The sequence below is a fragment of the Artemia franciscana genome, unplaced genomic scaffold (genome assembly GCF_032884065.1).
Source record: "Artemia franciscana unplaced genomic scaffold, ASM3288406v1 Scaffold_289, whole genome shotgun sequence".
In the NCBI taxonomy this organism is placed as follows: Eukaryota; Metazoa; Arthropoda; class Branchiopoda; order Anostraca; family Artemiidae; genus Artemia; species Artemia franciscana.
In genome coordinates this window covers 1,900,038-2,021,467 of record NW_027063627.1, presented here as the reverse complement: position 1 = coordinate 2,021,467, position 121,430 = coordinate 1,900,038, and the positions used below count along the sequence as shown (strand labels likewise).

Here is a 121,430-nt window from a genome sequence, read left to right as displayed (position 1 = left end):
GTCTCTATATGCCTGGGTGTATGAGCAGCTGTTTGCGTGTCTGTTTTTGTGTTTTGGTGTGTGTTTTTTGTCTCATATGCTAGCAATAAAACGTTCTCTGTTCCTTGCTAGTCTTCTTATAGTTAGAAATTTAAAGTTTATGACCCATCTTGAACATAATCCAGAAAACTCTCTTTATTCTTCCTTTCTTTGTTTCATTTGCTAGCAAGAAAACATACTTTGTTCCTGGTAACTGTCCATATAGTAAGAATTTTGAAATTTATGACCCATCTTGAACCGAATGCAAAAAATTGTCTTTTTTTCTTCATTTGTGTGTTTTATTCACTAGCAAGAAAACGAATTGGGAAGACAACATTTTTCTTATTATTACTATAGTAAGTAATGAGACTTTTCCTGAATAAAGTGTAAATCTTGACCCACATTCAAAATGCGATTTGCTAACACCAAGATTTACATTAATGCAATTTAGCTTGCAGGTGCCTTTAATGTGTCAAAAGTCAATTGTATTGGGGTGCTTTGAAACACATGAGCCATTGAATCGTTCTAAAAAGTGTGCTGGAAATTATTCATTTAGGGTAGAACTTATTTCTACCAGCTGTCTAGCTATCTAGCGCACAGCTCCATTGGGGGAAAATCTCTTTCAACTCCTAAATTGAACAAAAACGTTTGGATTATAAAGGTTCCCTGGGGAACAACTCTTGAAGATGATGTCTCGAAGGAAAAAAAGGAAGGAAGTACAACTCAACATCGAACTTGTGCATCATCATTACGAAACATCCCACGTGTGCATCGTGATTACGTAACAGCCCACGTTTGCACCGTGATTACATAATACCCATGTGCTCGCCGTACTCAATTAAAAGCGGGATTTCCCCACAGACTCCGAAGAAACAGTCACGCAAGAATGCGTCATCCTTAACACAAGTAAGCATTCTCCATTGCGTAAAAACAAAAGAACTCTTAAAGAAAAAGTCTTCAAGAAAAATTTCGTAAAAAAAGGCTTGAAATATCTTGAAACGTCTTGAAAAACGTCTTGCAGAAATTTTTTAAAAAATCCTTTTGAAGCAAAATGTCTTTAAAAATGTATTGAAATGTCTTAAAGCGGGTACAAGAAAAATGTCTTAAAAAATATCTTGAAATTGTCTTGAAACGTCATGAAGAAAAATGTCGTAAAAAAGGTCTTGAAGGAAAATTGTCTTAATTAATGTCTTGAAAAAAATGTCTTAAACACGTCTTGAAATGACTTGAAACAACTTGAAAATGTCTTGAAAGGTGCTTTGAAGAAAACACTCCCTATGATGTAACGTAAACGTTTGCAGCTTGATTTGGTGGAGCCTGAAGGTTTTTCTCCCAACACACCTAGATTTTTAAACAATCAAATAATACAATCTATGTTTGCATCTTGACTAGTGGCCCCTTTAGGTTTTTCCCTACACCCTTAGGTTTCTAAGCAAGCAAAGAAAAAGCACTCTACTATGTAACAAACAGAAAACATTTTAGAAAGCATTCCATATTACGTAACAGACACCTGCATCTTGAAGAAAATTATTAACACCAGCATCTTGAGGGAATCGCCGTTAAACTTCTTCGTAAACATAAACTATTAAGGAAGAAAAGAGGAGTGGCAATGGGTAATTTAAAGCACTGTTCCCCTCATTACTCATTTTTAGTCGTAAAATTTCTGCATTGGCTCAGCTTCCCCTTCAGTTTCTCATAAGCCTTGCTATTTTGTCTTTTGAAATAGCTATATGTCTGTTTTATGCTAAATTTTTATTTTCTGTTATCCAGGTTCGTTTACTTGAATATGTTTAGTTGACTTGTTAAGCGCTGATCTCTGTCAACTCATGTACGACGATTTTGCAGAACTCTATTTTTATTAACTCGTCTCCCTCATCCCACCAACTTGTATTTTTGTTAAATAAATTTGTATTTTTGTCACATAAATTCCTTAAGTTTGTGAGCCATTTTTTTACCACCTCCGAATGTTCAATTACTTCCAAGTTTTATTAGTATGGGCACTTTTGATGACAGTGCATTAATACAGTATCAGAATTTCCCCCTCTCGTTTACTTGCCCTTGTACAAATAAAAACATCGATTGGCGATTTGGCACGGCAAAAAAAGAATACAACAAACACTATTATACAAGACTAGATGGCGCTGCAGTAAGATACTTGCCTGTGACATCTTAGGCTCAAATCTTTAACACATATTTTTCTCATAGAGAAGACTTAAGATATTTTGGGATAGTTGGCTGTTAAACGACACACACCCAAAGAAGTGAAGTGAGGCTAATCCTAACGAAATGTACTAAAACATGGTGATAGTATAATACTATAATACAAAATTATTGAAACTACAACAAAGAATTATGGAAAGCAGACAAGTACCCTTTTGGCTTTAGAGAAGACTACAAATTCGAAAATAAGGGATACATATGTAAAGAGAATTTCGAATCAGAGAGACTTTGCTATCAGGAATCTATGAATATAATTGAAAAGAAGGGGGGCAACAGGGGTTTGGATTTAAGTAACCTGATCTTTTTAACTCATTTCCTCAACTCACTGACTTTTTTCAATGACGCATTTATAACTTAGATGAGTTTCATATTATGCTAAATAAAGCCCAATCCGTTTAGCTCACCGTTTATATTTTCAAGAAAAGTCATTTTGTACTGTGTTGTCCATTTTGAAAATGAGTTTAAAATTTGTATTATCATTTTAATAACAAATATCTATCTAAAGCACCCGAAGTGGCAGTCAATTATAGTATTCCTTATGCATATTATGCCATACTATTGGTAAAGAATACATCTGAAAGCATATTTCAATGTTCCCTCTTAATTTAAAGTAGGAATTGTATTAGGTCTCTCAATACAAGGTTTAACGCTTAACAGGAAAAAGCAGAAAATTAAACTAGTTTTGTCTTTGCTCGTTTCAGACAATAACCATAGTCAGAACTTATAAAAATTCCTAAGTCTTGCGGGCAATTTGTCAATGTGATATTTTATAAGGAAATCCTTTTTCTTTCTATCCGGAACGTGTTTCGAGGAAACAGTCTCATTGGAAATAGCTTTGACAAGGATATGATTACATTTTTTCATTTAACAAGGCTCTTTTACTTGACCTTTTCAGGCTTTCCTTTGTAATTCAAGAATATATTTCTCTCTTGTATCTTCTTTTGTGGGTATTGAGTGAAACGAGCTAGATCACGCGGGTTCGAGTCCCAGTGTACCCAATTCTTCAGTTTGGGACGGGGGTCAGTGGCGAGATTCTGTAAGCTTAGCCAGAGTCGACCCAGCTCTAAATGGGTACCCGGAGAAATCTGGGAAAAGTAAATAGAAAGGGTGTGCGAAAGCACAGGTTGGCTGGCCCCCAACCCCCCATTGCACTTCCTGGCTGAAGGCCCAAAAAACGGAGATCAGCACCGCCGGTACGGACTGTAAAGTCTAATGCCATATCCTTTACCTTATCCTTTACCTTTACCTTTTTACTGTGAATATATTTACCTTTGTAATCCAAGAATATATTTTTCTCTTGTATCTTCTTTTGTGGGTATTGAGTGAAACGAGTTAGATCTCCCATGAAATGGTTTGTCGCCTACGCTCCCAGTCTGATTTGATGGAAAGATATGCTGTCATTTTTTAGAAAGCTCGTGCACAGTTCTATTAAATTACTCTAAATTCTAAAATTTAGTGTCTATAGATTACGGACTCAGGAGCATCCATTTTATTTTGATGTTTATAAAAAAGATAAAGACTGCGGTAACAATCTAAAACTAACAATTGACTAATTATTATTTATCAATTATTATTATCACCGAGTCCGTTCGGTTTTTTGAATTGAAAATGGAATAGTTGTGGGAAAAGTCAAGTCATGGCCATTTATAGAAAAAGCCAAGACAGATTGTTCAATTAAGTGGGCATCAAGTCAAGGTTAATTTTACCCCTTAGCTCCTGACATGTATATTTGGAGCAGCCAACAACAGATAAACAAGATAATTATAAATTGTATTTTGTTTACCTAATCCATAGCAATGTTTCCAAAACTTAGAAAACGTAGTGCTTAAGTTGTTGCTACGTTTAAAACCATCACTGGAGAAACTATCCTTATTTGTGTTTATGCTGACATTGTGTTCAATTCCACCCAAAAGACGTTATTCACTTTTATTGCCACAAGTCCCTGCCTATTTATAGAAAATGTACGAAAAAGTGTATCTTATATTATTTTTTTTCTTCCATAAAACACACAGAAATAAGTTTCTTGAAACTTCCCAAAAAACAGACATCACTACAACGTGTAATAGATAGGAATATTACATAATGATTATAGATATAACTAACTAAACGTTCTTTTTATATCAAAAGAGGTACTAAACACATAAAGTAGGTCCATTTTTTTGTTTATTAACGTATTTTATTAGCATATCGACGTTTTTAACTTCCATGTTATTGTGAAATTTTGTGATGGTTTATAGATGTTTAAAGGGTAACCGGTGGTTTTTCCCCTAAGAATTCCCCGCGGAAAATTCTCCCTGGAAAATCTCCCTAGAAAATTCCTCTTGGAAAATTACCTCCCACGGAAAATCGCTCTGCGGAAATCCCTTCCAGAAATATTTACCCTCGGAATTTCCTCTAGCAGAAAATTTCCCCGGCGGAAAATCCCCCTAGAAAATTCCCCCACCCGCAAAATTGAGATAACAAAGAAAAAGTACAAAATAGGTACCTCTTAATGTTAATCAGATGTCCTAAGAGGTAACAACTGAACCAGATATTAATAACAGTTTTAAGACAGGGGCTGGATGGTCTTCAATCACTTTCGTCTTACAAAAAAGGGCTAAAACTCTCAATTTCTGATGGAATAAGCATCATTCGAAGTTTCTACGACCATGAGGCAGAGGTAAGGATGAGTAAGGGGTAGCCTCCTTCCTATATGGAATAAATTCTGCTCTTTACTTTCATAATGACAGCGTGGACCGAAAATATTCCCATAAATGAAGAGGAATTAAAATAACAATTTTGACCTCTCCCTCCCGCCCCTTTCTTAGAACTTATTTTGTATTTATCTGAAGGCTCAATGAGAGTTGGGATGTTTTAACATTATAATGCATCCTTTGAGGCATCAGCCCCCTCCCTAACAATAAAACAATCAGAGAACCCTACTATGGAGGTTTGGAGCCCTCATTTGCGTCTGTTTAGAATTGTGTAATTTTTGCCAAAGAATGATCATGGATTAAAACAAAAGGGAATTTACCCAAGGCAGTGAAATTTGTTCCCAAAATTATTTTTGACTCTATATCCAAGAGCTGTCCACTGCAAACTATATATACAAATAAAATTAAACTTTATTATGTATATTGTTAATAATATTTATATAATTTAATATAACAGAATATCTTCAAAACTTAAATTGAAAAATTAAAGTAGTCGCAGGGTTGTTGTTTTCATTATGGAAAGGGGGTGTGGTCTTCGTTGTTATCGAAGGGGTAACAATTATGGACGTGTTTTGTTTGTTTTTTTTTTTTCCAAGGATGATCATATAAAATGAAAGGACCTAAAAGATTGGGAGAAGGGTCATTCGAGAAAACATCAAACGTTTAAGTGACCAAACTGCATGAAGGGGAACTAGACCCTTCCCCTTTTTTCTCTCCAAAGATATTTGAATGAAATTCTGAGATAACCTTTTGTTCATCATAATTGAAACGTCGACTAAATGTGCCTCCTGGGATGACAAGGCTCCCCACACCCTTAGAAAAAGGGCAATAAGTCTTACAATTTGTCCTTTGTTTGCAAAAATTTATTTTTAATTGGGAAACATACGGATATTTTCACGGAGGAATTTTCTCCAAGGGGGGATTTCCTGTAGGAGAGTTTTCAGTGGGGAGAAATATTCTGGGAAGAAGTTCCCTGAATGCATCAACAGAATGTCTTTCTTCCTCTTTGGATGCCTGATTTTGAATATGAAGAAAACATTACGATGGAATTCTTCGGGAAAAATATTCAGCGAGGATCAAATTATCCGGCAAGATTTTTTCGTCAAAAAACGTGGGTAATGTTCGCAAGAGTTTTGCAAGGTGACATCTTCCCTTCTTATTCCACGAAAATGCTCAAAAGCACCCCCGTCTTTACTAATACTAAAATAGTACCTTGGTAAGTGAAGCTGTCCACTTGATCGATCTTCGTGTTACCCAACATCATCTCTTTACTTTCACTTGTTCCCGATCTTAGTGAATTTTTCTTCTTAACATTAATTTTCAAATGTATCCTTGACCCCTGAACTCTAAAAACCTTCAAAATCATTTATTTTGCTGATATTTTCATCTACGACGGTCAAATCACAAGTAGGGTTTAAGTCTAGGAGAATTTTACTTCCTCATTTGATTCCGTGCCCTCTAATCGCCGTTGCTGTGCTCCTTCGGAAAAGTTCCATCAGAATGACCAGTCCAATTGAGATTGAACGCAACTCTGCTTGGCTCCTGATTCAATACAAAACCAGCTACTAATCTCATTTCCCGTTTTAGTCGTAGCGTTGTTATTCTCGTACAGAGCGCAACAAAGAGAACTTGGTTGACGCACCCTCTTCCCTTCCACACTATTTTCTTGAAACTTTATCTTCGGTATCTCTAAGTCTAAAAAGGATTATCATCCTAAGTAACTTGGCTCCTAAAGAAACCAAGCTAGTGCCTACAATTATCACACTCATTTTTATCACCTTCTGTATAGAAACTTACTTGGTACTTCTCTTTTTTATCATATTCATCATCTTCGTTAATTTATCTCTATTTTCACAATTAACACATTTAAAAATCTCATATACCCCACTATCAGCACTTTGGGTCTTATTATTTTTTATTCGCTAATTGTGTCACTAATTCTTTCTCACGAAATTAATCTCCTTCACTTCCTAAGTGTTACAAACTTTTTCACTCTGTTCTTTATCTTTTCATGTAACTTTATCACGGTTTCAAAATGTTCTACCCATCTCTTTTTAACTCTTTCGTTATCGATAATTTTGTCCCGTTCTCACATTTAACTGGGATAAGCCCAGATTGACTGTTCCCTCGCAATTTTTGAACACGCCAGTACATTATTTTACTCTTATGCTTTATGGCTGCATCTTCAGGATTTTCAGCAATTTAATCCTTTGCCTCGTATTGATGCATGGTAGAAATTCAAGACAATATTTCTTAAGCAATTTAAGACCTATAGCTCAAAATTTCATGACCGCTTGATGTGGATTTTTAATGCTCTTTTCCGATACAAATCTACAAAAGCACGTGGGAACGACCAATAGCATTGATTTGAGCCTTTAAACATCTCTCTGCAATGTTGCCTCCGTGCTACTTCTATTGGTGGCAATTGAGTGAAGGGTGTCGGTTCCACTTAGTTTTCGCCCCGGCCTAGATTTTGGAATTTTTTTTTTCGTAGGAAAAGACCCTTTTTTAGTATTTTCTTGGAAAGATTTTTAATTTATTAAGTATCTTTAAAGTTGTTGCGTATTCTAAGTTTCAACTTTTCTCTTTACTTTGAGCACATAGATTTCTTTTTAATAATTCCAAGATCATTTTTAATATATAAAAAAAACGCGAAAAACAGTGGTCCATTGCACTTCTTAATATGTTTCACATTAATATTTATGCAAATATATCGCCTTTGAGCCTTATCATCAAGTAAATAGGTGAGCCTAGTTAATGGTAAATTACAAAAATGGACTATACTTCTTGTTTCGCCACTTTTGCTCAAATCAAATTTGTTGTCCTGATATCTAACGTTCTTTTACCTCTTAAAATTTATCAGTTCAAGATTAGATTTTCTTGTTTTAAAATTTTTAAAAGTGGATATGAATACACCCTCTACATCTAGAAAAAGGACAGAAATGGAATCATTGAAGAATAGGAAGGTAGATATAGAGTGAATGTAATTTCCTAAATGGAAAAGAAAATAGACTTAGTGTTTTTATAATATTATTCGTACTATAGCTATATAGACCAAATCGGTTGAAGTTCGGTCATGGAAGTTGGTAGGGGGAGGAGGAATCTGCTCCAGGAATCATTTAGTCCTTTTAATTTTTATTTCCAATATATAATTGAAACACCAATATAGTTCCAAATTCTCTTCTCTGTAAATTATCTCATTGAAAGATCTAAGATAATATTTATTCATCATGAAATACACATACAATAGTACATTTTACTAATCCCCCAAAGGCTCATTGGCCTTTAAAACGTCCTATAATTAGCGCTGATAATGTTCTATTCCTTACATTCTGGATTCACATGCTAACCCATAAATGAAGAACTGCCTCTATATATAATTAAATAAAAACAAACATTTTTTTTAAATGAAAGTAAGGAGCGACATTAAAACTTAAAACGAACAGAAATTACTCCGTATATGAAAGGGGCTTTTCCTCCTCAACGCCCCGCTCTTTACGCTAAAGTTTGACTCTTCCTCAACTCTTCTTTTTCAAACAATAAAAACTTTAACGTAAAGAGCGGGGCGTTGAGGAGGAAAAGCCCCTTTCATATACGGAGTAATTTCTGTTCGTTTTAAGTTTTAATGTTGCTCCTTACTTTCATTTAAAAAAACTTGTTTTTTTATTTAATTTCTGAACATTTTTTAATTAATGCATATTTTGATCTTGGCTCTCCGCACGTAAGTAATTAAAACGAAATTCGCATATTATTTTTTTTTTTTGGTCAATTTTTTTGCAAGTAATGTTACTGCTGCCGCGGTAAAACGAAATGAAATGCTCCGCCATCGCCATCTACATTAAGAACAAAATATAACTATTTATTCATATTTTTTTGTATTATTTTATGTTAAAATTCAATATCTTAACTGTTTTTCTTGTTTTTTTTTTTTTTTTTTTTTTTTTTTTTTTTTTTTTTTTTTTTACTACAATCAAAGAACGTGCTGGAACCGATGATCTTTCAATGCGATGTTGGGTGGTCTACCTTTAGCTATAAATTCTATCACCATTTCAATAACAAATAGTACGTGTAAACAATAGGGACAAGTTCCACAGCTTTATCCTTTTCTGGTATATGAAGGGTATTTCCCCCTCTCCTAAACATTTCACTCTTCCAAAACCTCTAAAACGCCAGTAAACACTTCTAAACACCTCCCTCTTCACGATGAATTGCTATTTACTAGTTATAAAGAACTTTTTAATGTTCTAACTAAGTGACCCCTGTCTTTTGGAAGTCGTTATTAATGAAACGGGATACAATTCAAACATTAGTGAAAAGATTGTGATGTTGATGAAGGTATAATTTCTGCATTTACGTAATGATTTATGTTTGTTTAAAATTTATATGACCCTTTTTGCTTTTAGCTTTACAAATGGGAAAAAAAAAATCATGTAATTTCTGATGTTTGTTTTTAATTCTGAAAAATCCGGCTCACAACACAACGGAAAAATTCTCCCTCCCACTGACCATTCTTTCCCTTGTGGACCCAGTATAGTTCATTTATAACCGAAACTGAAATTTCTCTCGGATTTTTCTTTTGGTTGTTATTACGTATATGAGTGGGTTGCTCCCTCCTCGGTACCTCGCAATTTACGCTAAAGTGTTGTGAATTTTTAAAAAGCTTATTATCCTAATTAAAAGTTCCTTGTGTGTCAAAAGTCATTCTTAAATAATTGGAACAAAAAGTCAAACATTAGCTTAAATAATGATATACTGAGAAGGGGGCAACCCCTCTTGTTCATTATTTCAAATTCATTATTTCTGATCATTATTCCGTATATGAAAGGGGCTGTCCCCCCTTCAGAGTCCCGCTCTTTAAGCTAAGGTTTGACTCTTTGTCAAAACCCTACTTCTTAAAACAATAAAAACTTCAGCGTAAAGAGCGAGGTGTTTACGAGTGGACAACCCCTTTCAGATACGGAATAATTTATGTTTGTTTTAAGTTTTAACGTCGCTCATTACTTGTAGCTAATTGTTTTTAATTGTTTTAAGAAGTAGGATTGTGGCAAAGAGTCAAGCTTTAGCGTAAAGAGCGAGGGATTGCGGAGAGAACAACCCATTTCATATACGGATTAATTTCTGTTCGTTTTAAGTTTTAATGTCGCTCCTTAATTTCAGTTAAAAAAAAAACTAGTTTTCTTATTTAATTTCTGAACGTTTTTGAATTAATGCATGTTTGATTTTGGCTCTCCGTACATAAATTATTAAAATGAAATTTGCATATTAATTCTTTTTTTGGCTAAATAGCTTTCTCTTAGTTTTGATCAGCCGATTTTGAGAAATAAGGGGTGGGGAAGGAGGCCTTGTTGCCCTTCATTTTTTCGGTTACTTAAAAAGACAACTAGAACTTTTAATTTTTAACGAACGTTTTTATTAGTAAAAAATATACATAACTTAAGAATTAAATTACGTAATAAACTTTTATATTCTTATATTTTTGATTATATATATATGAGGGGGTTTGTCCTCTCGTTAATACCTCGCTCTTCACACTAAATCTTAAGTTTTGTCCCAATTCTTTAAGAATGACCGCTGAATCAGAAAGGCCATAGAATAAATAGTTAAAATTACTAAAAATTTAAGTAATTAAAAAATTACTAAAACGCCCTTTTTATTGAATTTCTCTTCCCCCATAAAATATTCCTCCTAGGAAAGATCCTCCCACATAACCCCCTTCCCTCAACCCCACACCCAAACCAAAAAAATCCCCCTGAAAACGTCGGTACACTTCCCAATAACCATTACTGTATGTAAACATTGGTCAACGTTTGTAACTTGCAGCCCCTCCCCCAGGGACTCTGTGGGGGGGAGGGGGGTAAGTCATCCCCAAAGACAAAGTTATTATGGTTTTCGACTATGCGGAACAAAATGGCTATCTCAAAATTTTGATCCGTTGACTTTGAGGAAAAATGAGTGTGGGAGGGGGCCTAGGTGCGCTCCAATTTTTTTGGTCACTTAAAAGGGGAACTAGAACTTTTCATTTCCGTTAGAATGAGCCCTCTTGCAACACTCTAGGACCACTTGGTCGATACGATGACCCCTGGGGAAAAAAACACAAACGAACAAATAAACACGCACCCGTGATTTGTCTTCTGGCAAAAAATACGAAATCCCATATTTTTGTAGATTGGACCTTGAAATTTTTTCTGTAGGGTTCTCTGATACGCTGAATGCGATGGTGTGGTTTTCGTTAAGATCCCACGACTTTATGGGGTGTTACCCCCTGTTTTCCAAAATAAGGCAAATTTTCTCAGGCTAGTAACTTTTGATGACAAAGACTAAATTTGATGAAACTTATATATTTAAAATCAGCATAAAAATACAATTTGTTTGATATATCTTTTAGCATCGAAATTCTGGTTTTTAGAGTTTCGTTTACTATTGAGCCGGGTCGCTCCTTACTACAGTTCGTTACCACGAACTGTTTGATACCCTGACTTCTCGCTATTTTTGTTGTTATAAATACTTATTTTAACCAGCTCAAAAAAAAGAATTGACAAAAATATACTAAGGATTATTACTGACATCAGTCGTATTTCATGCAACACCAGTGATATTTGTGGTATATTCATCTCTGCATCAGCATGTTGTAAGAAATGTCTGCCCTAAGTAGGATAACGTGAATTCAATCAATATATGTTTTTTTTTCTCGCAATTTGACATTTTGTGTGCACGACAAAGCGGAACCAACCCACACTCTTTTTCTATTGTTATCAGTCTTAACATCGGAGCTTCGCTTTCTGAAAGGAATTTTTGACATAAAAATGATACTCAGTGTACCCCCCCCCCCCCTCCGGTAATGTATACCCCTCATACCCTGATTTACACAAGAAAAAAAATGCTGTGTAATTTTTCTAGATTTCGTTTTTTTTTTTTTTTAAACAAAGGGGAAGGTAAGTTTCAAATTCTATGTGTAATTTTTTCCCTTCCATTTGGCACCCCTGGCAAGTTTTAATTAATTTAAAGCTTCTGCGGCAATGCTGATAGAATTGTTCAGATTTTCGGGATTTTCTTCACCAAACAGTACCCAAAGGGGTAAGTTAATAATTCTAACTTTATTTTTCAAACACTTTCAAATTGAAAATACGTTCACTATTGGGGAAATCGCTCCGATTGGGGAGTGGTAAAGGAGAATTTCCACAGGAGCGGGGGAATTTTCCATGCAAAATTTACCCGTGGAGATTTTTCATTGGACAAGACCCTTACTTGTCATTTTCATTAAAAAAAAAAAACGCAAAAAGCACTTTTGGGTGTCATATTCTACTTTTAGATTGCCTTATAGGTACTGCAATATTAGTGGTGAATCTGGCTGAAAAAAGTCGAGTGCATACGACATTAACGTTCACCCACCCGAAAGCTTGTTTACACTATACTACTGTCATCTGCTGTAACTCATTGCTGGTAATTTTGTAAAACCCGAGCACCAGTATTTAATTTTATGTTTGTTTAATATGTGTTTTTATTTCTATTATGCAATGTTTGAATTTATTCAAGTAGCGTCTTTGCTAAATTCTAATTTTTCTTCACTACCGCTTGAAGAAAAATGTGATATTGAAGATTTAGGGCAGGCTCATGTCATCTTTACTTTTTTTTCAATGGGTTTTCAGTAAACATTATGAAATATATTTCTCAAGACAAGTTTTTAGACATCTTGAAAACACATTTAGGCTTGTGTTTTTGACAAATTTTCCAGCACCCCTTTTCCCTTAAGGATATCCCATGCCCCTTCATTCCCTGGATGTAGACCCCCTCTTGCCCCCCCCCATCACAATAAAAGTCCTGAAGCTACGCTCGTGGGTATTATAAACCTCAGATTGGATTCTAAACAATGGAGATTATTCATAGTTCCCCTTTTCATTCTTCCCATTCCGGAAATGGCACCCAAAGTGCAATTTTTGGGTGTCACATGCCACTTATTGATTAAGTGATCAAGTCTAATTTACAAAAAAATGATTGTATATGAGAATTAGCTTTATAATTAGCCGTTAAACAGCCCTCTATGATGTTCCAGTGCCCCGTCAGTGACGAGGAAAAAAAGTGGACGCATCGGTCCTAGTCACGCAAAAAAGGGATTTTCCTTGTTTTTCAAATGGGGGGGGGGCTCTAAGTTTCCCATTTATGGTTTTCGACAATGGTGAATCCTCTGACGCAATTTTCGAGGCGTTTCAGGTTCTTTTTAAAAAATTCCAGCAAATTTGCTTTAAAAAAAACATTTCCCATTTATGGTTTTCGACAACGGTGAATCCTCTGACGCAATTTTCGAGGCATTTCAGGTTCTTTTTTAAAATCCCAGCAAATTTGCTTAAAAAAAAAAACATTTCCCATTTATGGCTTCCCATTTATCGTTTTCGACAATGGTGAATCCTCTGACGCTATTTTCGAGGCGTTTCAAGTTTTTTTTTTAAAAATTCCCAGCAAATTTGCTTTCAAAATAACATTTTACCCTCATGATTTATCGAAATTATAGTTAAGACTCCTGAATTAGCTACAAACAATGATTTTTCTCGCTAGAAGTTTTTCAATGTATTTGTATATACTCTGGTTACTATGGGCCGTGGTTTGCTCTTTACTACGTTGCGGCAGTAGTTTGTAACCATGCTTGAAGTTTTCATTGAGTTTTTTGCGTGTAAAATCCCTAAGGTATTTACTATCTTTTCTGTTGATTCTGTCTTCATGCCTTTAGGGTAATTTCGGACTCTCTCTAAATTATTTTAAGTACACATCTTCTTGTACTTTTTTTTATTTTACTAACTTAGTGTTAAACCATATTTTTTAAGTCTTTAATCCTTGTTAAGCGCTGATTGAGTGAAAATAATACTCAGAGTTTTTTTTTTCTTTATTAAGGAAGTTGCAAGGATTTACTGCTACATCAGGTAATATCAATCACCTCAGAAGTAGCCAATCTGCACGTAAAAACTATAGAAGGACTTCTGGATAGGCTGCTATAGGAGGCTTGGGGAGACCCTCTCTCGCGTCTTAAATATTACCCACGTATTTATTTTTGGACTATTTGGAGAGGTTTTTGCTGCATTTTCGCCTTCGGTAGCAACTTATTGAAGAAAAATGGGGAAAAGCACGAGTGTCCCTCCCCCCACATTTTGAAATAAAAAAATTTCGTCCTCATTAAAAAATAAATAAAAAAAATCCTTGCCCTTTTACTACATATTTGATGTGCATGTCTAAGGTGATGAAGCTGAAAGTGGGATTTTCATTAAGGTGACTGTTTGGGATGCTTGAACGCTTGTTCGAAAATCAGGCATGTTTTCACAGGCTCGTAGCTTTTGATTCGTAACATTAAACTTGATGAAATTGATGTTTTTGGAATTAGCCTAAAAATTCAATTCTTATCATGCATAAATTGTTATCGGATTTTTTTTAGAGTTTCGGTTACTACTGGGCAGAGTTGCTTCCTACATAAAGTTCATTACCATGAAGTGTTTGAAAGATTTCCTATGCTTTGCTTACTCTATTGAAAGGGCTATTTAGTTTTCAAGGCGATCAATTTTCAAGGTTTTGTATTTGTGCATAAATTAATATTCAACAAAGAAAAATAAGAAAGAAAATTCTTTGAATCAGAAGCTAGGTTCGTATTCAGACAAACCAAAACACACCATTGGCATTCCAAATACTATTTTCGCTTTGTAATTCTAAATTTATTATTTCAGAGAAAAAGATATTATCCGATTCTTGGACAGAGTTACGACAAGTTTGGAATGACGATCAAATTGGTGGCCGCTTGTCAATTTTCGACGATATTTCAGAAATAGGAAGCCAATATGAAGGAGATGTAAGCTCTAGTAACTCCCCATGTCCAAAGTTAGTTTCAAGAGCAGTTCAAACGGATGATGTAAGTTCATACACCGAGAAAACAAAGCAAGAAGTCATGATTGAGATAATTCGAGCTTTGAGTGAAGAAAGGCAAATCGATGGGGAAGAGTTAGGAGCCATTCAATTTCCAAAAATTCAAAAATATCTGAGGTCAGATTCAAAAAGATCGAGCACTGAAAGAAGTGTCGAAGAATTTAGTTTTAACGACCATATACTATCTACATTAAGGACAGCCAGTCCAAAACAAATACCAAAAATAATTGAAGCCAATCCCAACGTTCAACAATATGCATCATCAATATTAAGTGATATTTTTGCATACACATTATCGTACAAAAATGAAGAGCTTACAAATAAGCAAATTAACGGCTCTGAAAAATCTCTAACGAGTGGCGTTCATTCGCAAAGTGAATTGTCAGATACTGATAGTGATTCATTTAGAACTGACGGTGACAAAAGAAGGAAGCCCAAGTGTAAAACAAAGGAAAAAACGGCTTATCAGAATGTAATAGAGATCAAAAGTAACGTACCAGGGTCATCAAATATTAACCTAATTGGTGATTTGGATGAGAAAAATTCTGATAGTGGTGTTACGATTAGGTGCAGCTCAGAGAAGTCAGGCAGTTCCGTTCCTTATACTTCAGAGATATCTGCTGTTACTTGCACTCCCCCGTCGTCTCCACTCCCTGATTATCCTACTCAAATGATAAATTCAAATTTTTCTAATGGTCATCCTCTAATAGAAATTCAGAGTACAGATAAATCTTTTCAATCTGACTTTGAATTAAATAATGCTCAAGGAACACTTGACAGCCATCTATTAAAATTTCAAAATAGGGAGCATGAAAGTAGTGCTGAAGTTCTTTTACAGGCAGTGCCTACGGGTGCGGGCGTCTCATCAGTGTCTAATTTACAAAGAACAGGTACTACTAGTCCAATTACAACAATACAGCCGGTTGGAAGTGATAATACAGATATACGTGAGGAGATAGTCTCTTTTACTAACATAAATAAAGATAATATATTGCCTAAGAAAAATCAAATGATAGAGGTGATTCACATCGGTGATAAGAAAAATGAAAAAAATTTAGCAGAAAGTGAAACGGCTACTAGAAAGCCATTAAAGTCGATATTGATAAATAGAAGTGCGTCATTTAACGAGCCTGTGAAAACCACGCAAAAGTTAAGACGATCAGCAAGCAATCCAAATAGTAAGCTAAGACAAGAAAAATGGGAGGTGTTACCTGTGCCTGTATTACGTGACTCGGATTCTAAAACATCACTTGACGTCTTATCTGACGTGGAAAATGACTTTTTGGATCGTGACTTAATGGCAGAAGAACGTAATTTTCACAAATCTAAAGAAATGAAGGTATTTCCTGAAGATAGAGACGAATTGCCAGTTTTATTATTGAATAGGACACAAGAACAGGAGAATATTGTAGAAAATTCTTCCGATAGTGACAGTGAATTTTCCTTCACGCTAGAAATTAGTTCTAATTGCGAGCAAGTGGTTAGCGCGCAAGAATCAGCTGTTGTTGAGTCAGTTCCAGGGAGAACTCAATCGATTGGAACTAGTGAATGGAATGAAACAGAATGTGTAACTTTGTTGTCTGCTAAACCTTTAGCTCAAGATAATTTTGACAATAATATTCTTGTCAGAGAAATGATATCAACCGGTTCGCATATGGAAAATGTGCATACTTCGTTTGTCCGTGAAGTCCTAAGTGAAAATGAATGTTTCCGAAATTTTACTCGTGTCGAATCGCTTAGTGTCATTGGAGATAATCAAAATGATAATCCTGGAGAAATGGATACAAGTTCAGGAATTGATTTTAATTCTACAGTTAATTATGAAAGTGAATCTATTAAATTAATCTCGTACAGTGACTTATCTGTTGAAACAAAAAACGATGACCCAAGTAGTAACGACCTTGAAGAATTGCCACCAGAAGATTCGGCGCTTACTAGGTATTTCAATGATCTAAACAACCATAGTCCTTTGACCAATCGAAAACAACCAATAACTCATATTCTAGAAAAATCAAAACTAGAAGATAGTTTGTCTAGTGATACCACCTTAATTGATGATCCAGACCAAACTTTAGGCGGTGAAAGTGACAGTAGTATATGCGAAGATATTCGAGATGTTTCTATGGACGAATCAAACTTCGACGTTGATAGCTACGGTGAGTCAGAGAGAATGGAAGACCAAGAGTCAAATTATAGTGAATCGCTAAGTTCAGGTGACGAAGTCTTTGCTGACCGCGAAGAGGAACTTCGAGGGTACAACAGGCCAATAGATTTTACACTTCATACTATTATGGAAGAAAGTTGCGAAGAGAGTGATTCTGAAAGGCTTAAGCGTGGAAAGGTAAGAGTTCAACCTGATCCTACTAGCCTTGAAAAATATTTTAAATTTGAGCTTTGTGGCAATAATCCAAATGATATTAAGTTTGCTAATGAAGAAAGTGAATTTAGTGATAGTATATCTGAAACTTCAAGCTCCATATACTCCGAAATGCTTGAAAATATTGAAGATGAAACCGATCCAGTTGAGCTTGCATCCTCAAGATTAGAAAAATATTTTTTAACTGGTTTCCTAGGCTTAGATCCCTATGGTGTACAAAAAAAGGCTCAAAAGTCGGAAGAATCGTCTGATGATAGTCAAAGTGTCGGTAGTGATAGTGAGGGTCATCCGAGCCCTGAGCAAAAGCGAAAAAAAGTGATTAAGTTACGAGGTTTTAGAAATCAACAGCGACAAGAAAGACCTGATAGCATATGTAGTGATATTTCTGTAACTCCGAATCAAGGCGATGAAAAAGAAATACGAGCTGAGACTCCGACCACATCGGAAGAAGAAACGGCATTTGAGAAAACAGATGGGCAGTTTGACACAATAAAACGACATAAAAAGCGCCGTTCTACCGGTGAAGAGATTGAAAATGCCAAAAAAGCCTTAAATTTTTCGTTTGAGTCTGAGACAGTTAGTGATGGTGAAATCCAGATACAAGAGGAAGAAATACCTGTGGTCCCAACGGAACCCGTTGCTCAGGAACCAGTGATTCAAGAAGAAATGAAGAAGGTGAAAAGTCGAGACAGTGGTTTCGTCGGAAGCTGTGATGATCTACTGAACGAAACTAAGTCTGTTGGAAAGAGCAAGGAAGAAATAAAGCCTGAACAGGACGTAAAACAGGTAGTGACCCCTTCCCAAGTGCCCCCAACGCCACCGTCATCATCCAAAAAACTATCACGCAAGGACAGTTTTAATAACTGGAGTTCAGATGAAGAAACAAACCTTATGATGAATAAGATGAGGGCATTTTTCCGAAATATGATAAGTAAGAGCAATGAAAATTCAGTTTCTACTCCAATCCCTACCAAATCTCCTCAAATGCTTGCCTTTGAAGCTGAATTAACCCGACTTATGAAAACAGTACCAGGTATAAATGATGAGCAAGTGAAAGAAATAGTTGAATACCTGAGTTCTGAAGACACATGGAGTGACTCCTATGACTCCTCGGACTATACAAGTAGTGACTTAGAAGGAGCCTATGCTGCTTTCGATCCTTCGGTTCTGAATTTTAATCCGAAATCTGAACTTCAAGAACAGATTTCTGCAAGTTGTCAAGAAATAATCGGGCAGTTTGAGAGACCAACGAAGCTGAGCCCGATTTTATCCAGTGATAATATCGTTCCACCTATACCAGCTGGTGAAGATTTAAGTAATTCATTGAACCGAGAAACCGCATTCGTCTATCAAAGACTAGTCACATCATTAATTAGATTGAATAAACAACCGGAAACCATATCAATCAAAGCCAATATGACACCATCTCAAACCACAAATACCTCTGGAAGTTCACCTCCAATCGTAGCAGCAGCCCTTCAACATATTGGAAACCGATTAGTTGCCCTTATGCATGAGGTTTCAGCAAATAATGATTCTAATCCCAATTTCGATTGCGTCGGGGATGAAAGCTTGTCTAAGAAGCAGCAAATACCCCGCCCCCAACCTGGCAAGTTCCCTGCTCCAACCCCTCCACTTTCGCATCCTTCAACCCCACTCTCAGACAGCCCAACTGATAACGAATTGTCTACCGAATCAGATGACAATCAAGGAATCCAAAATCCTAATTCCATTGAAAAAATTGCATCATTGTTACCTTTTATTTCCCCCCGTAAGATAAAAGAGGAAATCAAAGAGTTAACCTCTCTGGAATCCCCTGGTCGAGCCCCAGTTCCATTGCCACGGGCAAAACTCCAAGACCGACTTAGAAAAAGTGCCGAGCCATCTCCTACTGATTTTGATCGATGTCAATTAAGCTCGTCACAATCATCTCGGAGTGCATCACATGAAAACATTCTTGATAGTGAAGATAGCATACGATCTAAGCTTTCTGCCCGATTTTACAAATTAAATCGAGAAAGCAGAGAAGCACTGCAATCGTCTAGCAGTGGAGTGTCTGATATTGCTGAGCGAGACGATGATACCTATTGGCGAAGCAGTTTTGAATCTGCAATAGCAGCTGACTCTCGTACCAAGTTATCTATAGAAGCAAAACGAAGAAGTGCAGGTTCTGGATCATCAAATGAACATTTTGGAAGCAGTGAACTTCATCTAGAAAGAGAGGCTAGAAGGCTGAGGTCGTCTGCTAAGCCGTCCTCAAAATTTTCCCTTCCCAATCTTCTAGAGAGGGATTTGAACCAAGTTGGAAGAGGGAGGGAAGGAGAAAGGGAGAAATCTGCAAGCAGTGATGTCCTTTTGACCACTAGTCCACTAGGTGAGTGATGATTTTCTTTTTAAGTATCTCTTATTCTTGCTCAGTTCTGGCATTAATACATTTTAATCTTCATTCGTACAGCCTACTATCAGATTTCTTTACCCTCTCCAAAGAATATTTCAAATATGTTCATTTACCTAGTTGTATTTAGCTGCAAAACACTCTTCTCTTGTTATTTGAGTCATTTTTGGCCATGTTATGTATTGTCCTAAAAATAGGCAAATTGTATTGGTTTTAGTTCCTTCCCTCTCCACCTTGTATCAAAATTGCGTATTGCCCTGAGTGTAGACTAATTATATCAATCGTAGCCTCTCTCCACATTGTAAAAAAGCCGTGGGTACAGACCTGGTCCTGTGGTTGTTGGTTTCCAGGACAAATTGTTGTTTGGCACCCTTTGTCAGCAGATTCATGACAATTTTCAAGAGGAAAAAACAAAGATTTTCAGTTGTAAGTGTTTGACTTATTAGAATGTAATCAGCCGTACGTGAATGAAAGTCTGATATATTTTAATGTGTTCCTCTTTTCTTGAACGATTTAACTAAAAAGGATTAAGAGGGAATATAAACCGAGTTAATTATTTCCTCCTTCCCACAGCATTTACTTTTTGATGGGAAGATCAAGACCTTTTTATCTCACTCCTAAGTTTTTGCTGTAATTTTGCTCTAATCGGTTTCTCTTTTCAAGATACCTCGATATATAGGAAAATAAATTATCGCTTTATCGATCTGGCGGGAAACATGGAGGTCCAAATGGTGACTGAACTTGCTCCTGTAACATCTTTTAAATATCCAACTTAAGTGTGTGCCTATGAAAAGATAATGTAGGCTAATAATTATCTTTGGTGTCTGAAATTTAGTGAAATGCAATTTTTTAAACAAACAAAATGTATCTGACCCATTTTTAACGTTTCAGATATGAAACGTAGGATATTTTTCTTGCTGGTTTTCTTTTTAAAATTTGACCCAATCGAAATTCAATTAGAATCTAGACAGACGGTTTACCTCACTTTCAATATCATCATTTAATCTTACATTAGTAAAATCAGCATAAAGTTAGCATTCTTTTGAAAACTTCTATACTAATACCATCGTAGGTAAGATTTCCTTTGCCCATTGGTTCTCACCCACTTTTGCTGAACTGCCAGTGGGCTAAACAGTCCCTATCAAAGATATATCCGACGATTGAACAATTGAAGCACACGGCTAGAGAATCCTAATGTGTTACCTTCTTGTTACCCATGACAACACGAGCTGCCAGCACCTGAGCCGGCATTAAACCCCTGTCCGAATAAAAAAAATAAAAAAAAAATTAACTGGTTTTATGCATTTACGCAAGGGGTAGGGCCTTCACCCCTCCCCCTCGAAGTTTCATAATTTTAAGACTAAGATAAGATTTATTCATGGTGAAATACACATACAACAATACACCATATTAATCCCCCAAAGGCTTGCTGGCCCGTAAAGTAGGGGAAGACATACGGGTCGCGTATACTAATCAGAGAAAAGTCACATACAGAGAGAAAAAAATAAAGAAAAAAAATATAAAATACAAAAATTAAACAGATTAGATAAATTATAATTTTAGAGTTATAAAATTATAACTGGTTTATACCTGTCAATATTTGGAAAAAATTAGCTTAGGCTTATTTGAAATCTACGTTGTAGGTATATTTCTATTGAATATTTAATATATTTAGATGGTATTTTTGTTGGATTAGGTTAGGTATTTAATAAATGCGTTCTGTGCAACCCCCCTACCACGATTATTTGTTTTAGTTTTCATAATTTTGTTACTAAAGTATTTTATTTTCATCATATTTTATATTTCATTATGATTAACCTAAATTCACTTCTCGAGTGTGTACCAGGTAATACACAATTACCGATAAATTAAATAGACTTTAATAAATCTTGTGCGAAAAAGTGAGGGGAAAACATTGTAAGAATCCAAAACATTTTCAATTTTTTTACCAACCTAAAAGAGTAGCACCTTCGATGTGATTCAAGCTTCATGTTCCAAATAATAAAACTCGTCATTACACAATTGAAATCTGACCTTACAGAGGGAGTAAAAGGAATTTGAATATGAATTTTTGTGTTACGAAGATTATGATTGTTTTTATTTGAGATTAGAGACGGCATAAAACTCGTTTTCGGATACCTGAACTGATAATGTATTTTTTTACACTTCATATTCACAACTAGTCTAGATTGATCTCAGACGGTCATTCCATGATTCCCAGACCGCCTGAAGATCAATAAAGCTTTTAACGAAGCCAGGGCCGTATATAGTTTTTTTTGGGGGGTGGGGGCTACACAAAAAACTAAAAAATGCATAAAAATTTGTTTATATTCATTTTTGTAACGTTTTTACGAGTCGGGAAAACATTGGGGGGACCCACTACCCCCTCCCCTTGGATACGGTCCTGAATTAGGCAGTATTTTTTTTTTGCTTAAAAACTCAGTGTGATTATTTTTAGGAACTTTTTTTTTAAACTGAGTTTGCTCAGTTTACTCTTTGCCACAGTTCTACTTTTTGAAACAATTAAAAACTTCAGCGTAAAGAGCGAGGGATTGCGGAGGGGACACCCCATTTCGTATACGGAGTAATTTCTGTACGTTTTAAGTTTGAATGTTTCTCCTTACTTTCAGTTAAAAAAATTGGTTTTTTTATTTAATTTTCATGAAGAGCTAATCAAATCAGTTTTTCTGCTATGGCAATTTTTACTTCCTGTTTAATAGCAATGGCCTTTATAATTGGTTTTTCAAAGCAGGCGAAAGATTGTCGAGGGCCAAGTCTTATTTTATCTTCGGCAGGCTACCTGCAAACTTTCTTGCACCAATTCCTACTTGTTAGGTCGATTTTTTGTTTTCAATAAAATCGCTAGTTTTCGAAATTCTACAAATATAGGAATATATCACAAGCTACTTTATTTTGAACCAGTTTTACAAAAATGTGTTGTATAAACTCCCAAGCAACAATTTTGTTCGTTTTAAGTTTCTTAGGTAAAGACACTAAAGAAGTTAAAATGAGTAAGCGATTTGTTAAAATAAGGTATTGAATAGGTTTAACTCCGCACCTGTCTTAAATGTTCCCACGAAAAAAACGTGCAATTTTGTCAAATAACGAGTCCAAGGGATATATTATCATAGGTATCTTTGAATAGTTGCCGATTAAAAATTCTATTATTTGCGAGACATTGTTCTATATGTAATTCTACCTTACCTGTCGCACGTTGCCGCGATTCAAAAAAATGACCCCCCTCCCCCCTGATAATTCCCCTTCATTGGCGAATCGAGTTCGTATATCGAAAAAACACGGTTATACACTGAATAAAAAAAACCGAACATCATTTTTTTTTTACCGTCGTGCTTTCCACTATAAATTTAATAAGGTTGTCATTTACCCTACATGCATATCAATTACCTAATTAATCTATTTTGATTACATATGCAAAGAGCCGAAAAAAGCTATACAAATCAAATTCATTTTGATATGGACATTTTTCCCCTTCTTTGAAACTCCTTCCCCCAGAAAATCCCTAATCGAAAAATGAATAAAAAAAATTTTCATCCTACATTTATATTAATTATCTAATTGATTTGGCTGTGATTACATATGCGAAGAATTGGAAAAATATATGCAAATCAAATTCATTTTAACGTGATAAATTCTCCCTATTGAAATTTGCCCCAGAAAATCCCCATATGTAAAACGACAATAGTATTTTTAAATTTGGAATGTATTTCAACAATTTAGGCTGAATCCAAAGTTACCGTAACTGTTGAACAACAGATCCAGAGAATTTACTGAAAAGAAATTTTGTAATTCCAAAAGTACGTTAGATGACAGAATTCATATTTAACTAACCCATTAATTACATTTGCAGAAAATGTGAATAATGAGACCGGAAGGGACTGCCAAGTATTTGTGTTGAGTAGTCTCTAATTTCAGTCAGCACGAAAAGTATCAAACTGGTGGATAATGCCAAACGACAGCTAGGTAACAGAGGTGTCCGTGCCTCCCTCCTAGATCCTTTTAATTTTTTTGAAAAATGCCTTGTATTGGAGTATTTCGTTGAAAGATACCGTTTTTTGGCATTTTCATTGAAAACCAACAACAAATTTACCCCCCCCCCCTATATTTCCCTGAATTGACGCTACTAGAACTAGACAAGTCATTAGAACAAACCTAGTTCTATAGTGACAAGGATTGAGCCATGTGTACCTAGTAACTATTTAATCATGGTTGAATCAATAGTTTCAACACAGGGCCGGATCTAGGGGGCTGGAGGGGGAAGTGCCCGGCACACCCGGGGGTGGCAAAACGAGCTTAAATTGTAATATTTTGGGGCAAGACTTTAATATTTTCGGGCAACAACTGTGATACTTACAGTATTGATGGTGCGGCAGGGGTGGTAAAGTCTACATTTGCCCCCCTCCCCGAAAAAAAACTAACTTCAGCTCTGCTTCGACCTAGGAAAGAGCAAACCACTGCTCATAGTTGCCGAAAACACAAAATTTATTCTCGGAGAGATACCCCCCTAAGGAAAATCCTGGATACGCCCTTGCCCGTAGCATGTGTATTGATTTCTCTTCGGATATCTTCGGGAAAGGGCATCCTGAGTATAATAATAAAATTTCCAGAGAAACTCTTGTAGTTGTTAGCGTATCGAGATTATTTGTTAAGATGCTACAACATACTTACAGGAAGTCGCTCAGTTTTGAATACAATTGATCAAGGAGAAGAACCTGAAGAAGAATGGGATAGGCTTCGTCAGAGTCGTGCATCAGCAAGACGACGAAGCAGTGTTCCAGATACAAGAGAAGATCAAAGGACATCAATAAAAGATGAAGAGCGTTCAACTACGTTGCCACGAACGACGGGACCAGTTAGTTTAAGCACAATAACCCAGGTATTATTGAATTGTTAAAGCTTTTCCTGCATTTTGCGTCGAGGAAGAAGATGTCCCTAAACATCCGTAAAATTAATCATGGTTGATTGTTAGGTAGATGCTTTATTTTCTATAGTCTATCCGCAAGGGTCTTCTAGAGTCCGATTCAGGCAGTGAAGAAGATCCCTTGATGTTCTTCAAAAAAATTGGGTACGCTGATAAAACATTTACTATAGAACTACAAAAAGAAAAGAAAAAAAGATTATGTTCTCTTGGATTTCATTGAGACAAGTGGTTAACGCTTAGTTTTACTAAAGGATAAAAAGACTGAGAAGCACGGTTTTAAATTACTAATAAATTCGTTGAAGCCATGCATCAACCTTTTAATTACTTATAAACTTACAGTTTTTTTTTTCATGCTGTGTAAATTGAACGTAGCTTTACAATGACCATCCAGTCTATGCAAAAAATGAGATTCGACAAGCAGGACAGTCGAAAGCCAAGATTAGGTACCGTGCAAAAATGTTTTCATCAGTTGTCATAGCAAATTATTTTTTTTAAATCGCCTCAAATATTGTTCGTTAATTTTATAGCTTTTTTATAGCTAAAACAGGCGCGCTGCATACTAAACTTTTATTGTATTATTCTTTACAAGATAAATACTACTATCTTGACAATGAAAGTAAATACATACATTCTAGCTATACGGGCCTAAAATAAATTTTTCTTATCAGTTTTTTATTTTTTTTTTTTTTTTTTTTACGGTAGTTATTGTTAACCTACGATACTCTGTAAAGAAGCAAAATAGGAAATACATTTAAAAAGTATGAAAATTTCACCTTTCAAAACTGTAACGCATTTGCTGCGAGTTTAGCTACTTTGTTTTATGCGGTACTGGCCTACTCATCACGTTTTACTTCGATCTCAAAAGAAAGTAAATTCAGGGAATCCCCCCCAGAAAATTCTCTTGCAAAAACTTCCCCCCATGGAAAATTCCCCCGAGTATTAATTGCGGTTGTATGTTTAAATTTATAGTTATTTGGAAAATTCTACCCCCCCCCCCGCCTCATACAACTCTTCTCCTTGAAAACTCCACCCCTATGGAAAACTCCTCCGTGGAAATTTTCGTCTCCATGTGGAAATTTCCCCCCACAACGGAAAATTATCCACCGGAAAATTCAACCCTCGCCATGAAAATTTCCCGCCGGCAATTGGCTCCTGAAAAATTTTCTCCACATGAAAAATAACGATCGTATTTTTAAATTTAAAAATAGGGTATTTGATATACTTGATGAAGGTTATTAACTTACCCATTGGGCGTTGTTGGATAATTAATATCCCGAAGTTGTTTCAGTAAAATTTACCGGAACAAGAGTGAGCGACATCAAGGAAAATATCCTTTGCGTCTTCCTCTGTTTAAATTTGCTGTGTGCGATAGTCATAGACCTATAGACTTGATTCCATGTACAAGTACAATTTTAGATCGCGTACTCGCTGTAAGGTTAAAAATGTGGTTGGTAAAAAGACAAGTGATTGAAGAAGAACAGGGAGGGTTTAGAAAAGGATATTCTACGACAGATAGAATGAGGGTTTTAGATACATTGAAGGAGTAATGCGAAGGAAATGGTCAACTATTCACTACTGTATTGGATCGTCGGAAGGCGTTTGACAATGTCGGGAGATTACTTATGATCAAAATCTTTTTAGGGGTGTACCTGCCTGACCTATTGACTTTGAGTTTTATTTACATAATAAACAAAAATATAATCTATTACAGATATAAATCACTACGCTAGGGAAAAATTAAAATTTTGCTAACGCGTAGCAATTAACTACATAAATATTCGTAGAAGCATACTAGACCAATTAAAATAATAACGAAAAAGAAAAGAAAAAAGACAATCACCTTCTCTCAAAAATCCATGGGGTAACAATCACCATCCAAATACAACTCTATCCACACCAACCCCCTTCAACCCGCTCCTCCCTCCAGCCCTATAACCCACTCAAATTCCCCCAGAAAACTAAAAAAAGGAAACAAACTAATTCCCCAATAAATACTCTTTTAATATTTTTTTTTTAACTTTAGAAGGTGTTCAACCGCCCTAACACTCACAGGAAGCGAATTAAGAAGGGCCAAGATACCTCAAAGTAAAACCAGATCTTTCCGATACAAATTGTATTATTATTATAGTTATTCATGAAGTGTGAAGAATGTGAATGGAAGCAACTGTCAAGTATTTGTGTTCAGGGGTCTCTAATTTCAGTCAGCACGACAACTATTCAAAAGAACAAGAGGACCAGGGGGGAAGATAAAAAGTTTATATCTTAAACCTTCGCAAAAGTTTAACACAAAAACTTTATAAAGTTTCTTGGCGATCGGATGAACAGTGAAGTAGTGCAAACAGGACCCACAGACATATATTCCATTTTATATATAGGCTATATAGATAACATTGTTTTTGGCATAATTATTTAATTGACATACTATCCATAAATTGTGTTGCTGTCAATGCTCAGCAGAGAAGTTCATGTTTTATGCCACACAAACAGGTAATGATTGATAAAGCTGTAATTGAAGGATGTTGTCAGACACGTACAGAGCCAGGGCTTTCAACCCCTCTTTCAAAACGTTGAGATTCTGTTATAAGCTCCAACGTTTTACAGAAAATTACCCTTTGATGTTTTTGTCGAAGCGCCTTATTAGTTGTTAGTAAAGAGTTTTCCATCTCAATATCTCATTACACTCTTTTGTCACTAATTAATTCTAACTTTCAAATTCTACTACTGTAATATTCTGGGCCTTAAACTTGATATTCACAGAACACCTCACTTAGAAAGTCTGAAGTGTAAAGTGCTAACGAATTACTACTGCTACTGCTACTACTAACAACTCACCGCAGCACCAAGCCACCTTAGGCCAACACAGCTACACACGCTCCTCCGTCCAAATCTATCCAGAGCCTCCCTCTTTAAACCCTCTAAGGAAGTTCCTATTTCCCTAAATCTTACCTCACGATTTCCTCCCATCCCAACCAAGGATGACCTGCTTTCTGTTTTAGCCCTTGACGGTTGGCCGAAAAGGACAATCTTTGGCAATCTGTCATCCTTCATCCGCTGAAGGTGCCCTAGTCATTTCAGCCATATATATTCATCATAGCCTCAGAAAGCGGGATTGAACCACGCTTTTCGTACAGCCTATTGGTTTTCCTATAGCTAAAGAATTGAAAAAAAAAAATGTTTAGCCCTGTTTTAGCCCTTGACGGTTGGCCGAAAAGGACAATCTTTGGCAATCTGTCATCCTTCATCCGCTGAAGGTGCCCTAGTCATTTCAGCCATATATATTCATCATAGCCTCAGAAAGCGGGATTGAACCACGCTTTTCGTACAGCCTATTGGTTTTCCTATAGCTAAAGAATTGAAAAAAAAATCTTCATGCCTTCGGGATAATGTTTGTTATCAATGATGAGTTAATGTATGTGTTATACAGATATTTTTTTTTCAGATCACCTTGAACGGGAGAGGGTAGGAAATACATCTCCCTCTACCCTGACCTTACCTTTGTAGCCCATTCATAGAGTTTCCTTATTCAGTTGTAACTGACCATTTGTGTACTTACTATAATAATTTCTGGTTTGACTAAACAATGCCTGCAATAGCTTACTGTTGCGCTTCTTGAGTCATATTATTTGCAGGCAGCAACATCTAAATCTCAGTTTTCTGTTCATCGAGACGAAACCCCTAGTCCTTTAGAAGCCACTGTCCGGTCCGCCCGGTATAGGCCACCAGGATTTAAACACCAGCTTATTTATCTACGATCTCCTATGAGGGCACCATCTGCTCCAGGTCTATCTTCTGAGAGTACAGTTAACCGTCCATGGAGTGAAGGATCTTCAACCGTTCAAAGAAGATATGTTAAATCCGTAATTGAAGGTAATTTTTTTTTTTTTTTTTTGATAGCCGTATAATAGACGAATCTGTTAGAGAAATGTGTAAGACTCTTCGTCTTTTCCATCTTTATTTCCAGTTATAAAGTTCGCACTTGGGGTTGCTACAATTTCCTGTTTTGAAAAAAAATAACATCGCTTCGATTATATTTTATATACTTATCTGCATATAGCAACCCCCAAGGAGAATTCCCCGCTCGCAAAATTGATCAGTCATGGAGAGAGTTCAAAAATAGGTACCTCAAATGGCTATCTGATGTCCTAAGGGATAACGAAAGGAAAAGATATCAAAAAAAGAGGACAGGGGCTGAATGGTCTCCAATTACTTTTGACTTAAAAGAAAGACTAGAAATTCGAATTTCCTATTGAACGAGCATGCTTTGAAGTTCTTAATCTATGAGTGGAAGGTTGATGAATGGGCGTGCTCCTCCTACAGAGATTAAATTTTGCTCATTTTGGGGTTTATTGTTAGTACTTACTTTCATAATAACAACGAAGATGAGAAATATTCCCAGATATCAAGAGGGTATATCAATTCTACCTACATCCCCCCTTCCTCAGAACAATTTCTGTATTTATCTGAAGGCTTAATGAGAGTTAGGGTCCTCTGGCATTAAAATGCACCCTTGAGGTATCTACCCCCCTCCCTAGTTACAAAACAATCAGAGAACCCTACTGTAGTCGTTTCAAGCTTTCATCTACAAATATTTGGAATTATGCTTTTTTTCCAAAGAAAAATCTTTTCTTTTTTTTTTACCGCACGGTATTACTGTCACTGAAACTGGAAAGCTCAACGGATTGTTTTTTGATAATTTTAAATCAGTTGACTGAATCAGAATTTTTACACGATGGCTTTATGCGACAATTTTGCCCTGACAATCTTGCGACTATTTATTTTTTACAATCTTGTCCCTTTGGGCCCAAATTGCCATTTTACGGTACAAAACGGCAGAAAATACTACTCTACTGCGACACAATATTTTGTTCTTGCTTAAACAGGTGAGTAGAACTTACAATTTACTTTCTAATGAACATCCGAAATTATCCGGGGAATATAGGGGGTATGAGGGGGGGCTGGCTCCTGTAAAAACAAAAAATATATGGTACTACTCCTCTTCAGTGGTTGAGCACAAAAAAGTGGGCTGCACAAAAAAGGCTTTTTCGGCTATAATTTTTTAATTTTTTACTTCGGGGCGAATGAGTTTTATTACCTACTTTGTGGATAGGATGAGAGAAAATCTATTTTGTACATGTACATGTTTGGCGTATTCCGACTAGTTCATTACATAGATCTTCTCTAAAGCAACTACTCGGGGCTCCAGTCCTGAACTCCTCAAAATTTACGACTTCTCATGTCTCGTGCATGATGTACGGTTCAGAAATAAAGAATTTTGAAGAAGATGTTAAAATAATTATTTGATCGAACACAATGTAGCGACAGAAGAAGTTTATTACAATTATTTTTATTTTTCTAGAACAGCAATAACTATAAAAGCACAAATTCCAGGGGAGAAATGCACAGATAGATGGAGTGAGGGGTTGGAGTTTTACGATGTAAAAACCACGTTTTTACGCCTGAATAGATGCCATTTCAATATTTTTGGATCTACTTTCAACCTTTCTAGATGTAAAAAAATAATTATTTTAACTTCCTCCTCAAAATGCTTTATTTCTGAATCGATACTTGTCTATTATATAATACACACTCGAGAACTGGTATCGCGAAGATGAGACAATACCCGGTTTTCACGCTATCTATTTGGTTCGTTGGTAAACTACATATAGCTATATTTAAATTAAATATTTAGTTGACATTTTGGTTGGGTTAGGTTAGGTTACGTATTTAATATAATGCGCTCTGGGTGGCCCCCTTCCATAATTTCTTTGTGGTAGTTTTCATAATTTGTTACTAAAATATTGTATTTTCATTATATTTTGTTTTATTTCACTTGCATTAACCAAACTTTACTTCTAGAGTGTGTAATATATAATATACAAGTACCTCTGAATCTTAAAGACTCAGATTCTTTCTTAAAGATTAAAGATTTAGAATCCTAAAGCTCATATAGATTTCCGGGGAACACAGGTGAAGGCGAATGCGAATAAGTTTAGCCCCAAAATTTTGTTTTTGCATTTGGTTCTAGCCACCTAACCAATGAGAAAATATTACTTTCCCTTAGTGGTGTAGTATAATGCGTAGCCTGTTTGGCACTCTAAGCTCTGAACTTCTCAAGTCCATGGAGAAGAAGATAAAATTTAATCCATCCTGATCTAACACAAATAACGTCTTATTTCTGGATGAGTCTAATCAGAAGGAAAATATTTATAGAACCGAAACTAGGTTCCCTTTCTTGTTTCTGTACTCCCCCTGCAGCTATTAGCTAATTATTAAACAAAGGAACCACACCTTCTCGGGTAAAACGATACATCCTAACATGCTCCTACATTCTATTTTGTGTTTCCATTTTTCAAGTATTCAGGAATTTCGTTCAAAATTACCAGCTATTTATGAGCGTAGTTTAAACTTATTCTTTTTTTCAGGGAAACCCTAGCTAAGCAATTAGCTCTTTTCCATGAACTGCTACTGCGATAAAACGCGTCTTTCTGTCCATTTGTGCATTTGTCCCCTTGAATTTGTGTTTTTATATTTATTGATGCTCTAGAAAAATAACAATAATTGTAATAAGTTTCTCCTGTCGAAACATTGTGTTCTTCTTAAAAATTTTGAGAATTGATCTGTTATAATCCTGATCACCGTAAATAGTGGGTGTCTGTTTGTAAAGATGCATGGTCCTCTAACCAAATATAGTACTTCGCTGTGTATACGTGAGGTAGGCTGAGGATGCTCTAGAAAAATAACAATAATTGTAATAAGTTTCTCCTGTCGAAACATTGTGTTCTTCTTAAAAATTTTGAGAATTGATCTGTTATAATCCTGATCACCGTAAATAGTGGGTGTCTGTTTGTAAAGATGCATGGTCCTCTAACCAAATATAGTACTTCGCTGTGTATACGTGAGGTAGGCTGAGGATGCTCTAGAAAAATAACAATAATTGTAATAAGTTTCTCCTGTCGAAACATTGTGTTCTTAAAAATTTTGAGAATTGATCTGTTATAATCCTGATCACCGTAAAAGTGGGTGTCTGTTTGTAAAGATGCATGGTCCTCTAACCAAATATAGTACTTCGCTGTGTATATGTGAGGTAGGCTGAGGATGGCAATCGAATTTTGACAGGGGAAGTCCTTCCTTGCCAAATTTGTTAGCCTCGACTGATCGGCCTAGATCCTTATTCAAAGATCGCCCTTTCAGGAAAACTTATGTAGGATATCTCATTCTTTATGTATTTCATCAAAGTTCTGTGTCCTTTCATACCTTAAATTGGGACAATGTAATTGTATTTAATCGTTTTGTTTTTAATAATACGCTGGATATTTCTAATTTGTTTTTGTTGGCTTTGTCGTTCTCTTTTCTTTCTCTTTTTCTTTTTTAATTGTTGTTTGCATGAAAGACACTACCGACCGACAGGGTCGTATCCAGGATTTTTTTTGGGGGGGAGGGAGTTTACAAAAAAACTTTAAAAAACGCATCAAAAATATGTTTCCATTCATATTATTACGTTTTTACGAGTTGGACAAACATTTCGGGGGTGGGGGGTTCAAACCCTCTAACCCCTTCCTGGATACAGCCTTGGCTACCAAGCAAAAGAAATAAGTATTCCTAGTGTCTATCATTGTCTGTTGTTTTTCTTTTTTTTCTTTGTTTCGTTGAGAAAAACTGTGTTCTCGTGACATGGTTTAATTAGTTGCGAAATAGACCAACAAAATGATCAAACCTGTTTTCTCATATTATGGATTTCAGTAGCTCTAGCTATACAGTGGCTAAATATTCTGGAAAATTGATGTCATAGCCTACTACTATTACTCCAATAAGTCTCGTTATGTTTATTATAAGCAAAAATAAAAGCTAAATCAGAAGTGAAAAAATTCAAAGAGACAAAGCATAACGTTCGACAGCACTATAGAAAGCAAAATTAATGAAAAAATTGTGGAAACTAAATGAAAGCGAAACATTTATCTTTGGCTAAAAAGAGAGTTCAATATGACGATTGATCTTGCTTTGAAGTATGAAATTAAGAAATGTTCCGTCTATAGATGACGTTTTTGATGGGGATAATTCATCGCTAGCAACTTCTTCACCATCCATTCGCCGTGAAGGATTTAAAGGTGGAACTTGGACAGGATCAAGCACTGCCTCCACACCCCGATTGTCTGCAGTACCGTCTGATACAACTTCCGAAGGTAGCGAACGAAGTTTTCTTGGCACTCCAAAGTTGAGGGGATCTATATTTGGATTATCAGTAAGTATCTTTTAAAATGTATAGCCATTACAAACATTTCTAACATTTCTACTTCAAAGGATTATTTTAAAAAGTGTCTTTATTTTTATTATAAACAGGACTATAAATTATTCACACTCTGCCTCTTGCATAGCTTACTTTCGTAAGTAAGGAGTGACTCAGCCCAATAGTAACCGAAACTCTACAAAACGGATTTTGATTACGATAGAAAAGCTCAAAGGAATTGGCTTTTTTTTTAATTTACCGGATTTTCAAAAAAGGGGGAAACACCGACAAGAAGTCAAGCGATCCTAATTTAAGTGACACCATCAGATGCATCATATAATCACGCTTCTGTCTAGAAAATGTGAAATTCTGTATTTTTTTGGCAGAACATAGATCACAGATGGGGTTTTTATTTGTTTATTTTTTGGCAGAGATGATTGTATCGAACCTATGGTCATAAGAAATCGGTAGATTGCTCATTCGAATCGAAATCAAAAGTTATAGTTCTCTTTTAAGTGACTAAAAAATGGAGGGCAATTAGCCCCCCTCCCACGCCCATTTCTTCTCCAAACATGTCTCGTCAGAATTTTAAGATAAGCATTTGATTCAGAATAGGTGAAAGGTCTAATAATTATGCTTTTGCTGATGGCATGACTCTCCCCAGGGAAAGGGCTGTAAGTTACGCAACTTGCCTATATTGTTCACATATATTATTCGTTGTTGAGGAATACGCAAAAAATTTCCGGGAGAATTTTGTGTGGGGAGGAAAGTTTCTAGGGGAAATGTTACACGGGGGAGGAAAGGGAATTTCATTCACTGCCATGGATTGTGAAATAGTCCGAAATTTAATATAAAAAAAAAATGTACCTGTGTATTATACGCCACTAGAACATGTTCCTTTGACGCTCAATCGTAATAAACGGCAGTAACAAATGGCATTCTACGGTGAGCGAACAACATATTGGCACTCAAACCGGTTTCTTTCAGACATGTCCTTTTTCTACATATTCAGCGAGGCCTTTTATTGAAAGAGCACTAAGTCATGTTTTGTCATTTATGAAATTTTCAAAACCGGTTCTTTAAGTTCTTCTTGTATGAAGCACGGAGTGGCGTATGATACACAAGTACCAAAAAAAATTATTCTGCTGAAAGCAAAATTAAAACTTCAAATAAACAGAAATTGTTATGTATATGAGGGGACTGCGCCTTCCTCAATCCTCGCTCTTTTGCGCTTCCATATACACAATAATTTATGTTCTTTTTAGGTGTTAATCGTAATGTTTAATTACATATAGATCGCCTTTTTTATCCTCGAAATTAATTCTCGTGTATTTCCCAGTTGCGCACTATATTTTTTTATAATTAAAACTTAGATGATAAGCTCATTTTTAGGATAGGTAATCGTCCCCCTCCCCCCGAGACTAAAATTATTGAGAATAAAAACAAAATTTCTGCAATTTTCTATTAATCTTTTATGTGTTATATAAAGATCTTTTTTTTTACTGGGCTTTCTAAATTAAGCTTTTTCGTGCAATTCCTATTTCAACTTGTCTAAGGAAAACGTACATGCAAGTTTAATAATTTTCAGCGGACTTGGAGGGTTTGAAAGGAACAACTTAAGTTTCAAGTTTTTTTCCTGATTAAGTTAAAAAGACATTTTGATCAGTTTATTTGTTTCTACTAAAAGTTGTTACCATCAGTTTTAGATCCTGAACTGTTGCATATTTAGTTTCAATAGGTGGGCATGAATTCCGGTCTCCTGGTGATAAACGTTCAGCGTTTCAACTTGTCTCGGCTGACATTACGAGTAAATGTTTCAACATATTATGCAAATAGGAATGCTCCATCAAATTAGGTTGCGGAAAGACGAGAAAGATAATTAAAGAACTTGGCCTAGTTAGTTCGCAAAAGTACTTTGTAAAAGATGCTAAAGAAGCGTACTAAAAGAGGACTTGGCTTGGTTGCCATGCAGAAGCACAGGGAAAAACTAAATCAAAGATGCTAAAAGCTTGAAAGACCATGAATTTCAAAACATTTACTTATTTTGCCTTATTTTGAGAAAATTTGCCTTATTTTGGAAAATAGACACCCCCTTAAAAGTCATAGAATCTTAACGAAAATCACACCATCGCATTCGGCGTATCAGAGAACCCCATAGCAAAAATTTCAAGCTCCTATCTACAAAAATGTGGAATTTCGTATTTTTTGCCAGAAGAAAAACGGGTGCGTGTTCATTTGTTTTTTTTTTTTTTTTCTTTTCCCCAGGGGTCATCGTATCGACCAAGTGGTCCTAGAATGTTGCAAGAGGGCTCATTCTAACGGAAATAAAAAGTTCTAGTGACCTTTTTAAGTGACCAAAAAAATTGGAGGGCATCTAGCCCCCCCCACCCTCTTTTTTTCCCGAAGTCAACGGATCAAAATTTTGAGATAGCCACTTTGTTCCGCATAATCGAAAACCATAATAACTATGTCTTTGGGAATGACTTACTCCCCCACAACCTCGGGGAGGGGCTGCAAGTTACAAACTTTGACCAGTGTACATAATGGTTATTGGGAAGTGTACAGACGTTTTCAGGGGGATTCTTTTGGTTTGGCGGGTGGGGTTAAGGGGAGGGGGCTATGTGGGAGGATCTTTCCTTGGAGGAATATGTCATGGGGGAAGAAAAATTCAATGAAAAGGGTGCAGGATTTTCTAGCATTACTATAAAAAAAAACAATGAAAAAATAAACATGAAAACGTTTTTTCAATTGAAAGTAAGGAGTAGCATTGAAACTTAAAACGGACAGAGATTATTACGCATATGAGGGCTTCTAAAAATACTTTAGCATAAAGAGCGAGGTATTTAGGAGGAGATAAATACCTCGCTCTTAATGCTAAAGTATTTTTATTAATTTCAACTATTTATTCTACAGCCTTTCTGATTCAGGGGTCATTCTTAAAGAATTGGGACAAAACTTACGATTTAGTATAAAGAGCAAGGTATTAACGAGGGTACAAGCCCCCTCGTATACACAATAAAAATATAAGAATATAAAAGTTTGTTACGTAAGTAAATTCTTAAGTTACGTATATTTTTTACTAATAAAAACGTTCATTAAAAATTAAAAGTTCTAGTTTCCTTTTAAGTAACCGAAAAATTGGAGGGCAACTAGGCCTCCTTCCCCACCCCTTATTTCTCAAAATCGTTTGATCAAAACTAAGAGAAAGCCATTTAGCCAAAAAAAGAATTAATATACAAATTTCATTTTGATTATTTGTGTGCGGAGAGCCAAAATCAAACATGCATTAATTCAAAAACGTTCAGAAATGAAATAAAAAAACTAGTTGTTTTAACTGAAAGTAAGGAGCGACATTAAAACTTAAAACGAACAGAAATTACTACGTATATGAAATGGGTTGTCCCCTCCGCAATCCCTCGCTCTTTACACTAAAGTTTGACTCTTTGCCACAATTCTACTTTTTAAAACAATTAAAAGCTTTAGCGTAAAGAGTGAGGGATTGGGGAGGGGACAACCCATTTCATATACTGAGTAATTTCTGTTCGTTTTAAGTTTTAATGTCGCTCCTTACTTTCAGTTAAAAAAAAACTAGTTTTTTTTATTTATCTTCTAAAGAGCTACGAAGAATTAAATATATTATTCCGTATATGAAGGGTTGTCCCCTCCTCAATGGCTCGCTCTTTAGGCTAAAGCTGTTAGTACTGTTAAAACTGCTTTTAACTGCTTCGTTTCGTTTACTAATGTCAAATATTGAGCGTCACAGCTCAATAGTAACCGGAACTCTAAAAAACGGAATTTTCATGTCGACAGGTATATCAAAAGAATTTGCTTGCTATGCTAATTCCAAAAATATAAATTCATTAAGTTTAATGATCCCATCAAAAGCTACGCGCGTAAGAAAATTTGTCTTATTTTGAGAAAGAAACACCCTTCTAAAAGTCAAAGGATCTTAATGAAAATCACATCATAAGATTCAGCGTATTCAAGATCCTCATTACAGAAGTTTCTAGCTCTCATCTGCAAAAATTTGGAATTTTGTATTTATTTTTTTTTTGCGAGAAGAAAGATCACGGATGCGTGTTTATTTGTTTGTTTTTCTTGTTGTTTTTTTCCGGGGGTGATCGCATCATACCAATAGTCCTAGAATATCGGAAAAGGCCTCATGCTATTGGAAGTTAAAAGTTCTAGTGTCCTTATTAAGTTATCAAAAATGAAGGGTAACTAGACCCCCTTCCACCCCCTTTTTCCTAAGAGTCGTTTGAAAAAAAATTTGAGATAGCCATTCTGTTCAGCATAGCTGAAAGGTCCAATAACTATGCTTCTGGAGATAAAATGATCCCCCACAGCCCCTGGGGAAAGATTGTTGGGAAAGAGATTGAACTTCTACTATAGGGTTCTCGGATACGCTGAATCTGATGATGTTATTTTCATTAAGATCCCTTGAGTTGTAGGGATGTTTCTCTTTTTTTAAATAGAAATCAACAGTAAACGAAACTCTAAAAACGGAATCTTAACATCAACTCACACATCAAAAGAATCAGCTTATTATGCTGATTCCAAAGATACAAGATTCATCTAGTTTAGTGCTATCCATCAAAAGTTACGAGCCTTAGAATATTTGCCTGATTTTTTAAATAGGGAGAAACAACCCCTAAAAGTAAGGAATCTTAATGAAAATCACGACATCATATTGAGCTTACCAGAGAACCCACTGTAGAAGTTTCAAGCTGCTATCTACAAAACTGTGGAATTTTGCTATTTTTGCCAGAAGACAGATCACGGATGCGTGTCTATTTGTTGTTTTTCTTTTTCCAGGGGTGATCATAGTGAAATAATGGTCCTAGAAGATCGGGAGTGGGTGCATCCGAACGGAAAGTAAAAGTTCTATAATCCTTTTAAGTGACCAAAAAGGTTTGAAGGGCAACCGGGCCCCCGCCCATGCCCATTTTCCCCCATAGTTATGTGATCAAAATTTTGAGATAACCATTTTGTTCAGTATAGTTGAAAGATCAAATAACTGTGTCATTAGGTGCAAAATGACCCCCTACAGTCCGTAGGGAGAGGCCTGTAAGTTATAAAATTTGCCCATTGATTATGTATAGTATTCTTTATTGAGAAGTATGCTGACACTTTTTGGAGGGGGCCTTGGAGTAGATTTCTATAGGGAGAATCTTCCTTGGGGAGGGACATTTCTGGATGGTGAATTTTCCTGGGGAAATGTTACACTGAGGGGATCTGACAGAATTACTATACGAAATTCTTTTTAATTGTCTTACATTTTCTTTACCAAATTTTTCGTTAGGTGATGTCCCGGGTGCTATTTTCGCGTGTTTTGATTTCCAGGAAATAGTTTCCACGGAAGGGAGGATTCTGCAGTGATCGAGAAACTAATCAGAGATTAATGCCTTATTCAAATGAAAGAATGCTAAGGAGAATTTTTCAGGCTGAATTGTCCGCAAGCAATTTTACAGGGAAGGGGAATTCCTGGTGAGAGAGGAACTGTCTATAGGGAACATAACGGGAGGGGGAGTACACTTTGCGTCGGATGAGATTTCCATGGATGAGTGTTCCGTGAGGGGGAGGGGTATATAACATTGAGGATGAGCCAGATTTACCAAAATTATTTGAAAAACGAACAGAAATTATTCCATAAATGAGAGGTTGCCCCCTCATTACTCATTACGCAAAAGTTTGGCTGTTTGTCCCAATTTTTTTAAGAGTGGCTACTGAAACACGGGGGCCGTTTAATTAGAATAAGAAGCGTTTTAAGAAATGGCAACAGCTTTAGTATAAAGACCAAGGTATTGAGGAGGGGGTAACCCTTCATATACGGAAAAAATCTGCCAAAATTAATATGCAATTTTTTTTTTAATTTTTCATATAGCCTCCGCTAAGCCCAATTCGAACCTGCAATGGTTGAAAAACGTTCAGGAATTAAATTAAGAAAGCAATTTTTTTCCTGAACGTAAGGAAATAACATTAAAACTTAAAACGAACTGATTTTATTCTGTATATGAAAGGGGCTTTCTCCTCCTCAAGGCCTCGCTCTTTACGCTAATGTTTAGAGTAATAAAAACTTTAAAATGTAGAGAGCTAGGTGTTGAGGAGGGGAGAGCCCCTTTCATATTCGGAATTATTTCTGTTCGTTTTTATTTTTAATATGGCTCTTTACTTTCCGTTAAAAAAAACTTATTTTCCTAGTTAAAAATATAATATTAATTTCTTTTTATTAGTCTTACTTTCTCTTTGCTGACTCAATTTGACGTGTGGAGATGTTAAAGGGAGGGATTTTAACGGGAGAAATTCGCCTTGGCAAGATTTCCGCGGGATAAATTCTCCAGAGGAAGTTTTTTTGCGAGAGCAACTTTCTACGAGGGGGCGGGGTATTTGTGAGAAAACTTTTCCACGGAGGAGGGGATTTAGGAGGGGATCAAATTTAGCATGTTAGAGAACCTTACTGCAGAGGTTTCGAGCTCCTATCTGCAAAAATGTGGAATTTCGTATTTTTTACCAGAAGAAAAATCACGGATGCGGGTTTATTTGTTTTTGTTGTTGTTGCTGTTGTTTTTTTTTGCCAGGGGTGATCGTATCGATCCAGTGGTCCTAGAATATTGGGGTGGGGCTCATTCGAGCGGAAAGTAAAAGTTTTAGTGCCCTTTTAAGTGACCAAAAAACTGGAGGGTATTTAGGCCCCCATTCTACGTCTTTTTTCTCACAACCATCCGATTGAAATTTTGAGATAGTCATTTTGTTCAACATAGTTGAAAGGCCGAATAACTATGCCTTAGGAGATATCAAGACCCCCTACAGCCTCTGGGGAAAGGTCTTTATGTTGCAAGATTTTCCCATTGTTTGCGTATAGTTTTTGTTATTGGGAAGTATGCATACACTTTTGGGGGGGGGGATGTTAATTTTCTGCTCGTGGGATTTTCCATGGGGATGGAAGTTTCCAGGGAGTGAATTTCCAGGGATGTTTGGAAGGATATCGTGTCTCAGAGCTCTTATTTTAAATCCCGACCAGATCCGATGACATTGGGGGGAGTTGGGGAGAACCTAAAATCTTGGAAAACGCTTAGAATGGAGGGATCGGGATGAAACTTGGTGGGAAAAATAAGCAGAATTCCTATATACGTGATTGACATAACCGGAATGGATCTGCTCTGTTTGGGGGAGTTGGGGGGGGGGGGTAATTCAAAAAATTAGAAAAAATGAGGTATTTTTGACTTACAAAGGAGTGATCGGATCTTGGAAGAATATCATGTCTTAGAGCTCTTATTTTAAATCCCGACTGGATCCGATGACATTGGGGGGAATTGAGGGGGGAACCCTAAAATCTCGGAAAACACTTAGAGTTGAGGGATCTGGATGAAACTTGTTGGGAAAAATAAGCACGAGTCCTAGATACGTGATCGACATAACCGGGACGGATCCGATCTCTTTGGGGGAGTTGGGGGAGGGTTTATTCTGAGAAATTAGAAAAAATGAGGTATTTTTAACTTACGAAGGAGTGATCGGATCTTAATGAAATTTGATACTTAGAAGGACCTCGTGTCTCAGAGCTCTTGTTTTAAATCCTGGCCGGCATTAAGCCTCTGATTTTCCTTTTAAATCAATCTATTGATTCTTAGAATTTTGCCAGAACTGATGCCATATGAGCTCATGGCTCTTAGGTCTTCGGACCTCGTCGCAAGTGCCTGCGGTTTTATTAGTAATAAATATACGTAACTTACGTGAAGAACTTTTATTTTTGTATATTTTTATTACGTATATGAGGGGTACACCCCCTCTTCAATACCTCACTCTTTACAGTAAAGCTTGAATTTTGTCTGAATTCTTTAAGAATGACCCCTAAATCACAAAGGCCATAGAATAAATAGTTGAGATTACTAAAAATACTTTTAGCGTAAAGAGTGAGGTATTGTGGAGGAGACGATCCCCCTTGTAAACGTAATAATTTCTGTTCATTTTAGGTTTTAATCCTGCTTCTTACTTCCAGCTGAAAAAAAAAACTTTTTCATTTATTTTCTCATTTTTTTTTTTAATAATGCTAGAAAATCCTAGTAATGAAAACCTTCATGTAAATTCTCTTCCCTCGTGACAAAATCCTCCATGGAGAGATCCACTTAACCCCCCCTGCCAACCAACCCCACCTCCCCTCAACGCGAAAAAGTTCCCAAAAAACGTCCCAATAACCATTACTATATGTAAACAATGGTTAAAGTTTGTAACTTGCAGGCCCTCCCCCGGGGACTGTGGGGGATTAAGTAGTCCCGACAGACATAATTATTAATTTTTTCACTATGCTGAACAAAATGGCTATCTTTAAATTTTGATCCGGTGACTTTGGGAAAAAATAGCGTGGAAGGGGGCCTAGGTGCCCTCTAATTTTTGGTAACTTAAAAAGGGCACTAGAACTTCTACTTCCGTTTGAAAGAGCCCTCGTGCAACATTCTAGGACCAATGGGTTGATACGATCACCCCTGGGAAAAAAAAATAAACACTTATCCGTGATCTGTCTTCTGGCAAAAATAAAAAATTCCACAGTTTCTCAGGCTCGTATCTTTTGAAGGGTAAGACTAAACTTGATGAAACGTATGTATTTAAAATCAGAATAAGAATTAAATTCTTTTGATGTAACTACTGGTATCAAATTCTATTTTTCAGAATTCTGGGTATTATTGAGCCGGGTCGCTCCTTACTATAGTTTGTTACCACAAACTGTTTGATAAAACCTCTTCTGTACAGCTAATTTTCGGTAATAATACGGCCCGATCGTAATGTTATCTGAATCAAACAGTTCAGGTAACGTCCTAAGTAAGAAGCGATGCGGCTCAGTAGTAACCGAAACTCTAAAAAACGAATTTTAATGTTAGTAGACATATAAAAGTAATAGGCTTATTATATTGATTCCAAATATACAAGATACATTAAATTTAGTGTTACGTATCAAAAGTTACGAGCCTGAGAAAATTAGCCTGATTTTCAAAAAACGGAGAAGCACCCCCTAAAAGTTAGGGAATCCTAATAAAAATCAAACCGTCAGATTCAGCGTATCCGAGAACCCTGATGTAGAAGTTTAAGCTTCTATCTGCAAAAATGTGGAATTTAATATTTTGTTTTGCCAGAAGAAAAGTCACGGATATGTGTTTATTTGTTTTTTCGTTGGTGTTTTTTTTTCGTTGTTTTTGTTTGTTTGTTGGTTTTTCCGAGGGGTGATCGCATCGAACCAATAGTCCTAGAATATCAGAAAAGGGCTCATAAATTTTATCCTATCAAAATTCTGAGATAGACTTGTTGTTTTTGCACAGTGGAAAAGCCCAGTAACTATGTCTGTGAGGATAACATAACCTCCACTGCCCCTGGGGAATGGTTTGTAAGTCAAGAAACTTCCCCATTATTTACGTATAAAATTTCTTATTGGGAAATATACAGACAGACGTACTTCGGGGAGGTTGGATAATTTTATGGGGGGGGGGATTTTCTACAGGAATAATTTTTCGTGGGGATGGAAGTTCCCGGGGGGGTGAATTTTCCAAGGAAAATTTTACAGTGGGGGAATTTGCCAAGATTCCTATACAAAAATTATTTTTATTTGTCTTACTTCCTCTCTGCCGACTCAATTTTACATGTGGAGATATTAAGGAGAACTGTTCAGGGGAAATATTTACCGTGTTGGGATTGTGTTGAGTATCTTTCCGTATGTGGGGGGGGATTTTCCGCGGGAGAAATTCTCCATGGGGGAGTTTTCCATGGGATAAATTCTCCAGTGGGAATTTTCTGCGGGAGCATCTTTCTACTGGGGGGCGGTGGTTGTTTGTGAGAAGCATTTTCTATGGAGGGGTGATATCCGAGATGATTTTAGAAACAATCAGAAATTAAAGTCTTTTTCAAATAAAAGTGGCCTTTAAAAAAAAAACAGCCGGAATAATCCCCAAGAAATTTTCCAGGGGTAATTCTCAGCTAGATTGGGATTACCTGAGGGGAATTTTCCTGGTTGGGGGGTATTTTATATGGAAAGAACTCTACATGGAGGGATTTGCGATGAGGGGAAGGAATTTTTCATGGAGGGGGAGCCAAATTTCCTGGCTTTGTATGAGGGGAAACCCCCCTTATACCCATAATAAATAATTTGGTTTTATACGGTAATATTTTCACTTTTGGCGGGTAGTTTCTGGAGATGAACTTTTCAGGGGAAATTTTACACGGGGGGAAAGTTTGCCAAAATTAATGTACACATTCCGTTAAATTGTTCATGTATGGTGAGCTAAATTTGAATGTACATTAGTTGGAAAATGTTCAGAAATTAAATTTAAAAAAAGTTTTTTTTTTTTTTTTTTTAATTGAAAGCAAAGAGTGACATTAAAACTTAAAACAAATATGAATTATAAACTTTTTTAATTTAATATTAAGGATGCTCGACATACAGTTTAACATATTTGAAATAAGCAAAACGATTGTTCATTATACAAAGCTTTCTTTTTCTTGCGTGAATGAATGAATAGTTCAAGCTCTTTCAGATCTTTTTCCGTCTTATTTTCTTTTCTTGCTTATATACCTGCTTTTGGTGTATTTCACCTGTTTTTTAGTATTTACTGTCATACTTTCCTATTTGTTTTTATTTTCTTTCTTTTTTCGCACTTCTGATGTTTTTGTACTCTCTTTTGTAGACTAGTTTGTGAACTACTCTGTACGGCTTTAGTTACGGAATTTAATCATTCACTCGTTCATTTAAGATTAATAGAGTAGTTGTACTAAGAGCGGAGGCTGTCGAACTAGGAGAATTAGTCCTGGTGTAAATAGTCGGAGTTGAAGCAGTAACTTCAGAATTTCCGGAGGAGCGTTGGCGGAATCAGTCTTACCATGAATGGTAAGGGTAGTTGTAGTTAGAGTAGCTATGTGGGGGTGTGATTCTGGGTGGGAGTTGTCGTGGCAGGAGAAGTTGTCAAAGGTAAGGCCGTTTTAGGAGAAGTCCAGGTTCGCATAGTAGGGGTCAGACCAATCCTGGTCGGGTAGCAGTAGTTGGAGTAGTCGGGGTAACAATTACTGTTGCAGAAACTGCCATGGTACGATTCATGGGAGAGGGAGGTACCCATGGTGCATTTGGACGTCCATCAGTTGTAGTAGTTACTCCAGTACTAGGTCTGAATATTTTTCAAAAATTAAATAATTAAAGGTTAATAACGTTATGTAAACGTGAATGTCATCAACTGTCAAGTTGTAACTTAATTTTATAATTTAACTATTCCCTAAATAATCCGTGAATGGTTAAGAGGCGGCGAAGAGGCAATATAATTACATGCTTGGAAAATTATGGAAGGGTGGGTGGATCCTACTCTTTTTCCCCACTTGGAGCCGTCAAACACATACTCCATAGCTTTGTAAGATTCGGATTAGAGCAAGGTGATCATGTGATCGTAGTCTTTACTAAAGTGAGTTTGCGAAACCCGTGTTAGAATGTTTTTTTTTTTTGTAATTTGTTGCCCGCGCCCTTGTTGCTGTACTAATCACATCATCCCTGGAATCATGTTGCTAAAGCTTAATTTTCACCGTTCTGATTTTGATTGTTACCTTGAAATCTTGAACGGATTTCATTTGCTGCACTTGGAAACTCGCGTAAAATTTGAGCGACGAACGTAGAATTGATTCTAGGTTAGTCCGGATTTTCGACTGTGACAAACCATGGTGATCGTTCAATGTTTGAAGAAAAGCCAAAAAATAACAGCTTTGTCTGAAGTCCTGAGAAATGTGAACCTTTGGCATCGTTATCTTAGTAGATTCAAACTATTGGATGTGACATCACGTGCCAAATATTTATAAAGAGTTTGACATAAACCCAAAGTCAAGCTGTTATAGCTGATGAATAATAATTTCGTAAAACAAAATATAAAAACCTATGAAATCCATAAATTAGTTCTGTAAAATAAAACAGACTTAAAATATTACAAAAGTGGAGACGAATCCGCTTTTGAGTGAATCTGTCAAAGCATTATTAAATGTTCCTTATCCCTTCCCACCAGAACATTTCCTTCGGCCACCCTAATAGAGATATTTTCTTCGTATATTTGATTAATTGTCATGAACATTTTCTTTATTAAAATATATTCATTCGAATGTGTATAGAGAATCAAGCTGCTATATTAAACTTTCAGTTCAAGCTATTTATTGAGTTTGGTGTTAATGCCCCAAATAACACATGTCTTTCGAGAGGTTTGAGGGACGGCAACATTACAGTTCTTGTGGTAAGTTTGTCGACATGAACTATAGTGACTATTTCGGCACTTGACCATTATTCAGAACACACCCAATAAGTGAAGCAAAGTTAATCCTAATGAAATATACCAAAATATGATGAAAATATAATTCTTTATTGGCAAAATTATCTGAACTACAGCAGAAAATTATAGAAAGCAGGCCATCCATATTGTATAATATTAAATATCTAACCTAACCTAACCAAAATTTAAATTCTGTATATTAAATACTTGATAAAATATACCTACAACGTAGTCTTTCCACTGAGCCTAAGCTGATTTTCTCCGAATACAGATAGCTAAGCCAGTTTTGTCAGATCTTGCAGATCAAAATTCTTGAGTGTGTTCTGAATAATGAGCAAATATCACTATTTTAAATTTGCTAAGGCTTCCAATGGTCGCCCCTACCTATAGCTATAAAGTTTCCTATGGCCGCCCCTATCTGTAGCTATAAGGCTTCCTGTGGTCACCCCTAGCTATAAGGCTTCCAATGGTCGCCCCTACCTATAGCTATAAAGTTTCCTATGGCTGCCCCTATCTGTATCTATAAGGCTTCCTGTGGCTGCCCCTAGCTATAAGGCTTCCAATGGTCGCCCCTACCTATAGCTATAAAGCTTCCTCTGGCTGCTCCTACCTGTAGTTATAAGGCTTCCTGTGGTCTCCCCTAGTTATAGCTACAAGGCTTCCTGTGGTTGCCCCTACATATAACTATAGGGCTTCCAATGGTCGTCCTTACCTAAAGCTATAAAGCTTCCTCTGGCTGCCCCTACCTGTAGTTATAAGGCTTCCTGTGGTCTCCCCTAGTTATAGCTACAAGGCTTCCTATGGTTGCCCCTACATATAAGCTATAAGGCTTCCAATGGTCGCCCCTACCTATAGCTATAAAGCTTCATCTGGCTGCCTCTACTTGTAGCTATAAGGCTTCCTGTGGCTGCCCCTAGCTATAAGGCTTCCAATGGTCGCCCCTACCTATAGCTATAAAGCTTCCTCTGGCTGCTCCTACCTGTAGTTATAAGGCTTCCTGTGGTCTCCCCTAGTTATAGCTACAAGGCTTCCTGTGGTTGCCCCTACATATAACTATAGGGCTTCCAATGGTCGTCCTTACCTAAAGCTATAAAGCTTCCTCTGGCTGCCCCTACCTGTAGTTATAAGGCTTCCTGTGGTCTCCCCTAGTTATAGCTACAAGGCTTCCTATGGTTGCCCCTACATATAGCTATAAGGCTTCCAATGGTCGCCCCTACCTATAGCTGAAAAGCTTCCTCTGGCTGCTCCTACCTGTAGTTATAAGGCTTCCTGTGGTCTCCCCTAGTTATAGCTACAAGGCTTCCTATGGTTGCCCCTACATATAGCTATAAGGCTTCCAATGGTCGCCCCTACCTATAGCTATAAAACTTCCTCTGGCTGCTCCTACCTATAGTTATAAGGCTTCCTGTGGTCTCCCCTAGTTATAGCTACAAGGCTTCCTGTGGTTGCCCCTACATATAACTATAGGGCTTCCAATGGTCGTCCTTACCTAAAGCTATAAAGCTTCCTCTGGCTGCCCCTACCTATAGTTATAAGGCTTCCTGTGGTCTCCCCTAGTTATAGCTACAAGGCTTCCTATGGTTGCCCCTACATATAGCTATAAGGCTTCCAATGGTCGCCCCTACCTATAGCTATAAAGCTTCATCTGGCTGCCTGTACTTGTAGCTATAAGGCTTCCTGTGGTTGCTCCTACCTATAGCTCTAAAGCTTCCTCTGGCTGCCCCTACCTGTAGTTATAAGGCTTCCTGTGGTCTCTCTTAGTTATAGCTATAAGGCTTCCAATGGTCGCCCTAACTATACCTATAAGGATTCTTATGGTCACGCTCCACCTATAGCTATAATTTTTCTTATGGTCTCCTCTACCTATAGTTATAAGGCTTCCTGTGGTCACCTCTACCTATAGATATAAGGCTTCTTGCCCGCAGGGACTTACTGCTGCCGTCTATAGCACTATTCTCTGACGAAGGCGACACTTATTGCCATGGGACCCTGTGCTCTAAAGCTTCCTCTGGCTGCCCCTACCTGTAGTTATAAGGCTTCCTGTGGTCTCCCTTAGTTATAGCTATAAGGCTTCCAATGGTCGCCCTAACTATACCTATAAGGATTCTTATGGTCACCCTCCACCTATAGCTATAATTTTTCTTATGGTCTCCTCTACCTATAGTTATAAGGCTTCCTGTGGTCACCTCTACCTGTAGATATAAGGCTTCTCGCCCGCACGGACTTACTGCTGCCGTCTATTGCACTATTTTCTGACGAAGGCGACAATTATTGCCATGGGACCCTGTGCTTTAGAGCCTTTATTTCATAATTTTAGGTTTTTTATTTGGTTTTTATCAACATATCTTCTCAAGTCTTTACCGAAGCGCTTAAGCCGGCTTAGAACCGGACGGCAAGATGTCCCTGGGACTTTCAGTATGAATGGAGGCTTTGTGCGATCCTGGGCCCATCTTGGTCCCACCATTGCTTTCAGCACTTGGCGATGCTCTTCTATCAATAAGGTTCGAAATCCTGCACCGACAGTCCCAAGCCTATTACCTCTGATTCATTATATATTCATGTCTACAAATATTTGCTTCTACGGGGAAGCAGCCCACAGTAGATAAATTGGCTAGGAAGAAGTCTTTCACCCGAGAACGCCCGTCAAAGCAGACAAAGCCCAGAAGAATTATCCATTAATCAGAATCCCGTGGGAATGCTGTGTCGTTTTCTAGGCTATAATATCCCCGAGGAGTGCTACTCCTCAAGTGGGAATTGAGTTGACCGCAAGGTCCCCAGTCTTGCAGGTACCCCGACAGGGTCGAGGCAGCTCCTATAGAGGATTCTCCCACGATAGTGTTCTGCGTCAACATGCAATTTAACCCATTACTTGGAGAAGGTCTGTAACTCAAGGGACGTATGGACACGCCGGTAGACCCTATTGAATATACATTTGAGGGGCCTTCTTCCTCCTCCACCTGTATTTATGGCCCGGGGCGAGGGTGTCCAAGTTTCTATTATGGACCCCCAGGGACAATTTCTATCCTTGGCCTGTGTCTCCTGTGGAGGTGCCCTACATGTATGTAGGACGTTCCCTTATAGCCACCTGGGGACACGCTAAGTGACCTGGGGGGGGGGCGTAAAGAGCAGTAGACCCATAAAACGTTTTTTTGGGATCATGGTTTTAAATTTTGAGGATACCTAAATTAGTTAATTAAAATATGATGTGAAATTTTTGTTTTCCCATCCCAGGGCATCAGGCAGCTATAGTCAAAATCAAAAAGCTGTGTAAAGCCTGGGTTCTTTCTCTAACCTTTGTTTAATTGTTAAAAGAAAAAAAGTTTTTAATTTAAAAAAAAGTAGCCAACCAATCTTAAAAAGCCCATACCTATCTACCAGCCAATAGCAACTATCTAAAACTATTATCACAGACTAGGAAAGCATGTGAAGCCATATGGTTCTTCTAAAGGGAAGACTAAAAAACTACCAGAGTAGTACAACTATATTTCTTACATTATGTTGGATTTGATGTTTATAACTGTATTTGCAAAATTATACCCTCTGTATTGCCCCCTCCAAATAGTCTCAGATATAACCCTAGGCTACATACAAAATTAAAAAAAAAACTAATAATGAAATTTCTGCAGTATAATGGGCATTAGGTTCTAATAAGCAAATTTGCATTTTTACAACAGCTATGTTGGATATTCTGGATACCTTGGGCTTCTGTTTAATGAATTTTCTCATTCAACTTGATTGGAACTTGACATAATTATTATTATTTTTTTTTTTTTGAATATATAGATAGAAAAGTGTATTTCAAAAGACCATAGGCCATATACACACAAAAGGATAAATAAATAACAAACAAGCAAGGAAATTAAACAACAGTACAAATTACAAACACGCACTTGTGTATGAATGAATGAATGAATGACTGTATTTAAGGCCATTTTTCAGGCCGTATACATACATATACAACAACAAACAAACTAAATCATGTAACACTCGACTTTCGAATAATAAGATCATTCCGGACAAAATTCCCCTGTGCTGGTCATCTGCTGGTCGTAGGGGCTCACGGCCACTCACCCTAAGAAAGCTCCCTCTTAGTTCTTTTAGCCCCTGACACCTGAAAAGAAAATGGTCCAGCCCATCAAAATCACCGAAAATCGGGCAAGTATAACGCATTTCCGGGTAACACCTTTTTTTCGAACACTATAAAGAGGGAGACAGGTTGCTCGCACCTGCATCCATGACCTCACGGATTCTTTTGGAATCCCTAATTTAAAATGAAACTCCTTACCATAATTTTCTTTCGCCTTATAGTAAGAACTAAACTTTCTGACTGGCTAAGGTCGTTCCACAATTTCTGAATTTCTTGATCTTCCAGTCTTTGTGATCTGAGATTGGGCCATCTCTTCCATTCCACGCATACGATAAACCTGTGCTGTCCAGGAGTTTTTTGACATGGAAGGGCCATGAAGATTTTTGTCCCAGGATAAGTAATTCATCATACGCTGCTCTGATGAGTCTTGAGGAGGGACATTGCAGTATTTTCAGCCAAAACCTAATCAATTGGGTCTATCTATATTTTCTCATGGAGAAAAGTCCCAAATCTTCCTTGATGAAAAGTGTGCGGGCTGTGGCGTGCAGATCTAGCATTCGTTTATAATATTGTAGCTGTAGAGTTTCTAATGAATTTGCCACGTCTAGGTCCCATTCTTCTACTCCATAATGGAGGATTGGCCTTATTTTTGGGTTGAACACATTTTTTTGCATCTTTAAGTCAACTATTCCAGTCAAATTACTGTTCCTGAACAGCGTTGCCATTGCTGCTTTTCCTCCATTTGCCATCTTTGAAATATGATTGCTTCATCTTCCGCTCGATGTTAGATGGAATGCTAAATATATTGCCTGAGACACAACCTTCACAGCTTCACCATTCAAATTAAAACTCATTTCATCTTTATTTCCTGTTGATAGTCTACGGCAAAAAAACCATCTGTCTACGGCAAAATATTTACAAAAATATTTCTACACTGAATATTACCATTTCAGGTATATTTGTTGGCAGATACAAATTATACATAAAAATATAATAGTAGCCTGCATAAAAACAATTTTCTTTCAGATGAAAGTAAAGAGCGGCATTAATACCTAAAACGAGCAGAGACTGTTATTTGTAAGAGGGGGTGTCCCTTTCCCTCAACCTCTGCCGTTTACGATAATGCTTGGCTTCTTTCCTTAATACTCTTAAATTCTTGGTTAACCTGCCGGAGACTACTTGGTTCTACTGCCCTAGGAACATATCTATTAACAAATGAACTAACGTCATTTTTACACAATTCTTATAGGGGGGGGGGGGGGGTAATGCCAGAATTGCCTCTCACTCAATTGGACTATATCTCTTGGCTTTTTCTACAATTAGCCATGGCTTGATTTCCACAACTATTCCATTTTAATTCAAAATCAACGGACTGGTCGAGGCCTTTGGCCTCGACCTCGTCTGAATGCCTAAAACGAACAGAGACTGTTATTTTTAATAGGGGGTGCCCCTATTTTTCACAATGCATTAAGACTGGAAAGCTTTATTGATGCCCATTTGCTATAAACAGTAAAATTTTCTGTACAAAAGTTTTGAAAGCAATTGGTAAGTAAAACACTTGCTTTTGCCAACTGGTTATATCTGTTGTACTCAAAATGTGTTCAGTATGGTAATAGTGAAAAGTTAAAAGCCTCTCTAAAGTTCTAAATTCCCTCAAATTACTGTGCACTTATTCAAATTATCATATCAATTTTTCTTGTCCCCGCCCCCCGAAAAAAAAATTAATAAGAAAAAATATCCGAACGTGCCTGATTTTTTTCCCTAGTTTAATTGCTCAAGAAGAGAAGTCGAAAAACTAAACACTGGACATTAAAAAATGCCGGAATAACTAATTATTGACCTATTTTTCGCAACTAATTTGTCGGAGCTCCTCCATTAATTGGAAAGAGGGCCAAGAGCTTAAAATTTGCGGTTTTTCTAAACACCGTTAATGGAAGAATCGTGAATATCTTGAAAATTTGGAAGGTGGTCTTGGTTAAAAGGGTAGGATTTCTTGCCCTTACTCTGGGTGAAATTTTAAGATTCGTATGATTTTTCCCATATTTCCTGTGTAATTATACTGGAAATAGTCTTTCTTAATTGCGTTATTTTAATTCCCCTTCTCCGAAGTTTTATGTCCACGAAAAAAAAAATATGCACCTTCACTTTTCTGGAGGAGATGGGTTGAAAATACATGAAAAGCTCGTGCTTAGGCCACTACTTTCTACTTTTCCTGGGGAGAGGGTTAGGGTGACTTCCCCCTCCCTGTTAGTGCGTAGATATGGCCGAGCTGAAGAAAATCCTCTGAGAACTAATTTATTAAACTTAATTGTGTTGGTGTATTCTTGATCTTCAGTTATTACCAGATGTGCACGAGTCTTAGTGTACGAGGCCATTAACTTACCTAGAAAATTGAATGATTTAATTAAACTAATGAAATATTTTCGATGTTTCTTGGAACTGCACTGTCAAGTTTCTTGATAAATTTTATCACGTCAAAGTTTCGATGATGAACCAACTCTAGTAAAGTAATTTTCGAAATACCCTTTCAAGGCTATGTTACAACAATTGAACTGCTGTCTCGCGGTTATAATTTTATAAGACCAACAAAAACAAGGGTTATTCCAATTGGTATCGAACACTGAGCAAGTAAAATAATTCTCTGACAAAAGACCATTACAGTAAATTAATACAAAGCCAATCGAGTTGGGTACGCTGCTGTTCTTGGAGAGATGTTTTATTTATAAATCACTAAAGCAGCTGCTAGAATATTTTTGGTACTTATTAATTAAACGGAACGCACTGAAGAATTTCGCTCTCTGAAATCTGACAAAAACCAGTTTTCCTTTCGCCATCGGTTATGATTAACTTGTTTGGAGTGAGAAAAACTACGATGTAGTTAAATCTTAAACAATTATCAAACAGTTCGTGGTAACGAATCAAACAGTTCGTGATAGAGAACGACCCGGCTCAATAGTAACCAAAAATTCCAAAAAATGGAATTTTGATACCAATAGTTACATAAAAAAACGCATTTAATGCTGATTTTAAATATATAAGTTTCATCAAGATCAGTTATATCTCTCAAAAGCCACGAGCCTGAGAAAATTTGCCTCATTTCAGAAAATAGGGGAAACACCCCCTAAAAGTCATATAATCTTAACGAAAATCACACCATCGGATTCAGCGTATCAGAGAACCTTATTGTAGAAGTTTCAAGCTCCTATCTACAAAAATGTGGAATTTCGCATTTTTTGCCAGAAGACAGATCACGGATGTGTGTGTTTTTTTTTTATTCCCAGGGGTGATTGTATCGACTGAGTGGACCTAGAATGTCGCGAGAGGGCTCATTTTAACGGAAATTAAAAGTTCTAGTGCCTTTTTAAGTGACTAAAAAATTGTAGGGCACCTAGGCCCCCTCCCACGCTCAGTTTTTCCCAAAAGTCACCAGATCGAAATTCTGAGATAGCCATTTTATTCACCATAGTCAAAACCTAATGACTGTCTTTAGGGACGACTTACTCCCCCGCAGTCCCCGCGGGAGGGGCTGCAAGTTACAAACTTTGACCTATGTTTACATATAGTAATGGTTGCTGGGAAGTGTACAGACGTTTTCAGGGGGATTTTTTTGTTTAGGGGGGAAATTTGAGGGGGGGTTACGCGGGAGGATATTTCCGTGGAGAAACTTTTCATAGGGGAAGAGAATTTCAATGAAGGGGGTGCTGGGTTTTCTAGCATTATTTGAAAAAAAAAAAACAATGAAAAAATAAATATGAAAAGTTTTTTCTACTGAAAGTAAGTAGTAGCATTAAAACTTAAAACGAACAAAAATTATTACGCATATGAGGGGTTTACCTCCTCGTTATACCTCACTCTTTACGCTAAAGTATTTTTAGTAATTTCAAATATTTATTCTACGACCTTTGTGATTCAGATGTCATTCTTAAGGAATTGGGACAAAATTTAAGCTTTAGGGTAAAGAGCGAGGTATCGACGAGGGTTGAACCCTCTTATACACGCAATAAAAACATACGAAGATAGAAGTTCGTTACGTAAATTAATTCGTAAGTTACGTATATTTTTTACCAATGAAAACGTTTGTAAAAGATTAAAGGTTCTAGTTGCTTCTTTAAGTAATCCAAAAATTGGAGGGCAACTAGGCCTCCTCCCTCGCTCCTTTTTTCTCAAAATCTTCCGATTAATTGCAATTAATTAATATGCAAATTTCGTTTTAATTATTTATGTCTGGAGAGCCAAGATCAAAACATGCATTAATTCAAAAACGTCCAGAAATGAAAGTAAGGAGCAACATTAAAACTTAAAACGAACAGAAATTACTCCGTATATGAAAGGGGCCTTTCCCCCTCATCGGCCCGCTCTTTACGCTAAAGTTTCTTACTGTTTTAAAAATAGAGTTAAGAGAAAGAGTCAAACTTTAGCGTAAAGAGCGGGCCCCTTTCACATACAGAGTAATTTCTGTTCGTTTTAAGTTTTAATGTTGCTCCTTATTTTCATTTAAAAAAAAACCTTTTTTTTATTTAATTATATTAAGTGGTTAGAGGTTAGGTTGGGTTAGATATTTAATATATTGTGTTCTGCGCGACCCGCGTTCCATAATTCTTAGGCATAGTTTTCATAATTTTGTTTCAAAAGTATTATATTATTATCATATTTTGTCATATTTCAGTACGATTAACCTAACTTCACTTCTTGGGTGTGGTCCATATAATTAACAAGTACCTATTTTTTTCTGCATGAAATATATTTTCGATGAGGAATGAACTGAAAACGGTATTTATATACATAACGGTATATATATATATATATATATATATATATATATATATATATATATATATATATATATATATATATATATATATATATATATATATATATATATATATATATATATATATATATATATATATATATACGGTATGTACATAAATACTGTTTCCAGTTGATTCTTCAATGAAAATAAGGTAAAGGTAAAGGTAAAGGATACGGCATTAGACTTTACAGTCCCTACCGGCGGTGCTGATCTCCGTTTCTTGGCCCTTCAGCCAGGAAGTGCAATGGGGGGTTGGGGGCCAGCCATCCTGTGCTTTCACACACCCTTCCTGTTTACCTTCCCCAGATTTCTCCAGGTACCCATTTAGAGCTGGGTCGACTCTGGCTAAGCTTACAGAGTCACGCCACTGACCCCCGTCCCAACTGAAGAATTGGGTACACTGGGATTCGAACCCGCGTCCTCTCAGACAAAGGATCCCGAATCCAGCGCACCAACCAACTCGGCCAGGACGGCAATGAAAATAGGTACTTGTTAATTATATGGAACACACCAACTTCAACTTAATGTAAGAATAGACAAAGAGAATTGACAGAATAGATGGGGAATATGTGATTTGGGCTATATATTTTCATATAAAGGGGGGGGGAGCTAAGTATTTGGATAGTGTGTAATCAGAAAACAATTCTTACTTCATAATATCAAAATGACTGTAGCTAGTACATTTTGCATGCAGACCCACTGTAATTTTACCCCCCCCCCCTAATGTGCAAATATAAAGCCCAAATTTGGTCCAGAAGTTTATATTTTTATCATACTTAGCCATATTTTATTAAGACTTACCTAACTTCACTTCTTGAGATGCAGGGGGTATATCATACAAGTACGGTTATTAATGCTAGGGCTACAAGAGTTGGAAGATGTTTGGACGCAAGTTCTTTAAATTTAGTTAATTTTCTATTGGCTTATTTTGTAACGACGAAAAAAAGTTGCTATACTATTCCTTTTAAGCATTATTTCTTCTTTGATAACAATTAGCAACAGAATTTCTCATGACAAAGACTAGCAATTACCTGTTTGCAATGCAGCCTCGAGCCGAGATTTCGTGCCAGCTAGTTTCAATTGACCTTCCTACAGGTTTTTAAAGATATATTTTGAGGAAAAGCGATTGATATAGCAGGTAGCTTTGAAACTATGATTAAACCTTTTTTTTTGTTTTGGCTTTGAACCTCCCACATTTGCTGAAGTTCTTCCAAATCTGCGGTACCTTTAAAACAGTATTATTTATAAGATACCTTAAAAACAGTTATGTCAGTCTCAGTGTTGGCTGATCACCTCAAAGACAAAGGGTCCATTTAGCGAATTCTCACAGTGAACTAGCTGTTGAGAATTTGTGGTTTGACTGGAAAATTTGACTGAAAATAGAGCAAAATTTTGCTTCCTTTTGTCAGCAAGTATGTCAATCAAAGCCGATGGCACTAAAGGTTGCCCCCTAACGACCAAATTACTCAAATGATAATTCATTTGAACTGATATTTTGCCTTTTCCGAACAGGTATGCTAGAGTATTTTTGGGAAATGCCTTTGCCTGAATTTTTAAAAGAAAATTGGGTACTTGTGTCTTATAGCCACCACACTCAAGTTCTGTCGAAAAGTGAAGTTTGGTTAAGATTAATGAAATAAAACAAAATGTTATGAAAATATAATACTTTATCAACAAAATTATACAAACTACAACAAAGAACTATGGAAGGGGGGTCGCCCAGGCCGTATTATATTAAATATGTAAACTAACCTAAGCAAAATACCAACTAAATATTTAATTAAAATATAGCTACAACGTAGATCCACAACGAGCCGAAGCTAATATTGTCTCACATTCCGATAAACCGGCTATTGTCTCATGTTTGCGACACAAGATCTTGAATGTGGTGGCTACAAGACAAAAGTACCAACAAATTTTCTGCTTCATTTCATCGAAAAATAAAATCCCTATTTCTAATAATCAAAGTTTAATTAAAACTGAATATTACCATTTATGGCACAAAAAGGAGGGAGTTAGATAGATGGTTTATCTAAGATTTCCGGGAAATTAGATGTCTGCTTTTAGTTTCCGTTTGTTATTCCGCTCTTATCCAAGCTCTACAAGTTATGACAAGACCAATTCTAAATAGTTTAGCCATACAAACTGAAAAAAAAAGTATATAATGGACGAGATAGGCTGTCATAAAGGTATTGTATGGCCTTAATGAATAAACCTTTTTTTTCCTTGAAATCTGGAATCTTTTCGAAGTGGTTAGCCTACGCCCTACGTTGGCTAATATGCACCAATGAGGATACAACTTATGTGTTCCCCTGCGGTATAGATTCTGTAACCCCTGGACCTTTTCTCTGGTTTCAAGTGGTTGTCCATCCGGATCTTCCATTATATCAGACTGAAATGACAATCAGATCAGATTTAAAAACTTATGCAAAGATTGAACCCTCCAGTAAAACTGATGTAATATATTCTAAACTTAGAAATAGTTTAGGTAGTGACTATTTAATATTTGAAATTAAACAATCTAGCTAACCAATATTTGGGATTTGTATTTCCATTTTTTCTGTTCCTTATTTTTCTGTGTAAACATTCACTGTGCACTTTGCACCTGGTCTTCTAGGGGAAAGGGTTCTACCTCCCGTAATAAAATCTCGGAAAGCAATTAAAGCGTTTAATTATGGATTGAGCCCTATGATGGATCGGGGATCTAGTTATGTGAACACCACCTGGAAACCCATTGATTAATCCTGACGCGTTTCTAATGCTTAGAATTAACTATATTTACGGTGCCTTGACAGCAGCTACTGTGTCAGCAATTTCAGCCAGGTTCTCTAATGATACAGTACAATTCTAAGGAAATCCAGTCATAATAAGATTTGTTCTTATCTTTTTAGACTCGGAGTGATTCCCTGGCGAGTGTTTGCTCAGCTGCTGGTGATGTTAGATATGGAGCTGTTCCTGTTAAAGGGGAAGTCCAATTTGGGATCCATTATAACTATCGACAAGCAGCATTCGAAGTTGCAGTCAAGATGTGCAAGGATTTAGCACCCGTTGATACAAAGAGAAATAGATCTGATCCGTAAGTATTGTTTGAGTTTATAACTGTGCATTTCTATATGCATGAGCTATCAAGAAATAAATGGTAATATCACTTTCACCATAAGGCTAAAACGACTTCGTCATTAATTGGGATCTTAGCATTAACGTCGAGGGGAGGGGGTCGTGGGCCAGAGACACCTTAAAGCGCTGAAACCGACAAAATCAAAACTTCATGCTCCGAGTTCGACCTTCCTCCTGAAAACTATTCACAAAGTTCTGATTGAAGACTTTATGTTTATGAACTGATGATGAAACAAAAGTCCTTAACAAGAGTCCTTAAAATGTGCTGAGTTAGCTTTACTTATATTACAAATTGGCTAAATTTTAGAATAAAAATTTCACCTATACTCGGAACTGGGAACCCTCTAAATTTTTTTGTTATATTTTCTTTGAGTGCTGTAGTTAAAGAGACACTAGCTTAAGTGTACATGGCTTATAAACAACCAAGAGAGATAAAACTCTACAAGAAGGAAACTTCAAATGAAACGAAGGCCAGTAGAATTGAATGACTAAAACAACGCGGATATTTCGCTTGTATCCAAACAAGGCGTCTAAAGGCGTGATACAGGCGAAATATCCGCATTTATTACTTCCGTAGGGGGAAGTTTTTTTGGTACTGACCAAACACCGTATTGGTTAAAACTAGATTGTTATGTATATAATATTGGAAAAGTCTGTTGTCATTAGTGTTTTCTTTTCCTACACCAAATATAGGTAGGCTAGGATACCACCTATCCCTATTTCTACCGGCCTGGGCGTTAAAATCTCCTTGTAAAAAAACATATTTCTACATGGGACCCTGTCTATTTGCTCCTGTAACTGTAAGTAAAATTCATGTGAGTCACTTATCTCCGTCAGTGGGTTCTACAGGGGCATATACTACTATAATTAATACCCGTAACATTTTAGTCATAAAATGAGCAATTGGTATTCTATTATTAATACCTTCCCAGCCTAAACAAGACTTAGCGGCTTCCTTATTCATCATGAGTCCTACTCCCTGTCTAAATACCCCATCCTTCCTACCTCAGTAAATGCATCCTATATCACCTAATTTCATGCTTCCTACGTCTGGGATATGAGTTTCTGAAACTCCTAATAAGTCCGGTTCGAATCTTCTGAATTCGGTAGTCAAAAGGTCAATACAATAGTCATTTTCCCAATTTCCAATTCCCCGATAGTCATTTCAAGCTCCAATTTTCATGTTCTGTAAATTATTGAAATTATTTTGGTCTAGGAAAAGCAATAATCCCGAATACCAGTGCAGGACGGGGCTCAACATATCTTCTCAAGTGTACGCCGAAGCGCTTAAGCCGGCTTAGAACCGGACATCAAGAAGTCTCAGGGATCTCCTGTATGAATGAAGGCTTTGTGTAATCCTGGGCTCATCTTGGTCACAACATGGTTTTCAGCACTTGGCGATGCTCTTCTATTAGAAAAAATCGAAATCCTGCACAGAGAGTACCGAGCCTATTTCCTCCGATTCATTATGTATTAATTCCTACAAATATAATGCTATTACGTGGAGGCAACCCATAGTAGATAATTTAGCTAGGAAGAGGTTTTTCAGCCCGAAAACGCCCGTCAAAACAGACAAAACCCAGAAGAATTATCTTTTAATCAGAACCCCTTGCGAATGCTGTGTCGTTTACTAGGCTATACTTTCATCGAGGGGCGCCACTCCTCAAGTGGGAATAGAGTTGACCGCAAGGTCCCCAGTCTTGCATGTACCCCGAAGGGGTCGAGGCAGCCTTTTGCAGAGGCCTCGTTGTCCATAGATCTAGATCTTACGCCCTGCCGCAGTTGTCCTCCTATAGAGGATCCTCCCTTGATGGTGTTCTGCGTCACCATGCAATTTAACTCAACTCTTTTTTCTCAAAATTAAAAGCTAAGTACCTCAAAATGATCTAAAGTTGGTGAGGATAACATATGCAATTTTGCCATATGGACCCTTGTTCTCAAAACTAGAACCTCAGTATCATTACTGAGATACCTCAAATGATAGAGGGATAGAATGGTAGAGGAAGTACCTCAAAATCGCTGAAAAACAAAACTCAAATAAAATTTTCAAATTTGAAAATCCTTATTTTCCACGGGGGAGTATTTTCCGGGGGGAGGTATTTTCCGGGGGGATAAACGCCGGCCACTGGTGCACTTATTGCAGCCCCATGAGTGAAGGCCTCAAATTATGCAAATAGCCCATTTAAACAGAGACTTCATAGCTACATTGATTTCCAGGCATTTGGTATTTAAGGATTCTGAGCTTGTTGATTGCAAATTGGAGGCAAATATTGCAATATATAAGGTTAAAATCCAAATAAGTTAAGTGAAAATTTTAAAAATGGTGTTTGACCATATTCACTCAAATTTGTTATTAGAATTAGTACATGGCTAATGTCTTGCATAATATAATTAGTAAGTATCTACAACGTACCTAGCCATTCACGTGAGGTTACAAAACGGGCAGCTGAAGCTAAAGTTTCTCTGGAGTACATTTGCAGTTAGTGTGGCCAAATGAGGCGGTTGCGTATTGATTTTTTCGAATTGGCACATGTTTTTTGGTTAGGAAACAGTTTATTCGGCGCTTTTTATGGCACTTGGTATTAACCAAGTGACATATAGCAGTCGCCAATTCTGTCGGTCTGTCGGTCTGTCTGTCGGTCCCGGTTTTGCTACTTTAGGCACTTCCAGGTAAGCTAGGACGATGAAATTTGGCAAGCGTATCAGGGACCGGACCAGATTAAATTAGAAATAGTCGTTTTCCCGATTTGACCATCTGGGGGGGGAATGGGGCCCGGTTAATTCGGAAAAATAGAAAAAATGAAGTATTTTTAACTTATGAGCGGGTGATTGGATCTTAATGAAATTTGATGTTTGGAATGATATTGTGTCTCAGAGCTCTTATTTTAAATCCCGACTGGGTCTGATGACATTGGGGGGAGTTGGAGGGGGGAAACCTAAAATCTTGGAAAACACTTAGAGTAGAGGGATCGGGATGAAACTTGATGGGAAAAATAAGCGCAAGTCCCAGATACATGATTGACATAATCGGAACTTATTTGTTCTCTTTGGGGTAGTTGGGGGGGGGGGGGGGGGGAGTAAGTCTTAAAAATTAGAAAAATGTGGTATTTTCAACTTACGAACGGGTGATCGGATCTCAATGAAATTTGATGTTTAGAAGGATATCGTGTCTTAGAGCTCTTATTTTAAATCCCGACCAGATCTGGTGATGGGGGCGGGGAGTTGGGAGGGGGAACCTAAAACTTGGAAAACACTTAGAGTGGAGGGATCGGGATGAAACATGGTGGGAAAAATAAACACGAGTCCTAGATAGATGATTGACATAAACGGAACGGATCCGCTCTCTTTTGGGTAGTTGGGGGGGGGGGGTGGTTAATTCTGAAAAATTAGAAAAAATGAGGTATTTTTAACTTACGAACGGGTGATTGGATCTCCATGAAATTTGATTTTTAGAAGGATATCGTGGCTCAAAGCTCTTATTTTAAATCCTGACCGGATCTGGTGACATTGGGGGAAGTTTGGGGTGGGGAGACCTAAAATGATGGGAAACGCTTAGATTGGAGGGATTGGGATGAAACTTGGTTGGAAAAATAAGCAAAAGTCTTGCATACGTAATTTACATAATTGGAACGGATCCGCTCAATTGCGGGGGGGGGGGGGGGTAATTCTGAAAAATAAGAAAAATAACGTATTTTTAACTTACGAAGGAGCGATCGGATCTTCATGAAAATTCATATTTAGAAGGACCTCGTAACTCTGATATCTTATTTTAAATCTCAACCGGATCAAACGTAATTGGGGGTGGGGCAGTTGGGGGGACCGGAAATCTTAGAAAATACTTAAAGCGGTGAGATCAGGATGAAACTGGATGGGAAGAATAGAAACCTGTCTAAGATACGTGACTGACATAACTGGACCGGATCTGCTCTCTTTGGTGGAATTGGGAGGGGGGAGGTAATTTTGAAAATTGAGGTATTTGTAACTTACGAAAGGGTGACCAGATCTTAATGAAATTTGATATTTAGAAGGATCTTGTGCTATAAAGTTTAACTTTAGGTTCTGACCTTCTCACAAGTGCCAAATGAGCTCTTGGCTCTTCCGACCTCGTACCATATGAGCTCTCGGCTCTTCCGACCTCGTCCAAATGAGCTCTTGGCTCTTGGCTCTTCCGACCTCGTACCATATGAGCTCTCGGCTCTTCCGACCTCGTCACAAGTGCCATATGAGCTCTTAGCTCTTGTTCACTAGAAAAATGGAGCTTTCGGTGTATTTTCACTTTTTGGCTGCGCAACTTTTGACCGAATAACTGACAATACTGGTCAGAGTATAGTTGGTTTCGGATTATCACAGAAAAGAATTACATAAAAAAAAACAAGTTTCTTTTAACTGAAATAAAGAGCTACGTTACAACTTAAAACAAACAGAAATTATACGTATAAGAGCGGTTTCGCCCCCTCACCAATACCTTACTCTTTACGCTAAAGTTTGAATTTTGTTCCAATTCTTTAAGAATGACCCCTGAAACACAGAGGCCGTTTAATTAGAATAAATAGCTCTTTTGAAAGTAGCGAAAAAGTTTAGAGCAAAGAGCGAGGCGTTGACGAGGGGGTGAACCCCTTTATATACGTAGTGATTTCTGCTCGTTTTAAGTTTCAATGATGTTCCTGTACCTAAGGAGCACAGATCTAAGGTTAATTTGGCAAGAGAAACTTCCAAAACTAAAAACCGTGCTTATACTCGCATATTTTCAACCATCGCGTTTGATTTTTGCCAGAGTAAAACTCATCACGAGTGTTTTTACGATGGCTATTGCTAACCTGATGCTTAGGGATATATTTGCAAAAACTCTACTGACTAAACTAGGCTGAAGAGGAGCCGAAATTGGTTACATAATCTGTGAAACAAAACAGTCCCCAATAAATGTGAATGAAGAAATTCAAACTATAACAAACAGAAATTACAATGATCAGTCAAGCAAAGCTTAAAACAATCAAGAATTACTTCAGTTAATTGCTCTGTTGCCGAAAAGTCTCAAAAGGCTAGAGAATCTTTTTCATTTTACTGATTGCAAAAGATGTTTTTTACTGTATTCATTTTTATTTGGTATTAAAAATTAAACACTGCTCAAATTTTCAGGAATCTTTCTGCATCAGTATATTTGAAATCATGAATTTTATTTTAATAATCGAATATACAATATATTTTCATCACTGTTTTCTTCCTTATAATTTTTTTTTCTTCAAATATATAGAAACTCAGTTGGATAAATAAGTAGGTTTAATTTAAGCTATTTATTTGGTTTCCACGACCTGAAACTGGCCTTAATGTTCATTGTCATTTCTGCTCCTGTTATTCATCATTTCTGCATTCATTGTTAGACATATTGTTATACGTTTTGGGTTTGACGAGCTAAATGAACTGATAGTTTACCGTGTAAAGAGTATTTTTTTTTAAATCTAAATTTTAATTGAGAGTTGACAGCTGTATTCAACTCTACATTGAAGCTATTACAGTTTACAGTATTACACTATTTTGACTATTTTTCGATTATCTTTTTTTATTAATTTTATCTTATGATTCTAATTTTTTTTTTCATAATAAATCATTTTAGATATGTTAAAGTCTACTTGCTACCTGATCGTTCCAAGAGTGGGAAAAGGAAAACTAAAGTCAAACGGCATACCTTATCGCCTGTTTTTGAGGAAATATTAAAGGTGAGGAAAATTACATTCATGTATTCAAGGCTTCTATTGAGATTTCAACCTATTATTAAAATTGACAATAAAAAACTAACCAGGTGAAAAAGTGTTATTTGACATATTTTCAGACTACAATTCACAGTCCACGTCTTTAAACTCACCGCAGCAATCATGAGATCACGACCGAATGTTTCAATCCATTTTTCTCGTATGTTATTTATTTTTGAAGATTAATTTTGTTTTTTCTCCGAATGGTTCAAGTAGTAAAGGACGGTCTAATAGCCAAAGAGTAACCTCCTTTGAAATTGGCATTGGATACTGTAGGGAAAGAAACTTCACAATATTGCACTGAATAAAATAGGAAAAGATATACTTCCACAAAATTTCATAGCATACCTTATTACTCTGTAAGATACTAGCATATCGATAGGGAGACGTAAAATCCGGACTAATTCTCTATTTCTAGTTCTTAGCCACCTGTGTTACTAAGAAACCTGTCAACTGCACTGAAACTCATGGCCTTAGCTAATAACCATGTCTAGACCTGGTTCTCGCCTAAGCAAACATGTGTTTTAAACGCGGCTGATCCCATACGTAACATTTTATATGCAACATTTTTCCTTAACTATATTGAGGAATGTCTTATGCTTCATTTAGTATAAAGGTTTTTCCATGCTTATTTTCAGCTTTATTTTTAAATTACCCTTCGGAGACTTTGAAGCTTTTAAGCTCTATTTAATAATTCCATCTGACACTGGACCAAAGCTGAAAAATCGCGCTTTTTAGCCAAGAATACCTATATTTTTATGTCCTTTCTTCATCTCATTGTATTCTTATAATCAAAAAGAAAACCGCCCCTATTTTCTCATTCTGGCCCCTATAAGATTTGCTTCAACTGGTTTGAAAAGATAAATTATGGCTTCTTATGGCTTTTTTATATTATTTAATTTTAATTAAATTACAACGTCAATTTTGACAGTTGAGCTCTTACGGAAGCCGAACTTTGTCCAACATCTTTTATGTAATAGCATGTATATTCAGATTTCTTTTATCTTTATTTAATTATGCGAATGAGGAGGGAAATATTACAAACTTGCGCTTGAGTAATCGGAAAATTAAGGATGCTCGAAAAACAAATTTTAGTTTGAAAAGGTCTTGCGGCTTGGTTCCTATCCCTCAAATACTCCATTTCGACCATTTTAGAAGGTCGAATGATTTTTTTTATGGTTGATCCCCTCTAAAAAAAGAATGATTATTTCCTCTTTTTTTCTGATAAATTAACGGTAGCTTACTTCTTCCCAAAGAACGGGTAAAGGACTTCCTTTGATTGATTTTTCTCATTTTTATTTCATTTTTGAGTTTTTCCCGAAGGCTTTTAATTTTTTAATTTTATTCAATGATAACCCCTATGCGCTGTAAAAAAGATGGGATAACGCGTATTTCAGCAAAAAATACTTATATGTAATGACCTATTTTTACTTGAAATTGTATTCTCTCCCCTGAAAATTACCCATGCCCCATTTTCTCGTGTAATGTGAAATTCGTATTTTCTTGTATAATTATTTAAATATGCGAGTGGGAGGGGGATATTAACATCTTTTATTTACGTAATCAAGAAATTACAGATGCTATAAAAATAACTTTTAGTTTGTAATAGTCTTGCAGGCCTATCTCCTACTACCTGAATTGCTCAATTTAGAATATTTATTTTTCTTATGATTGCCCCTGTCCCTCTCAAAAGGGGGATTGTTTTCTTTTTTCCATTTAAATTAATGATATTCCTTTTATTGATCTTTCTATTAGCATTCGTAACCCTATTTTCTCAGAAAGGAATGATATTTACTCTCCCCCCCCCCCCGTTTCAAGACCCCTTAGAGAGCTTATATGTGCTTTTATCACTCTTCAATTATAAGCTATTTTTTCTATTGTTATTACAGGAGATATCCTATCCATAATATCCATATGATTTACAATCCATAGACAATTCAGGTTACGTTGACAGACAATCTTACTAAAACCCCAAAATACACTTGGATACTCCGCCTTCACTCTAGTTACCTATTTTCCTTCAATTCTATTTTATCTTTCCAGATGTAATAAGAAGCAATGATAGTATCAAAAATGAGCCATCAAAACCCCAGAAAATTCAAAAAAGAACCCTTCCCAATTTAAGAATCATAACAAATCTCACAGGGCGAAAGGTCTGCGTACGCTACTACTACACTCTAGTTACCTACTATTTATTTAATATTGTCGTATCTTCTTTGTTTTCCAAAAAATATTTATAGCTCATCCTAGTGCAAGGCGATACACCTACGGGTACTACCCCAAAACCCTCTATGTACTGCCAGGAATTTATTTCTTATACATGTCTTTAATCCTTTAACTTAAATGATCCCCCAAGACCCTTTCGACGCTATACACCCGTCTATACCTATTTACTCCAATGTAACGTAATTTGCACAACATACGTTTTAAACGTTTTCTCTCTTACAATTTTAGTACATTCAAAATTTTTAAAACTTTCAGGAATGAATATCAGAATACATTTAGCTGTCAATCCACATTTATTTGTTCTTCTGAGTAAACTTGGTTATTATTGTGAATTTTTGTTGTTATGAGAAATAAAAATATGTAGTTCGAAATCAAAATTGTCATTCAGCTAAGTGCAAATTACGTTCTGGTCTTTAGAAGGCACAGAGGGTGTTAACCCTACTTTTCTTATGGGTAGTTTCTGATTGTTTTGGATTTGGCTTGGTTATTTAATGTAATTTTGTTCATTTTAGGTTTCATTTTACTTAGCCTATTGATAATGGTTTATGGTAGTCTTTCGCTTTAAAAATTATTTGACTTTATTTACAGCTTATTTTTGGTTTAATGTGGCTCTTTAATTTTCTTTGAAAAAAATCTTTTGCATATTTTTTTAAATATTAACCAAAGGGAAGTCATTTTAGGCGACATGAAGTCAAAATTTTGGAAAATGAGGGGTTCGTGACCGAAAAAGTATTAAAGCTTATGATGCAAAGTTTGTGCTAAAGTATTTTAGCAACAGATTTGTACAGAATGTGGTGGTAACTATTGAATAAAGTAAAAAAAATCTTCAAAGTCTTAGAGTCGAAAAAAAAAATAAAATTAAAGGTGAGTTGTACGCCGCTTTTCTGCGCAAATTGCTAGTTTTAGCATTTCAACAAAAAAAACAAGTTGGACATAAAAGAAAGATAAAATATTAATCAAATAAAGAAAGGTGTGGAGGATTGGAAATGGAGGGGAGGAGCAATTTGAAGGGGAAAATTATTAGCAAAATCTTTATGCTCATGCTATTGAAACGTTGTACAGTTGTTTTTTTTTTTTGTTGTTGGAGGGGTACTTATAGATTTTCTTTCAAGGGAGATTATTAGCACGTAAAAAGTAAAAAGCAATATATGTATATATAAAGTAATGAAATTCATGTTTGTACATAGAAGGGATTTTTTTTTTTTTGGGGGGGGGGGTATGCATGGCCGTGTTGTCTTTGTCACTAGGATGGGCTATAAATATTATTTGGAAAATAGAGATGAAAAGGAGATATAGAATACAAAGGAGTTAGTTAGCGTGTACCTGGGGTGTACACGGATTTGTCACCCCACGAGATTTGCTAAGACTCTTGAATTTAGGAAGGGTTCTTTCTTGAGTTTCTTGGGGGTTTTGTAGGGTTACTTTTGTTATTATCATTTTCATTATATCTTGGAAGATAACAATTAACTTCAAGCAAAAATAGAAAGTGATTAAAGTAGAGGCGGTTTCTCTTTGACAGGAGTCAAAAAGGGAAATTAAAAATTAGGTTTGTGAAATAATTTAGAGGAAGAAGTGAGATTAGCTGTGTCAAACCTCTTGCTACGATTATTTGTAATTATCCTGCGTTTTATGGATTGGTGAAAGGATTGTCAAATTTCTTGTTAGGATAGGCTGTAATTATTTAAAGTAGACATGCAAATGTTGATAAAAGTGGTCTTGGGAGACCAATAAAATTTAAATGATAAAAGACATGTAAAAAAAATCGTGGTAGTAGGCCTAAATAGAGGATTTAAGGCAGTATGCGTAGGCGTCAGGTTTCAGGACACGGTTAAAACTATGTAGAAGATCTCTGACTGAGGCCACTCTCTACGGTCTCCCAGTGTGTACCCTTGGTTCTGCTGTTAATAACTCTTAATATTTTTTTTGCAGTTTTATGTAAGTCTTGAAGAACTTGAATTACGGACATTATGGCTAAGTGTTTGGCACTCAGATATGTTTGGAAGAAATGATTTCTTAGGTGAAGTCACTATTCCATTAGCAGGACGGGTGTTCGACGATCCACAACCAAAGTGGTTCCCTCTTCAAGAAAGGGTATGTCTAACTCTGCTAATGTTGCTGATTCTTTGTCCCTACATTTGAAGCTATTTTGACCTAAAAAGAATGAAAGCAACTATGAAAACTATCTAAATGACGATATGACGTTGCTCCATTTAAAATTTTTTATAACTCTATTTTAAGCATGTATGTTAAACGCTTTTGCCTGGATTAAGGCTTAGACATGTTAAAGGGGAAAACCTTGGCAAGAAACTTACTCCAGAAGAAATATTGTTTAGCCCAATGATTTACCCCACGTTTGATAAATTTATTATGATTGTTTTTTGTAATTATTGGCGTGAAATAGCCAATTGCAACTATAACTCTTAGCTGAGCAAATCAATAATTCAAATGTATTGTAGGTGTGTGACCCCCCTCCCCCTCTTGTGAAAGCAAAAATCGTCGTAACTGACCGGAGGATTAGCCTGGCGATTTTAGTCGTAACTATCTAGCTGTCATCACAGACATCCAAGAAGAAGGAGAATAAGGAATTACTAATTTGCATTCGTATCAAGGAAAAGACTGGTATTTGCTGAAGCACTCAGGTTTTTTGAATTTCTGACGCTAGTAATTGACCTTCTATCTTGGCATTTTCTAAACTGAAGTTCTGAATTATAGAGGGTTTTTCAGGATTTTGGCTTAAAGAAGGATCTAAAAGATAGTCAGAGAGTATTCAGAGTAGGCTACACCAGTAAAGAGAAGAAAAGGTTCAGTTGCTTACTGGTGCATAATGTTTTGGGACAATTCAATAAGTTTGAGAATAACAAGACAGGCTTTGCCAAAGCTGTATTTGATGGCTGTTTTTTACTTGCCTTTCTGTAAAGAAATGTCCCCCTTGTATGGCTCTTCGTAGAAACTTGCCTTGCATAAAAATAGCAAACATAACTAAGTGTGTATATAAAGCTTGAACAAAATTTTTGACTGAATGGCTTTTAAGTATCTGCGTTATCAAGTTGAAAGTCATCTAGAACTTGGAATAATTTCGATCTTTCTAATAAGGAGTTACTTAACTTGAAACATTTTTGATCTGCCCAGAATAGCTTAGGTCGGGGGACCTGTTACGACCCAAGAATAATACTGTCCCTTTGGTGAAACATAAGTGTCATTAGAGCTTGAATAAGTTATCTCTTTATCATCTTGGAAATCATCTAGAACTCGGAATAATTTCGGTCTTTCCAGTATAAATGGAGTTACTTGACTGGGAAGATTTTCATTCCACTCAGACTAGCCAGATTTGACTTGAGTTAGTTAATTCGGACTTGAATCAGTTGTAGTCACAGTCATAATTTGTCATAATCGTAAATATTCGCAGTTGCAATTATTCGTACTCTTAAGTGGCCATAGTCATAAATAATAACGGTCACAAGTAGTCACGGTTCCAGCTGTAAGTAGTCGTTGGTGTTTTCTCATATAATCGGGCTACTGGGGAATACCTAGAAGAAGTGTACTGCGTAGTCTGACTTGAAACGGCTGCAGGTCGAGAAGTAAGCGAAATAAAAAGAGGTGTTGTCCTTGTGGTTGAAGAATTCTGTCAACCTATTCTGACTTTTTTGAGATTATCATTTGGTCGATTTCACGTTTGAAACAGAACCGGAATTCAATCTTAAGCTTTTCTATGCAGGACGTACTTCGTAAGTACCTTATACTGTTGAAAGTAACAATGAAAGACTTTGATCCATGTCACTCGAGCATACAAGAAGTAGATACAATTTATAGTTGTATTGGAAGAAGTTTCAAGCATCTCAAGTTACGCCTACTACTGAACTTGGTGAAGCAACTCAAAAAAGTTAACTGAAACCACCCGTACATCATCACCCGAATAAACAAAGTGCTGGATTTTCAGAAAGCCTCAAGATCTATAAGTACGCTAATGTTCCATTTCACGAAATTAATCAACTTCGACTAACATATGGTCACTCCAAAAGAGTCGGTTACAAAATTTCGTTTTTTGGAGAATCAGTCTCCAAAATAATCATTGCTGTGGAGACCAAGCTGAAAGGAAGCAACGACATTTCTTCGACAGAATTGTTTGAGTTTCTTAATGTCGCAAAGCAGTTGGATCACAAGCCAGTCATTCTTATTGAAAAAATCAAAGATGTAAATCCGTTTATTGTTTTCGGTTTATTTATGTTTATTTCGGCTCTAAATGTGGAATGCAATAAGTACGTTATTGAAAGCATCGGTCTAGATCACAACCACCCACGCGCTGCAGCAGAGACAGCATGCCAAAAAAAGAAGGGTGACCCCCCTCTTCCTCTCGTTGGAAAAGCTGAGAAGGGGCAGGGCAATAAGTAAAGACCTAATCGGCTACCTTATTTAGTTTGACTTTTTGCCAGGTAATCGAAATACCCGAAGTTGGTTTATAATCATTTTGAATTTAAGTTCAATTTAAATGATAAAAGTCAGGGCTGTATCCAGTTTTGTTTTGGGGGGGGGGGTACACAAGGATTTTTTTTTTTGGGGGGGGGTACACAAAAAACTCAAAAAAGCATAAAAAATATGTTTATATCGATTATTGTTATGTTTTTTTCAACTCAAACAAACATTTGGGGGGGGGAGTAGTTCAAACCCTCTAACCCCTCTGGATACAACCTTGATCAAAGTAGTACAAAAAGTTAAAAAATCCTCATTTGTGCCCTGAGATAAACTTTGGCTATTCTGAGAAAAAACCTAGGCGAAAAGTTATCATATTACAGTGATAAAAAAAAAACAAGCGCTGTCCTGCACTTTTGTTATAACTACAACAGCAGTAGAAGGGACGGGCAAAACCGTCGCATTCTTTTTTCGTTTGACCTTTTGACCTCTTAAATTCCGCCAAATAGGACCAAAATTCTACCAATATGTCTCCCAGACTAGCGGTTTTAAACTGGTGTTTCATTCTTTTTTTCTATCTACCACACATTCAGCTCCACAAAAACCGATTGCGAATAATTGTTTGTTTTATTGTGCTTTAGAGCTCAACAAGCTGCAATTCGTCCTTTTACAGATAAAAGATTCTTGGAATATTTATCTATTAGTGTCAGCTAACAATATTTTCAGTTAGTTTCGAAGCTTCTATGGGTTTACGCCAATGATTTTGTTGTTTCCGTTACTTTCTCTTTTTTTGCAAGAGATTTCCTCATAGGTCCAAAATGCTTTCAGTAGAGCCAAACAATTTTGCTTTTTCAATAATTTATTGCAATTAATTGCAATAAGCTATGTTGAGCATGGGCTTGATTTAGCTGATTGTTTAGAGATTGGATTCCTGAGAACCATACTGGATACGGTCATGTTACTTGGGCAACAATGATCTTCCCTTTTATTGATGCTTCTTCCCCTACAAAACTAAACAAAGTTCATATTGTCCTAGTAGTTCTGGAGTGAATACACTAATTACTCGCTCTTAATAAAAATTATCCCTTATATTAGATTTTTTTTTTACCGTCGTTAACGCTATCTGTAATGAGCGTGCACATTGATCTTATAAAATTCACATAGAAACCCAATAACATAGAGATATCAAATATATGCAAGTATTTTCTATAATATTTGTTGAAACTTCGTAAAAATTAAAAATTGTGAGAAATAATCTCCAAGATAATATTGCATAGTTTGTGGTATTAGCTAAACTAAACATGTGTATGTGACTGGTTTCTATTTTCAGTGCTTTGACTCGGTATAATGCAGAAGCTGTGGCTTACTGGAGTCTGCATCTTTTCTTACTCAGTCTTTTCTCTTTCTCTCTCTCATCCATGTCTTTCATTTCCCTATTTTCTTCGTATAACGTCAAAAAAGGAAACCCACTGAAGAGACAGGGCGAGAGAGAGAGAGAGAGTAAATGAGAAAAAACAGGAAGCAACAAATAAAATACCAAGACAGATATAAAATAAAAAGAGAATTCTTGTTGAATAAAAAGATAAAAGTTTAATGCTGGATGTTTTTAAGACGTGTTTTCCTTTTGTTTTTATTTTATTTTTCTATACTGGTTTTATCGGTTGGGGAAACCCACTGAAGAGACAGGGCAAAAGAGAGAGAGGAATAGAGTAAATGAGAAAAAACAGGAAGCAGCAAATAAAATACCAAGTTCAACTTGATACTGTGCTTAAGATTGGAACATTTGTTTATAGATCAAATTATCAGTGTATGTAGGAATCAGCTTAACCACCCTGAAATAGTTCTGAGACTTTAAGGGTAATCAAAGTTAAAATTATTCATAGCTGTTTCGTTTTGTCTCTATTTATCCTATTCTACAATAAATTATTTTGTTGTGCAGGATCTAAGTGCTTTAACCTTAGTTTCTCTCTTGCTTTAGCCTTACACCAATGATTTTGCTGTTTCCGTTATTTACGCTGAAATGTGAGTTACTCGTAAGCCTATTTAGCTTCCCTTAAATAGTTTCTAAAAGGACACTGGCCATTAATGACAAAATCAAAAATCGGTAGTAAAACGTGATGTTTATAGCCAGTGAGAAGAAGAAGGGAAGTACAAATATTCCTGATTACCCTGCTTAGCCGTACTCAGTGCAGACGAAACTTAGGGCAACAGACGGACCTTAAGAGCAAATAAAAAGCTAAGAATCATTTTCTCACTTGAAGGGTAAAAAGGTCACTAAACAAAAAAAAAAAGACAAAAATAAACGGCAGATCAAACTCATTTGGAAATTATTTTGTTTAAGGTTTTTAAAAGCTATTCTATTTCCAGGTCTTGAAACTGTGCTTCTTTAATATGGATATTGCTTAACGCTATATAGTTTTTACTTACATTTATACGAGCTTGTCGGAGGGAGGATGGGGTTCAATTTTTAGCCTTTCGTTGGTCACCAATCAAACATGTTATTATAATTTGCAGAATACCGAGTTTTTCTGTTGTATTTAGGACACATTTTGTAAAATTGAGTTCTTTAAAGTGGGGAGCTTCAGCTCCTTAGAGGAATCATAAACTGTTTCGATTTATTTTGTAATGTGTTGTATTTTAATAAGGAATATTAAGATTACAATAAATGTTTTATAGAGCGATTCATTAGATGATTCTGCCTCAATTCTGACATCTCGCGGTGATCTCATAATCGCACTGAAATATGTCACCGTCGAGAATCTTCAAGGGAGTCGACGTGGGAAAAAATCCCGGGGAGCATTGCAAGTTCTCGTTCGAGAAGCTAGGAACTTGATGCCTCTTCGATTAACTGGCATCGCAGACCCTCTTTGTAAAGCGTAAGTTATACGATTCCTTATTGATTACCATTCATTTCTTCTAATGTAAATTTGATGCTTTAACTAAGGTTTCCTTGGATGGCAAGTTGGTTCTTTGGCCATTCTTTATTTTAGGTAGGGGGGGGGGGGTTAATAGGGTGCTAAAATATTGTGAAAAGGTCGGAATTGTCCCTTTACGCGCGATCCTGTTTCAGAGGTTCAAATTTCGTTCGTCAATGCTATAATTCGGAAACAAATATATGGAGGTATTGTCGAGGTACGTGCAGGATGTCATGTTGACCACAAATAAGGGCGTTTTCATTGATCATAACATGATTAAAGGAGTAGCTCGGACATAGTAAAGAGCAAAACTCAGCTTGTTATTATCGAAAGTTAAGGAAGTTGTTTTCAAAGAAATTATTTATTGTGAACAGATTGCCAAATAACACCGATTCGAATTGGTTACTATTATTCATGTTCAATTTAAAAATAATTCGTTATTTTGGAAATAGAATTTTGAGAATTTTGAAGAAAACCTTATGTTTCTTGAAATTTTCATTACACTGAAATCAACAGTGAATCATTTTAAGGCGAATGCTTAAAACCTGAGATTTACTATCTTCTTATGATAAAATCACATTTTATCCTAGCCACCTTGTTCCACTTTCTAAGGTTTTTCCCATGAGTCATCGTACGGAATGATGGTTTTAGAAGGATGAATGAAAGCTAATTTTTACATATAGCCTATTTCTTAGTGGCAAAAGAGATCGTGCAGCAACAGAGTTCCGCTTTTGGCAATGATTTACCGTAAAGCAGGCCTGATAACGAACAAAATCTCGTCAGGTGGTAGTTTCGACATAGCCTTCCAATTCAGCTGTATATCAAACTAGTTTTTTAGGATTTTTTAATTAAATAGATTATTTTAAACTTATTCACCAATTCATTTTAGCTCAGTCATTTAGACCCTGATGTGCCAGTTCTTCGATTTTGCGTGATGGACTACAAGTCTCATAATAGGTCGTAACACTTAATTTAAATGGTTGGTTGTGTAATGTATCTGTTAATCGTTGAATTTAAGTTGTGAAAGTCAAATTTATTTATTGCTTTTTGCAGTATTATATTAATAGTTTGGCATACCGGGGTAGCCTCACCTGTCCTTCTTACTCTGAGCTGCTTCATTCTTCGTTTTACTTCCATATTAATTGTGTTATTTTTTTTTCTTTTAGTATATAATAAAGGCTATTGAATAATAGGTAGCCGTCTCTATGGGCTTAGGGCTCTGTTTAGATATTTCCATTTTATCACGATAAAACATTAGCGTGTTCAGAATATTATCTGTTCTCAGTAAATTCAACATGAACATTCATCGTTGCAGGTGTTGGAACTCAAAACTGATAGTAACCCCTTTCTTTTATTGGAGGAGAAAAATAAAATTCAGGAAGCTTAATTAATTTAAATTCAGGAAGACAGAAATTAAATTTATATTTCGAATGCACAAAATCGAAAATAAAAATGGGAAGAATCACCCTCAATTGCAAAGGGAATGTTGTCCCCCCATTTTTCCCTACTTCTGACGTTCAATTAGCTGATCGCACTCTACTGAAAATTTACTACAGTTCAATAGTTGTCCAATTGGTAACTACAAGCATTTTGTCGATTTTCAAAGAATTGATGTGTTTTCTGTTCTCTATGAAAACAGAAAAATTGCGTCGTTGATTTGAGGTCTTAATTTGAAACCTCTTATAAGTGTCATTCAAATCATGTACACGTTTGGAATATTTCACGAGTAAAAATAATCGAAGCGAGCTCTCATAGCTCCACTGGCCAACGGGAATGTATAAATATTATTGTCGATTTTCAAAGAATTGATGTGTTTTCTGTTCTCTATGAAAACAGAAAAATTGCGTCGTTGAGTTGTGGTCTTAATTTGAGGCCTCTTATAAGTGTCATTCAAATCATGCACATGTTTGGAATATGTCTTGTCACGAGTAAAAATAATCGAAGCGAGCTCTCATAGCTCCACTGGTCAATGGGAATATATAAATATTATTTCTTCTAAATGAAAAGTAACATTAGAAGAGAAGAAAAAAATGGATACTGCGTTGATATTCGAGCATATAAAAAAAAAATATCAAAAATCATTTTAGTGTAAAAGAAAGAAAAGTAACAAGTATAGAATCTAAATACTTTTATTTATGCAGGAGTTTATTACCCGAGCGAGGTAAAAGCGCAAAGCAGAAAACCAATGTATGTCGGCGCACTTTAAATCCATGCTGGAACCATACTTTTGTTTTTGATGATGTCACTTCGACTGAACTGGAAACACGTACCTTGGAAATCACTGTTTGGGATCATGAAAGAGTTGCAAGCAACGAATTCATGGGTGGGATCCGATTAGGCTGTGAAGGTACAGGTGAGCTTCCTTTTTTTTTTTTTTTACTAATAAAACAGTTCGTGGTAACGAACTGTAGTAAGGAGCGACCCGGCTCAATAGTAACCAAAACTCTAAAAAATGGAATTTTGATACCAATACCTACATCAAAAGAATCGCATTTTAATGCTGATTTTAAATATATAAGTTTCATCAAGATTTTATTTGTAAGCTCCATGGTGCTCTGTATTACTTGATGATATGCTGCTAATCTTGACAGTCATCTTTTATTGCATTTTGTTGTTGTTGTTATTTTATCTTTATTATTATTTTTTTAGCCTCCACGTGTGGTTGACATCTTGAGTTGAAATTTTGGGTTAGTTTCGTAACTTTGCAAAGCAATTTGCACTGGCTGGGTTTTCAGAGGGTAGTCACGGATTGTTGTTTGAGTTTTTTCTCGTTTTATTGTGTACTGTTTTCTTTTCTATCTCCCCCAACATTCCGACCATAGAGCCTTGCAGTGAGTTATTTGATTTCAAATATTTTTGCTGATGTTATTATTTGTATGTGTTTTTCATTTCTTTCTTCCTGCATTTCCAGCCATAGAGCCATACGTAGGTATTTGATGCTGTTTGTTCTGCTGATTATTAATATTTTATTATAATTTTTTTTTACGTTTCTTTGTGTTGGAATAAATCTATCTACCCATCATCGCTCAAGATAATAGCAAGTTCTAATAATAATTAGCCCATAAAACAGATCCAAAATTAGTAGAGACAACATTCTTGTCTTTAGAGAACCTCATTCTTATTACCAGAACAAGTCCTGCTATGACGGAAACTGTTTTCTTTGATTTGGTTTATTTTACTTACCCTAATTAACGTTTAACGTTTTTATAGCTGTTTGTAGTATCTCTCCACTCATTGTTGTTAGAAGCTTGTGACTTTAGCCCTCACTGATGATAGGCTCTGGTTCTCTTGGGTATAGCCTATCGCCGCCTTCCTCTGCCCACTATGGTGAGCAGCCCAAGCTTTTGGCCCTTCCCTGCTTGTTATTACAACGCAACATATCCAGTTTTCTTTCTTTTTTTAGCTTGCATTTAACGGGGGGTTATATAGCCTATTTTCATCCTCATGCTTCTAAAATGTCATGTTTCTAGTTTGAACGGCATGTAAGGCTTGCTGCCATAGCACGCTTTTTATTAATATTTCACATTTCCACTTTTGACTTATTCTTTAATTGATTTTCATATTTTTAGTGTGATAGTTTAGTATTTAGTGCAAAGGAAGATGTGCACAAACATATTTGGTATGATATTATGAGCCGACTACGCTGGCTTTTTTCGCCTCACTCCGCTTGCTCGGGCCTCTGGTCTTCGCAAGTGAGCTAACGTGTCATTCTAGGTCATTTTAAAAATCTTGTCTGATAGCGAAATTTTCGTATATGTTTTTTAGTTCAGTTATCCTCGCGATTTTAATCAGCATTTTTTTTTTTCGATCTGTAATCTTGTTTTTTATTATTATTTTTATTAGGAGCTATGGTCTTCTTTTTATGGACACAAAACTTTGTTATTTGTAATATATTTGATTCGTTACAACTTGTAATTACCCACAGAATAAAATAGCTATTTATTTCTCCTTTAAAGTTCGGACGTGTAATTTCTTTGGGTGGTACTTGATTTAGTTGTTTGAATCCCAAATGTTCTGGTCTAGTAAGAATGTCAAGTATTATTAATTAAAAAGAACTTACCACAGAAGATAAAGATTGTTTTATATAAGTCACTCTATTTAATGAATTGGAAACGGGAGAAGTAACTGATGAATTTGATTTACCATAGAGACTATTTGATAAAGCAATATTAAAATTTTCCTCCATACTACCCAAAAATAAAATCCTTTGGCCCCCTCCTGCGTTTTGCTCTCAATAATTATTGAAATCAATTATTAAATTGCATACCTTCGCTATTCTAGGTGTACAAGTTCGTATCTCCACCCTTAGGTACCTGTGACAATTTGATTTATTAATTTTGTGTGATATTTGGACCTGAAGCATTAGCAGATATTTTCCTGTTTTTCTGCAAAACCGCTGAAGGGGTCAAAGTTTCATCTCTTCTTTCAAGTTTCATCTCTTCTTTCAAGCCGTCTATTTCTTTGCTCTTCAATAGGAGACTATTGGTGTGGAATACCTAGCTTGCTATAGTATTTGAATAACTGATCAAAGCATACAAAATAAAGCTACCGCACAGAAAACTAAACAAAAGAAGATGATACCATAGAAATTGTTATTTGGTTTGGTGATTCTATTTTGAATTTTAATATTTTTTTATTCATTTTATATGCAGCCTTTGAAAGAGAGATCAGGAATGCCTGGAGGCGTAAGTAAATATATTCTGTTTTAAACTTATATTAAAATCCTATTGTAATAATATTATTATGTCTAACTTCTAAATGCTCTACAACTTGTATTTCTGATGCTTCAAGTACCCAGAGGATAGCCTACGAAACTCAGATCCTCAGGATAAGTTCTTGGTGAAATTCAAAATGCAACATGTGCTAATATTTTAGAATATGAGTTAAATGTCCGAATATAGCACCTTACTTCGTAATAGCAATTTTAGTATTCTTTGAGAATCCTATAGGCCTTTTGTATTCATTTTGTATGGTGAAAACGTCAAATTTAATCATCCCTAGCAGGGAGAATAGTGAACATCCTTCCTGACAGGATGAGACTCCTATGATTGTATAATCCCCGAGTTTTGAGTGAGTTCTGCCAATTTTTGCACTCTTCCGAAGAAGTACTTACTAACATTGTGGGAAGTTGAAAATCACTTCAAAATTTGACAGTATAATTTTTTCTAGGAATGCACAATGGAAGACCAGACGGATGGGCAGACTCAGTTGGTCCGGAAGTGAGCTTGTGGCAAGATGTGTTGGAAAGACCAGGAATGTGGTGCGAAGGAACTGTTCCTTTGCGATCAACTCTCGGAAAATCTTTAGTGTCGCCGGAAAATCAATAATATTGTAACTGCCATCTTACGCAGCTAGTCTTAAAAAAGCATCAGAAGAAGGTTCTTAGATCTTATTTTTGTTGATTGTGGGGTACTGTTTTAGGAATTTGAGATACTGCTGACATTTTTAATTATGGAAACTCAATACGTTCGGTCGGCAAATACGCTCTAAATCTTGAAAAATAAAATCCATTCGCAGGCACTTCTTTTAAAAAGAGAGGCAATTATACTATAGATTTGCTAACACAAAGTAATAAAAAAAAATTCAATATGGATTGTTGTGACTTTTGATTTTCTATGAAAAATGTAAGCCCCTCAGAATCTTCATTTATTTCTAGACCTATTGTAGACAGTATATGGCACCTTGCTTTGGGTAAATCATGAAAGAGAATAATTAGTTCATCGACTTTCTCTATTTTTTTGTAACAAAATCAAAGGTTTTCTAGGAACTTATTTTGAAATAAGTGTTCATTTCCTAAAAAACTCGCTGATCTTAATTTGCGATATATGCAACTTATCTCTATTATAGAGAATAATATGAAATAAGGTGCAAGCTTCTTTAGTACCGACGGCTTCTGCCGCCGTGCATGGTGTCCACTGAAATTTGCCGCTAGTCTAACCAACCTTCTAGATGAAGCCAAGTTTATCACCTCTAGGCGGAATGAAAACACTTTCGCTTCCTTTTGTAAAAAAAAGCTTTTTTTATGAATTTTAAGAAAGCTTATTATTCCAATTAAACGACCCTTGTGTTTCAGGAGTCATTTCCAAATAACTGGAACAAAAAGTCAAACTTTAGCGGAAGGAGCTAGGTATTGAGGAGGGGAAACCCCCCTCATATACGTAATAATCTGTTCGTTTTTATTTCTAATTTTGCACTTTACTTTCAGTTGGAACTTTTTTTTATTTAATCATAAACAAAGTCAATCGATTTGAATAGGAAATTCAATTAGTGATGGCTTTGATCCCAATTATATAGCGTAAAAATAAAATTCTATGGACAGGGCTCATTGTTCTGATTTTGAATAGCTCTTCTCACCGTTCGCATCAAGTGAATAAGTAACAAGTGATCGCTTAATGGTCCCTTATCGAATAAATAATAAATATAGAATAACTGGCACTGTCGTACAGATAATAAATTGTGCAGCTGCAGCAACAGCTCAAAAGAGTAGTTAAGGGGCTTCTTCAGAATATCGCTGATCATAATCCTAAAAAATGTGATTAACGACTTCTACTTGCATCTTCTTAATATATACTATATCTGATAACTTCGCCACAGAACGATTAATTAGGCTACTTTTATGTGCCCTACTATTAAGATTGTAAGTGTTTGCACAAATGTAAATAGCAAGTTTACAAATTTTCCCCGCTTATTTACCATTCAAAAGAGTAGTTAAGGTGCTTCTTCAAAATATCAGTGATCAGAATTCTAAAAGATGTGATCAACCACTTCTACTTGCATCTTCTTAAGCTATCATTTATCGAAAAGGAGGATATTATATCTTATAACTCAACCACAGACCGATTAATTAGGCTACTTTTAAGAGCCTTACTATTAAGTTTTTAAGTGTTTGCACAAGTGTAAATAGCAAGTTTATAAATTTTCCCGCTTATTTACCTTAATCAAAGTACAAAACAACCTACTCTTGAAAATGTCGTTCATTCAAGCGATAGATTTTGTTATTGAAATTTTCCGTATGTGCAGTTTCCTGTCGGTTTCTAATCACAAAAAAAAAAAAAAAACAGTAACGATAATTTTGAGGTTTGTTTGAACTTAAATTTTTAGCAATGATGTGTTTTTAGAACTTGTAAAATTAAATTTTTTGTAAAAATATTTTACAGTAATTATATAAAATTGGAGTTGGTATTAACTTTTATTTTCGGAACTAAGTAGAAAATTAACGTTAACTAGTCGTAAATTTTAATGACTTATTCTTCATTTCCTCAAATATTGTCAGTTGGTATACTTTATTGGCCTGCTTTAAAAAAAAAATATTATTATAGCCTTACCGCCCACGTCTTGTAATCGTGTCGATGATATACTTTCAATATATATATATATATATATATATATATATATATATATATATATATATATATATATATATATATATATATATATATATATATGCCTGATTTTTTTGGCATCATGTTTATTGTATAATGAGGTATTTTTCTGTTATTCATATTGTACAGTTTTTCTAACAAAGCCCTTTGTTATAACAAAATGTTGTCTTATACTTTTGGAATCTAGGAAATATAGGCATTGCTGATTTATATTATTCTTTTCTTCTTTCATGTCTTAGAAAACTGCTAACATTGGCTGACGTTAGAATTTTAAGGACTAATCTAAAACCCAACCTATTATAGCTTTGCTTCAAGATATTTCCCAAGCTTGAAGAAACAATAATCAAGAAAAAATAACCCACCTCAATCCAAACCTAACTTTACACTCCATTTTGAAATTTTTCCTGTGAGGGATGGAGGCTAATACGTTTTTGTTTTGGAAGAGGGGCCACTGTCCCCTCGACCTAACTATCCTTGAGGGACAGGTTTATTGAGATACGAGAGCAGCATAAATTACAAGCACGCAGAAACAAGATAAAATTGGATTATCTACAAGGGGAGGCACTCCGTACTGTAATATTGAAGAACAGCTTGGTAAGACGCTGTATCTCCCTTTGAAATAGAAAGATCGACGTAGTTCTAGGAGGAAATCCAGGTGAATGGTTGCTCAGCGACATACCAGGAACTGAGTTTATAGTGGTATGGCGCCATGAAAATTGTCATAAAGTAGAAATAGAAGATCCAGGAAGCCATTTTTTCTATCACCATCAATTCTTAATTAGAAATTTTTCAATAACACACTTTTCATAACAAAGGACAGTCAATTTTTTCGAATTCATCAAAAAAAAAGAGACGATTAGGAGGCTTCTAAGTTCGGCTGTCCCATCTCAAATAAATGATTTTACCCTTGTCTATTATGAGCTGAGGATTACATAGTAACCTATGTAACTTTTAGTGTTGAATCGATTGGTATATGTGGCGTTGCTGCATCTCCTATGGTGGTGCAGATTAACAGTTCATCTTTAAAATGTATCTGCTATTTCACTTACCTTCGAAAATCCAAAACAGTGTATCTGAAGGATCAATCACAAGCAGTCAAATCAAAAACCAGTCTTAGAGGCAGAAGTTCCGAGAAGAAATTCAACTTTGTTACAAAGCTGGTTCCTTGGGTAACAACCCAAGTAGAAATCAGATTTGAATAGAAATGCATGAGGGCGACTTGATTTCAGACCTTCTTAAAGTGTTCGTCGTCCCAGTTATTTGATCATTTGAACAAACTATTAAATGCAGAAAATGGAAGATCGAAGGGTCCTATTGTATTTATTATGGCGTACAACAGCACATCTGTACGATATTAGCTACACCCCATTTTAGAAACAGTTCGTATAGAGAAAAGTGTATTTTCTTTATAATTTGGTCAAGCTTTCTCAAAATAAATAGCTTGACATGAACTAGCTTGAAAAATTGATTGGGAGGTACTGTTCATTTATGCTTTTTCAAAACCAGTAATATCGGCCATGGGGCAAATTTGTCGAGGCTCTCCTACAAAACTCTAAAAAATTGCAGATACACTGTTCTGAGATTGGACAGCCGAGAACTGGCTTAAGAGAGAATTAAAATAAAAGTTTTGAAGTAGAAATTTTCATAAAAAGATATAACACTCTTATTTGTTTTAACACTTACTTTTAATGCAACATTTTAATCAAATAAACTCTTATCCTTCCAGAATTAGCTGAAAAAAGAAGGAAACAATGTTCATGTGTATTAAAATCGATGATTATAAAAACAGGTGTACTTTTAACAACACAATGGCAATGAGATGTGAGCATCATAGATGCTAAAAATCTCATAATTTACAAAAAAAGAAGAAATGGTAATTTCGGAGCATCGTGACTTTATATTGCGGTCAATATATGGAATAGGCTGTTTAGAAAGGAGAAGAAAAGGGAGTTTAGTTTACATAACGTCAGAGCATCTACACATAAAAGAACTCATCTGTTCAAAGCTACCTGAAGATTTCACTTGTATTATCATTTATGTTGTCAATATTTCAGTTTACGACATAGAAGAATTGCTCTAAAAGAATATTTAGCAATAGGTTCAATGAGTATAAATCAATTTTGATTTAAACATACTTTAAAAGTCTTCCAATTTGAACTCGACGATAAATATTACTGTCATAAAGTGAATTACTGATGTTTATACTTCTAATCGTGTAAAGACCGCTCAAGAAACTGAGAAATATAAGAATAAATCTTTGGGCAACAACATGCTAAAAAGATAAAAATCATCGCTTCTCAAGTTTTGGCTTAGGAGGTTTGAACCCAAGGTTCTTCTTTTTGGTCTTGGATTTGTCCTGGAAATCTTTCCAGCTGTTCACCCGGCCTTCACGGGATTCCTAGAGAGAAAAAAATATATTGGTCTAGTCTAAACATAACATCAGCCTATGTAGCATTTGCAGTCGGTAATAAATTTACCAAAAATATTTCCAATAAGTTTTGAGGAAGGAGAAGGAGGCCCCATTTACCAAAGACATGTTTCTATTTTATATGTACTTACATAAAGAGAGTAAGGTATTCTGAAAAATATTTTTATTCAAAGGTATATATATATATATATATATATATATATATATATATATATATATATATATATATATATATATATATATATATATATATATATATATATATATATATAATATATATATATATATATATATATATATATATATATATATATATATATAAAGTAAACAATAAGAGAGGGCAATTTGTAGCCTGTGAATGCTTCTTCGATGGTGTTAGTGGAAAATGATTGTAAAAAGAGTCTAGAGCGCTCCACAAAGTTTGAAAATGGAAGATATCGTTTTTAAGTAATAAGAAAAAGATGTATCTGAGCCTTATATTATTTTTTTTTTTTTAAGCATCCTGGTTTTTGCTGTAACTAATCATTTTCTTGCAGTCTTTACAAATGTAGTATAATCCAAAATGTAAATGTTCAAGCTTAAATAATTTTAACACAATTTTAGAACCATGTGGAAATTAGTTAATTTTTACTCGCGGATTTAAATGCAACACAATTAAACAAATTCAGTTTTATTTACATCTTATAATACTAGCAAGGCCGAATCAAGGGGGGAGGGTACCTGATATGAGCCTTTCCTAATACCCTCTACTTATTAAATATTTAAATAAAATATTCCCGCAAAGTAGTTTCTCTACCTTAGGCTAAGCTGATTATCTTCGAGAGGACACAGAAAACCGGTTCAATACAGATCAAGAACAGCATCTGAAAGGGTTACATATAATATTTTTAGAAACAATTTTCAGGATTGGCTAGTCGTCAATGTATTTTCATCTGTGGGAGGTCATCACTAAGGTTATTAAGCAGAAGAAGAAATGACAGACTCTCAAAATCGTTCCTTGGGCAGCCCGCAGTAAAGACGGAAGATGTTTTTATAAACTGTTTTACAACACTACAACTTCTGATCTATTGAAGAGGAACTTATGATCTTATACGACGAACCGTATAAGGTGACAAATGATCGAAGTACCACTCAAGCAAGAAATAGCCTGATGATAGACGAAATTGGAATAGATCATTTGGAATAATTGTCGATTACATTCACATGAAAAGACTTACGAAGACCGATGCGAGCGTCACTGCACTAACTTTGGTAGAACCGGATTTACTTATTTCTTTGGTTAAAACGTTTTTCTTTATTTGTTGACAATTTGTTTATAAAAGATACACATTATCAGATATCTATGGGTCACAGCGACTATGCATAACTGCATGTTGGGTAACACAAAAAAAAACTTAAATTAATAGGGGAGATGCTTCTTTTGTGTGAAACTTTGACAAATAGCCACCCATAAAGACTAACAGATTCCTTTAGATTTTGTTCCAACTACCTAAAGGAACAACTAAAAAGAGACTAGACAAAAAAATAGGTAAGGTCCAGCACTTGCATTTGCGAAGGATCTAATTAAATCTGTTGGTACATCTAAGGGGCAAATAATGACTGACAAATCAAGACTGGTGTAGAAACTTGGGTTTAGTTCTAACCAAACTGTTCTTAATGTTTTCTGTACGATTTACCAATTTTCGGGAGTTTGTTTTAGAATTTGTTCCCTTTTCCGGAAATGTTGTTCCCTTCCAAAACCTTGCATATGCTCCCACTCTTCATACTTATATTCCATGCATGGCTTAAGCTCTAGCCTCGCTGCGTAGATAATTTGTGCATGGCTGAAGTTTTAATCTTGGTATTTTTGGGCTTATTTTTTCATGACTTTGATGATTTTTTTTTTATTTATTTAAAATCTGGGCATTTGAAATTTTGACTGGAGTAATTTTACGTGACTTGGGTCCTTTATTCATTCATAGATAATGTCAAATGGCTTGGTATATCGTTTCGTCCGTCAATTTCCAAAACTTGCTTTGATTTGGTTGCAAATGCTTAAAAAAATATTCATGCATCTTACAGAGAAATGCCTTCAAATAAGGAGCTTTATGAAAATAAGGGTTTAGCTCGGCTTTACAATAATTTTTGCTCTCTAGCAGTTAATTTTCTATCTGGTTTCCACCGTCTTCTCAGGAAATAAAGATTTACGGAGACTTAGAAGCGGTTATTTGAGATATTGTAAGCATCTGATTTATTACCCGAACATTTTAAAACAGAAATATAGTATCCCATTAGGGTGTCATTGATGCTTATGCGCAACTGGCATCGAATATGACCATGAATACTATTAATTTTGTTTCTGTTAGTCATCTCCCAGTTTGTTTTTTTATCGTAATTTTGGTCAAATTGTTTTTGTTAGTTTTTATCCTTCATACTCCGTAATGATTACTGATATTGTTGTTTATTGTTTCGATTATTATTGTTTCGTAAGAACATTTCGTATTTTGAAGCGATTTCCTTTTCTTCATATTTTAGATTGTTCTGCAGTGTCATTTCTGAGTTATGAATAAATAATGGTAATACTAATCAAATTATCCGAAACTGATCAAAAGAATTTTCCATGAAAATGCAGTAAACATTGACCAAAAAATTCACTTTCAGACTCAAGCCTTCGCCCAAGGGGTTTTATTATCCTATATCTCGGTATCTGCAGTATGAGTTAATACACCTTGATAAGTTACTTGGTCCATTCATAATAAACCAAGCATAAGAAATTTAAATACAAATACAGAAGAGAGAATAATGGGGACTTTTCCAAGACAGTGAATGAACAAAACCTATTTGAATATTTCTGATGTTTAAATTTCTAAGGTCTTCGTCATTAGAAATTTAAATATATGCTTTTCGGTAAGTTTGCGGAATCATCTTCGACGCTTAACTCTTCATCAGTTAATGAATTCAAATGGATAGGATACAAGTTTCTGACTGCGAAAAGGCCTATCCTTTTACATACGCGAAACTATGCTCTGACATTGACTGAACAATAACTAACCTATAAATCGCTGAATATGATAAAAAGGTATGAAAGAGGTATTATTGCTCCACAACACAAAAATTTGAAAGAAAAGGACAAACTGTCACGAAACAACTATTTTTACAAGCACCAAATTTATAAGAAACTTATTCATACACTGTCTACTTTAGATAAAGTGAAGTCTATAAAAAAATTTTGTACCTCAAAATTTTTTTGCCATTCTTTCGCAACTTTAGCCTTTTGGGCTTCGTCAGCTTCATGTTCCGCTTTTCTCTTTCGTTCCTCCATGTCTCGTTTTTCAAGCTCTCTCCTTTTTCTTTCCATATCTGCAAACAATTTCATAGTGAGCACATACACAGCACGGTTGTACTTATCAGGATCATCTTCATCTACCACTGCTGACTTTCCTTCTTTCTTTAGTTTTTTCTTCTTTTCTTGGATCTAAAATGAGAAGTCGAAAAATGATGTTGTGCTTTTACAAAAACTACCAGCACCATCGACAATACACGGCTAATTTTTTTTTATACTATTAAACTTAAGAAGAAAAAACACCCATGACCATCTTTACTCGGAAAAATAAGAAATTTTGTATTCTTGAGTTTGGGATAGATACCTCTGGATTCTTGAACACACTGAATTTGATTAGATGATTTTCCGATTTTTTTGGGGTTTATCGCTCTCCCTTCTTTTTCTAATATTATGCAATAATAACTTTCGACTGGTAAATTTTGAATAATCTGATTTAAAAGCAGACTTTTTAAATGCACACACTGAGTTCAAGATTCGACTTTTTGTTTAACTTTTTGTTGCCTATGATATGGGTTGATTTCATTATGATATGAATTTACGAACTGTTAGATTAGGTATGCTTTCTAACAAAACTAACGAAACATTTTTATGTTGTTGTTGCGAAATTTTAATTTAAATTAATCATACCACATAACAGATAATCGAACCAAGAAGCAAAGCTTTGTAAAGATCGATTGTATCTTAAAAATCCTGAAATCAGACGAAGTTGATATCGAACAAACGATTACCCCAACAATGTGACGAGCACCATGTCTAATGAAGAAAAAATTATGGTAAAAATAGAAGTTCTAAGACAACGATTGCCAACCAGAATAGTTGCAATTTCTAGGCGAAACCTGTTTTTTAATATTTATTGATGAATGAAAATTCGCAAAACACGTAAAACTATTTTTGGTCTGCAAAAGAAATAAGCACAACTCGCCATCATCAGGCGCTGGTGAAGAGAGGGCGATTCCAGTTTCTCTGACGTATAATTTGGTTTCTGTCCGATCATACAAAGACATGCACTACAACCAAAAGGTCCGAATACAAGACTGGCTATTGTTTTTGTGTGGTTTAGTAATGTTTTTGCGAAGAAATCCTTGTCTTGTCAATACAGCATCTACTTTATCCCATAAAAAGCCCTGGAATATTAAGAAATAGCCATTGAAAAGCTTTCTTGCACATATACTTGCCTCTATGCAGGCACTGAGGAAGTTTCAAAGTATGTAAATTACAAAAAAAAAATATCAGTTATAAAAAGTTTGAGGCAACTAGAAAACCAATGTATTATCAAAATTCTAAACATCACGGTATCGGTTATTCTATTCCATATTGAAGTAGAAATATAGTCAAAATGAAAGAACCTACCATCATGTCTGTCCTTCCTTTGGCTTCTTCCACAATTTCCAAACATTTTTTCCTCGTTTCAGGGTTCTCTAAAATCTTATAAGCGCCATTAACAACTAAAAAAAATAGACCATAACTATCATCATGTAAAAGACAAAAAGAAAGGAAGAACGGAAGCAAATAAAATTGTTATAATTAATCATAAAATTAAATTAGTGATTGAAATAGCCCCCAAGAAGTCTTCCTCTTAATTGTGTTGAACTAAATAACTCAAAAGTTTCTGATCTCTATTTGCTCTTCCTTAGTAAAGAACCAAGGTAGCAGCCAGGGGAGAAGAGATTCAGCCTCGCTAAATTCGGTGCAAATACCAATTTGAATCTTTGGAACCTATTTATAACTTGAATGCAAACTGTTTTAAGATTTCTTGGGGTCTATATTCCTTACCCGTAAAAGAGCTTATCTATTTTGAAAACTAAGAATTATCGAAAAAGAGCGGAAGCGGTGGGCATGACAACTCTGAAAATGTGTCTGAAAGGAAAAGGGCATTTGAGACAAAGTCTAAGGCCTATTCTTTGATAGGTAAATATTGAATAATCATACCTATAGCCCCAAGAGAAACTCCCCACACTATTGACCACAGGCCGATGCAAAGGTACACACAGCTAATACGCATGAGGGATACAACCGTTTTTGGGCCCGGACATTCTGATATTTACCTAGTCAGTATTATTAGTAGACACGGTGTGCGCAGTGAACATGTTACAAGTCGAAAAGCAAATGCCCAGGGCGTTTTTTCACAGCTGAAAAAAAGTTTGGAAGAATTGAAAGACAAGTCTGCACACCAATACCAGAATATTGGAAGCTACAGTTATGAAATCAGCTACATTTGCTGACTTGTAGTTAATAAATCAGCTGCAATTGAGCAAAAAGATACTTTGAAGCATAATTAATCTGAACTATTTTTTCCCTGGAGCGTCATCAAGGCTCCCATGGTTGTCAGTAGTTCATCGTAAAAAAAGAAAACGAAGAAAAAAAAGACCAGATTACTAAGAAATCAATAATAGCCCTACGACTTTGAAACCCACTCCTCCAGTTATCTCAATCAAACATATTTTCCAGTAAAAAAAACAAAACAACTAGTTCAGTTCCTCCGAACAGCAATCACAGCAGATTAAAAATACCGGATTGAGAAAGGGAATATGTCTTGAATCTGAAGAACCGTGTATAGTGTTTTTAATAGCATTAATTAACTGATTTGCGGCCTGTTGCATAAACTAGGTTTAATACATCTGGAAAAATATTAACTCTTCTTCTAAGTTAACTTTTAAGTGGGCCTTTATTGATACTTAATATTCTAATAAAGAAAATACTTACTGTAGAGAATATTTGCACATCCTGATTTCTTTTTCTTTGTGCAATAGAGAGTTCAAAAAAGAACTTGGGCCACAAGCTGAGCATTCTCAAGCACCGAATTCTAAGAAGTCACTTGACAAAAACTACTAATGCTAGAAAGATCCTACTTTTAAATTTTACAAACAAAATTGAATGCGAAAAACTTTAAGAGCAATTTTTCTCTTAATTCCAAATACCGAAATTTTAGAATTTTTTAAAAATGTTAATGCGCAAAACTACGAGGGATGGAAAAATTCAGATCGCATATTTTAGTTAAATATAAAAATGCATTGAAAGCCCAAAGAAACTCCTTTTAGGAAAGCTGAATTTCCCACATGTTATCTAAAAAATATGAATTTAAGTAATGCAAATAATTCAAGTAGGCACACTCGTGCCTCTTTAAAGAGGCAAACCACGACAATGTTAAGCGATCTTCGGTTCCAGTGGTCGCAGAGGGATGCATTTCGTAGCCCGAGCTCCAACTAAGAAACCTGCCAAATTTCATCCCCCTCCGACTTTTCCTTCATGGGGAAAATCTGGCCGAAAGTTTCGACCACCCACCCCCACCCCCCTTTAACGTTGTCCGATCGGGCTGAAATTCACAAGTTAAGGTCCCCTAGGGCCCAGGAGCTTATCCGCGAAATTTCAGCTCGATCCGATAACTCCTTCCCTGTTTTCCAGAAACCACGCATAGCCACTTATTGTTCATGTTCTCCTTCTTTTTCTTTTCGCCTACAGGTCACAGCCGACATCGGATCTGGGTGTACGAAGACTCATTCGACGCGGAATTCTCCGAGTAATTTTCCTGGAAAGTTTCGTCGGAAAATCTTAACCCCCCGATTTTCTAGCTTAGAAAAACCCGTTTCCCCATTGAAGGTAAAATTTTCTCTTGTAATAACATCACTTGTTTGAAAAATTCTTACACTAACAGCAGCTGGACGCAGCGGAAGCGTGCTGGGGCCATAACCCAGAGGTCGGTGGATCGAAACCGCTAGCTGCTAACTTTTTAAAATTTGTAAAATTAGGTAATTTTGTCAGTTTGAATTTATTGATACAGAAAGGGAGAAAATAAACATGGAAACATGTGATCAGAATTACATTTTGGAATGTTCACAAGAATTTATACTGAAGCGGGGGTAAGGCTTGATGGAAGCAAGTTAAAAGAACCATTTAAATTGATTTCCTAATTGAAGCCGTTGGTGAAACTTTCTATTGTAATAACTTGTTTGATAACAAGCATAACAGCAGCTTGGCGCAGCGGAAGCGCGCTTGGCCCATAAACCGAGGCGGGTGGGTAAAAACCACTAGCTTAAGCTGCTAAACTATTAAAATTATCAAAATTAGATAATTTTGTCAGTTTGAATTTATTGATACAGAAAGCGAGAAAATAAACATGGAAAATTATTATTAAATTATATCCACCATGGATTGTAGAAAAACGTACAGAAATAATATGAAAAAAACTTCGTTTTCTTAAAGAGTTAAAGAGGCTGCGTCCCAAAGTCGAACCTTAAAACGTACAGGAATTAGGAGAGGCAGTTGGGGGGCTGCCGCCCCCCAAACCCCCCGCTTTTAAAGACTCTTTTGTACAGGTTTTTTGTTGTGGGGGGCTCCCGCCCCCCTAACCCCCCGCTCTTGGCTTCGGAGAGGCCCTCTTTTAATTAACAATAATTAACAATATAAATTGAAATGAATGAATAATGGAATAACTTCGAAAAATGTTAAACACAAGAGGACAGGAGAACCATTGCGCCGAAACTAGTAATTAGTAACAATGAAGTTGACCACTCCATTTACATTTTAACATAATTATTGAAACTGTTTCCCAGACACAGAGCACACAAGCTAAGAGCTGGGGGCGGGGGTAGGGTAGCAAACTGCCTCTCCTAATTCCTGTACGTTTTAAGGTTCGACTTTGGGACGCAGCCTCTTTAACTCTTTAAGAAAACGAAGTTTTTTTCATATTATAAGAGAAAAAGAACGACAATAAAAAAATAACAATAAGAGTCTACCTTCAAACGCCTGCTGAGCCCTTTCTAGATCGTTTTGATTCTTGTCGGGATGTACTAAAATTGATAACTGAAAAAAAAAAGATAAATTGAGGTACAGAGAGTCCTTAATAAAAGACCAATCTACTTAAATGGAACTAATAATTCCATTATTAGTTTTGAATTACAATATTATTTTCCATGTTTTATCTGAATCTGAATATGAGTGAGTCAAAAGGAAAAGGGTTGAATAGTCTCGACTGAAAAGCCCGCGTTTGCTGACATAGAAGAAGAAGAAGAAGAAGAAGAATATCAGCAAATCGGTCTGAATTTTAACGTCGATAAGACTGTAGCAATCGCTTTCAATCTTAGGGGTAACTCTGACATACGACTTGAACTTTCTGAAACATCTATTCTGCTTTCTGATAGCCTTATTTATCTTGGTATGCCCACTGGAAGAAGTATTAAAGAAACCGTTAAGCTTGTAATTCAAAACCTCACTAAAAAGATTCGAATTGCATATGCTTTACTTGCACCTAATATCACAAATCCTAGTCGGTTTCATCTTTCCAAACTTTACAGTCTAACGGTGCCCCATCTTCTTGCTATGTCCCCCATTTGAAATTTTTTTCTGCTTCAAACAAATTTTTTTTAACCAAATCTTTTTTAAATTTGCCAAGTATCTGCTGCATCTGCCTCCTTGGACCAGTAATTCTTCTCTGGTACAAAAATTTTAATTGATTCTGCCTGCAAACATTACTGATAAAAGAGTGGAAGATTTCGTATAGTATGTAGTTATGGTTGTGTTTGTTGATTGTAATCTCTCTTTTCGTTGTTGTTTATTTTCTCCTCCTTTGTTTTATTAAGGAGTCAGAAATAAATTGATTGATTGATTCATATATATATTTGACTTGTATGGCTTTGGTGACTTTTTATTGTCTACCTCTATGTGCTCAGGTCTTCAGCCCTTGCCAATATAGCCAAATTTTGTCTCCTTCCAGTTTCAATCTTTGACAGGTCCTTGCAAATAAAACCTGACATCACAACCAAGTGTTTGCTATGGTCAGCAGCTTAGATCTTCACCCCTTCCATACTTGCTATCATAAAATGATATATCTTTCTTTATTTTTTCTTAGTTTACGTTTTTCAGATTTTTGTAACCTTTGTCCAAATTTGTTTTACAAAAATTATTCGGCATGAATTTTGCTGATTAGCAAACAACATTAATTGCTGTTTGCTAATCAGCAAATAGCAGATAATAGCAAACATTTCTATCTGAAATCCAGTGACAGCTTCTTATTTGAACTTACGTCTTTGTTTTCACCAGCAACTGAAGATTTTTTGTAACTGCCTTAATTGTAACTTTACGGCAAGCAAATACGTTTTCTAATAAGTCATCCTTTCTTAGTTTCTATCAAGATATAATTCTTCTTGGCCTGTTATGAATAACCATCTAGTACCCACTAGAACAACTGGTACATATTGGAACATTTTTATTTGTTTTCTAGCTGCAAAAATGGGAAAAATAAGGATAACTACTTGTGTAATGTAATGTAATGTAGAGTGTTCTAGGAGAGCAATACAAGCCCAGAATACTGGGCTTCGTGTTTTTTTGTATATATTAGTTACGTAATAAGGATCTCCATTATTACACTACCAATTAATCCTGTCTCATCAAATGATATTACCAATCTACAAAGATTACTTTCATTCTTAAGAAGACATTATTTGATCAACTGAACAAATTTTGCTAAAACTCTTAAAAAGTAAAATAAAACTGGAGCAAATCATACTTACCCTTCTATATTTTTTCTTGATATCATCAATGCTGGATTCAGGTTCGATTTGTAAAACTTCAAAGGGATTCAAATTTCTATATGTGGCACCCTGTCTGAGCAATCGATCAATCTGTTCTTTAGGTGTTAATACTGAATCCCGTTTTTCAACTTCCTTCAACTGAAAAGCAGATTCAGTTTTTAATAGCATTTTCCCACCATCTTTCTTTCAGGTTCCCAGTAGGGATTTTCCTATGATGTGCCTTAAAAGTTAAAGAGTCCAAAAGTTAAAAATGATTTTAAGACTATTGCTACTTAAAGCTGACATATCAAGTATAGCCCATGAGCCATGAGCGAACTCATTGAATTTCATAACTTTTTATATAAGATAAATCGAAGTCCGTGCAACTATACCAACATAAACAACAATTGTAAAAGCACTTTAAATGTCTCAAGGATTTCATATTCGTTCTAATAGCTATTAAATAATAAAGAAAGTGTGACATCAAGCTTAGAAGAAACTAAAAGTATCCTTTATATGAGGGGGCTGTCACTTCCCCTTAACAGCATAACTATAATAAAAAAAAATATAGCCAGTTGATTATTCCAAGTAGTTCATATATTAATTAACTTTCAAAACATTTAAATGGCAAATTTTATTTGCTTAAATGCAAACCAGTAAGCCCTTTAATTTTTGGAACATTGTGGAAAATTTATCACACTGCTCTTATGTTATAGCATGTGTTCTTGAAGTATTTGGAGAAAATTTCAAACTTTCAAATAAAGAGTGGTGTTGGCAGCCATTCACATACAGGACAATATCTATTAATTTAAAGTTGTAATATTGGTTTCTACTTTCCTTTGAAAAACCTGTTATGTTTAATCTAATTTGCGTTTGCTTTTAATACGATATTTTGGGTGCTCCCAAACTTGAGGGAGGTTACCACCCACAAGAACACCCTGCTCTTCACAAAAAAGCAGTGGCTGTTTTAAGGGATGGATGGAGGGCGACTTGCCCCAGGCACAAAGATTTTACAGGCATAAAATTTCAAATAAATAATCTAATGATTATTATCATTTTATAGGTTTTCAAATTTTATTTTTATTAAAATAAGTAGACGGTGCATTTGATAAATGAAAATTGTCAAATAATTATTAATTAATTAATAAAATAAAAATAAATTCAAAATTGAATAATACTAATTAAAGTAACTAAATAATTCAAATTATAAACCAAAAATAACTAGAGCATAAATTGTTAATTTATTAACAAATTGAAAATTACTTTGTTAATAGATGAAAATTTCATGGGAAACAGGGTGGGGGGGGGGCTGCTAATCAAGATTTTGTCCCGGGTGCAAGAGAGGCTACAGCCACTGCACTAAAGTTTAAGTTTTAAATAGAAGCTCTTCAAAGAGAAGAGAAAGAGAAGGGGTTCATTTAGGTGTATTTGCTATTCCAAATATAATATCATTTTCCTAAATATAAAATACATTTCCTGCACCAAACTTTTCTTAAATGAACTATAAACTAGTTTGAATCTATATGCTTCAGAGTTTCAACAAAGATAGTTGGAATAATAAAAGCTGTATTTTTAAAGATATTTTATTTTCCCATGCCATCCACCAGCAGAGCCAGGACTTTTCTTCTCCTTTTTTTTGTTTTACAGATCTGCATAAATGGAAGTGCAAACTGCACAAAAACCAACTGTATTCCAAGCCAGGGAGGCAGTTTCCATTTTTAATAAAAGACAAATAAATGCAAAAAAAAAAAAAATTGAGAAACCAAACCAAGTTTGATTTTCGGCCTGTAAAAAAGGAGGCAGCAAAAAGACAAAGCAGATATTTTAGCCCTGGTGATTGCCACGCCATCATCAGCAAACACAAAGTTATAAATCATAGGCGGCACAATAGAACTGCCTGTGATTGCAAAGAGCATGAAGTAACGCATGCTGAAGTAAGCATAAAGAGCAATGTGGGCACAATGTATTATTATTATTTTTTTAGACCAGGGCACTTGGTATAGAAGGAGTTGCTGCAGAAACTTTGGAGGGGGCTCATTGGATTGGAAATGAGAAGCTGCAGTACCCTTTTTACGAGTTGAAGTGGAAATTTTGATTAAAATCCAGTAGTTGCGAGCATCAAGCCATGGCTAATTGTAGAAAAAGCCAAGACAGATAGATCTTGGTATAAGCCCTTGATTTCACTTGTTGATAGATAAGTCTATCATCCATCCATCCATACATCATTCCTAGGGCAGAACTAAGGTAGATAGTCATAGAACCTAAGGGATGAAAGGTTTGACGTGTGATGGACAATCTCCACTGTATCTACATGTAAAATGGGGGACTGAATTTGCTTGGACTCGCAGGTGAATAAGTGACCTAAGGCTAATAGGTCATTTGGAACAATAGAACTGCCTCAGTAAAGACCAATGTAGACACCATTTGTTATTTATTTATTTAGACCAGGACACTTTGTATAGAAGGAGTTGCCATAGAAACTTCCGAAGGGGGCTCATTGGATTGGAAATGAGAAGTTCCAGTGCCCTTTTTACAAGTCAAAGTGATCAGAGGGCAACTAGCATGGCCCTCATGGCCTATTTTTCCAAAGTGTATTATGCATCAAAAGTGAATGGAGGGAAGCCCCCCACCCCAAATCCCATCATACCCCAAAACATGTCCAATCAAAATTTTGAGAGAGCTACTTTGTTCAACGTTAGTAAAAGGTCCAGTAATTATGTCTTTGGGGATGTCAACCTCCCCACAGTCCTCAGGGCAACGGCTGTAAGTTGGGCAGTTCATTCATTGTTTACACATAGCCTAGTATATGTTATTGAGAAAGGTATGCAGATTTGAACTTTACTTTCCAAAAAAATGAAGGGCATTCAGGCAAGTCTTTCAGAGAATATTGACAGGAGTGTTGGACTAAATCAAAATGCATTATATGTATACAGAGTGTCAAAAGGGCATAGCTCAGGAGTGAAACGAGTTTACTAATTTGGAACTTCCAGGAAATGATAAGGGAGATGATCAAAAAGGCAATATTTGCATGCTACCACTTCTGCTACAACTACCACCACTACTATTGCTACCACCACTACTAGTACTACCCCACTACTTCATTTACAATATTGAGGGATATTTGAACTAAACCAAAAGACATTATGTGCATTCACATTGTCAAAAAAGAATATTTCAAAAATTCATTGGGGTATTTAGTTGGAACTTTCAGATAATTCTAAAAGGGGAAGATTAGCTGACCAAAAGGCAATATGTACAACCTACTACTAATACTACTACCACTACTATATTTACTACAATTACTTCTACTTCAACTACTACTTCTATTACAACTACTTCTAAAGCTAACAGCATTAAGATGAAAATTTCAAAAAATATATGAGCATACAGGTTATCAGAAGGACATATCAGCTGTGTCATAACAATGGCTAATTGTATTATGTTGAAACTTCCAGAACTTGATTAAAGGGACGTTTAACTTACCCATAGGCAATATTTTAATACTAGTGCTGCAACTAGTACCAACACTACTACTGTAGCAATGGGGTGAATGGAATCAAAACATGTCATCTGTATACAGGTTATCAAAACAGCATAAAAACAATATTTTAGGAACAGTTTTGTGTGTGAAGTTGAAACTAACAGGGCTTGATGTGGGGGATGTAACACTAACCAAAAGATAAGAAATATTTGCATCCTAATGCTACTGCTTCTAACCATACTACTACTACTGCTGCTATTATTAATACTTCTAGAACTACTACTGTCACTAAATCTAAGGCTACTACTATTAATTCTATTGCTACTAAACTAAGGTTATCAAGGCCAAAAAAATAATTGAGAAATATTGGAACTGTATGGAATTTAATTGAAACACACAATGCAATACAGGTTGTCAAGGACATATCAGAAATATTTCAGGAACAGTTGATGGTATTAAGTTGAAACTATCAGCATATGTTGAAGGGGATGTTAAAGAAACGAAAGGCTGTATGTGCATACTGCTCTAATGCTATGACTATTGCTACTATGCAAGCTAAGAGTATGAAGGTGAAGCTTTCAAGGAATTCCTTGAAAGCTTCACCTTCATGATAGGAGTTCCTTAGTTAGGTGGACGTTGAACTAAAGCAAAATAAACTATGAGGATGCAGATTTTCAAAAATGTGACAAAGCCATATCTCAGTAACAGCTTATATTACTAAGTCAAACCTTTGAGGGTAAGTTGTGGCAGATGTTGAACTAGCCAGAAGGCAATAGTTTATGCTATTAATACTACCACTACAATTACTGTAACTAATGATGCTAGGAGTATTAAGGTAAAGCTTTCCGGGAATGTTTAGGAGGAGTTTCAATTAAACCAAAAAACTAAATGCATGCAGGTTTCCAAAATGGCATATAAGCAATATTATAGGCAATGGTCCATAATAGGTAGAAAAATCATTGAAATTTTTAAAGGAACTAATTTAATTGGAAATTAAAAGTTCTATGGCCTTTTCTTTAGAGTCAAAAGAATTAGAGTGCAAGCGACCCTCCTCCCGAATCCATTCATTTTCTAAACACATCAGGTCAGAGTTTTGTGATTCAGCACAGTAGAATGGTCCAGTAGCTATGTCTTGAGGGATATAGGGTATGTCAAACCCCCACAATTTCACAGTTGGCCCATTATACTTTAAAATTAAATGTTCCTTTAAAACCAAATTAAAAGACACTGTGTGGATGGTTACCAATAAGACAATTCAGCAATATACTGAGCAACATATTTGGGGCTACTACTATTACTATTTCTGCTCTTACAATTCAAATAAATTAGAAGAGTGTAAGTTTATCCAAGTTGTCAAAGAGCATAGATAAAATTTTTGAGGAATGATATTATGTTTTATTTTTAAGGTCAACTTGAGGAGGTATAAAATTAAACAAAACAAAACTATTTGTGACAAGATTAAACATTGGTGGAAAAGTTTCTCCAACATACAAATAGCAAGCCAAACTGTGGATTCTTACATTAAAAGAATGTAAGACATAAAAGAAAATTCAAAGAAAGACTACGATAAAAAATGAACAGAAATTAATTTTATGTGCTGAATAACAATACCCCTTCTCAAGACTAGGACCTAATTAGCACTTTACTGAAAAAAAAAATATAATGGATTGTCAGTTTAAATACACATATTGATATTCATTCCTTAGAAGTTTAAGAACTTTTATTTATTAAACTCAAAAAAGCAAACATATTTAAAATGTATTTTGTTTTCAGCCAAGTGCAAATTATGTTCTGGTCTTAAGAAGGCATGGGGGTATTCAGCACTACTCAAGTTAATTTTTGCTTGTTTTGAGTTTGACTTGGTTATTTACTGTAATCTCTGTTTGTTCTGGGTTTCATTTTCTGATAGTGATTTGTGGTAGTTTTACTCTTTGAAGATTATTACTACTCATTACTTGGATTATTACAACTATTACTTGGATAAAAATTGTTGAAAAAGCTTCTCCAACATATAAATAGCAAGCCAAACTATGGATTCTTATGGAAAAAAACAAAAACACATGTAATATTAGCATCACCATCTTCCAACCACATAATTATCTTCCTACCACAAATCACCATCAATGAATAAAAGAAAACCCAAAATGAACACAAATACAATAAATAACAAAGTCAAACTCAAAACAAGCAGAAATTTACAAGTAAGGCTGACAGCCCACATGGCTTGTTAAAACCAGAACATAATTTGCACTTTACTGAAAAAAAAAAATGACAATGGATTGTCAGTTTAATATACATATAGTGATATTTATTCCTTAGACTTGATATTTTTTTTTATTGGAGTAAAAAAGGTGTAAACACTTTTATGTATATCATTTTTAAATTTTGTCATTTTTATAAGGTACTTTTACTAATTACTGGAATGCTACTATTAAGTATTGAATGCTACTATTAAGTAGCATTACTGGAATGCTACTATTATTCAGGGTGCTAAAATAGGCTCGAAATTAATGTTAAGAAGACTAAGTCACTAAGGCTAGGAATAAGTGAAGATGAACAGGTGACCTTGGGTAATGAAAAGATTGATCAGGTTGGGAGCTTCAGTTACCTTGGTAGTATTATTAGTAAAGATGGTGGGAGCAGTGAAGATGTTAAAAGTAGAATAGCTAAAGCTCAGGGTGTTTTTTCACAGTTAAAAAAAGTTTGGAAGAATAGAAAGATAAGCCTACAAACCAAGATTAGAATATTGGAAGCTACAGTGATGACAGTGGTCAAATATGGCTCTGAAGCATGGACACTCCGAAAAGCAGATGAAAATTTACTAGATGTTTTCCAGAGAAATTGCCTACGGATTGTTCTGGGTACCCGGCTGACTGACCGTATTTCAAACAGTAGGTTGTACGAAAAGTGTGGTTCAATCCCGCTTTCTGGGGCTATAATGAAAGAAAGGTTGAGATGGCTAGGCCACGTTCTACGGATGAAGGATGACAGATTACCGAAGAGTGTCCTTTTTGGCCAACCGTCTGGGGCTACATGGAAAGCAGGTCGTCCTTGTCTGGGTTGGGAGGATGTCATAAATAAGGATTTAAAGGAAATGGGAACTTCCTGGGAGGGTGTAAAGAGGGAGGCTTTAAATAGATTAGGTTGGAGGAGGAGCGTGCATAGCTGTGTTGGCCTCAGGCGGCTTGGTGCTGCAGTGAGTTATTAGTAGTAGTAGTAGTAGTACTATTTCACCAACACTATCTTATCAGAGTTCTTAGCATGGTTCCAACAAACATTTGCAATTGTAATCCAAAACTTGCAATCAAAATGCATTTCATGGAGTACCAGAATTCTTCATCCCAAATTCACATTTCAGCATTTTGTTTAATCGAAAATAAATACATAATTGCAGCACAATACTAAATAGCCTAAAAAGACACTTAGGAATGTAGAATACTGATACAATAATGCCTGGTTGTCAGTGTTAGCCTATACACAAAAGTTTGCAGGTTTTTTGTTGTTTTTCTTCTTCTGTATTTTAATTACTTTAATTGGCATTATGATCAAACTATAGACAATAAATAAGCACAAAAAATGATTCAAACCAAAAATCGATAAATTGCTGTATATAGCCTGAGACTTTACCAAGCCCTGCTATGGGGGACAGGGGGTAAGTGCCCCCAAATCACATTTTGCCCCCCTCCCCTCAGGTGAAACTTAATTTCTTCAAAAATCCTGTGAAAACTAAGATCAACCTTCATAATTCAAACATCCACAAGTATGGGTAAATTTTCTTTAGTACTGTATATCTTTGCTTTTTTGGTACTATATGGTTCATTTTTCAGATTTCAATATCATTTCCATTTGATTTGAGAATCAATCCCCCTCCCCTAATACAAGATTTTGACAAAATCACGCCATTGATAGTGGTTAATGCACCTGCAATAACAGCAAACATTACAGGATAATCAGACAGCTAATAAAGACTTTTAAAGTCACTGTGAAATCTTTACTCTACCACCTAAAAATCAGATTAATTCACTATTGGATTCATCTAGGTTCCTATAACCCTGGAACACTGTTGATTTGTAAATTTTACAGTCATCAGACTGTTTTTTTGAAATTCCCATGTAGATTACAAGACATGACTTCAAATAAATTCTTTTTTCAAGACCCTAGTTATCAGGCAAGTTCAGAGTTTAACAGACCCCTGCTTGTTTCCAAGATAACAAGGGTAAGTAGTAAATTTTATAAAAGCAACAGTAAAAGTGTAACTTTTTTTTTGCTAAAATCAGAGTTTGCATGTTTAGTAGTTTTTTTGGAATTGTGTCAGTTTTCATGTGAAAAAAGTTGTTGAAAATCTAATTTCAACATCTACTTATGTAAAAATGTGTATGTGTCCTCAGGAGCCTGAACATTACAGACAGTGCACATTTTTGTCTCTTTTTCTTTTTCCTTTTACATAGCTTTTAGAAGGCTTAGAGTAAAACAGATACAAGAATTGCTTGATGTAAGCAATTAAGACAATAACATCTAAATTCTTAGTGACTGAAGAAAATCCAATCAGGGAAAACCTGGAGGATTTAGAAAACAGCAGACTCCAATGAATATTATGCAAGGTAGGTGTTCTGAATGGAGTTCAATGTTTTACTTTGATCAGGAGCTTACCACAGTTTTATGCATCCCAAAACAGAACAAATGATATTTCTATTGTCTATAATTTACAAGAGACCTTCTTTGGCCTACCAAAGTTGAAAACCAGAAGTCATCAACCAATACAACTTGACTAAAGGTTCAATTGTTACTTTCAACCAAGTGTATAGTTACATGTCCTGTTTGAGGAAAACTAAAAGGTGTATTTTATGTATTACTAACTTTATGTTTATGTTATTTATCTTTATGCTTTATGTTATTAGTAACTTCTTTATTATTATTAACTTTATGGGCTCCTGAACAACACTTCTATTAGCTTTTATAAGGTATACAGCTTCAAAAGCAGAAAGATTGGATGGAAGTCCCCTACAAGGAAATGCTACATGAGGGAACTCTGCCAACAGATAATGCAGCCTCACATAGAGTAAAGGCTCTTAGGTAAACATTTGAGCCACTCACTCTGAGAACACATTAAAATATTGCAGCAATCGCTAGTCCTTCTAGAAGCCCAGCATCTCAGGACAGAAAACAGAAAAATTTTCTCACTCTGCCCCTCAAGCGTCTGTTAGATGCCAATCACATTCTGTACCAAGTGTGGTGAGGCCATCAGTACTGAACATCAAATGAAGATGTGAACCCCTTGTGGCAGCAATTTAACAATTTTGATTAGTTCTCTTATTTTGTAATCTTTCATATGTAGTCAGTGCACTGTAAAAAAAAAAAAAAAAAAAAAAAAAAAAAAAAAAAAAAAAAAAAAAAAAAAAACTTTATTAACTCTGCTTCTTTTTTGTAGGCATTCACAGTTGGAATCATAATATTTATGGAGTGACAGTATTAATACAACTCTAGGAAGTGACAAGTGTTCCAGGGTTAATAAGAATGTAATTAGCATACACACTGTATTAATATATAATACCAACTATTTTAAATGTGCTGATAGCTATCAGTACACCTAAAATAGTTACAATAGCTAGCATTACTGACTACAGCTGATAATAGAGCTTAATCACAGACACATATTTTAATCTTGTCCCTATTCTTGGAAAAAGTTGTCTAATCTTGGACATAGAATCTTAGACCTAGAATAAACCATCTAAATCATATACAGACTCAATGAATATGTTCAACCTGATTGAGAGTTGTGAAGAAGAAAACTTGTTTTGAAATAGGCTAGGCTGCAAGGGAAACTTTTGTGCAAGTTTAAACATTAAAAGAAAAGTTATTGGTAAACTTGTAGCTGACAATACAATTAGGCTATAATGAAAGTGAATGCATCACTTGATGCCTGTTTTTATCCTCTTTCATAATTAAAAATTGCTTCTGGGGGAAATTACATTTTAAGCCCTTAATGGGGCCCCAAAAGGTAAAATACTCCATAGTAATCAAAAATTTAGAATAAAAAATTATCATTTTTAGCCGATTCAGGAATGATAATTATTACTTTCATTAGTCTTGATAGTGATAAGCTGTTTTGAAAACAAATTTGTAGGAATTTTTTGTCTGAGTGTCTTGAGCCCCTCCCCCCAGAAGGACATCAGAGCAGAACTGACATCATTCCTGAGGGGGTGCTGGATCTTTTCAAAAAATTCTTCAAATTTGTTTTCATCATAAAATTTTACTATTAAGACTAATGAAAATAATTACCATCACTGAATCAACTTACCAATGGCGATTTTTTCTCACAAGTTATTTTCTTATAAGCACATTTTAAACTTTTTATTACTATGGGCTATTTTCAGCCCTTTAAGAGTTAAAAATGTAATTGTCCCAGAAAGGTGTTGATCCCTGAAAAAGCATAAAAGAAGGCATCAAGCAATGTATTTATAGGCTATTCATCCTAGGTAAATTGTATTGTCAACTACAAATATACCAAGTTGTGGTGATTCTAATCAGGCAAGCCTGGCTAGCCAAGTTTCAACTAGCCTATCTAAGATTAGGAGCCTACTTTCAAGTTTACAAAAGATATATCTAAATCAAATAGGTAGATCAGTAGGTTACTTTTTGCGTCTTGGAAAGGGGTTAAGTTAGGAAAATGAAAATTTCAGTAATGACTCCAAGGCCAATAATACACCCTGGAAGGTATTGCCAAGCTTTTATGTGGTAGGTTTTGCTTACTTGACAGGTCTCTATACCTATTGAGATTTAGACAAAACAAGATTTTACCTTAATTTTCAGTCATCAGTTTCTTTGTCTCTGGTTTTAGTCTTAGAAATTTGTCTACTTGACAGGTCTCTATGCCTACAGAGATTTAGATAGAACAACATTTTACCTTTATTTTCAGTCATCAGTTTCTTTGTCTCTGCTTTTAGTTCTGAAAATGTAATTTCTGCTATTTTGAGTAGAATTTTAAGCCAAATCAATAGTTTTTTTTTCTTCTAAATTTAGGAAATGTATTTGCAGAGTCTTGAAACATCATAAATTGGGATTGAGCAAGGTTATGAAGGTGAAAACAGTTATGTTGTACTGTACTTAAACAGAAGATTGATTTTGCAAGGTTTCACTTTCATAAACAAAAAATTTTAAACGTCATCAAAGGTCACTGCCCTTTAGAGGAAGGAGTGGAGATAGGAGGTGGAAAAAATACCTTCCCAAACATACTTCAATCTGTGGACACATCCCTGAAAGTTTCATTTTCATAACTTAACCCCTTTCCACGATACCCTAGCAAAAGGTACTACTGCTACTAATAACTCACTGCAGCACCAAGCCGCCTGAGGCCAACACAGCTATGCACGCTCCTCCTCCAACCTAATCCATTTAAAGCCTCCCTCTTTACACCCTCCCAGGAAGTTCCCATTTCCTTTAAATCTTTATTTATGACATCCTCCCAACCCAGACAAGGACAACCTGCTTTCCATGTAGCCCCAGACGGTTGGCTGAAAAGGACAATTTTTGGTAATCTGTCATCCTTCATCTGTAGAACGTGGCCTAGCCATCTCAACCTTTCTTTCATTATAGCCCTAGAAAGCAGGATTGAACCACATTTTTTGTACAACCTACTGTTTGAAATACAGTCAGTCAGCCAGATACCCAGAATAATCTGTAGGCAATTTCTCTGGAAAACGTCTAGTAAATTTTCATCTGCTTTTTGGATCAGAGCCATATGTGACCACTGTCATCACTGTAGCTTCCAATATTCTAATCTTGGTTTGCAGATTTATCTTTCTGTTCTTCCAAACTTTTTTAACTGTGAAAAAACACCCTGAGCCTTAGCTATTCTACTTTTCCAATCTTCACTGCTCCCACCATCTTTACTAATAATACTACCAAGGTAACTGAAGCTCCCAACCTGATCAATCTTTTTGCTACCTAATGTCACCTGTTCATCTTCACATAATCCTAGCCTTAGTGACTTAGTCTTCTTAACATTAATTTTCAAGCCTATTTTTGCACCCTGTATTCACAAAACCTCTAAAAATTCATTCATTTTGCTCACACTTTCATCTAACATGCTTAAATCATCAGCATAATCTAAGTCCAGGAGCATTTTTCCTCCCCATTTGATTGTGTGGTCTCCAATTCCCTTTCCTGTGCTCCTTAAGATGAAGTCCATCAAGATGATCCATATAAAGGGGGATAGAACACAACACTGCTTAACTCCTGATTTAATACAAAACCAGTTGCTAACCTCATTTCCTACCTTAACCACAGCAGTATTATTCTTGTACATAGCACAAACCACTTTAATGTATTTTTCTGGTACACCATATAATGATAAGACCTTTGTTAACTATCTTCTATCAACAGAATCAAAGCTTGCTCATAATTGATAAAATTGAGGACCAAAGGTGTTTGACAACAAAGGGACTTCTCAATTATTAATCTGAGAGTGAAAACTTGGTCAACACATCCTCTACCTTTTCTAAAACTGCATTGTTCTTCCCTTAAAACTTTGTCTACAGCATCTCTCAGTCTAAAAAGTATTTATCAGTCTATATTACTCAGTAATTTGCTACCTACAGAGACCAGACTAATGCCTCAATAATTATGACACTCACTCATGTCACCTTTCTTATACAGTGGCTTAATTTAGGTTTTCCTAAAATCATTTGGTACTTCCCCTTTTTCAAAAATCATGTTCATAATCTTCAGTAGCTTATTCCTAACCTCAGAGCCACCATATTTAAGAAACACATTAATCATACTATCAGCACCTGGAGCCTTATTATTTTTTAATCCTTTTAGTACTGTCACTAATTCTTCCTCACTAAACAAATCTTCCTTCACATCCAAGGTATCACCAACTTTTTCATTTTTATCTATATCTTTTCCTGCAACTGTATCTTGGAGTGCATTCTCAAAATGTTCTACCCATCTTTCTTTAACTTTTTCCTTGTCACTAATTGTGGCCCCATTTCTATCTTTAACTGGGACTAGTCCAGGTTGGCTACTCCCTTTCAATTTATTAACATGCGAGTATAATATTTTACTATTATGCCATCTAGCTGCATCTTCCAGATCCTCAGCAATTGTATCCATGGCCTCTACTTCACATCTCCTTAGTTCATATTTTAATGCTTTCTCTACTTTCTTTACATTCCTTTTGTTTTCATATGACCTATCACTCAGATAACTCTTATACAAACTCCTTCTACTCTCTATTAAACCTAAAGCTATTTCACTAATATTCCTAGTTGCAGTCTTAGCTAAACTAGAGTTTTACCATTAAAGCCCTCACAGAAGAAAACAATTTTAAAAAAACTGAGACCTTAGACTTTTTTATTTTATATTCTTTATTTCATATTTGCATTTGTGATACTGCACTCTTGTTAAATGTATGACTGTTCACATTATTGACTTACCAATAAAGTGAGCATACCTCTCAATGCCTTTTTTATGCTCTTTACAAATATAATAACCACTTCTATTGCAAATTCAAATTTAAGAACTTTTTTTTACCTAATCTATCTATAAATAATTTTGGCACTGAGACAATGTAGAATTATTTTGTCAAAAACAACTGAGAAAATGCAATATTATTTTGTCAAAAATGACTGATAACTCATACTTTAATTGAAAATTTGTCATTTTAAAAAGCTCAGAAAGTGCTTAAATTTGAATTTGTAAAAGAAGTGATTAATATATTCATAAAGCACATAAAAAAGGCATTGAGTGGTATTTTCACTTAATAGGTAAGTCAATAATGTGAATAATGATATATTTACCATACCCTCACCCCCTAATGGACCTATCTAGTAATAGAACAAAACAATACCTTTTAATATGGTTTGTATTTCTTTGTTAAATGGTTTCTTGACCTGTCAAAATGATTACCTGTCAAAATGATACTCTGATTAATAGAAACATACTTCATATTATAAAGTATGAATTTGATTGTTTTAGTTTTGTTGTTCTATAGGCCTATATTTTGTAGGAATATAGGAGAGAGGGTGCATTTGTCTCAGATAGAAATGTGATTCAGAATGATTCCCCTAGCTTATTTTCAAAAGGAAGATTTTGTGGGTAAAATTTAGTTAGGCTAATTGACTTCTTGCTATCTTGGAAAGGGTTTAGGTTAGGAAAATGAAACTTACAGGGATGGGTCTACAGGCTAAAGTATGTCCCAGGAAGGTATTTTAAAGTACCCACATCTACTCCTTCTCTCTCTAGAGGGCCCTGAAACTTGCCTACATGACAGGTCTACACCTATTGAAATTTTGACAAAACAACATTTTAATTTTCAGTAACTAGCCTAGTTGTTTTTTCTCTGCCTAGGCTATAGTTCTGAAAATATAATTACTGTTATTTGAATAGAATTTTGAGCCATATTGATGTTTTTTTTTCCAAATTTAGGAAATTTATTTGTATATCTTTAAAACCTTATAAAATGGAGTTGAGCAAAGTTATGAAGCTGAAAACAATTTTGTTGTACTTCAATTAAGCAGAAGATCCATTTTGCAAGGTTTCACTTTTATAACACACATATTTTTAAAGGTCACCAAATGTTAGAGCCCTCTAGAGGTAGAAGGAGTGGAGGTAGTTGCTTTAAATACCCTCCCAGGACATACTTTAGTCTGTAGATTCATCCCTGAAAGTTTTATTTTCCTAACCTAAACCCTTTCTGAGATAGCAAGAAATCAATTAACTAGAATTTTAAAGATCTTGTGTAACTTATAGGCTATATTGATTTAGCCTAACTGGCATAATCTACCTCATTATAAAATGCTGAAAATTGGGCTCTTCAGCCCATTAATAGAAACCTACTGCACATAGCAAAATAGCAATATGATTGTTTTATTTTTTTTTATATATACTGGAGTTATATCTGGAGCCATGAGAGAGAGGTGCATTTTCACAGATGAAAATGATTTAGAATGATTCCTGAAAGTTTCATTCACCAATCTCATTTTCAAAAAAAATTTTTTACATAGTTTATAGGCAGCTGGCAAGATTGATCTAGTTTAACTGGCATAATCTACCTCATTATAAAATTGCTGAAAATTTGGCTCTACAGCCATTGTTGTTTAGTCCGGATTTTTCGTTTGTTTCTTCTCATTTGTGGGTTCGGCGACGAAATTTACGTAAAATCTTAAAGGAAGAAATTGAAACCTGGAATGGCTACCAAACCGTCATTTGCGCGTTACTGAAAACAATTCTTAGATCGAGATGGGACTTTTTATATAAAATAATTTCTAATACAGCAAAAAGAATCCTCATATCAACGAAAACCAATGAATTGTGTTTGAAATTTCCCAGAACGATCGGCTGGTTTCTTCTCATAATTATAAATCCATCGTTCCCAATAATGAACCCTGCAATAAAGAACGGGCAATATACATAATTAATAGCCCTTGTCCCAGGGGGTGTGAAGGACCATGTCTTTTTTAGAGACATAGCTGTTTCACATTTAGACTAACCTGAACAAAACCTGAGCCATCTCAAAGTTTTGAAAGGATGGCTTTGTAGGAGGGCAGATTAAAATGGCGTGGGAGTAGGTCTGGATCTCTTCCGATTACTTTTGACTCTGAAAAAGAAAACTAGAACTTTCGATTTCCAATTGAATCAGTTCTCTTTAAATTTTATATTACCACCCCTTCCAAATTAAATAGCTCTGAGAATAAATAAACATACATTGAAGTCCAACAGGCAACGCTAGAGTGGTACTTCTAGCAACTAAATTGCTGGAATATAATCTAAATTTAAGCGAAATTTTAACACTCAATGAGGATACCTAATCTGCCTTAGTTTACTACTACTACTGCTACTAACAGCTACCGATCAACCAAGCAACAAGATGCCAGCCCAGCTACACACGCTCCTCCTCGATTCTAATCTATTCAAAGACACTTTCTTCACACCCTCCCAGGCAGTTCTCATTTCTCTTAAATCACTCCCACCCGTACCTCGGACGACTTGAATTCCCTTTAGCCCAAGACGGTTGGCCAAAAATGACAATCTGTCATCCCTCACCCAAGAGACGTGACCTAGCCATTTGAACCTTACCCTTATTATAGCCTTAGAAAGTGGGATTCAACTTTTCGTGCAGCTTACTGCTTGGAATACGGTCAGTCAGCCAGGTACTCAAAACAAACCGTAGGCAATTTCTCTGGGAAACACCTATCAATTCTTCCTCCGTTTTTTGGAAAGCCCATGCTTCAGAACTATGTTTGATCACTGTTGTCACTATAGCTAATAATATTCTAATCTTGGTTCGTAGACGTATCTTTCTATTCTTCTAAGCTCTTTTCAATTGTGAAAAACACCCTATTATACTTTTAACATCATCACTGCTCCCACTGTCTTTGTCAATAATGCTACCAAGGTGAATGAAGCTGTCCACTTTATCGATCTTTTCTTTACGCAACGTCACCTTTTCATCTTCACGTATTCCTAGCCTTTGCGAAATAGTCATCTTAACATTAATTTGCAAAACTATTCAAGCACCCTAAACTTAAAAAAATTCAAAAAGTTAATTCATTTTGCTCACGCTTTCCTCTAGGAACGCTTAGATCATCAGCATAATCTAAGTCCAGGAAAGTTTTCTTCTCCATTTGATTCTGTTAACTCCCATTGCCTTTCCTGTGCTCCTTGAGACAGAGTCCAGCAAAATGATCCACATAAATGGGGATAGAAAACAGATCTGCTTATCTCCTGATTTAATACGAAACGAGCTACTAGCCTCATTTCCTACTTTAACCAAAGCAGGGCTATTCTCGTACATAACAGTAATCACCTTAGTGTATTTGTCTGGTATACTATACAAGGATAAGACCTTCGCTAAAGCTCTTCTATCAGCTGAATCGAATACTTTCTCATAATCTGTAAAACTGAGGACCAAAGGCGTTTGATGACTCAGGCACTTCTCAATTATTAACGTAAGAGTGAACACTCGGTCGACGCATCTTCTACCCTTCATAAAACCACACTGTTCTTCTGTTAAAACATTGTTTACATCCCCTCTCAGTATGAGAAGTATCATCATAGTAAGTAATTTGCTACCTACAGAGACCAGGCTAATGCCTCTATAATCACCACACTGAACCTGATCACCTTTCTTATACAGGGGTTGGATTAGGGTTTTCCTAGAATCGGTAGGTATATTCCACTTTCAAAAATCTCATCCATAATCTTCAGTAGCTTATTTCTTACTTCATATCCACCATATCTAAGAAAGTCATGTACCTTTCCATCAGGAACGGGGGAGGAAGGGCAAGTGCCTTACCCTATAAGTCAAGGGCGTGGAGAAAGCATATTCTTAAGTTTACAAACTTTTTAATTTGCCATTTTGTACGTCACCCCATCATCACTGTAATACGACTGTCTTGATCTGTACTAAAGAAAACCGACATGTTTCTTGATAATCTTCTTTTAGCTGAGAGGAAAATGACCAGATGGATTGGTCTTGCTGCAAGCCAAATCTACATCAGTAAACACAACTGCCATCATAATTTGCACGACAATCCCACAAAGCACAAGTCAACTTGGCACAAACCAAGAAAAGCCTAATAGGAAACTGCAGTTTCAACAAAGAGCAAATTCCATTCTGCTATCTGATTATTAATGACACTTCCCAGAGGATTTTCTTCGCTTATAAGTTTTGCATTTGCTTTAAAGAGCCTCCGACATTTTTCCATTAGGATACGAATGTCCATTATGGAAAAGAAAAATCATAATACACTAACATACTAAAGCTTGGAAACATTCCCCAAGAGTCGTTATAACCCTTTCTTACTTGTTATGAGGACAACTTCAGTAATATGCACCGCTTAGGATCGATCAAGCATAATCGGTTTAGGAATGTGCACTACCGATCTCAATTTGATAAGAATACAACATAGAATTTTTTTAATTAGCTCAGCCTAAATACCTGAATATAAACGTTTCTTTTCTTTGAGCTGTCCCAGTTCCTGGATTCATCCTAAGAATTAGATCCTAGTTCCTACATTACCCTAGTTCCAGTTTCTACCGTTCTTATTAACTTTCTTTACCAAATGGAGTTGACATAAAAAAATCCAGTCAAACCTGTCGCCTTGTGGCTTATGATACTTATTGTATATTTTTTCTACATTAATTTACTTTAATTTTAGCATATTTTAATTTAGCTAATTTTAAAAAATTTCACCTTGACGACAAAATTAGGAAAGTTACATAAGAGAAAAATTAAGATACAATTTATTCAACTTTATACGTATTAATGTAAACATTTTCACGTAACTTAACTGATAAATGGACAAAGTGACGACCAGGCTGGCCCCTTTTTGCTGTGTTGGGAAAGGCTGTTTCTCATTGATACCAGAGTCATGTAAGGGTACGAAATCCTTATTCAGGTGCTTGTTTTGTAACATTAATAAAGGAAGCAGGTTTTTTCACTATATATTCTTTTTGCTATGTCTTAACCCTTTTATGTTATTTCTCATCTCTATTTTCTGCTTTGCTTGTTTATTTATTTGCAAGATTTTCGCAATTAAAAAAAAATAAAATAAGTCTAACATCCAAAAGATGCCACATAACAAGTAATCTTTATTTATATTCATAAGCCACCACCCTGATACAAAGTAATGGGACATGTATAATGATAATGATGGATATAAATAGTAATGATTTTAATTTAAAGTAACTTTGAGGAACGAGCTTTCACCAACTATAGGATTCAGGGCCTAAATAGTCCCAACATTTCCATTTTCTTAAACAGCTTTCCTTGAATGAATAGAATCACCAAAAAATTGGTAATCTTTGCCTCTTTCTGCATACATAAAATGATCATTTTGTATATATTCTATTGATCAGTTGCTACAAAATGAAATTCCCAAAGTGTTATTTCTAGTCCATAGCCTAATTGCGCTCATTACAGGAGCTGATATGGCAAGTGTATGAGGTACAATGTCTAGTTCTAGACCGGCAACACATCTCCAGATTTTTGGACGTTTACTGCAAGAGCTGTCTCAATGATTCACAAATTTCAGCGAAGTCACTCTCACTTCTCTAATGAAAAGAATCATTGTTGAAAAATTAGCTACGACGGAATCTTTTCACTTTACTCTTTCAAACAGTTCGTGGTAACGAACTGTAGTAAGGAGCGACCCGGCTCAATAGTAAACGAAACTTTAAAAAACGGAATTTCGATGCTAAAAGATATATATAAAGAATCGGATTTTTATGCTAATTTTAAATATATAAGTTTCATCAAATTTAGTCTTTGTCATCAAAAGTTACGAGCCTGAGAAAATTTGCCTTATTTTGGAAAATAGGGGGTAAAATCCCCTAAAAGTCATAGGATCTTAACAAAAATCACATCATCGCATTCAGCATATCAGAGAACCTTATAGAAAAATTTCAAGGTCCAATCTACAAAAATGTGGAATTTCGTATTTTTTGCCAGAAGACAAATCACGGGTGCGTGTTTATTTGTTTTTTTGTTGTTTTTTTTCCAAGGGGTCATCGTATCGACCAAGTGGTCCTAGAGTGTTGCAAGAGGGCTCATTCTAACGGAAATGAAAAGTTCTAGTGCCCTTTTTAAGTGACCAAAACAATTGGAGGGCACCTAGGCCCCCTCCCACGCTAATTTTTATCCCAAAGTCAACGGATCAAAATTTTGAGATAGCCATTTTGTTCCGCATAGTCGAAAAACATAATAACTATGTCTTTGGGGATGACTTACCCCCCACAGTCCCTGGGGGAGGGGCTGCAAGTTACAAACTTTGATCAATGTTTACATACAGTAATGGTTACTGGGAAGTGTACCGACGTTATCAGGGGGATTTTTTGGTTTGGGTGTGGGGTTCAGGGGAGGGGCTATATGGGAGTATCTTTCCTTGGAGGAATATTTCATGGGGGAAGAGAAATTCAATGAAAAGGGCGCAGGATTTTCTAGCATTACTATTAAAAAAAAAAAAAAACACTGAAAAAGATTTTTCAATTGAAAGTAAGGAGAAGCATTAAAACTTAAAACGAACAGAGATTATTACGCATATGAGGGGCTCTAAAAATATTTTAGCATAAAGAGTGAGGTACTTAGGAGGAGATAAATACTTCGCTCTTTATGCTAAAATTTTTTTAAGTAATTTCAACTATTTATTCAACGGCCTTTCTGATTCAGGGCTCATTCTTAAAGAATTGGGACAAAACAAGATTTAGTGTGAAGAGCGAGGTATTAACGAAGGGACCAACCCCCTCATATATAATCAAAAATATAAGAAGTTAATTCTTAAGTTACATATATTTTTTACTAATAAAAACGTTCGTTAAAAATTAAAAGATCTAGTTGCCTTTTTAAGTAACCGAAAAATTGGAGGGCAACTAGGCCTCCTTCCCCACCCCTTATTTCTCAAAATCGTCTGATCAAAACTAAGAGAAAGCCATTTAGCCAAAAAAAGAATTAATATGCAAATTTCTTTTTAATAATTTATGTACGGAGAGCCAAAATCAGACAAGCATTAATTCAAAAACTTTCAGAAATTAAATAAAAAAAACAAGTTTTTTGAAATGAAAGTAAGGAGCGACATTAAAACTTAAAACGAACAGAAATTACTCCGTATATGAAAGGGGATTTTCCTCCTCGACACCCCGCTCCTTGCGCTAAAGTTTGATTCTTTCTCGCAACTCTACTTTTTAAAACAATAAAAAACTTTAGCGTAAAGAGCGGGGTGTCGAGGAGGAAAAGCCCCTTTCATATGCGTAGTAATTTCTGTTCGTTTTAAGTTTTAATATCACTCCTTACTTTCATTTCAAAAAACTTGTTTTTTTTATTTAATTTAGCAAAACTTAGTGTTTATGTAAGCATGCTTCGAGAATAAGTTCCTCAACAAGTGCCTGGGAAATGTACCTTTTATATTCTTCCCACGGAAACCAAGTCAGCTTGGGCAGTAGCATTAGCTTCTTACTGAAAACATCTAAGCATACAAAGTTACAAAGAGAAAAAAGAGGAAAATAAGATTTTAGTTATTTATTTGATCCAACAGAAATAATAAGTACAATATGAGGCACCATAACACTGAATTTGGCACACACCCTGAACCTTTTGTTATGAATGGAATTCTGACAGGAATGTGGAAGTTTTGACAATTTCATAAGCAAATTGTGCACAATAAATGAAGCAACTCCAGGAATAAAATTATAAAAAAAAATCCACACAAAACGAGCAAATAACTCCGAAATTGATAGTGAAAAAATCAGTATGTTTTGACAAGGAAACCACAAATGTGAGCCATCGAGTAAACACTAACTAATCGATAACTAAACCAACTTAGAAATTGATGGATGCATCTGAGGCATCAGAAAGGGATTATCAATCGGAACGGGATTATCGGGACAACGGATCACTACTCTCCAACATTGGTTAGAACCTTTATTTCCAGTTTTATTATCTTTATGCTATATTATCAAGTAATTCAAGAAAGTGCACCGACTTGGCAACAGTGTAAACTTTCTAACTTTATTTGTTATTTTACACCCCTAGGAAAAAAAAATGAAAGGAAAGAAAAAAGAAAGAGGTCCTGTTTTTTTTTTTACATTCGAAGATAAAATCAAAATCTAAAAAATTATGACGCCAAACGCTTCCGCTGATTAGTAAATATATGAACGATATTTATCCCGCTGTTAATCATTTTGTTTCGTTAAATCTAAGAAATAATCTGAAGCCTAGTTGTCAATGAATATAAAAAGCTCAAGTTATGGCGATTTCTTAACTGCTAGCTTTGAATATTTAGTTTTTTGCACCTAAAAATATGTAATTGTTCATTAAGACTTTTACATACTCTCTTTTAATCCATTTGCTTTTCCTGAGTCTAGGCGTTTACTTTTATTGAGTCATATTTTAGTGCACCAAAAACTCAAATCCAGTTATGTACACCCCTAACTCACAACACGAAGCCCTATTAACTTCAACCCAAATACATCTGAGCCTCATGTCACCCTGCCAGAATTTTTAAAGGGAAAGTAGTTACGATTTGGTCTTGAAAGGAGTCCAAGTTTGGTTTGCAGAAAGGCAATCCAAATTTTTCTTCAGCGAAATATATTTAAAAGCAAAGGCGTTACAAACTAGGTCATAAATTTAAACTTTAAGGCAATTGATTTTAACGCTCAAGCACCCAGGTCCGTAGGGAGGGTCGACCTCTCTAAATTTCATGAGTTTTAAGCGTTTTTTTCCCTAATAACTGCTTACAATTTTCATATTTCACCTGTTCTTAGGAGTTTTGACAAATTTCCCCCCCCCCCCGCCCTCATCAAACAAGTTCCTACAAATCAAACCATATTTTCGATACAAAAGAAAAATTTAAGTAGCACTATTTATTTGGGGCTGATTCTTACCGAGGTAGATTTATTTGAGACCTGTATTTGCCAACATGTAAGATTTATCATATCGTCGCTTGTTTAATAGTAAAATCTATCCTAACCACGTATCATGACGGGGGGGGGGGGGAGCAAGAGATGCCTTTCTTTTCTCCCCTCTGAGAACCTTTGTGTCTTCGAACTTCAATCAGAAGCTAAGAACATCGTTTTTTTCAATGACTTCTCTCGTTAGATAATAAGCTTTTATTGACGCTTCACAGTGTATTCTATATACAAATTTGGCCTACGAGGGTAATGGCTACAGGACTGTCCACAGAAAGGTTGCAACTATGCAATTAGTGTAAAAGGGCTCGAAAGATGACCACAAAAAAATAACAAGCAAATATAACAATAATATACATTCATACATCACGAAAAAAAATGAATTATATCCTAAAGTAAAGGAAAAAAGTTTAAGTAGATTTTCAACGACAATAAACGTAAATAAGTATCCAGTTTACAAGCCAGAAATAACAACCAAAACCGATTTTTTTTTTAAATGTCTTGTTTCCAAAATTAGTAAAGAGAAGAAATTTAAACATTTAATCTATATAAATAGAATCAAGAAAGTTTGTGTTTATACCATGAAAAAAATAAGGTAATCTAATCAAGTTCGAAACGAGTAAGTTTTACAGAATAATCTTGCCATTTGAAGGCTAAGGCTGTCGACGACCATGGTGAGCGAGGAGAGTAGAGGGAAACGAAGCTGACGAAGCAAAGCTTTTGCTAGCAATTGCGACGCTGCAGCCATCTCTATTGTTATTGATTATTTAAAAAACAATAGAAGTAAAAATATTGTGTCTGTATAAGTTAAAGAGACAGTTTAAGTAGTTTGTTTGCATTAAGAACATACACAGAAATTAATATAGGAAACGGGGACAAATCTAAAAACAAACAGGCAACTGTGGCAAAACTTGTAAAAATATTATTTCGGGAGATCGGTGGTGGAAGCCTCGTCTGGAGGTGTTTTCAGTCACCGCCAACTACACATTATACAACATTTCGATGAAATATTAAATCTTCATATTTGTTAACTAACCAGTCAAAGTGCTTTACGGTCCATGCTTGAAAAAATTATAGCTACAATGAATATCCGAAATCATTTCACCCAAATAGAAAGGGTTGATTGCCCAGTTTGTAAGAGATGTGAGGAGGTCATGGAAACAAGAAGCTATCTGACAGAGGAATGTCTCTCCAGGCTTAGATACCGCCAGGAGATACTCCATGCATCGGATGTTGAGCGGAAAGACATAATTAAAGATAGTATTGTACGGCACCTATATACAGCAAAGTATGCTAAGGATGGGGGAACTAAATATTAGTGAACCTACAACTAATTAGTTTATTGAGGAGGGGAACCGAAAGGAAGCGACGAGCCTTTTATGGCCTGAGCAACGAATCTGTCGGGCAAGTCTGCCGTAATAATAACAGTAACGGTGGAAAATGGAAATTTTTTCGACTTTCGATTGCTTCCATTTTCCACAAAGGCTTATACTACAATATCAAACACAAGTTGTGTTTCGAAGCTTTCGATTTGCACTTATCATAACGTCAGTCAGTAAAAATTACCGGGCAAATCCCAAGCAAAAATAATCTTTCAGATCAGGAAGTTAGACTCAAGTACTTATTTATATTATGTATCATGCCGAGAAGTTCGATAATAAAAGATTTCACCTAAAACTAAAACAAGCCGCAGGGGATAGCAAATGGGATTACAAGTTATCCCCATAAGTACCTATGTATTTTTTTTTTCTATGAATTCAATCACTTCACATTTCTTGTCTAAAAGTAGCACTGAATTTTGATGTTTTTTGGCGAGTCAAATACAAAAAAAAAAAAAAAAAAAAAAAAATATTAATGACGATAATTTTCTCTAGTTTCAGTTCCATGTGTCTTTTCGGACACAATAAGTTTTAATAATGTTCACGTTGTACTGGCATCCTTGCAAAAGCACTAAATTAAATATATATATATATATATATATATATATATATATATATATATATATATATATATATATATATATATATAAGTTAACGCAGACAGTCTGTAGTTAATTTGGCGTATTTAGGAACCAAACAAAAGAAGAATTTAAGCTTAAGTTAAAAAAAAAAAAAAAAAAACAGCAATAGACCAAATTGGAGGTTGATTATAATGCAAAACATTTGATTTTAATATCTGTAAATCAAAATGAAAGAAGAAAGCTACTATTTTCATATCTTTCTGCACAGCAGCAAATGAATTGGCTTATTTGACATCCCTCAAATCAACACTAGCCTTGGAAAGTTGAAATTTAAAAAAAAGAATGATAGAAAGAAGAAAACAGATGGTCAGAATATAATCAGCTATAGGCACGTACGGTAATTCATTCATGGTGGTACACGAAAGCAATATTTGTCGACCTATTATAACACACTGTCTGTACATTTTTGGAATAGTTTCTCCCTCTCATAAGGATAATTACAATCCTTGAGCTTTTCAAATTAGATTATACACAAGCAAAAGAGTCGTCCAATGGGATCCAAGAAATGGCAGCCCGTGAATTTCACAACGTTTTTAAAAATTTAGCAACGAACTTAGTGATGCATGCTCTATAAAAGTAATGCAAAAAAAAAACCCAGAAAGTAATCAGAATTTTGGCAGAATACAATGAGGAAGACAAAAGACGATTCCAACTGAAAACAAAACGAATTGGATTTTTGACGAATAGCGAAAACAGTATTTTCCAGGAATTTAATTTTTCACCAATGGGCTTTCAAGTATAAGTGGGCATTTTTCCATGCATCGCAAGACAATTGTTGATATATATTCATCTCTATCTTTCAATCGCTGCCGCAGTGTGTACACCATGTTCATTAACTCCTGAAAAAAATATATATAAATATACAATTAAGAATTTATGTGCACTTTTTGGGTACACTTAAAAAAAAAAAAAACAAGAGTTAAGAGCTCATATGACACTTGTGACGAGGCAAGAAGAGCTAAGAGCCAAGAGATATTATGGTATGAGCTCTAACAAAATTCTATGAATCAATACATGGATTTAAAAGGAAAATAAGAGGCTTAATGCCGGTCAGGATTTAAAATAAGAGCTCTGAGTCACGATGTCCTTCTAAATATCAAAATTCATTAAGATTCGATCACCCACTCGTAGGTTATCAATACCTAATTTTTTTTAATTTTTCCTCTCCCTTTAGCCCCCCCAGATGGAAGAAACTGGAAAAACGACTTTATCAAGTCAATTTGTGCAGCTCCCTGACACGCCTACCAATTTTCATCGTCCTAGCACGTCCAGAAGCACCAAACTCGCCAAATCACTGACCCCCCCCCCAAGTCCCCCAAAGAGAGCAAATCCAGTACGGGTCCGTCAATCACGTATCAAGGACATTTGCTTACTCTATCCACCAAGCTTCATCCCGATTCCTCCACTCCAACTGTTTTCCAAGGTTTCCCCCTCCAACTCCCCCCAATGTCAAAATATATGGTCAGGATTTGAAATAAGAGCTCTGAGACATGAATTCCTTCTAAATATAAAATTTCATTAAGATCCGATCACCTATTCGTAAGATAAAAATACCCCAATTTTCACGTTTTCCAAGAATTCCGGTTCCCCCCCCCAACTCCCCCCAATGTCACAGATTCTGGTCGGAAATTAAAATTAGAGCTTTAAAGCACAAGATCCTTCTAAATATCAAATTTCATTAAGCTCTGGTCAACCTTTCGTAAGTTACAAATACCTCAATTTTCAAAATTACCCCCCCCCAACTCTACCAAAGAGAGAAGATCCGGTCCGGTTATGTCAGTCACGTATCTTAGACAAGTTTTTATTCTTCCCATCCAGTTTCATCTTGATCTCACCGCTTTAAGTATTTTCTAAGATTTCCAGTCCCCCTAACTGCCCCCAATTACGCTAGATCCGTTTGAGATTTAAAATAAGAGATCTGAGTTACGAGGTCCTTCTAAATATGAAGTTTCGTGAAGATCCGATCACTTCTTCGTAAGTTAAAAATACGTCATCTTTCTAATTTTTCAGAATTAACCCCTCCCAATAGGGCGGATCCATTCCAATTATGTAAATCACGTATCTAAGACTTCTGCTTATTTTTCCCACCAAGTTTCATCCCGATCCCTCCAATCTAAGCGTTTTCCATGATTTTAGGTTCCCCCACCCTAAACTCCCCCCAATGTCACCAGATCCATTCGGGATTTAAAACAAAAGCTTTGAGACACGATATCCTTCTAAATATCAAATTTCATTAAGATCCGATCACCTATTCGTAAGATAAAAATACACCAATTTTCACGTTTTCCAAGAATTTCGGTTTCCCCTTCCAACTCCCCCCAATGTCACAAGATATGGTCGGAATTTAAAATTAGAGCTTTAAAGCACAATATCCTTCTAAATATCAAATTTCATTAAGATCTGGTCACCCTTTCGTAATTTACAAATACCTCAATTTTCAAAACTACCCCCCTCCCTAACTCCACCAAAGAGAGCAGATCCAGTCTGGTTATGTCAGTCACGTATCTTAGACAGGTTTTTATTTCTTCCCATCCAGTTTCATCCTGATCTCACCGCTTTAAGTATTTTCTAAGATTTCCGGTCCACCCAACTGCCCCCCCCCCCAATTACGCTGGATCCGGTAGAGACTTAAAATAAGAGATCTGAGTTACAAGGTACTTTCAAATATGAAGTTTCATGAAAATCCGATCACTCCTTCGTAAGTTAAAAATACGTCATTTTTTCTGATTTTTCAGAATTAACCCCCCCCCCTCCCAATAGAGCGGATCCGTTCCAATTGTGTAAATCACGTATCTAAGACTTCTGCTAATTTGTAGCCCCCCAAGTTTCATCCCGATCCCTCCAATCTAAGCGTTTTCAATGATTTTAGGTTCCCCCACCCCAAACTCCCCCCAATGTCACCAGATCCGGTCGGGATTTAAAATAAGAGCTTTTAGACATGATATCCTTCTAAATATCAAATTTCATTGAGATTCGATCACCCGTTCGTAAGTTAAAATTACCTAATTTTTTCTACTTTTTCATAAGTAAACCCCCCCCCCCCAACTACCCCAAAGAGAGCAGATCCGTTCCGGTTATGTCAATCATGTATATAGGACTTGTGCTTATTTTTCCCACCAAGTTTCATCCCGATCCCTCCAGTCTAAGTATTTTCCAAGTTTTAGGTTTCCCCGTCCCAACTCCCCCCCCAATGTCACAAGATCCGGTTGGGATTTAACATAAGAGCTCTGAGACACAATATCCTTGTAACTATCAAATTTAATTGAGATCCGATCACCCGTTCGTAAGTTAAATATACCTTGTTTTTCTCTAATTTTTCAGAATTACCACCCCCCCCAATTACCCCAAAGAGAGCGGATCCGTTCCGGTTATTTCAATCATGTATCTAGGGCTTGTGCTTATTTTTTCCACCAAGTTTCATCCCGATCCCTCCACTCTAAGTGTTTTCCAAGTTTTAGGTTTCCCCCTCTCAACTCCCCCTCCCAATGTCACCGGATCCGGTCGGGATTTAAAATAAGAGCTCCGAGACACGATATCCTTCTAAATGATAAATTTCATTGAGATCCAATCACCCGTTCGTAAGTTAAAAATACCTAATTTTTTCTAAATTTTCAGAATTAACCTCCCCCAACTACCCCAAAGAGAGTGGATCCGTTCCGGTTATGTCAATCATGTATCTAGGACTTGTGCTTATTTTTCCCACCAAGTTTCATACCGATCCCTCTACTCTAAGTGTTTTCCAAGATTTTAGGTTTCCCCCTCCCGTATACCCCCCCCCCCCCCCCCAATGTCACCAGATCCGATCAGGATTTAAAATAACAGCTCTGAGACACGATATCCTTCCAAACATCAAATTTCATTAAGATCTGATCAACCGTTCGTAAGTTAAAAATACTTCAATTTTTCTATTTTTTCCCAATTATCGGGCCCCCACTCGCCCCCAGATGGTCAAATCGGAAAAACGACTGTTTCTAATTTAATCTGGTCCGGTCCCTGATATGCGTGCCAAATTTCATCGTCCTAGCTTACCTGGAAGTGCCTAAAGTAGCATAACCAGGACCGACAGACCGACAGAATTTGCGATTGCTATGTCTCTTGGTTAATACCAAGTGCCATAAAACCAAGAGCTAAGAGCTCATATGGCACTTGTGACGAGGTGAGAAGAGCTAAAAGCCAAGAGATCATATGGTATGAGCTCTAACAAAATTCTATGAATCAATAGATTGATTTAAAAAGGAAAATAAGAGGCCTAATGCCGGTCAGGATTTAAAATAAGAGCTCTAAGTTACGATGTCCTTCTAAATATCAAAATTCATTAAGATCCGATCACCCACTCTTAAGTTATAAATGCCTAATTTTTTCTAATTTTTCCTCTCCCTTTAGCCCCCCAGATGGTCGAATCTGGGAAAACGACTTTATCAAGTCAAATTGTGCAGCTCCCTGACACGCCAACCAATTTTCATCGTCCTAGCACGTCCAGAAGCACCAAACTCGCCAAATCAGTGAACCCCTCCCCCAAACTCCTCCAAAGAGAGCAAATCCAGTACGATTCTGTCAATCACGTATCAAGGACATTTGTTTATTCTATCCACCAAAATTCATCCCGATTCCTCCACTCCAAGTATTTTTCCAAGATTTCCCCCTCCAACTCCCCCCAATGTCAAAAGATCTGGTCGGGATTTGAAATAAGAGCTCTGAGACATGGATTCCTTCTAAAAATCAAATTTCATTAAGATCCGATAATCTATTCATAAGGTAAAAATACCCCAATTTTCATATTTTCCAAGAATTCCGGTTTTCCCCTCCAACTCCCCCAATGTCACAGGATCTGGTCGGAATTTAAAATTAGAACTTTAAAGCAGAAAATCCTTCTAAATATCAAATTTCATTAAGATCTGGTCACCCTTTCGTAAGTTACAAATACCTCAATTTTCAAAATTACCCCCCCCCCAATTATACCAAAGAGAGCAGATCCAGTCCGGTTATGTCAGTCACGTATCCTAGACAGGTTTATATTCTTCCCATCCAGTTTCATCCTGATCTCACCGCTTTAAGTATTTTCTAAGATTTCCGGTCCCCCAAACTGCCCCCCCCCCCCAATTACGCTTGATCCGGTTAAGATTTAAAATAAGAGATCTGAGTTACGAGGATCTTCTAAATATGAAGTTTCATGAAGATCCGATCACTCCTTCGAAAATTGAAAATACGTAATTTTTTCTTATTTTTCAGAATTAGCCCCCCCCCCAATAGAGCGGATCCGTTCCAATTATTTAAATCACGTATGTAAGACTTCTGCTTATTTTTCCCAACAAGTTTCATCCCGATCCCTCCAATCTAAGCGTTTTACATGATTTTAGGTTCCCCCACCCCAAACTTCCCCCAATGTCACCAGATCCGGTCAGGATGTAAAATACGAACTTTGAGACACGATATCCTTCTAAACATCAAATTTCATTGAGATCAGATCACTCGTTCGTAAGTTAAAAATACCTAATTTTCTCTAATTTTTCAGAATTAACCCCTCTCCCAACTA

The 121,430-nt window shown here is 35.8% G+C and overlaps 4 protein-coding genes across 6 annotated transcripts in view; 1 reads left to right on the top strand and 3 right to left on the bottom strand.

The window, feature by feature from the left end:
* The first annotated feature begins 14,637 nt into the window (after positions 1-14,637).
* LOC136043080 (uncharacterized) lies at positions 14,638-79,083 on the top strand. Of its 2 annotated transcripts, none has more exons than XM_065728003.1 (10): positions 14,638-19,582; positions 24,292-24,497; positions 28,172-28,409; positions 32,576-32,781; positions 56,833-57,017; positions 62,670-62,772; positions 66,961-67,122; positions 72,115-72,314; positions 74,495-74,700; positions 77,523-79,083. In XM_065728003.1, exons 1-10 carry the CDS (start codon positions 14,854-14,856, stop codon positions 77,678-77,680), a joined length of 6,393 nt encoding a protein of 2,130 aa, XP_065584075.1. In that variant the 5' UTR covers positions 14,638-14,853; the 3' UTR covers positions 77,681-79,083. The 2 variants fall into 2 exon arrangements, with proteins under 2 accessions (XP_065584075.1, XP_065584074.1); XM_065728002.1 differs by having other exon boundaries at positions 74,495-74,706.
* Positions 79,084-81,915: 2,832 nt separating this feature from the next.
* On the bottom strand, positions 81,916-106,631 carry LOC136043081 (dnaJ homolog subfamily C member 8-like). Its single transcript, XM_065728004.1, has 6 exons — positions 106,527-106,631; positions 91,992-92,150; positions 90,219-90,285; positions 86,836-86,930; positions 85,378-85,617; positions 81,916-82,133 (listed from the first exon to the last, which is right to left on the bottom strand). Exons 1-6 carry the CDS (start codon positions 106,563-106,565, stop codon positions 82,023-82,025), a joined length of 711 nt encoding a protein of 236 aa, XP_065584076.1. The 5' UTR covers positions 106,566-106,631; the 3' UTR covers positions 81,916-82,022.
* A 1,439-nt stretch (positions 106,632-108,070) lies between these two features.
* LOC136043046 (uncharacterized) lies at positions 108,071-108,526 on the bottom strand. Its single transcript, XM_065727953.1, has one exon. The coding sequence runs from the start codon at positions 108,524-108,526 to the stop codon at positions 108,071-108,073; it is 456 nt and encodes a 151-aa protein (XP_065584025.1).
* Positions 108,527-112,474: 3,948 nt separating this feature from the next.
* Positions 112,475-121,430, bottom strand: part of LOC136043062 (uncharacterized) — a 60,083-nt gene continuing 51,127 nt past the window's right edge. For both annotated transcript variants that reach the window (XM_065727965.1, XM_065727966.1), the window contains one exon: positions 112,475-116,736. In XM_065727965.1, coding sequence (XP_065584037.1) covers positions 116,608-116,736 — 129 coding nt within the window. In that variant the 3' untranslated portion in view covers positions 112,475-116,607. The remainder of the gene's footprint in view (positions 116,737-121,430) is intronic.

Excerpts from the sequence above, each read along its gene's own strand:
- LOC136043046 (XM_065727953.1), bottom strand. The coding sequence starts at position 108,526 with ATGATACTTCTCATACTGAGAGGGGATGTAAACAATGTTTTAACAGAA.
- LOC136043080 (XM_065728002.1), top strand. The coding sequence starts at position 14,854 with ATGATTGAGATAATTCGAGCTTTGAGTGAAGAAAGGCAAATCGATGGG. Across the intron at positions 32,782-56,832 it reads GATCTATATTTGGATTATCA|ACTCGGAGTGATTCCCTGGC; the intron begins GTAAGTATCTTT and ends TTATCTTTTTAG. Across the intron at positions 57,018-62,669 it reads AAGAGAAATAGATCTGATCC|ATATGTTAAAGTCTACTTGC; the intron begins GTAAGTATTGTT and ends AAATCATTTTAG.
- LOC136043081 (XM_065728004.1), bottom strand. The coding sequence starts at position 106,565 with ATGGCTGTAGAGCCAAATTTTCAGCAATTTTATAATGAG. Across the intron at positions 90,286-91,991 it reads TCAAGAAAAAATATAGAAGG|TTATCAATTTTAGTACATCC; the intron begins GTAAGTATGATT and ends TTTTTTTTTCAG. Across the intron at positions 82,134-85,377 it reads AATGGCAAAAAAATTTTGAG|GAATCCCGTGAAGGCCGGGT; the intron begins GTACAAAATTTT and ends TTTTCTCTCTAG.